Genomic DNA, 144,179 nt, shown 5'->3' on the forward strand with positions numbered 1-144,179 from the left:
AGAGTTCAACAACTTTGGTTTTGTGACTTATTGTCCTGTCTCGAATGTTGATACGTTAGACAGCACTTCATTTCTCGATTATAATCAAATCTTTCAAACTCGATTGTGATTGGCAGTAGGAAATATGGCCTTCCATTATCCTCAAAACTTCCTCAATGTCTAACTTGCAACAGAAATGACGTACGTTGACCTTCCTGTTTTGTTTCTGGGATAGTGCTAATAGGCATGCAATTTAATTTAATCTTACTCACTGCCTTTACAGTAATTTATGGAGAAATCTGTATACAATGTAGAATACCGTTGCGAAGCATGGGTACATTTGCTAGTAATGAATAGGAAAATAGGGCATCAGATAAGCTACTACGCCCAGCATAGTGAAAGGATTATTGTTGTCGAGATAGACACCAAGCCAATACCCACCACAATAGTGCAGGTCTCTATCCCTACTAGTTCAGCGGATGATGAAGGGATCAAAAGAATATATGAAGAGATAGAAGATTTAATACAATATGTAAAAGGTGACGAGAATCTAATAGTGATGGAAGTCTGGAATGCAGTGGTAGGCCAAGGAAGAGAAGGTAACATAGTAGGAGAATTTGGATTGGGACAAAGAAATGAAAGAGGAAGCCGGCTGGTTGAATTCTGCACAGATCATAATTTAGTCCTTGCTAATACTTGATTCAAAAAGCACAAACAATGGCTGTATACATGGATGAGACCTGAAGACAATGGAAGGTATCAAGTAGACTTCATTATGATTAGCAGAGATTCAGAAACCGGGTGTTGGATTGCAAGACTTTCCCAGGAGCAGATGTGGACTCTGACCACAACCTGTTGGTCATGAAATGCCATCTGAAATTGAAGAAACTGAAAAAGGAAGGAATGCAAGGAGATGGGATCTAGACAAGTTGAAAGAAAAGCGTGTGAGGGATTGTTTCAAGGAACATGTAACACAAGGACTAAATGAAAAGGCTGAAGGAAACACAGTAGAGGAAGAATGCACAGTCATGAAGAATGAGATCAGTAAGGCTGCTGAAGAAAAGTTAGGAAGAAAGGAAAGATCAACTAAGAAACAGTGGATAACTCAAGAGATACTAGATCTGATTGACGAACGACGAAAATACAAGAATGCAAAATATGAGGAGGGCAGAAAAGAATATAGGCGAATAAAGAATGAAGTAGATAGAAAGTGCAGGACAACTAAGGAAGAATGGCTGAAAGAAAAGTGCAAGGATGTTGAAGGTTGTATGGTCCTAGGAAAGGTAGATGCTGCATACACAAAAATCAAGGAAACCTTTGGAGAAAGGAAAACTAGCTGTATGAATATTAAAAGCTCAGATGGAAAACCACTTCTAGGGACAGAAGGCAAGTCAGAAAGATGGCAGGAATATATCCAACAATTATATGAAGTTAAAGAAGTAGAGAATAGGGTTCTGGAAGTAGAAGAGGCTGTTGATGCTGATGACATGGGAGACCCAATTTTCACGTCAGAATTTGACAGAGACCTAGGTACAAATAAGGCACCAGAAATTGATGACATACCCTCAGAATTACTGACTGCCTTAGGAGAAACCAGCACAGAGAGGTTATTCCGTTTAGTGGGTAAGATGTATGATACAGGAGAAGTGCCATCTGATTTTTGGCAGAATGATGTTATACCTATTCCCAAGAAAGCCGGTGCTGACAAGTGTGAAAACTACTGCACCATTAGTTTAGTATCTCACACCTGCAGGATTTTAACACATAGCATTTACAGAAGAATGGAAAGACAAGTGAAAACTGAGTTGGGAGAAGATCAATTTGACTTCAGAAGAAATGGTGGAACATGTGAAGCAATCCTGACTTTACATCTGATATTATCTTACACACTGAAGAAGCCTAAGCAGGGCAAAACATGTAGCCTATGCATGAATGATTAGTAGTGATTGGCTAACTGAAAGTTAACTTTTATATAAATAGTCAATACAGTTGAATATATCTCTCTTTTTCTTTTATGAAGCCAGTGATAATTCAAAGAAAGAAATTTTCTTAGTCAGCTCCAGTCTGATATAAAATATTATCTCACTTTGAACCTGTTCACGTTCTGTTCGGGGCTTTTATGAAACCTAAAATTGTGCTATAGGTATTCTGTTTCATCTGACACTAGACAGAAAGTGAAAGTAAAGGAGAGAGTTTGAAGGACTGGTCAGGAAAATGGAGAGTCTGAGCAATCCTACTCACCATCTTTGTAATTATTTCTTGAAACAGTAAGATAAGTGAAGATCCGTACTTATTGCCCTGAATCTTTGAAAGTCCCAAATCCCTTACTATTTGGAAATTAAATTTAATGAATATAAATTGAAAACAAGGAGTAGGTGTTCAAATTCAAATTAGGCCTGTAGCAAAATGAAAATATTGGGAAAGAAAATAAGCTGTGTGTTTGCTATGTATAATATATCAGAGGAGGTGTTTCTCAATAAAACTTAAAGAGTTCATTGTGGAAGTGTTCCTTCTTGTTCCAAACTCTGGCCACAGTGATCTTAATTATGATTACTTAAATAAATGTTAGGCCTGAGGTATTATTCAGACTAATTATTGATACCTATGAGTACTCATCCTGATATATAAAATTCCACATAACCAAATTCAAAATTGTAATGTACCAAAATAAACAAACAATAGGTACAGTATATGAAACATTTATGAACAAATATGAATTCAAAATTTAAAAAATTAAGATAGATTCACAAGTAAGTTACCACATGCTTCTTGATGAAAATTAAGAAACATTCCCTGAAATGTACAGAAAAAAAAAAAAAAAAAAAAAACCCAGCAATATATAACTTGAACTCAGTGTTATTTAATATTGAAATTAGACTCAAAATATTACAGTTAGATACCAACTGTGCAGCTGTGCAGAGGAACAGTTGTTTTTAAGACTTAGTCGGAATTCACCTTTGCACCACAATATGGCAACATTTTTTTACTCTAAGCCAATTAGCAAGGAATTCTCATCACAAAATTTCAAAAAGTGGGTATGATAACATTTGATTAATAAAATGTTATTTATAGAATTAATCTAGGACATTTGAGTTCAGAGATGAGTGGCTAATCTACTGTATTATTATTATTATTATTATTATTATTATTATTATTATTATTATTATTATTATTATTATTATTATTATTATTATTATTATTATCCCGTCAGTAAATGCTTTGAAATAATTATGGTCAAGAGGATAGGTAAACAAATAGGCTACTTCAGATTCATACCTGAATGACAGCGCAGCTTATCGATGTACCAGCTAATACAAGAGTCTCTGCCTGGAACCACATGGACAGCTTTCGGAAACAGCCCTGTAAAATGGTACATTGTGTGATTATTTGTTTTAATTAGTGCTACTTTGGTGCACCATGAGTGAAATGTTGATAATACCAATATAAATGGTCCGTTATTGGACATTATAAATTTTCCAGCTAACTCATTCCTGGTTGCCAGCGTTTCGCCCTCGTGTGCTAGGCTGGGCTCATCAGTTGGTACCTAGCACACCTACCAAGACGCTGGCTAGTGCATACCGTGGAGGCCACTGCGTAAGCTAATTGTAGCCACCGGCAGTGCCAATGCACTATGAGACACTTTGTCCCATTATCAAAAATTGATGCCTGCTTGGCCATCAGATGATATAGATGTTGATTCCCATAGGGAATCTGAAATATTTGTTCCGAATGAGTAAATTTATAATACCAATATAAATGGTCCGTTATTGGACATTATAAATTTTCCAGCTAACTCATTCCTGGTTGCCAGCGTTTCGCCCTCGTGTGCTAGGCTGGGCTCATCAGTTGGTACCTAGCACACCTACCAAGACGCTGGCTAGTGCATACCGTGGAGGCCACTGCGTAAGCTAATTGTAGCCACCGGCAGTGCCAATGCACTATGAGACACTTTGTCCCATTATCAAAAATTGATGCCTGCTTGGCCATCAGATGATATAGATGTTGATTCCCATAGGGAATCTGAAATATTTGTTCCGAATGAGTAAATTTATAATACCAATATAAATGGTCCGTTATTGGACATTATAAATTTTCCAGCTAACTCATTCCTGGTTGCCAGCGTTTCGCCCTCGTGTGCTAGGCTGGGCTCATCAGTTGGTACCTAGCACACCTACCAAGACGCTGGCTAGTGCATACCGTGGAGGCCACTGCGTAAGCTAATTGTAGCCACCGGCAGTGCCAATGCATCTTGGTAGGTGTGCTAGGTACCAACTGATGAGCCCAGCCTAGCACACGAGGGCGAAACGCTGGCAACCAGGAATGAGTTAGCTGGAAAATTTATAATGTCCAATAACGGACCATTTATATTGGTATTATAAATTTACTCATTCGGAACAAATATTTCAGATTCCCTATGGGAATCAACATCTATATCATCTGATGGCCAAGCAGGCATCAATTTTTGATAATGGGACAAAGTGTCTCATAGTGCATTGGCACTGCCGGTGGCTACAATTAGCTTACGCAGTGGCCTCCACGGTATGCACTAGCCAGCGTCTTGGTAGGTGTGCTAGGTACCAACTGATGAGCCCAGCCTAGCACACGAGGGCGAAACGCTGGCAACCAGGAATGAGTTAGCTGGAAAATTTATAATGTCCAATAACGGACCATTTATATTGGTATTATAAATTTACTCATTCGGAACAAATATTTCAGATTCCCTATGGGAATCAACATCTATATCATCTGATGGCCAAGCAGGCATCAATTTTTGATAATGGGACAAAGTGTCTCATAGTGCATTGGCACTGCCGGTGGCTACAATTAGCTTACGCAGTGGCCTCCACGGTATGCACTAGCCAGCGTCTTGGTAGGTGTGCTAGGTACCAACTGATGAGCCCAGCCTAGCACACGAGGGCGAAACGCTGGCAACCAGGAATGAGTTAGCTGGAAAATTTATAATGTCCAATAACGGACCATTTATATTGGTATTATAAATTTACTCATTCGGAACAAATATTTCAGATTCCCTATGGGAATCAACATCTATATCACATGAAATGTTGATGTCAAGAAATTTGATACTTTAAATGTAAAGTGTGCTAAGTGTTTATTAGATGACATTTGCTTTGTTTATACAAAAATAAATCACTGTAGCTTATGACGTCCATGGTTTTTTGTATGGTAATGATTGTAATGATTGTTCAGTGCACTGAAGAGGACTGGAGCGGTGTACACTAACTTTGAGTGTTAATTCCCAGGTTTCTATTTCTTCAGAATTGGTATGGTTTTCCATGGTATCTGCTTAAATATAATGTAGTGTTATGAATAAAACTCTGTCTGTTTCATTACTTCAATTTATTTCAGGATGACCCAATAAATGCACACACACATATATACCAACACAATTCTAATTAACCATAAATGGCCACACTCACTAATTGCTGTCTATTTACAAGTCTCTCTCTCCCCCTTATGACACAGTAGGCGGTCCATCCCATTACTATACCTGCAGACGCTTAATCCTTACTTTTACTTTCTCCAAGTCAAGTCACCTCATACAGCAGCTGCTGTGTGTAGGCAGCTGGATATCTGAACACAGGGCTACAGGCCACTTGACACGCGATGACTGTTCATTGGTTCGATTTCACAGACAGTCCAGTAATTCACACAGTCACATGCAGTGAACAACTAAACAGCTCAACAGTATTCAACAGCAGGATGATACTCACAACAGCGAACATTAATACAGGTCCATTTACCTTCACTCGCGATAGCAGTTTCCCTCGCTCATGCACGCCAAGCCTCAGTCCACAGAAATATACGAACACACAGTACAGTCTTCTGCTCCATCGTCTCCAGCCCACTCACTCATTGGTCCGACACCATAATGACAGCAACACGTTCAGACTTCGGTGGGACACTAGCGACAGCTAACACCTCCGTTGCCCTCAGTCCAGCTACCGAACCCTAAATCACTGAGTCTCCCACTGACTCCACCACAGACCCCAACTGTGACTGACTGTCTGTGGCTACCCTCCCTTTCTATAGCTCGGGTGATTTGAACCAGAATTTTCTTGAGATGACTAGAGGTAGAACATTCCTGTTGAATCTCCAAGAAACTCAAAGGTAAGCCGGCCGACGACAACAATACACGGAAAGGCTGGCTCCACCCCACAAGCTGGCTGGGAGATCCCAGGTCATCTGAGTCACTATAGCCTCTTCCTGGAAGTACCAAAAGGGGATAACACGGGGATGGCATGTAACATTAGGTATATCTAGTTATTTAAATGCATTATGTATAACTGGATTCATGGATGATATCTTTCAACTTTAATTTTTGTTGTTGTTCTGATTTCGTTTGAATGGCCACAATGCATTGAACTGGATGAGAGCCCTCTGCCAGATGTTACCGGCATTCAAAGCCGAGATGGACCAACTGAGAGCACAGATGGACAACAGCATCACCACATCGCCAATGGACTTTTTTTTCAATGTTATAATTAATTTATTACTTGAATATCTGTCCATTTACTTGAATATAATTATGTACTTTTTACAGAGTGTAAGTTAATATTGATACAGAAGTGTATCTATTGGGATGTAAGATATTCTGAGGTGTATATAGTTTTATCAAGCTTGTTTAATCTGTATGGAGTATATCTGTATCTCTGTATTTTAATGTATTATGTCAAAGGCTATTGTGCTTGTTGTTTAATGCCAAATAAATGATTCAATGATTCAATAAGTCAAAGATTCAAGGACTAGTACTGGAAGGAATATTGTTTGAAACAAATTATGAAAAGGATGCTTTTGTTTATCCATTATTATCCTTACTTCTTTCAGTTGTACCCTCTTTCCACATTGATCTATCCAATTATGAGTTTCCTATGTTCCTTTTTATATATGACTACACTGGGTCACACTGTCCAATTTTATGCATCCCTTTGCATTTACCACATTTCTGAAAGACATCGGTCCCTCTCTCTAAACTGGGGTAATATAACGAGATGTGTGTTTACAGGCTAGAAGACACCAGGAATCATGAACGCCACTATTAATTCATTATGGGTACCTCGAATGACCCCGTAAAACAAGTACAGATACGCAGGACACATACTTTAAAAGGAGGTGGATGCACAGACCGGGAGCATGGTACTGTATAGGCTGGGAAGTGCGCGCCGTAGGTCCAGTTCCGCAGTAGCTCACATGGCAAGCGGGTGGGGAGATATGTGATAGTGGACAATGTTTGAGGTAGGAGGTTCTAATCCCACATAAGAATTTTTTTAACAGCCAGTTGCCTGGAATGTGGTAAGGTTGCATACTTGATAGCTTCCAAAGACTGTTTTGTTTACTTGACCCTGTAAAAGACCATATGACCCTCAAAAGGGCCGTTGGAATGGAGCTGAGTTGATAGAGGCTAGGAAACATGTGACAGGTTTTCAGTTATCAACGTCATTTAACGCAGCACCTATATGAACTGATGACCTCCACGGTCAATACAGAGCTGGATCGGCATGCCTCGGTGCTGAGCTGTCTAAGGTGACAAGGACTGGCTGGATCCTGTGCATACACCAGTTGTTTTACATGGCTTCCACAGAAAATATTCCAGCTGCGTAAGATCAGGCGATCTGGCGGGCCAGGGGACAGGTCCTCCCCTTCCTACCCATTTATCAGGATACGTCGCATGGGGATGGTTGCAGACGACCACCGCTGCATGCGGTGGAGCTCCATCATATTGAAACCACATCCTGCAGCAGTCAAGGAGTGGTACATATTCCAGAAATGGTGGTAGTTCATCTTGGAGAAACCGCAGATAGTGTTGGCTGGTCAGATGACCGATGAGGTTATCACCCATGATTCCACACCATACATTCATGCCCCACTGTACCTGAAAAGCTGTCTGTCGCACTCAATGGGGATTATCCACACTCCAGTAATGCATATTATGGCGATTGACGGTTTCATTGTTGTGGAATCGTGCTTCGTCGGTAAATAAGAGAGTTGCTAGTAAAGCAGGATCAGTGTCCACAGGCTGTAGGATCCATGGATAGAACACCACCCCGGCATCAAAATCATGACCGTGGAGCTCCTGGTGTAAGTGCAGATGGTACGGGTGAAACCAGTGGGTATGCAATATCTGTGTAAAAGACGCTCGGCTGACGTTCTTCTCCTGTGCAATGGCCTGTGTGCTAGTATGAGGGTTACACCAGATAGCGTCAAACACGACCTCTACATTGTCAGCAGACGTCATGGGATGATCTCAAACAGGCCGTGTCCTTCCCAGGGATGCAGTATCCTGCAGGTGTCTTTCCACAATCTGAAGTGTGATGCCTGTTGATTGTCATCTATCCAGATATCGTTCTTGGTATAGGCGTTGTGCTGGTACACATTCTGTCTAGCTTCTCCATAGATAAGTAACATATCCACATACTCGTCGCTGGAGTACATCTGGAGACAGTGAATAAACTTTGTCTTGTGAATTGCTTCGAAGGAGGGGAGTTTGGGTAGCTACATACTTACCTGCCATCACATGTTGTTATCGTTCCAATGGAACATACTTTGCCCTACTTGTGGTCTATGAAGCTTGGAACATGTACTACGTAGCTAACTGGCCACAGACCATCATCTCCTCTTCCTCATCCTTGTCCAACCCAGCACCATACCCAATGCAATGATACATACGGCATTTTACAGGGTCAAATAAACAAATAAGTCCTTGGAAGCTATCAAGTATGCAACCTTACCACATCCCAGGTGACTGGCTGTTAAAAAAAATCCTTATGTGGGATTAGAACCTCCTACCTCGAGCACTGTCCACTATCACATATCTTCCCACCCGCTTGCCATGTAAGCTACTGCGGAACTGGACCTATGGCACCCACTTCCCAGCCTATACAGTACCATGCTCCCGGTCTGTGCTTCCACCTCCTATTTTAAAGTATGTGTTCTGCGTATCTGTACTCGTTTTTTGGGGTCATTCGAGGTACCCATAAAGAATTAATAATGGCGCTCATGATTCCTGCTGTCTTCTAGCCCGTAAACACACTACTTGTTATATTACCCCAATTTAGGGAGAGGGACTGATGTCTTTCAGAATTGTAGTAAATGTAAAGGGATGCATAAAACAGGATCGCAAGGGGCTGGTGGACCACCCGGTATAGTTATGCCAGCTTATCTGGGGAGCAAGTAATTTGAAAAAAAGAAATTGGATTAAGTTATCAAAACTGTGTATCCAGAACCCTTAAAAGTGAATAAATATCTTTCCTAAACTCTTACAGACACATCAAAATAATATGTGTAACATTTATAGCACTTAATGAGATCTGCAAAACAGTCCAGGACAGCATATGTTTATCTTCAATAAATAACTCTCAATGGAGACATTCTTGATCCGAATGTTCCTTATTGAATTAATTCTTAAGTTCCTTATTTGTTTGTTTGCTTTTTTGTTTGTTGATTAGCATTCTCAACATGAAATGAAGCTCATCATAGTCACACTGTTATTAAGTTGATTGGGTTGTCAATTGTAAACTTCCTTCAAAAAGTTTCATTGTTACTGGTCTCATTACCATCCTCAAAGTAAAATTCTAGGTATCCTAAAACACTTCTAAGGCAAGGAAAGAAAATTTGAATAATGTAAGGAAAGAAAATTTGAGACAGCTTCATAAATGGAAGGAGAGTGAGAAGTTCAAAATGTGTTCCACTGTTTGTCGAAACTTCTGAATACATTTTGATATAATTTCCAGTGTTCAACAATTCTACAAATGGACAAAAAAGAATTCAATGCATGCAAACCTACACAATTATTAGTTGAAATCTGCTTTGTTCTTGAAAGAGAAATTCACCGTAAGTAATGATATCCATGGATTCTTCTTCATTTATCCTATTCTGAGGTGGGGTCCACTACTTTAGGTCTACTTTGCCATTTGGTACAATCATGGGTTTGGTCAGGGTGTAGGCCTGTAATCCTGAGGTCATTTTGCAGGGTATGAAGCTAGTGTTGCCTTGGTATTCTTATTAATCCTTTACCATTGGCTTGCACTGCAAAAGTCCTCTTTGCCACATCTGATTCCTCTGCTCAAAGTATGTGACCACACCAGTGCAGATGGCTTTCCCTAATTTTCTCTACAACTGGAGCCACTCCATATGCCTACGTATTTCATTATTTGTTATTAAGAAATGTTATGCAAGATGTTCACTACAGTATCCTTGTTTTCATCACAGCGAATAGTTGCTCTTTCTTGGCAACCGGCCAACATTTTGAACTGCAAAGAGCAAGTGACCAGATGACAGAACAGAATGCCATAATATTTTTTTTTAAGCCAGTCTAAAAGTTTCCTGCAACAGAGGATTCCAGTCATTGTCTGCCTTATAAGCCAAGTATACCTACGTAGTTGGTTATTTCTGTCTGAAGGATCCTGTCCTCAGTAAGTGCTGACCTGAGATATTTAAAAGTTTTGGTTTTCTTTAAAGTCGATACTGTTGATGCTGTCTTTTTTAAATTCAGCCACAAACTAAACTTATCGAGGTGGTTTTTCCACATTTGTACTTGTAAATAAATGAAGTTCCTCCTTCCTCTCTGTGGGCATCAATATAGAATCACCATACAGTTAAGTTCAGGGTACTGGAGTCTGGAGATCTTACTAATGGCATCCATAATTATGATGAAAAGTAGAGGTGAGAGTTTCATTCCTTGATGGACTCCAATTGAGATTGGGACTGATTGCACACGGATTTTGGGTTCTTGATAGAAGGGCTTGGTCCATCCTATTATTATTTCTGGGACACCATGCTTTTGTAGGGTGCACCAAATCATCTTGTGAGGCACACGATCATAAGACTTTTCCATTTTCAGAAAGTTAAGGTGTAAATGCTTTGATTTTTTTCACTGTTTTTCCATCAACAAACAAGCAGTATAAATAGCATCCATAGTACTGCAACCTTTCACAAACCCACATTGGTTGTTTTTAATGTAGGCAATTTTCCTTAACCTGGTTTTGATGATACAGTACATTCAAATTAGCCTACTTGTGCCAGGCTATTTAATTTAAATTTTTGCAATCGACCTCCCTTGCGTAAGTAAACATGAATAATATTATTCTACAGTTCCTATTATGTCTGTTGCTTATTAAAAAAATATAAATAATACTTGTTTGGATGCTTTCTTAGAATATTTTAGACTTAGGCGGAATAGGAACATTTTTGGGAGGGATTTCACTTGAGTATTTCTGTCCATCTACCCTCTTCTGTTCAAACTGCAATTCATCAAAATGATATCAGAAGAAAATACTTATGGAACTCATAAATACAAATGTTGTTATATACATATTACTCTTCAGGAATAATTTCATAACATCGAACAAGACAGAATTACAAGCGGTCTGCCATTTATCATGCCTGTAATTTTGAACCGTACCCTCTGAGCTAACCATTGCTTATCACTGGAAAGTGAAACACTCTAATCCCACCAGTTGACTTATTCTGACAATTTGGTATAGCGCAATACCCCCCTTTTCCTTAAAAATGCAAATGTATTTCACATTATCACATTGGGCTCGCCAACGTTATAACGATGTTTAAGACTCAATATGGCCATCACCACAAAGGATTGTGGTAGCGTGTTCAGACCTTACATTAAGAAATATGGGTAAGTGGTTCCACCTATTCAATACTACAAAGTTGTGAAGTTATTAATACGTCACATATTTATTTGATCTCATTATTGGGACCAGTTTCGGCAACTATACTTGCCATCATCAGCTTAAGAAAATTGTTACAAGGCATTCTGAAAACTACACTAACATAATTTTAAAATTTATGTATGTACAACTTGTTCTTAAACTAAGTTTCTGTATTGGGTGTACACCATAAAACTTGTATATTTAAAATACAAAGACTAGAATAATTCTTATGGGATACAATACAACTCATAAATATTACACAATCTTTTGAATATAAAATTAATAAATGAAGTTGTCAAATTGCTTGTATATGTTATAAGGGTTGATTACAGTATTATCATGAAATATATCTTAATTGGACATTAAAGGCATTCAATTGGCCTTATCAAATTATAAACATTTTAAAGTTATATTTAACATACAATAAAACTGGCTAATTAGAATATTAAAAGTCATTATACGTAAGGGAAAATAGGGTTACAGCACCACTTTTTTGATAAAAACAGTTCCTCGTAGAATATTATATTAATGACCTATGTAGAATGTTCCAGTTTGCCTTGATAGTATCTAGAGTATAGTGACTAATATCTTGTGTGGATACAGTAAATTATATTAGTATATGTGTCACATAATATTGACCTATATTTTGATATGCATAAATTTGAGAAATGTAGATTGATGGCTGAGATTTCTTAAAAAAAAACCAATATGTTCAGAAGGATTTTTGATGGATCTAGAAAGATCTCAAACCAAGACAGACCTAAAAGAAAATAAATTGCGTATTAGCGTGACAGAAGCGGAGACAAGGAGAAATTCCTTTTGTAAATAGAAGCTCACCTCGAGCACCAAGTTGACAAAAGTAAAGTTGAAGAGGAACTGCCTTGCATTATGACAGACAACAGACCACAAGCCCTAGCGGAGAGGTGGAGCGTGTTATGTAAAGGAAGGGGTGGTGGCGGTAGCTGGAGGGCATTGGTCGGGAGGGCATGAATTACGTTGCGGGTAGTACGCTAGCATGTTATGTATTATTTTGTATACTGATTGATCTTTTGGTATCTTTAGATTATTAATTACAGAACTAAGTGTATCATTAAAATTGTAGGTTTTTCGGACAAGTTGTTAAGATTGTAGTTAGGGTTATAATATTGATCTAGTAAAATGAAATATTGCTCCGTTAAGTCAAGTAAATGCCTTTGCTGGTGGGACCTAGTGTTTACAGTGCACTAAGTCTTCTGGTATGGGCTAGAGCAATTTTGTTACTTTCATTGATCTGTCTCTGTCTTATCCTTGGCTTTGACAAAATGAAAGTGACTGAGGTATGAGCGATGCTAGTAATGCCATTCCTTACGCAGCCAGTCCCTGCTATGAATGGTGTGAAAATATTGCTCATAGGGTCGGTTGGTGCATGCATTTCAGTGGGCTTGGCAGACTGATATGTAATAGCAACTTCTGGCTCGGTGAGGAAAGCAACGGGAAACTACCTCACTCCTCATTTCCCTAGTACGTCTCTTCAGTGATGCCTAGGCCATCTATGACAGCTCATGGCGGAACTGTTGAGGATCCAACCAGCCTTCGGGCTGATGACTAAAACATACAACACAAAGTCAAGTAAAGGGCCTTTGTTTATTATTTCAATGATTTCTATATCATGATTAACATCGTGAAAGCTATGTTTGTGGTCATTTATATGCTGCCCTATTGTTGAAAATCTCCTGTATTAAAATAGCATTGACATGCTCATTGTATTTGATCTTGAAAGATCTTCCTGTTTGTCAAATATATGTGCTGGCACAGTTGTTACAGTGAAATCTGTATACACCTGATTTATAGAAGAGGTTGGAAACATTAACTAGGCTAGAGTTATGAAATATGTCGAGATTTCTATTATTGGTTCTAAATAAGATATTGATATTTTTTCTTCTCAAATACGTTTGTTATTCTGTAAATGTCAGGATGAAATGTAAAGGTTGAATAAGTTTTTGATCTAATTGTTCCTTTTTGTAAATTGGATTTTGGTTGGTGCTTAAACTTATATATTGTATGTTCTATAAAACTATGGTTGTAGCCATTGTGGTGTGCAGTGCTACATATAGTGTTAAGGGTTGAATGCCTTTAATGTCCAATTAAGATATATTTTATGAAAAACTTTTTACAAAAACTCAATACTGTAATCAACCTTTATGACATCTACAAGCAATTTGACAATGTCATTTATTATTTTTATATTCAAAAGATTGTTAATATTTATGACTTGTATTGTATCTCAAGAATTATTCCCTCCTCTGCGAACCATGTGACCTTGCCGTGGTGGGGAGGCTTGCGTGTCCCAATGATGCAGATAGCCAAGCCGCAGGTGCGACCATATTGGATGGGTATCTGTTGAGAGACCAGACTAACGAATGGTTCATCGAAAGGGGAGTAGCAGCCTTTCGGTAGTTGCAAGGGCGGCAGTCTAGATGATTAACTGATACGGCCTTGTAATAATACTCAACATTGCTTACCTGTGTTGATACTGCTACACGGCTGAAAGCAACGGGAAACTACAGCCGTAACTACCTCCTGAGGACATGCAGCTCAATCTGTATGAATGATGTACTGATGATGGCTTCCTCCCGGGTAAAATATTCCAGAGGTAAACTAGTCCCCCATTCGGATATCTGGGTAGGGACTACACGAGAGGGGGTGATCATCAGGAAGATGGATACTGACATTCTGCGAGTCGGAGCGTGGAATGTTAGAAGTTTGGATTGTTGTGGTAGGTTAGAGAGTCTGAAAAGGGAGATGGATAGGCTAAAGTTAGATGTAGTTGGTATAAGTGAAGTACGTTGGCAGGAAGAACAAGATTTTTGGTCAGGCGACTACCAAATTATCAACACAAAATCAAACAGGGGAAATGCAGGAGTTGGTTTAATAATGAATAAGAAAATAGGGCAGCAGGTGAGCTACTACAACCAGCATAGTGAAAGAATTATTGTCGTCAAGATAGACACCAAACCAATGCCCACCACAATAGTGCAGGTCTATATGCCTACTAGTTCAGCGGATGATGAAGAAATCGAAAGAATATATGAGGAGATAGATGATTTAATACAATATGTAAAAGGTGACGAGAATCTAATTGTGATGGGAGACTGGAATGCAGTCGTAGGCCAAGGAAGAGAAGGTAGTACAGTACAAGAATTTGGATTGGGACAAAGGAACAAAAGAGCAAGTCGCCTGGTTGAATTCTGCAATGATCATAATTTAGTCCTTGCCAATACTTGGTTCAAACACCACAAATGACGGCTGTATACGTGGACGAGACCTGGAGACACTGGAAGGTATCAAATAGACTTCATTATGATTAGGCAGAGATTCAGAAACCAGGTGTTGGATTGCAAAACTTTCCCAGGAGCAGACGTAGACTTGGACCACAACTTGTTGGTCATGAAATGCCATCTGAAGTTGAAGATATTGAAGAAAGGAAAGAATGCAAAAAGATGGGATCTAGACAAGTTGAAAGAAAAGAGTGTGAGGGATTGTTTCAAGGAACATGTTGCACAAGGACTAAATAAAAAGGCTGAAGGAAACACTATAGAGGAAGAGTGGAGAGTAGTGAAAAATGAAGTCAGTAGGGCTGCTGAAGAAATGTTAGGAAGGAAGAAAAGATCAACTAAGAATCAGTGGATAACTCAGGAGATACTAGACCTGATTGATGAACGACGAAAATACAAGAATGCTAGAAATGAAGAGGGCAGAAAAGAATACAGGCAATTAAAGAATCAAGTGGATAGAAAGTGCAAGGTAGCTAAGGAAGAGTAGCTGAAGGAGAAGTGCAAAGATGTTGAAGGCTGTATGATCCTGGGAAAGGTAGATGCTGCATACAGGAAAATCAAGGAAACCTTTGGAGAAAGGAAATCTAGGTGTATGAATATTAAGAGCTCAGATGGAAAGCCACTTCTAGGGAAAGAAGACAAAGCAGAAAGATGGCAGGAGCATATCCTACAGTTGTATCAAGGTAAAGATGTAGATAATTTGGTTCTGGAACATGAAGAGGCTGTTGACGCTGATGAAATGGGAGACCCAGTTTTGAGGACAGAGTTTGACAGAGCTGTGAGTGACCTAAATATGAACAAGGCACCTGGAATTGATGACATTCCCTCTGAATTACTGACTGCCTTAGGAGAAACCAGCATGGCAAGGTTATTTCATTTAGTGTGCACGATGTATGAGACAGGAGAAGTCCCATCCGATTTTCGGCAGAATGTCGTTATACCTATTCCCAAGAAAGCCGGTGCTGACAGGTGTGAAAACTACTGCACCATTAGTTTAGTATCTCATGCCTGCAAAATTTTAACACGTATTATTTACAGAAGAATGGAAAAACAAGTTGAAGCTGAGTTGGGAGAAGATCAATTTTGCTTCAGAAGAAATGTAGGAACACGTGAAGCAATTCTGACTTTACGTCTGATCTTAGAGGATCGAATCAAGAAGGACAAGCCCACATACATGGCATTTGTAGATCTAGAAAAGGCATTCGATAATGTTGATTGGACCAAGCTATTTAAGATTCTGAAGATGATAGGGATCAGATACCGAGAACAAAGAATTATCTACAATCTGTATAAAAATCAGTCTGCAGTGATAAGAATTGAGGGCTTTGAAAAAGAAGCAGCAATCCAGAAAGGAGTGAGGCAAGGCTGCAGTTTGTCCCCTCTCCTTTTCAATGTTTACATAGAACAGGCAGTAAAGGAAATCAAAGAGAAATTTGGAAAGGGAATCACAGTCCAAGGAGAGGAAATCAAAACCTTGAAATTTGCCGATGATATTGTTATTTTATCTGAGACTGCAGAAGATCTTGAGAAGTTGCTGAATGGTATGGATGAAGTCTTGGGTAAGGAGTACAAGATGAAAATAAATAAGTCCAAAACAAAAGTACTGGAGTGCAGTCGAACGAAGGCAGGTGATGTAGGAAATATCAGATTAGGAAATGAAGTCTTAAAGGAAGTAGATGAATATTGTTACTTGGGTAGTAATATAACTAACGATGGCAGAAGTAAGGAGGACATAAAATGCAGACTAGTACAAGCAAGGAAGAGGTTTCTTAAGAAAAGAAATTTGCTCACTTCAAACATGGATATAGGAATTAGAAAGATGTTTTTGAAGACTTTCGTGTGGAGCGTGGCATTGTATGGAAGTGAAACATGGACGATAACTAGCTCAGAAAGAAACAGAATAGAAGCTTTTGAAATGTGGTGTTACAGAAGAATGCTGAAGGTGAGATGGATAGATCGAATCACAAGTGAAGAGATACTGAATCGAATTGGTGAGAAGAGATCGATTTGGCTAAATTTGACAAGAAGAAGAGATAGAATGATAGGACACATCTTAAGACACCCAGGACTTGTTCATTTGGTTTTTGAAGGAAGTGTAGGTGGTAAGAACGGTAGGGGTAGACCAAGGTATGAATATGACAAACAGATTAGAGCAGATGTAGGATGCAATAGTTACGTAGAAATGAAAAGGTTAGCACAGGATAGGTTGGCATGGAGGGCTGCATCAAACCAGTCTATGGACTGATGACTCAAACAACAACAAGAATTATTCTAGTCTTTGTATTTTAAATATACAAATTTTATGGTGTACACCCAATACAAAAACTTAGTTTAAGAACAAGTAGTACATGCATAAATTTTAAAATTATGATGGCAAGTATAGTTGCCGAAACCAGTCCCAATAATGAGATCAAATAAATACGTGACTTATTAATAACTTCACAACTTTGTAGTATTGAATACGAGGAACCACTTACCCATATTTCTTAATGTAAATTTTGATTCAATACAGACCAAAAGTGAAATTTTTAACTTAAATTGTTCAGACCTTCCTAGACAGAATTACCTACTAGCAAAATCTTCTGGTGATGTAATGCAATAGTAACGTCTGGGAACTGTGGCCAACAGTAACAGCGGAGATGGCAGACCCTTGTTGTCAACTGTAATATTATCTCTGGTTTGAGGGTGGTTGTAGATGGAACAGCACATACCTTACTGTGCTCCTCGCTTATGGGGATATCTGTGCATAAACCATTACATCATCTGCATGCACATGCATATAGTCTTAAGGCTCGTAGCAAATTCTCCAGTGTGTTTCCTGCATTGTCATTCCAAACAAACAGCTGTCAGTGTAATGGAGTTTCGATGTAAGTTGAATGCTTTTGATCGATTGATGAAATCAGATCGAAACTGTACCGGGCGGTACACCTCTACGACGCAAGTTCAAATCTTGCGCCAATTGAAACTCCTCTACAGGAGAAGCTCTGAACTTTACAACTGAACTAATTCTACGGTTTATTTGAAGATGTCACTGAGTGTTTTTGATTTGCTTTTGTTTTTTATGGATCAAGAAGTGTGGACATTCTCTAACAGCTGTCTCTACCAAAAACTATGATAACGCACTCTGGTGTAAAGGAATGCACCTTATTGGAGAAATTTTGTATTCATAAGTTTTGTCTTTACTAAAATTTGTTCTGTGGTTTGTGGGTTGGCAACATTAATCCTTTCTATCCGCCTGTTTTGAATTTAGCCAATCATGAATTTCTGTAATTAATTTTCCTCCAATCATTGCTTTCTTCTTTGAATTTCCATGTGTAATTATTTGTCTACCAATAAAATTGAGGGGGGGGGGGGTGTCTACTCAATCCTGAAAGGTCTTGAATTTTCCACGAGGGTATAAAAACTGCAGATTTTCTGGTCTCCTGGCCACTTCAGTAACATCTAGCTTAGTGTGTGGATATGTAGCAAGGGGCAGGAAGCGCCTCTTTCTTCAAGCATCAGCTCTTCAACAAGGTAATGTCCTTTTAACATCTTTATTTCTTGCTAGCTCAGCAGTTTAACTCTCGGGAAGGGTTCGAAACCTTTAATATGTAACCTACGACTTTAAAATGTAAATTCCTCTTCTGTTTATGTGAAAACTACAAATCTCTTTCACTGTAAAGCGGGGATAGAGAGTGCTTTACCCTCTCGAACTCCCCTTCATTTTGAAATTGAGGTGACTACGTTTTTGTAACCGTTTCTTCTCTTCATTAATGTATTAAAGTTTCTCATACGAGTCACCTCCCTAGCTTGGGATTAGCCCCTGTATTATCGGCCTAGCGCTACATAGGTTTTAATAAACTTAAGTGTAGGAGTGCATGTATTCGCCTCCATTCAATTTTGTATTTTGGGCCCTATAATTAACCTGATGTTTTTTTTTCTTCATGTGAAGGCCCTGTAGGTTGGGTATTAAATGCCCCTGCTTCTTTGTGTGCCTTGAGGGCAGTTAGAAGTGAAGTTTGTTGTGGCCTTGGATAGGCTTGTAAAATTGAGAGCAGGTCCACTCTTTCTGGTATTTTGGAAAGTGCCTCTAGGAGGCTTAACAATGTAATTAGGAGCAAGTGCTCCTTGGCATGATGGGGTTTTCTGCCCCTTTGTTCAATTTTGTACCTTGGTAAAGTTGGGCTAATAGCTCAAGGATTGTGACTGTGGGGCTCGAAGCCCAAAACCTTGTAAAAAACCCCTGAACGGGTAAAATTATTTTGTACCTGCCTTTCGTTGTTATTTCACCTAGTGGAAATTGTTAAATGTTGTTATCCGTTATTTGTCGATTTTGAAAAGAAAATATAACCTTTGTTAAAGTTTTAAATTAACTTTAATTTTGTAGTTGAGACCTATTCCAGCCTGCACCTTCTTTCACCTCTGCTGTTCCACAGATACCTCAGAACAGAAACAAAGGAAACAATTATTTTGAATTATCCATGAATGTGTGAATATGCATTAGAACTGAGTGCTCATGTGCTCCTGAGAACCCAGTCTGTAGGATCCCATTATTTAGATTTCCACAATTCCATGGGCAAGTCATCTGGTCTGGTTGTCTTTCCCAGTTTCATCTTTTCCAAGACTCTCGTCAGTTCTGCCTTAATTATTTCTGTAACTGGTGATGGATGCACAATAAGAGGTGGTGAAAATTCTTTGTTACTTATTTTCTGAAAGTACTGTCTCCAGCGTTCCAATGCTCCAGTCTAGAGAAGCTTACCATTCTCATCACTGATGTCATAGAACTTTTTGATGTCAGTTGTACTCCTGTGTTGCTGTTTGGCTAGTTGATAGATGACTCACTCGCCAGGTAGTGTATTAAGTTTTTCATAGATTTCTCTGAGACGAGCTGCTTTGGCTGTTGCGACTGCCTTTTTTGCTACATTTCTAGCATCATGGTATGCCTTTAGATTTTCTTCTATCTTTGACTCAAAGCTTGATAGAGTTTATTTCTTTCATGGACCTTGTTTTTGACTGGTAAGCATCTGAAGTGAAGGTCAAAAGCCCATGAAATGTGGATTATCAATGACTGCTTAGAATGAAGTTGACTGTGTAATAAAAAGCAAGAATAATTGAGTCAAATGAATGAAGAAACAGAGATACTTAACATCATAAAGCACAAGGAAGTTTGAAAACTTTAAGCATATCATATTATGGAGAATTAATGGTGTCCAATATTCCTAATCATCAAAAGAAGACCTTTGGGAAGAGAAGTCTGCAACACCAACAAAGACTGAGAGACAGATACGGTACCAAATATTTTCAACAGTACTGTTCTAAAATGCCACTAATGATCCTGAAATCACCATAATGACAACCAACATACTCAATTTACCTTCTTCGGACGTATGTTGGTATATAATCAACAAGCATATTATGCTTCCTTGGTCGGTTGTCAATATGTATAGGGAATAGAGTTTATGACTTCATACTTCTGCTCGTAGGCCGTGGGAATCCCCAAGCATATGCTTTACGTCAAGCTTGGCATGGTAAGAAATCTTGATAACTGATGTAGCAATTTACTAGTAACTATTGGAGTTTTCAGTTGTGCTGTGAGGTTATTGCGATGGTTAAGTACTCTATAGCACAGAAATATTTTTGGCTAAGTCTTATTTGCACAAGAAGAAGAAATCAGTTCATAGGTGCCTTCAAAAATTCCATAGACAGTTTCCCGGTTCTACTGTACCATCACAACTTTAAGTGCAACAACTCATTAACAGGTGCCACTGTACAGGTTCAGTAACTAATAGGAAAACATAGCAAAGGTTAACATCTCTCATACAGGAGAGGTTAGAAGATATAACTTACAGGCAAGACTGCAAGTCAGTCCACATAAGTTGCTTTGGAGACCAGGAAACTGGTATTTCACATTTGTCAGCATGTAATGCAACAGAATTATTTTTACAATCTTACTGGACTCATTCAGTCCATAACATACAGCCTACAGATATCATTGCAAAAATAAGATTTTTCAGTTGGCTAATTAATAGTGCCTGGTCCCACAACCTAGATGTAGCATGCCTGCCTCTCACCCGGAGGCCCCAGTTCAATTCCTGGCCAGGTCAGGGAATTTTTCCCAGTCCTGAGGGTTGGTTCAGGATCCACTCAGCCTATGTGTATACAATTGAGAAGCTATCTGACGGTAAGATGGCGACCCAGGTCTAGAAAACCAAGAATAACAATGAATAAGATTCGTTGCACTGACCATGCTTTACCTAGTAATCTGCAAGCCTTCAGACTGTGCAGCAGTTGCTTGGTAGGCCAAGGCCCATTAGGGCTGTAGTGCCATGGAGATTTTGTTTAATGAATAGTGTCCATGATGGTATCATGGGTAAAAACTTTCTTTTTATGAGTGATGAAGCATGGTTTCATTTGAGTCCATATGTCAATTCAAAGAACAATAAGATCTGAGATACTGAAAACCCACACATTTAACAGCCAAACTAGAAACATAGGACAAGTAAAAAAAAAAGGGAGAAAATAAATCTATAGGTACAATATAAGTCATAAAAGGTACAAACAATCAGTGACAAATCAAGTCATGTACCTATCTTTCGGTACAGGGTGAGTTTCTTCTCCATATCAAAATGCAGACAGGGGATTGGGGCAGTGATAAGGATGGCAGAAAGCCAAGAAGTGTGGTCAAATATACTATTAATCTTTGTTAATTATGGTTTATCAAAATGGGAGGAGAATGTACTTCGTGTTGCATTGACTTTAGCATGCCAATGGAAGTTACTTGAAGCAACTGCTGTGACGTTGTTTCTTGCCTCACTCAGTGAAGATCCTGTTACACTAGGCACACTCATCAACAGTCTGTTGGATGCTTTATCTTGATGTACCCATACCTGATCTTTTGCTCTCCCATATAGTACTAGAATATCCGTGTTGTAAATGGGTGTTAAAACCTCTTGCTGATAGTATGTAGAGTTCACCTTCACATTATTAGCGACATGGCGAATGGTTAACTTGCCATTGTAGCAGTATCCAGCAATGATCATGAAACCTCTTGGAAAACTTTCTTGGCATTCTTTATACAATGTTTGACTTTTTTTTGTTACTAGGGTGGGAGTAAATCCAGTGGGGTTTGTTTCATTCACTAAAGTACACATATGCTTCATCTAACTTCACCACATTTTTCCATCTGTCCCCTGCCCTCATACAGCTTTCTTGTGTTAGTGCGATGAGGCAACATCTTGTGAACTCGGTGCTTATGCAGCTTTTCTAATTGCAGGTCCTTGTTGATTATGGTGTTCACTGTTGAAACAGACATCCCTAACTTATGTGCAATAGTTCTTTGGGGGGCAGGGTTACCACCTGAGACAAGGGCCTTCACTTTCCTGTTTTTCCCCTCTGGAATTAAGTCCAGTCGGCCTTTGCCCTTTTTATTCAATACAGCACTGATGCAGTTTTTTGATATCAAGAAATCACACTTCTTGCACATTCCTTGGAATGCAGAATAGCTATATTTAGCACTGGGAAGGGCTGTTGTATAGCCCTTCGAGTAAGAGTCAATCCACTTTGGCATCATTGCAGCTAATGTCATGAAACTCTACACAAACGTTATCAGTACTGACATGAAAAATCATTCCTCGTTTTGACATGCTCAAGTTGATAACAGTGCCATCAGCAGAATTCAAACTCGTCACCAGAGATCCTGAATGACCTTCTGTAGTTACTCGAGCACCACCAGATGCAAGTGGATGCACAATGCTGTCTTAGCAGCATATAGAGATAGAAGTGAATCAGGCGATACATCTTGGCTTTGTTATCCTCCCTATCACCTTCTGAATTACCTCTTTGCTTTTTGCCGTAGAGGAGAGACTCGCCCTGTATATGAATTCAGAGAATCACTTGTTCTCCCATGTCTACCAAATACCTGGTTATGTCTGGCACCATTTGCTCCTTTCTGGCAAGCTGCCTCATCCCGTGGTTGTGGGCTCTGCCAAGCCTCCTCCACCTGTAACATAAAAATATTGCTGTTTATGTACAGTTGTAATGCTGAATAATGTTTCAAGTGAGTGTATTCAGCACACCAAGACAGGGGGATAACACAAATTAGTTACATAAGCATACAGATTACAGTCAGGCTCCTCAGCTGAATAGTCAGCATCGTCGGCTTTGGTTCAGAGGGTCTTAGGTTTGATTCCTGGCCAGGTCGGGTATTTTAATTGCATCTAGTTAATTCCTCTGACTTGGGGACCGATTGTTTCTGTTTGTTCTAGTACACCCCCTTCATTCCTTTTTTGTTTTTTACAAATTGCTTTATGTCGCACTGACACAGATAAGTTTTATGGTGATGATGCAATAGGAAAGGGCTAGGAGTGCGAAGGAAGTGGCCATGGTCTTAATTAAGGTACAGCCCCAGCATATGCCTGGTGTTAAAATGGGAAACCACTGAAAACCATATTCAGGGCTGCCAACAGTCAGCTTCAAACCCACTGTCTCCTGAATGCAAGCTCACAGTTGTGCGACTCTAACCGCACAGCCAGCTCACTCAGTTTTCCCCTTCATACTGCCCCCCATCCACTTCATTGGAATCTCCGGTGATCACCAGGGTTAAGCGAGTGTAGTGTCTGCCAACAGAATGACTTTCAATGTAGGGCAACAGATCTGCCTAACAGCGAGGCCAGACGACACCTGTTTTAAATCATGCATGTGTTTTCTAACAGAGATGAAACCTGCAGTTTTCATAATGCAGTGAGGAAGGCAATCTCGAGTGTTTTTTGGAAATCTTTATTGAGGTAATAGTGAAAGGACATGGAGTGCAAAATATGAGTGCAAAGGTGGAGCACTGAGGGAATTAGGGGATCACAAGGCAGGAAGATGAGTACTTAATTCAATTTATGGCAGCTTTTGGGCTATCCACTCTGTAAAATATGTTGTTATCTTGTCTCCAAAGTAGTATGCAGCACAAGCAAGGAAGAGCTTTCTTAAGAAAAGAAATTTGCTCACTTCAAACATTGATATCGGAATTAGAAAGATGTTTTTGAAGACTTTTGTGTGGAACGTGGCATTGTATGGAAGTGAAACATGGACGATAACTAGCTCAGAAAGAAAGAGAATAGAAGCTTTTGAAATGTGGTGTTACAGAAGAATGCTGAAGGTGAGATGGATAGATCAAATCACGAATGAAGAGATACTGAATCGAATTGGTGAGAGGAGATCAATTTGGCTAAATTTGACGAGAAGAAGAGATAGAATGATAGGACACATCTTAAGACACCCAGGACTTGCTCAGTTGGTTTTTGAAGGAAGTTGTTTGTCTTAATACAGACATGTGCAGCACAGAATGCACTCACAACCTCACAAGGGTGTGAGGAAATTGGTGGAGAAAGACAAAGAGAAATTATGTTGAGGAATAACCTTATCAAAGTCCAGCTCCTTGGCTGAGTGGTCAATGTAGTGATCTTTGGTTCAAAGGGTTCAGTTCTCTGCTGGCTCAAAGATTTTAATCTCAAGTAGTTAATTCCCTGTTCCCTGTTCACATGACCATTAAAATGAAACCAGAACTTTTACGTTCAAAAATACGGTGTTACAATGATAACTGTCTCACTGTGTTAACAGCTGGTGTGCTGTTAGTGCCTATTTATTTTGAGACAACAGTAAATACAGAGAGATACCAAGATGATATTTTAACACCATTCTTCCATCAGTTAATGGAAGAAGAAAAATTGTGTGTGTGCTTTCAACAAGATTCAGCCCCTGTTTATACAGCACAAGATTCCCTTCTTACAATTTCGGAAGTGTTTGCAGACAGAGTGATCAGTGCTGGTCTATTTCCCCCTCGTTCTCCAGGTTTAACAGTGTGTGATTTTTACTTGTGGAGTTAACTGAAAAAAAAAAAAAAAATTATCGAACAAATCCTTGCACAGTGGAGGAACTGAAAGAAAACATTACGAATGAAATCAGAAACATTACAGAGGCAGAACTCACTCGCGTCAGCCAGAAAGTGGCTACCAGATAAAATGCATGTATAACGCAGGAAGGACGACACTTCCAGCATATTTTATAAGGTAAAATTTCATATAAGATTGTGTACATGCTTAAAGTCGACATAATTTCGGCTGAGGCAGCTGCCGTAGTGCAGAGTACAGACACTGTGCGTTCAGTCTTAGTTTATATGAAAGACCCTGTAGTCTCAGTGCCAGTAGTATTGGTCTCTTCCAAGATAATGATGTTTGTTTGTGTCTTCTGTAAGCATTCCGAGTCTCATATCTATAAGAATGTGTTGGTGTCACTTTGGTATTGTAAACATATAGCTTAGTCTGGACACTGAGTTCATGGTTGTCAGAAACCTGTTTAAGGAGAGGACCGAATTCTGCACTAATGCATCAGAGATGATGCTACATTTAAGTTTTCTGATATAAGTCAATATGGATCAAATAGAACTGAATATGGTCAAGTTTATTAACATTTGTTGAGAGGTCGTTGTCAAAGTACAGAAAGTTTTCGATATTGTGCGGTGGCCATCAGACCAGGATTGCCACACTTAGAAAATGCATAGATTTGAAACCTTTTGTTGACCATCCTCCAAATACAGTAGTTTTCTGTAGTTTCTCACATTCTAGGCATGTATTGAGACGGTACCTCTCTGAATAGACATGATGCTTCCTTCTCAAATTCTTACTTGTTCCATGCTCATTTATAGCTCATTGAAAGGCAAAGTTAGTAGTTGCCTGACCAGTATGCTAATTCCCAGTCTCCAGGTATACAATATTTTAACTGAATGTGCTATCCCTCAAAAAAAGAAGTGACTGGTCCTTTCTGAACAGTAAGACAAGAAAAATATCTCCCATAGAAAAGAATTGATTTTTAATGGAAAATTTCTACAGTAGTTGGGGTTTTTCTATTTTGAAGGCTTTCAGCATCAATAACCTCAACTTTTAGTGTGATAGAGTTGTTAGTTATTTGTCCCCAGCTGATACCATGACACTCATTTCTGTTGCAGACCGACAAGGAAACCCTTCCAACTGTAACTCTCCGATCTGATTGAGATTTGGTATGACAACTTCAGTAGGAATAGTTAGCCATACGGAAATTAGATGTCCAGTAGTATATTTAGCACCTGATTTTGGATGTCAAGGTTTGCTCATTTAAGCACTGCATAGACAGGAGTGAGAAGCGGGAAGCAGGTAGAGGTGGGGCGGCTGGCTAGTTCATGTGTCATGCTCTCACTCTTTCTCTCTTGCACACACAAAAGGAAATATTAATAAACTGCAAATAATACCATCCTAATTCTATATTTTTGTAAATTGTCACCGAGTGACAAATAAAACAGCTGCATGTATATAATATTAGTCAGCAGTGGAAGAATTAATATATCCCAGAAGTTTTCATCTAACCTCTGACTGTCGATGTTTACCGTAGGTTTCATCAGATCAATTTCACTGCAATAGCTAAAACTGGTACAGTTTTCTGTTCTACTTACTGATTTTCTTACATGATTCCAAGCACATAATTGCTTGGATTTGCAAAACCTGGTCAACGCAGGGGGGAGACACAGGTAAAAGCTGCTATAGTAATATAATTATAATAGCAAAGTTATTTAGGAATATAAGGTGGATAGTACTTACCGTGCCACCAAAAACACGTGACACCACACTTAACGGACTGCCAGCTGTTGTCACCTACAACATTATGAGTACAGTATTTTTACCAATCTTAGAAAATTGCATCACAAGAAAATATTAAACATTAGCACTAACTCACATGATACTCACAAACTAGGGAACAACTTGTCAAGTTGAACTTGCATATAAGAGAAGTCTGTGACAATTCTGCACTCAAATATTCTCAAACTCTATGAGGTGTGCTATTCTTTAAAGAAGTACCAACGTATTTCAAAAAAAGATCCCTAAAATAGACTGTCTTACCATGTACACTACACAAAAAAGAAATTTGATCTTATCTAATTACGTTGTATGAATGCACAGTGGGATCGGGATTGGACTATTATGGCAATAACATGTCCTGTTTACATAATAGAGGGCTCCATTATTATTTGATGTTTGGGAGATTCAGCATCTGTTGAAAAGTACAAAAAAAAAAAAGAGAGAGAGAGAGAGAGAAGGTTGGTCTGTGCGGAGTGTAGTGTATACAAGTCATGTCTGATCGTGTCCCGGCCAACAGCTGGAAACGCAGATGATGATGATGATGGCTGATCATGTGGACCAAGGTATGCAGTGGAGGGAAGCAGTAGTCATCAAATGAAGCCACTCCTGTACTTATACTACTTCAAAAAGTTTAATTGCCGAAGTACGATGCCAGAATGCTAGGGGTTGCTCAGAATATGATTTGTTAGCCTATCTGTGGAAAAGTTTCCAGGTGCCCTGGTGTGGACTACTAAAGGAATATAGCCCCAGGGTAAGATTGTTTTATGTGTCTACAAGCTCTTTCTTCTTCTTTTTTTTTTTTTACAATTGGCTTTACGTTTATGTCCTACTAACCCACATTATAATACCAATATAGTTGATCAATTATTGGATGTTATAAATTTTTCAGCTAACTCATTCCTGGTTCCCATTGTTTCTCCCCATTGTGCTAAGTTGGGCTCATCAGTTGGTAAATAGCACACCTACCAATATGCATGGCTAGTGCATACTATGGAGGCCACTGCATAGGTTACTTCGAGCCACTGGAAGTGCCAATGAACTATGAGAGACTTTGACTCATTTTCCAAAAATTGATGCCTGCCTGGTCATCAAATGATATAGATGTTTATAAATTTACTCCTTCAGGACAAATAATTCAGGTTCCCTATGGGAATCAACATCTATACCAACACAGATTGGCGACGATGGGACGAAAAAGGGCTAGGAGCCCATGGCCTTAATTAAGGTACAGACCCAGCATTTGCCTGGTGTGAAAATGCAAAACCACAGAAAACCATCTTCAGGGCTGCCGACAGTGGTTTTCGAACCCACTATCTCCTAAATGCAAACTCACAGCTGCGCGCATCTAACCGCACGGCCAACTCACTTAGGTACTACGAGCTCGCTGAAACTGCCAAGTTACAGCACGAACACTACAGGAGGTCTTACAACGGGCTTCTGGAGCACAAGTTAGTGACCAGTCAGAAATAGGCTTCAAGAGACCAATTTAAGATCCTGACAATCTTCTTAAGTACCTGCACTGGACAGATGACATTGTGGCAGGAGACTGCAGGTTGTTAGATATCATCTGCACCAGCAGCTAAGACACTGGCATCCTGTGCTGTTCTTGGATGTATCCCGTTTCACGTTATATCATTCAAATGGTCATCTGAGAATCTGGAGAAGACTTGGGGAGTGATATGACCCAACAGCTGTACAGCCTACCATTGCTTGTGTAGGTAGATTTGTTATGGTGTGAAAACTGATCTCTTGATATTTCACAATGGATTCACTGCTTGACAATACATTGAAGAGATTTTTGTGTCACACGTGACTCCACAACTGTGGCAACTTGGAGAAAGAACAATATTCATGTGTGATAATGCTAGGGTGCATGATACCAATATTGGTCAGAAATTCCTGCAAGAACACCATGTGCAATGAATGGAGTAGCCATCCAGATATCATGATTTGAACTTGACTGAACAAGTCGCACCTGGGTGATAAATCCACCATCCCAAATGCTCAAGTGCTTGAAGATGCCCTTTTAGAAGAGTGAGAAGCATTGTGAACCTGTTGTCCATGCGAGGGGTCACAATACTCCTCATTAAGTTGTTTAATTACCATGTAGCCATTTTAGTGTATGACCAGGGACCACTTAAAAAAAAAAAAAATTGATTTGTTCAGGGCGTCGACCCATGTGGATCTTTTGCCCCTACTGGCACCATATTGTATGAACCTGTGTGTAATTGGAATGGCAGTAGTGTGGAATGTTGTGTGTGAGGAAAGGAAGATTAAGGATGTCACGAATACTCAGTCCCCAGGCCAGGGATATTAATCATTACAATTAAAAACCCCTGACCTGGCTGGGAATCGAACCCGGGGCTACCGGGTGACATGCGGACATGTTGCCCCCTACACCGCGGGGCTGGACTAAGGGACCACTTTGTTTATGGTATGTGTAATGACAGTGTACTGGGTGTCCAAAGAGCACTTTTTGTTTCAATTTTTAATTGTTGCAAAGAAGAAGATTTGTTTCCATTGTGTATTTGTTTTCATTTCAAAATGTGTGCTTATCATGGAGGTATGAACATATTAAAAAGTAACCAAATTTCTTTTTTGAGCTGTATATAATCAGTGCTCAGTTGAAAATCAGAATTCTCGTATTTCCCAACAAATCAAATATCCTTGAATGTTAAATACAGTATATACCATTCAAAATAACAAATTTCCTGTTTTTGATATATTTTGTATTATACTTCTTACAGTATTTGGTATATGTTAAATGAAATAGTATAAAAATCCTACAGTAATTGTTGGAAGATAAACAATTGAAGTGATTAGTTTCATATGTGCCTAAGTGCCAAATGTTGGTAGGCCTACACCATTTCAAACACAAATTTGGACATTTATTTAGTATGTTTTGTGGATCATATTGCATTTGTTAGGTGACAGAAAAATCTGAATACCATCCATATGATATTCATTTAAAAAATTGAAAATATTTGCCAGTTATTATGGTATTTAAACAAAAAGTTGTAAAAGGGTCTACATGACAAATTAGAAAGCTCTCCAAAATGAAATTACAACATAGCACCATGACTCATCACCAGTTGACCTTTGACAGAAAATCTGGATCAGATTTCAAAACACGGCGTTTCAACTCAACGTTCTTTTTGATTGTCGGTCGTAACCCAAGTAGCAAACTTGGCAGCAACTCTTTTCATTCCCAGATCTTCCATTAAAATTCACTGAACCAAGCTCTCACTAATCTCTGATAGTTGATGAATTGTCTGTCGACGGTCTGTGAGTACAAGCTCTCGAATTTTTTCAACATTTTCGTCGATTCGCGCAGTTGATGGATGTACAGAACGAGGTTTGTCATCAATCGACATGCTGCCATTTTAAAACCGAGCAAACTACTTGTACACTTCAGTTTTTTCCATAGCGTCATCTTTGTAAACTGTTTTCAACATTAAAACAGTTTCAGCAGCATTTTTACCGAGTAGAAAACAAAATTTCATAGCTGCACATTGTTCACTTAAACTTGCCATCATAAAAAACGAAACAAGAACAAAACAGCACTAGCAAAATCAATCACTGCACATGAACAGAACAAGCCAGATCGACAACACAGGTGACACTGAACTGGCAATGAGTTGCGCTATAGACACCTAGCGGCAGAAATGCGTACTACACAAGCTTCGCCCACAGTAATGTTATTTCTGTTATTTTCGGGTATCCCTTCGTATGTTGAATGAGGTCTCTTCAATTCTTAAAATTTAACATGAGGGGATGAGTAGCCTATAATATTATTGGTTTCACCTCCCACTAACGGCTTTTATGGTTTTCGGAGATACAGTACTGAAGTGTCTGAATTGTGTTGAATACCATAGGGCTGAGGCCTCAGGGGCTCTGAACTTTGGAGCGTGGGTTGGTGACCATGGGGCCCTCAGCTGAGTCCTGGCATTGCTTCCACTTCCTTGTGTCAGGCTCCTTACTTCCATCTACCGTATCCTTTCCGATCGCTCTTGGTCAACTCTTGTTCTTTTCCGACCCCGACACTATTAGGTTTGCGAGGACTAGGGAGTCTTTCATTTTCACGCCCTTCGTGGCCCTTGTCTTCCTTTGGCCGACATCTTCATTTTTCGAAGTGTTGGACCCCTTCCATTTTTTCTCTCTGATTAGTGTTATATACAGGATGGTTGCCTAGTTGTACTTCCTCTTTAAACAATAATCACCACCACCACCACCACCACCATGGGACTGAGCTGAGAGATAACCTGCTAACTTGAGCTCAGAAGGCCACTGCTCTACGTCTGAACTACTCAGCCCAGCTAGGTAGTAATGATTTTGGACATATACATGTAGTTTCATGGCAATGAATGGTAAAGTACTGGTAAAAGGGAAAGATCTTATAATTGTATTGTTGGATTTAGTGAAAGCCAAGATGAAGGATCTGGGATTGATTAGAAACACTGATAGTACCAACTCTTTAATAACAAAGATTCAAATGTTATGCAAAGGATGCAAAGAGGCAAATTGTTCATGTACATCCTATAGGAAGGATACAATGATGATGATGATGATGATGATGATTTTCATGTACTGGAGAAATACCGATACTTTACTATCCCTTTTCTTCATCTTGATTAATTCCTGTGCTCTGTTTGGCAATCATCCCAGAGAGGGGTTGGATGCTCAAATGTTATGTGATTATGCGGTTGTTATTGTTTTTTACGTCCCATTAATATGCAGTTATAGGGGCAGCCAAAACCGTCAGTGGCGCCAAAATGAGGCATTGATAGGCAAGGTGAGGAGTGACATAGTTTGCTATTTCATCCCTCACTGGGCCAGAAAGTGTGACTGTAGCACGACTGACCCTATGAGGTACAGCGTCATTACTCAGCGCCACCCATCCCTCTACCATTTCTATACTATCGCAACCATAAATGAGATTGTGACATTGGTTTTTTTTTTAAATGTTTTGGACCGAAAGAGTGATGAAGAAAGCAACAGAGGACAAGTCCTGTATACAATACTGTATATTAGATAGGTTTCCAATCATTTTGAAATTAAACCGTAATCAGATTGTCAGGGTGATCAGATTTTGAAAATAAAAATCTGAGTACCCATTAGTGACCAAAAATTTGTTGTTATAGAATATTGGCAGCTGTTAAAATAATGACACATTAAGAACTATGCAAACATTTGGCTGCATTCACTTACATTGTTAAGACTGCTTCATTCAACATTTTGTGCCCGACTCCTCCTTCCACCCCACACATGCCACTGCACCAGTGTTTCATACTTTTCATAACAATGCATTTTTGATAACAGTGTTGCCTGAGTTTGTCTACACAAGACACATCACTATCAAAATTGCATTAACTGAATCGAGTGAAACCCAATTCTTTTCACCATTCCAGAAAATGTTCATGCTCCATTCTTGCATTGGTACCAGAAACACACAGCATGAACTCAGCCATAAAAAATTTAAAAATTGGAACATTTAGGTGTTCCGAAAAAGATTTTTTGGATACTAGAAAAAACATCTAAAACCGAGACTGTACTGGTAAAACTGACAATTGTATTATAGCCTATATGATTGATCTAGAAGAAGTAATGAAGTAAGGAAATGATCCAGGTTTCTTCTTAGAACAGAATAGGCTCAATCGCTAACTCACCTCATGGTTGGAAAGGACACAGCATGTTGGTGGCACGTTGCGAGGTTCATTGGAGATTGAACTGTCGTTCCACCACCGTGACCGCTGGTAATCCTCGGGCGCCTGCACACCACAGCAATCGAACTGTGGACATGAAAGTGAGGTTCATATGCGATGGGGCACGAATGCCAGAACAACAAAATATGAAATAACAATCAAACTGGCAAATATTTGGTCAGGTAGAGGAGAAGATTATCACATAAGGGAGATTATTAGAGAGTAGATTTGTAACAGTGTGGAATATAGCTATTTAAAATGCAAAATTGACCGCACTGAACCAGGTAATATTTGTGTTATAAGATGCAAACAGTTAATATTAGCTTCTTAGGTATCGTGAGTTACAAATTATGAAAACTGGCACATGTTCAACTGATACAGGTCGTGATTGAACACTCCAGAAGTGGTTTGTCTTCTTCTTCTGGTCTTTTTCCCAGTTTATTGGTGTCAGATTTTGATTTAGATTTGGCCCAGTTTTACAGCCAGATTCTATACCTGATGTAACCCTATGTGGAGGGAGGTATTCACTGTCATGTGTTTCTGAGTTGGTTGGTAGCGTGGTGTGTTGTATGTCAATCAAAGAATAGTGTACACTATTAAGTGAAATACAAACATCTACTTCCCAAGCTAGAAAAATTAATCAAATGCAGTCAAAATCTCCAACCCAGCTGGGAATTGAACCTGGGGCTCTGTGAACAGAAGGACAATATATTAAATATTCAGGAGAGCACAATGATGTAAATTTGTTGTGCATCCTTGGCCATGAGGAATCGAGGGAAAAATAAAAAGCTGAGAAGGATCAGCATGATGTCTACTAGGACCAGAACAAGGATCTTGCTCTAGGAATGCCTATGTGTTCCAACAGAGCAGTGATCAAGAACTAGTCCAGGAACGAACACCTTAGAAGGTTGAAAGCAACTGCAGGTATCAACCATGGGAATCTATTTCTTAGAACACCATGCAAGAGCATCATGAAACATTACGTAAGTGCAATAGAATTCAGTTAAGATTCATAGTGTCCTCACAGGACACTACTGCATCCTACATTTGCTATAATCTGCTTGTCATATTCATACCTCGGTCCACCCTTACCGTTCCTACTACCTACACTACCCTCAAAAACCAGCTGTACAAGTCCTGGGTGTCTTAAGATGTGTTCTATCATTCTCTCTTCTGGTCAAATTTAGCTAAATCGATCTCCTCTCACCAATTCGATTCAGTAACTCTTCATTCATGATTCTATCTACCCATCTCACCTTCAGCATTGTTCTGTAATACCACATTTAAAAAGCTTCTATTCTCTTTCTTTCTGAGCTAGTTATCGTCTATGTTTCACTTCCATACAGTGCCATACTCCAGACAAAAGTATTCAAACCATCTTTCTAATTCCTAATTCAATGTAGGTCTTCCTTGCTTATGCTAGTCTGTATTTTATGTCCTCCTCGCTTCTACTGTCATTAGTTATTTTGCTACCCAGGTAACAATATTCATCTACTTCCTTTAAGACTTCATTTCCTAATCTAATATTTCCTGCATCACCTGACTTTGTTTGACTGTACTACGTTACTTTAGTTTTGAACTTATTTATATTCATCTTGTATTCCTTCTCCAAGACTTTGTCCATACTATTCAGCAATTTCTCTACATCTTTTGCAGAGTCAGACAAAATAACAATATCATTACCAAATCTCAGGGTTTTGATTTCCTCTCCTTAGACTTTTGATTCTCTTTCCAAAGTCTTCTTTAATTTCCTTTATTGCCTGTTCTTTGTAAACATTGAATAGGAGAGGGGACAAACTACAGCCTTGCCTCATTCTTTTTGGGATTGCTGCTTTTTTTTAATTCAAAGCCCTTGATTCTCATCACTGCAGACTGATTTTTGTAGAGATTGTAGATCATTCTCCTTTCTGGTATCTGATCCCGATCACCTTCAGAATCCCAAATAGCTTTGTCTTGTCTTGGGCTTGTCTTTCATAATTCCGTCCTCTAAGATCAAAAGTAAAGTCAGGATTGCCAGTGGTGTGGTAGATTCCACACTTGTCAGCACCAGCTTTCTCGGAAATAGGTATAACAACATTCTTCCAAAAATCGGATGGGAGTTCTCTTGTATCGTACATCATATGCACTAATTGGACTAACTTTTTCATGCTGGTTTCTCCTAAGGTAGTCAGTAATTCTGAGGATATGTCATAATTTCCCAGTGCCTTGTTCCTACTCAGGTCTCTCAAAGCTCTGTGGAATTCTGACCTCAAAATTGGGTTTTCCATGTCATCAGCATAAATAGCCTCTTCTTGTTCCAGAACCCTATCATCTACTTCTTTACCTTGATACAACTGTTAGATATGTTCCTGCCATCTTTTTGATATGTCTTCTTTCCCTAGAAGTGGTTTTCCATCTGAGCTCTTAATATTCATACAGCCAGTTTCTCCAAGGGTTTCCTTGATTTTCCTTTATGGAGCATCTACCTTTCCTAGGACCATACAACCTTCAACATTCTTGCACTTCTTTTTCAGCCATTCTTCTTGAGCTGTCCTGCACTTTCTGTCTACTTCATTCTTTATTTGCCTATATTCTTTTCTGCTCTCTTCATTTTTTGCATTCTTGTACTTTCTTGTACTTGTCAGGTCTAGTATCTCCTGAGTTTTCCATTGATTCTTAGTTGATCTTTTCTTTGGCAGCCTTACTGATCTCATTCTTTATGACTGTCCATTCTTTCTTTCCTTCAGCCTCTTCATTTAGTCCTTGTGTTACATGTTTCTTGAAACAATCCCTCACACTGTTCTCTTTCAACTTGTCTAGATCCCATTTCCTTGCATTCCTTCCTTTCTTCAATTTCTTCAACTTCAGATGGCATTTCATGATCAACAGGTTGTGGTCAGAGTCCATGTCTGCTTTTGGGAAAGTCTTGCAATCCAACACATGGTTTCTGAATCTCTACCTTGTCTATCCCTTCCAAGCTTCCCATCCCCCACAAGGTGCCTGTTCAGCATGACAGAAACTGGTCTTCCTCACCAGTTGTATTCCTGACCCAAACTCTCACACTACAAGACACTGCCCTTGAGGAGGTAGAGGTAGGATCCCTCGCTGAGTCCGGGGGGGAAAACCAACCTTGGACGGTAAACGGAGTAAGAAAGAAAGAAATAAAGAAAGGAAAAAGGAAGGAAGGAAGAAAGAAAGAAAGAAAGAAAGAAAGAAAAAGGAAAAGAAAGGAACGTTAAAAAAATCAACTTTATCTCATCGTTCTTGTTATTTCTGCCACCATATTGTATTGTTTTATGAGCCCCTCGATACAACTTTAGAATGTGGAGCCACAATGTCAATATCTGAAACAGGTCAGGAGATACTTATGGTGGACATTCTTATTCACTCACCTCGTATACAGCTGTTCAGAATATAACTTCTGCTGTGATACTCACTTTATATTGCGCCAGGTCCATTGCTTCTGTGAAGGCACTGTAATTGGCACCATGCAAGCCATAGCTAGTGGACAACTGGTATAGGAGGCGACCTTGCATCCCAGACAGATACTTCATACGAGACGAAAGAGCCACAACACCAACAGCGAATTCTCCAATCAGTAGTATGACGAGGAGTGCAAAATACTGAAACAAAACAGCAAGAACATGAATCTTTTCTTAAAGTTATATCAGAAATAATCTCTAACGATACTTGGACATACGTCTGAGGAAGAGACTGATGAAGTGGTTATTTGAAAGCACAGCACTGTGTTCAACCGAGACTTGGATGGTGAGGAAGAAGGACGAAATGAGATTGGTGTACTTTGAGAAGTAGTTGTGCAAGGGAATGGGGAAGATAACCTAGGTAGAAAGGGTAAGGAACGAGGTGATGTTGGAGGCAATGGACAATTTGTAATTATCTTTTAAATATGATCAGAATAAGGAAGAGGAACTGGCTTGGACACTGGTTGCAAGAATAATATTTGTTGGTGGACGCACTGGAGGAAAGGTGATCAGGAAATGAAGACGATGGAGATGGTACCTGATAGTGGACATTGTCAGGATAGCAGGACGCTACCAGCAAATGAAGAAGATAGCAGAGGGCAGGACTACATGAAGAGTTATGCTGAAAGACTTTAAAAAATAGGGGAGAACACTATATATATATTGTACCAGGAACGCACGGTACATGCAGTACATTTTTAAGGGCAATGTCATTTTATTGTCACGCGCGCTAAGAACTACAAGCTTGATATGTTTACGTCTGGCAGAACGAGCCAGCATGAGCGCAAACAGCTGTGAATGACATACGTACAGGAGCGAGGTAGACTACCCGCCCAACTCATCACCTCACCACATGGCAAGAACAAGAGTTGTGGAACGTCACATATTCTTGAACTTTCGATACAGAGATTTTGAAAACTTCCTTAATAATGGTCGTATCGTCTTGGGAGATACGTCATTCTGTAGTGAATTACAAGAACATCTCCACTATCAAATTTCAAGAAAAACCACCAAGGAATTTTTGTGTAATTCCACTTCTAAGTAATCACGCTATCTGATGACGTGTAAGCCTTGAGCATATAAAAGTCAAGGCCACTCGGCGGTGGACAGGGATATATCCTTGGGAGTTCTGACTTTTCAGGCTCGCCACATAACGCCGTGATATTGTTCGTCTGAACGAAGTGTTGTTGGAAGTCTACTAAAAATACTGTTCGAGTGAACTTAACATTTCTGTGAGCAAAGTGAACTTAGAAACTCGTGTGTAAACGAGGACGTAGAAATTGCTTTTAAGAACATCTTAGTCTCTTCTTTGGACGACTTCAAGTCAATATCTGTTCAAAATATGAAGAACTTAAACAGGACTGAAAGGCTCGTTCATTAATGAAAACTTGAAGAGGATTGTGAAAGCACAACGTCTGATACGTCTTTAGTCCGGAAGATGGTTAGATCTCCTAAAAGCAGCCCCAAAAATTATGCTGTTATCGTAAACTACAAAAACCAATGCTGGTGCCATAATTTGGCATACAAGACGTTTGAGGTAGTTTGCCATTGCTTTCATCAATGAGCCAGAAAGGTGCTATTGCAGCACAGCCAGCCTTGTGAGAAGCAGTTTGCAAAACATCCAGACACACTAATCATGCTCCGAATGACATTAGTAGATATCAAAAGCAAACCTACCATTTCTTCAGTATTTCATAATTTTGTGTATTTTTTATTTATCATTCCCCCAAATATCACACATTTTAGGGAAAAGTATCGAAAGTCAATATTTCTTTAAAATTAAAAAATAAAATAAAAGTTGCAAAAACACAAAAATAATCTATTTCAGTAAAATACATCAAAATTTAATATTCCTATAACATTAACAAATTGCAAAATAAAATAAAATCTAAGAAAATAATAAAGTCATTATTTTATTGACTATTATATATTACAATTTTTCTAACATCTAAGCAATTAGTTACGAGGTTACTCGTGGAGCAGAAAGAGGTTAAAGAAGGTGCCAGGGTGAATGGGTCTAACTACAATATCAAAATTAATTTAAAACTTGAACGGAAGGTTATATTTCTTCAAAAGACAACAACTCAACAAATAACAAACAATATGTCAGGTACAAAAGCAATCTTGAAACAAGACAAGGAAAATTCAAGATTAGTGAACTTTTACAAATTCTGGGCTTCAAGCCCCTTGTTTTACAATTTTACAAAGGAAGAGGTATTATTAGGTGAGGGGCAGAAATCCCCTAATTCAAGAGCACTTGCTCCCTAAATCACAATATCTAGCCTCCCAGAGGCACCCTTTACCGTTACAAAACTTGAAAAAGAGCTAACAGGCTCTCAGGTTTCCAAGCCTCCTCAAGGCAACATCAACTTACAATCACTGGCCTCTCAAGGCACAACTTACAATTTGAAAATGATTTATACAGGGGTATTTAATACCCAACCTACGGGGCCTTCATGAGAAAAGGAACAGGTCAAATAACTGGCCCAAACACAAAATGAATGGAGGCGTACACTGCGCTCCAAGATAATGAAAACTTAAAAACAGGGCTCTAGACCGATGAAACCGTATGAAGGGAAGGTCGAAGATCGTGTAAATAATGAAATTGTTCTTGAGTACTTTGTGTGAAAGCTGACTCAAGGCATCAGAGGTTTCAAACGAAATATCACGTCCGATAATTGGTTTACGACAATTCTCCTCGTTGATCGAATGCTGAAGGATCATCAGCTGACAATGGTAGGGACTCTGAAGAAAATTAAACCTGAGATTCCACCTCAGTTCTTTGTTCTAAGCCTCCCAGGAACATCCGTGTTTGATTTGGGGGAAGGAATGTTCTTGGTCTCGTTTTGTCCCAAGAAAAACAAAAAGGCAATTTTAGTGTCATCAAAGCACTTCGCACTTCGATGACAGGACTGATTAAGAAACAGGAAAGCCAAAGATGGTCATTACCTATAGCAATACCAAAAGTGGAACGGATGTATTTGCACAGATGTGCTGTACTTGCACAACAGCAAGAAAAACTAAACGATGGCCGATGAGAATGTTCTTTGTAATGTTAGATCATTGTTGTGTCAATTCTTATATATTATTTGTTTTGGAAAATCCTTTATGAAAAAATGATCGACAGCACAACAGGCGTTATTTCATAAATAACCTGGTCATTTCCCTGACGAGAGATCATCATTTAGAGACACTACAATCGACTCACCTTCCCCGGACTCTCAAATGTCCCATTAGAGAGATCATTTATTGTCAAGCAGAAGAAGAGGAAGAAGAAGATTTCAGCAGGGAGGCAAATGATGATCTTCCTCTAAAACAAAAGAGGTACAGTCTCTGCCCACGTTCAAGGGACCGCAGAAGCAAACTGATATGTGATGTATGCAAGAAGACAATGTGCTGTGATCACCGAGCAATGGTATGCAAAATATGTGCAGACACCTAAAATATGAATCAATTAGAAATTATCTCCAATGTGTGTTTTTGTTGGAAAAGAAGAAATATACCCGAAGAATGGAGGAAAGCTAAAATAATATCACTTTTTAAGAAAGGAAATCGAAGTTTTTGCAGTAACTATCGAGGAATAAGTTTATTAAATGTTGGCTATAAAATCAATCAATCAATCAATCAATCAATCAATCAATCAATCAATCAATCAATCAATCAATCAATCAATCAATCAATCAATCAATCAATCAATCAATCAATCAATCAATCAATCAATCAATCAATCAATCAATCAATCAATCAATCAATCAATCAATCAATCAATCAATCAATCAATCAATCAATCAATCAATCAATCAATCAATCAATCAATCAATCAATCAATCAATCAATCAATCAATCAATCAATCAATCAATCAATCAATCAATCAATCAATCAATCAATCAATCAATAAAGGCTAATGCCTTGTCGATGTAACCACTCTTTTCTTTCATTGGCTGTTCGTTTCAATTCCATGTAATTGACACAACCGAACCTCTTCTTGATGTCGTCCAAATACTTCATCCTAGCTCTTTCTCTCCCTTTCTTTCCCAGAACTTTCCCTTCAAGTATGTTAGTGATGAAAGTATTGTGTCTGATGACATGTCCAATAACTTTTAATTTCCTGTTTTCCATTTCGTTTAAAAACCTTCTCTCTTCTTTATCTTCCCTTAAGACTTCCAGGTTGGTTTTTCTCTCCATCCAGCTCGTTCTGGTCATTTTCCGCCATATCCACATTTCAGCAGCTTCAAGTCGATTCCTTTGTAATTTACCGAGAGTTCAACTCTCACTTCCATACTGAAGTTTACTTCATACAAATGATTTTGCAAGGGATTTTCTGACATCTATATTAATGTGTGTGCTGATTGAAATGTTTTTCTTAGTCATAAATTCCTGTTTTGCCAATGCTATTTTTCTCTTTACTTCCAGGAAGCATCTATTATCCTCTGTTATCATACTACCAAGATAACAGAATTGTTTCACCTGATCAATTCTGACGTCATCAATTTTTTATATTGGTTTTAATTTCTTCCATATTTTGCCGCACTACCATTAATTTCGTTTTCCGTTCGTTTACTTTTAATTTCCATAGCTTAAGAGTACCTGTGAGGACTTTCAGCATTCTATTCATTTCTTTTTCTGAGTCTGCAATTAAAACGATGTCATCTGCAAATCTGATACAATGTACCCTTTCACTATTGACTTGTATTCCCTTTGTCTTCTCCTTCATGATCTGAATAGCTTCCTCAATGAACATATTAAATAAATACGGTGATAGCGGACAACCTTGTCTAACTCCTTTCCTAATCCTGGCCGTTTCTTCTGCCTGATTGAAGATTATTTTTGTGATTTGATTCAGATACAGTTGATTAATCATTCTTCTATCCTTCCAGTCCAGCCCTATTTTCCTCATAGTTCTAAATAGTTCCCAGTTCAAATTGTCAAAAGCTTTTTCTAAGTCAATGAAGGTAAGATAAGTCGTTCTATTCATTTTCATCCTTCTCTCCAATAACATGCGTAAGGCCAGAATGGCTTCTCTTGTTCCTCTACCTTCTCTAAATCGAAAATGGTCTTCTCCAACATACTTATCTACTTTTCCTTTTATTCTATTCTTAACTATGTTAATGAGTATCTTGGAGGCATGTGTTAATACTGATAGTGTTCTATAATTGGTGCAGTCAACTGCCCTTCCTATTTTAGGTATGGTAATGGTTCTGCATTGTGTGAAGTCTTCTGGCACGATTCCTCTTTCGTAGCATTCATTTATTACTCTGAATGATTGGTCTTTCATGTTGAAACCTAAATGTTTCAGTAATTCTGCTGGGATGTCATCTACACCGGTTGCTTTTCCTTCTTTCAGACTCTGAAGGGCATGTTCAAATTCATGTTTCATGATTGGAGGACCTTGCATTTCTCTTCCACACTCATTGATGTCTTCAATTAGCTTATTGTCATTCTTGAAGTCCTGATCATCGTACAGTTTTTCTATGTATTCTTTCCATCGAGCTAAAATAATAAACAATAGACTAAAAATCATTGCATACAATCTCTTATTGGAAGAACAATGAGCATTTAGAAAAGGCAGATCCTGTACACATAATATATTTACCCTCGAACTGATACTGGAGAAGAGAATTTAACTTGAATACTTATGTCGCTTTTGTCGACTTTGAAAAGGCTTTCGATAGGGTAGATAGAGAACAGTTATGGAATATAATGGTATAAAATTGATACCCTAAACATCTTATTCAAGTTATCCAAAGTCTGTACAAAAGGACGAGAATTGTGCTAGATCTAGGATACAAACTAACGGAAGAAATATTAATTCATCAAGGTGTACGTCAGGGATGCAGCTTCTCTCCAACACTATTCAATATAAATATAGATGAAGCAATCAGAAATTGGAAACGAATTGTGCACTCTGGAATAAAATGGAACACAGACACATACATAAATACTATGCTCTTTGCAGATGATCAATTTATCCTGCAGGATGATGAAGATAAACTCCAGAAATCAATGCATCAGTTAAACACCACTTGTAAAAGTTATAATCTTCGGCTATCCAGAACGAAAACCAAAGTTTTGGCATGTCAAGGGAAGTATCCTATCAGAGCGAAGATAGTAATTGACAATCAACCAGTAGAACGTCTCAAATTTTAAGTACCTTGGTTATGAAATATCTTTTAATGATGATGGCGAGGTGAAGAAGAAGCTTCATCGATTTCAACGTACGTGTGGGACAATTCGCCGAACACTGAAAGGAAAAGTAAGAGAACATAACTTAAATTCTATAAGACTATGGCTGTACCAACTTTGTTATATGGAAGTGAGACATGGGTGGATAAAACAAGCTATAGGAATAAAATACAATCCTCTGAAATGAGATTCCTAAGATCAGAGAAAGGATACTCCCTAAAAGATAAAATACGAAATGAAGAGATAAGACAACAATTAAATATATTATCAGTGAATGAAAGAATATTCCAAAACAGGATAAATTGGAAAAACCACGTTCTGAGGATGTTAACAACAGAATCCCAAAACTTGCCCTGGAATACCATCCTGCGGTAAGAAGAGATATTGGTCGTCCTATGAAGAGATGGAATGAAATCTGAGGTCTGAACAGGCTATTAGCCTAATCCATGAAGAGGAAGTAAGTGTATAGATGACAACATAGGGAGGACCTAAGCAATAGAAAGAATGGGTTTCAAAATTGATGCACGCATTCAAGAAATCTTGAAAACAATCGATACACAACGCATTTCCAGAGCTGAACAATCTCTTAAATATCTGGTAAAGGAAATAAGATAAAAGAAGCCAAAGGAGAGCAAAGGTCTGAAGCCTTCTGATCAAGCATATTTTAAGAAAACATGTTCAAATTTAAAGTAATTATCCCAAAAATGTACTTTTCCAAAATTTATGTACCCTTTTCACGGAAACTGTACATATTAAAGGAGTAATTGCTTTGCACCATAGTTCCTTTATGTACCGTATAGAAACATGCTATAACAAGAGCAAAGGGTAAACGTTCATGTGTAAGACGAGATAATTAAAAAATTACTAAAACTTTTCATGTGAATTTTTCAGTTTGTTGAAATATTTTTTAAACAATTTATCTGTATCTTATATTTAAAAAACCTCTGTGGCAGTACTTAGGTACAGATAACAGTTAAATATGACAAGTTACATAAAAATTTGTTGAGTAGGTTGTGAGAAAGAAAGAGCTTTTTGAATCAAGGAGGATGAAATATAAGAACGCATGATACTTTTAAAACAGCACTTAAAATTCTGGAAAATATTGAGAACATATATTTCTCTTTCCTCATTCATTGTGCAAAAACCTTATGTTTGTTGAAACTTGTGTGTTCGATGTTCACGTATACTAATGTATGTATGTATGTATGTATGATTATGTAACACCCAATCATTTTGAGCAGCACCTATTGTGTATTCAATTTGGGACAAAGTAAGAGACTTTCTAACACCAGAGTCAATACTAGTAAAATTAATTAACGAGAACAGATCTGTATTATAATGCCAGCTGTATTGGACTTTAATGTTACTGTATACAACTCCTAAAGCTGAATCAAAGCTAAATTAAGAATGGTACACCCGCAAACATGGACAAAATATATCACAATTGCACCCAGTAATTTGTGGAAATTAATGTGGACTGTACAAAAAAAAAAGCACGATTATATGTATCTTATTTAGTCAGTTTTAATGTAATGAAATAAACTTTACAATCGACAGCTGTAATTACAATCTAGAACAAATGATATGAATTTGACAGCAAGCGATAGAATTTCATTTGAATTGCAATAGCCTAGGGCATTCCTTTTTTAATGAAGAGTAGACGTTCAATTTAATTTTGGGTGCGCGGTATATGTTTCACTGCATTCACAATCGAAGTGAACCGTAGTTAACCTATATACGGGATGCGTAAGGCAGAAAGGATAATGTTTTGGGTGAATATAGTCATGATAACAAAAGTTGTTTGTGTTCAAAAAGTAATAGTCAATTACACTTAATTACTGCAGGACCAAAATGTTTATTGAAGAATGCACTGCAGTACAATATGACACACATCACACTGCTTTTTGTCACAGTCACGGTCTTTGAGGACTTTTCTGAATGTTTCAATTATCGCTTGCTTCTCTGACGACAGAAATCCGCTCCTTGGGCACGGAGTCATTGTGTCTGTTCATCGTTGAAGTATCTTTGTCCATTTAGATACTGTTTCAGGTTGGCGAACATATGAATAATGCACAGAGCAAGATCCAGACTGTACGCTGGATGCTTCTATACTTCCTACTAAAAATTTTGCAGCAAATCTTGTAATGTGCACGCCTTATGTGGTGTAGCATGGTTATGAATAGGAGCAATGCATTTGGCTAACTCTCCATGCCTTATATTTCTTACGGTTTTGACCGATATCTCAGCGTTTGGCAGTAAGAAGTGACATTAATGGTTGTGCTTTTTTGCATAGCGTGGGTGTAAACGACTTCCTCACAGTAGTCCTTTCTGGGATATGATGAGCACATGCCTCATTGTCCGCAACGATGCAGTTCAAGAAATCATGAACTTACACAAAATAGCATTGAAGAAGTCCAGAGAAGCCACAAACCTTGTATCTTTTTGTTCGAGAGTCAATGAAGAAATAAACCATTGTGTACACAATTTGCGATAAATCAGATGGTCTTAGAACCATGGAATGAGGTCTGTCTATTGTGACACCCAACTCCTGAGCGACAGGTCGCTGTAATTGTTCGAGATATCTTTTTTATCAACCTGAAGCACGATGTCTTCCGTGATTCATACTGATAGCCTACCTTGTCGATTAACATCAGTATCATCTCAGATTTTCTTGGTCAAAGTGCTGGTACCGTTCAGCCAAGGCCGTAACCAGGAATATTTTCGAAAGGTTTTACAGAAAGAAAAGTTTGAAATAGTTTTAGAGCAGCACGTTTTACAACTTAGAGGGCGAAGTAGAAAGGTAAATTCATAGCGGTCTTATGAGCAGAACTTGCTTTGCAGCGCGACACAAAGATTTCTGTCATTTGTTTAAAAATGGAGGTAACAATACGTTTCTCTGTAACTATTAAACATATTTAGAGGTTTGATTCGATAACATGAAAATATTTCTATATGTCTACTGAAATTGATTTTTATGGTGCAGAATGTATTACGAACATTAAAAAAAGAAAAAAATCCGTATATCTCAACAAAATAAAAATTTCCATTTATGTTTCCAGTAAATTTGTTTACTGTATTCTTTCTTTCTTTCTTTCTTTCTTAATCCGTTTACTCTCCAGAGTTGGTTCTTCCCTCGGACTCAGCGAGGGATCCCGCCTCTTCCCCCTAAAGGGCAGTGTCCTGGAGTGTGAGACTCTGTGTCGGGGGATACAACTGGAAGGACCAGTATCAGACGGCCTCACCTGCTATACTGAATAGGTGCCTTGGTTGCGGATGAGAAGATTGGTAGGGATAGAAAAGGAAGAGGCTGTGGCCTTAAGTTAGGTACCATCCCGGCATTTGCCTGGAGGAGAAGTGGGAAACCACGGAAAACCACTTCGAGGATGGCTGAGAAGGGAATAGATCCTCCCTGTACTCAGTTGACCTTCCGAGGCTGAGTGGACCCCGTTCTAGCCCTCATACCACTTTTCAGATTTCGTGGCAGTGCCGGGAATAGAACCAGGGCCTCCAGGGGTGACAGCTAATCACACTAACCACTACACCATAGAGGCGGACTTTGTTTACTTTTTTCTATTTGCTTTACGTCGCACCGACACAGACAGGTCTTATGGCGACGATGGGATAGGAAAAGCCTAGGAATGGGAAGGAAGCGGTCGTAGTCTTAATTAAGGTACAGACCCAGCATTTTCCTGGTGTGAAAATGGGAAACCACGGAAAACCATCTTCAGACTTGTTTACTACATTCATAGGGAAACATTTAAAGATGGCTCATATTTTATAGGTTAAAATCAATTGTTTATTTTGCAAATGTTTGTTTTTATAATATTTCTAATTTATTTTGCTATTTCAAAACCCGTATTTGCTGTTTACATTTGTCAAGTTCACTTTTATTTTGGAGGGGGTTTGAACCCCTCCCCTCTAACCTTCCCCCTGGGTACGGCCTCGCATTCAGCTACCGCTGAACACTACTTCTGCATTTAGCTGCTCTAAATTCATGATGAATCCCAGGTAAATGAGACGTTTTTACATACACATTTTACTATTCCCCATACTTCAAGCTAGAGTACGATTCCAGTCGACTCATACTTCGGTATATCTCGGACTACTGTTACAACGGAATGGTTGCTGTAGAAAGACATGAATATGAACTCTGTTCTGAACATTGGTTACGTTTATTGCACAATGCTGCTAGGTTTGAGCAGCACGTGTAATTAACTTTTCGAATTCTCCATGTAGTAATGTTCTTAGCGACATCAGAGGTAAAGCTGTGTAAAGGTGCTACACTGATAATTAATATAAGTGCCACATTTACAACAAACGTTCAAGGCAAATCATCATTTCGTGTGGCTATTTCTAGCCAGGTGCAGCTCTTGTAAGGCAGACCCTCCGATAAAGGTGGGCGGCATCTGCCATGTGTAGGTAACTGCGCGTTATTGTGGTTGAGGAGTGTTATATGTGAGTTGCAGGGATGCTGTGGAGAGCACAAACACCCAGTCCCCGAGCCAAGGGAATTAACCATTTTAAGGTAAAATCTCCGACCCAGCTGAGAATCGAACAACACTGCACTGACCATTCAGCCAAGGAGCCCGACACCTTCAAGGTGTGAACTGCCAACGTCAATACATCGACACCGTTTGTGATGGCGGTCAGCGATATTATTTTCTGTGATACAACGTAAAAAGTCGTAATAGAGTACAGTTTTCAGTATGGTTTGGTAAGTCACCGTAAGCTGCACAAATCATAGCAGACACACAAAGAAACGAAACATAGTTTCATTCATTTTCTAAAGACACTGACCTAAATGAACGGTGGGTCCATCCATCTAAAAGACGCAATTCGTTTTCAACATACGAGGGCTGTAAATAAATTAGTAGGCAGCGTAGTCCAGACACTCGCAGGAGTACGCGAATAGGATATGGGAGCGGCTAGATGGCACTGTTGTCGATGTGTATTGTGCATTTGGCTGGCATCCAGCTGAAAGTGTTGTTGCTGTGTGGCGTTGTTGTGAAGTGTGTCGATTTCACCGCTCTAAAACATGTTTTCAAAAGGTGATCAGAATTCGTGAATTAAAATCGAGGTTGCCCGTGGCAAAAATGCATCAGAATGTTATCGAGGGTTCTCTATTTTCCTTGTCTTTTCTATGATTTAAAAAAGTTCGACAATTATCGGTCACTTTCCTTTGTAAATTATTCTAATCCCTAATTCCTCTTCTCATAAATTAATATGTAACTCCAGTTTGTCCTCTTGAATTCCAACTTAATCTTAATCTTTATTTTCCCACTTTGAAAAACTCCATTCAAACTTATTCGTCTACTGATGTCATTCCACACCATCTCTTCACTGACAGTTCGGAACATACCGCTTAGTCGAACAGGCAATGAGTTGGGATATAGTGCCGTATCAGAAATATTTATTTGATTACTGTTTGCGAAAAAGACCTATACGAAATAAATGAAGAATTCTATAGTGGTCCTAGTGTACAAAGAGAAGAGTTATAACCATAAAGCGGAGAATGATAGGACAGTCTGCTTGACATGTGTTCCTTGTAAGGTCTAGGAGTGTATTCTTGTGATTAAATTTGACGAGTTTGTGAAATTACTAACTGGTTTTATAGAGGGCAGTTCTGGGTTCGGAAAGGTTATTCCCGTGAGGCTCAAGTTGAAGAATTCCAGGAGATATAGCGGATATACGAGGGCTGTATTTAAAGTGATGGCAATAAGAAGCCTCCGTGGCTTAGGCGGCAGTGCGTTGGCCTCTCATCGCTGGGTTCCGTGGTTCAAATCCCGGTCACTCCATGTGAAATTTGTGCTGGACGAAGCGGAGGCGGGACAGGTTTTTCTCCGGGTACTCCAGTTTTCCCTGTCATCTTTCATTCCAGCAACACTCTCCAATATCATTTCATTTCACCTGTCATTAATCAATGCCCCAGGGGAGTGCGACAGGCCTGGACAATGACTGGAAGACAGGTTGTAGGGTTTTTCAATATTGATAGAATGCAATATTTAATGAGTATATTTAACGAGTATAATTGCATTAAATTCCTTCAATGTAGTCACCTTTTGCCAAATGTCGGGAAGCCGCTGGGGACCGTTCTCTGTTGATGACAGGGACGGAGCGCCCTACTGCGTGGAGTATACAGGTAGATGCCTCTACGGATAATTCCTGGACAGTAGGGTCGATGGTCTACGGAAATGAGGCCTCTCTCGATGTCAATCTAATCTTGACGAATGGAGGGGTGACCTGTGCGGTGCAAATCCGCAGTTTCATTCCAACCTGGACGAAACGCCTTGATCCATCTTGCAACCCTCCTATACGGTAACGCATTCTCGCCACAGGCTTCACGTAATCCTCGATAACACTCTGATGTATTTTTGCCATGGGCAGCCGTGAAGAGGGTTTTTCCGTGGTTTCCCATTTTCACACCAGGCAAATCCCGGGGATTTGCCTTAATTGTCCGACTCGTTGGCTGAACGGTCAGCGTACTGGCCTTCGGTTCAGAGGGTCCCGGGTTCGATTCCCGGCCGGGTCGGGGATTTTAACCTTAATTGGTTAATTCCAATGGCACGGGGGCTGGGTGTATGTGTGGTCTTCATCATCATTTCATCCTCATCACAACGCGCAGGTCGCCTGCGGAAGTCAACTCGAAAGACCTGCACCTGGCGAGCCGAACATGTCTTCGGACACTCCCGGCACTAAAAGCCATACGCCATTTCATTTCATTTCATTTCATTACCTTAATTAAGGCCATGGTCGCGTCCTTCCCATTCCTAGCCCTTTCCTCTGCCGTCGTCGCTGTAAGACCTTTCTGTGACGATGTGACGTAAAGCAGCTTGTAAAATGACAAAATTGTAAAACATTATCTGATCCTGTAACAATTAAGCAGTCCCGCAGGGTAGTATTGTAACGTTCCAGACGTTACAGTGTAATTATGTTAATTTTATTATGTGTAATTAATTCAGGAATTTAACGTCATGATATTTATTTGGTATGTAATTGTATTATAATTCATGTTTAATCATTTGCTCACTATCATTTCATTACTTTGTAACTACGACTTATAAACGAGGGCTGAATATCCTAATATTCACTTAGATTCTTGCGACAGTTGGTTAAAATTAACTTGCAGTAGATTTCAGTTATCTTGCCACATCACCGAGGAGGAAGGAAGGACAAATTTAGACATCAAGTTCTGAGAAAAGCGAGCACGTGTTCACGCGTCCTAACGTAAGCTACCGTATTTCGACCAGAATTATTCGAACTGATCAACGCCTATATTTTCAAAGGAGCGTCATGTTGCCATGGATACTGAGTGAAAGGACGAATAGAAGAACAGTTGATATCATGGATATGGCCCGTCAACTCTAATTTCTGGAGTGGGGAGAGAAGTGTCATCTGATTGGACCACGTGGTAGCGGCCTGTAATTAGCGCGAGAGAAGGTTATAAAAGGACGTGTTGGAGCTCCTGGAGGCTCTCTCTACAACGTCTTATTCGTTTCTGCGAGTCTCTCTACATTATTCTACGAGTTATTCTACGACTTGTACATTATTTTCTACTTGATTCTGCGTCTCAATACTTAGAAATTCTGAATGAGGTGTGTATAGCCACTCTCATGAGGAAGTACGTACAGCACGGTTACAAGACCGGTTTGAACCAGTCTAAGTCAATAGATAGTTTTAATCTAGATAGAAATGAAACTTCAGAGAACATTATCAGTAAAGTTGGAAGGATTCTTAATTGAGTATCCTCTCCATATAACCCAAGGTGGTTCTTATAACTGTGACATAGGGCTTATCTCCAATCTATGGGATAAAGCATAATAGGGAGTGTTAGTTTTGAAGTCATCTTCCAATTAGTGGTGGGTGCAATTGGCAAGGCAGGAATGGTACTGAGCTGCAGATGAAGAGATATCAAAGACGGACGGTGATGTTCCCGCTACAAGGAGGGAAGCTTTCCAAGGACCAGCAGAACAAGACGACATGGTGAGCAAGCGAGTTAAAGATATTGCAAGTTTTCGCGAAGTAGAGTCATTCAATTTTTTGTTAAATTCATTTTCTATGTTAAATTCAGTTCTCGTTAAACCGTCGTCATTCATCAAATATAATAAATAGTATTTTTCTAGTTTACTTTAATCAATTTGCCTTAATTAGCCTTTTGATTTCTAATTCTCCTGCTTAATGATTAGTGTACTATCACCTCACCCCTGTGATAAGAGTCTGTCCAAGCTTGATTATAAATTTTATCTTTAAGTCCTCAACTTAAAGATTGGCGCCCTTTGCTTGCTTGGTTGCATTTCTCATTTGATGATTGTTCTCCGAGAGGGGAAGTCACATAAAATGCCGCTCCAACGTGTGGCGAGAAAATCATTAAGTACGGAGCAGTTAATGACAGTAACGATATCAGAATTCGTATTATGGGCAAAATTTGGATATCCACGTTGCATTAGGAGTGTTTGATTGTGGGAAGGGTCATGGCTGATCAGACGAAAGAGGAGAGGATGTTGCGCAGTGGACGGGCGATAAAAGGCAATAACGTATTGAGTTCAGAGGAAGAGTTGTGTAGTCTAGTAGAGGAAATTGAAGATAGAAGTGTAAGTAGTATGGAGAGTGAAGGCAAGCAGAAAGAAGTCAGTATGGAGTCAGATGATAGTAGGATGGGGGGCGAAGCGGAAGTAAACACTAACAATGAAAGTAATAATAATGATCAGTTAATGGGAATGATGCAGTTAATGTTAAGTAAGATAGAGGACACTAAATCTGAGCTTAAGAGTGAATTGGAACAAATTAAAACAGATGTAGAACAAAATAACACTAAAATTGAGAGTATTAAATATGAACTTAAAGAACAGTTAGAGCAAACTAAAGCTGAATTAAGTAGGGAGATGAGGGAAAATAAGGAGGAAGCGAATCGGAGAATGGACGAACACAGTAGGCAGTTACGCGATCTGGTGTTAAAAAATGAACATTTTAATAAGCGATTAGAGGACCAGGAAAGTGAATATGTACGGCAAGGGAAAAAGGTAGAAGAAAAGTTTGCGGAACAGAGAAGTGAATTCCTGGAATTAATGGGGAAGGAAAACAACTCTACTAGGGAGGAAGTAATGAGGCAGGTCACTAGTATTGATAAGAGAGTTGACACTCAAAGAGGGGAAATACGGGTATTTAAAGACCACGTCCAACAAGAGATTGACACGGTAAAGCTTAGAATAGAAGATGAGACCCGGGCAAGTGAAGAAAGGTTTGCGATAGCTGAAGAGAATAAGATTGAAATTAGGACATTAAAAGAGAAGCAGGTTCATTTGGAGAGCGAAATTGATAGGAGAGACAAAGAGGTAGAATGCCGGATGGAGAGAGCAGAAAATCAGTTAAAACAGGTGGCAAAGGATAAACAGGTTTTCACGGGAAGGCAATGTCTAGGAAATAGCTACATTAGGGAAATTGAACTACCTAAATTTAATGGGAAACAAACGAACCCGCTAGATTTCCTTAAGATGATAGAGAAACGGTTTGAAAAGCGTCTAGAGGAAGGGTCTATGGACTGGGAAGACGTTATGGAAAATATTGACCATGCTTTTGTAGGAGAAACTCGGTCTTGGTTCATGGTATATAGGCAGACGATGACGAACCTGAAAGAATTCAGAAATAAATTTAGAGAGAAATTCTGGAATGAAGCGATACAAGCTAGGGAGAGAGAAAGGGTGGTATTTGGGAGGTACAAACAGCATGAAGGAGTTACTATGACCGAGTACTTCCTGGCACATGTCATGATTTGTCAGAACTTAGATGGTATAACCGAAGGGTCTGATGTAGTAAGACTACTTTTGAGACATTTTCCGGACAGGGTGAGAGAAGCGGCCTGTATGCAAAAAGTTGGAACTATACAGGAGATGGAGAATCTACTAGGCAGTTTTGATGCGTTAGGTAACCTTAGAAGTAGAACGGAGAATATTCAGAACTTTAGTCATCACAACGGAATGAGACATAACGGTAGTACACAGAATCACGAAGCTCGCAATCAGTTCAGACCTCAGCAGAACAGCAGAAGCGGAGCAGCTGAATATAGGACAGGAAATTCCCAACGGAGGCCAGAGCAATGTACTAATGAGTCCAACGTCAATACACAAAGGGAACCTTTAAACTAACGAGAGGCTGTAATGTTAGGTCAGAATTCCAGCCTAGTAAGAAGGTAGCGAAGTGTCTTGCCATGAAAGTGTTACCATATGACCTCGATGTTAGAGACGATTTGTTGTATGAACCCGAGCAGAATAATGGAGATTCAAGTAATAAAGTAGTCAATCCCGTGGTTAAATTGAAAGTTTGGGGGGCGTGGGTTAAAGTTTTGATTGATTCTGGTAGCCAAATATCATGTATTAGTTCTCAGTGGTATGAGTCATTAGTGAAACAGGGTATTCAGTTGGAGGAAATGCCTGTTAAGTCTACTTTCATCATTACGGCTGTTGGAAAGAGGTCTAAGCAAATTTGTAAACAAGTAGCTGTCCCGATCTGTATTAATAATTTTATTAGCGTTCAGATATGTTTGGTAATTCCGCATTTAATATTTGATCTTATCTTGGGATCTGACTGGTTAACGTTAAAATTGGCTCAGTTAAATTACAATGATCTAGTGCTAAATTTGAGGTGGAATAATGAGGATATTAAGGTCAAGTTTGAGGAGGAAATTCAGAGGAAAACGGAAGTTAGTACAGTGTGGAGAATGAAAGAGGTTTCTAAAGTAAATGAAGAGGCTAGTGAGGGCCTGAAGTTGTGTCAGTTGTGGATTCATGAGGATAAAATATGTGGCTTGAAAGAAGCCGTAAGTAGAAATGAGTTGAATGAAGTCCAGAAGGACAAGTTATTTGAAGTGTTATGTGAACACGTGGAGATTTTCTCCGAGAAACCTGGTGTTACCCATCTGTATGAACATTCTTTTTCTGTGCTGGATAAGACTCCATTCAGCGGACCGCGATATCCGATACCACACAAATATGCAAAAGCCGTAGAGGATCAAATTCAAGCTATGTTAGCAGACGATGTGATTGAATTATCAAACAGTCAATATGTTAATCCCTTAATTGTTGTGCCTAAGTCTGATGGATCAATACGTTTGTGTATTGATGGCAGGGAGATGAACCGACGTATTGGTGCTGATCAGTTGAGATCACAAACCATTGAAGAGTTGATACAGAATTTTCAGGGTAAGAGTTGGTTTTCTACGTTAGATCTTAGGAGTAGTTTTTGGCAGATACCTTTGAGATCAGAAGACAGGCCTCTTACTGCTTTCAGCTATAAGCATAGTTTGTACCAATTTAGGCGTGTTCCTTTTGGGACCCGTACGAGTTCGGCAGCTCTTATTCGCGCACTTAGTATTGCCTTGGGAGATGATACTGGAGATTATGCTACTATTTATATCGATGATTTGGTTATAGGATCTAGTACCTTTGAAGAGCACTTGGACCACTTGGAGAGGGTTTTTTCTAAATTAGAGTATGCTGGTTTTACTCTGAAACTTGACAAATGTGTTTTCAGTAGACGAGAGGTGACTTTTTTGGGGCACCGTGTATCGGCAATGGGAGTGACGCCTGAGAGCACAAGAATTGAAAAAATATTGAATACTACGACACCTAGAAATATTAAGGAGCTCAGATCGTATATTGGTGTATGTAATTTTTTCAGACGATTTGTAGTGAGATTTGGTAACTTACTAGAGCCATTTAGAGAACTATTGAAAGCTGGCAGTAAGTGGGAATGGACACAAGATCATGATAGAGCTTTCCTAAAATTAAAAGAAGGATTCAGGCAGGCGGTTGTTTTGAGATACCCCATGCCCGATAGGAAGTATGTGTTGCTGACGGACGCATCTCACTGTGGTATCGCTGGTGCACTATGTCAAGTAGATGATGATGGTAATTTAGGGATTGTGTCTTTAGCTTCCAGAGGTTTAAGTGCTGCTGAAAAGCGTTATACTATAACGGAACTTGAATTCCTAGCTATCGTATACTCCCTCAGTAAATTTAGGATGTATGTTTTAGGTACCGAATTTGAAGTTAGGACGGATCATCATGCTCTTTCTTTTGTATCCAAGTGTAAATTATCATCTAACAGAGTTAGTAGATGGATACTCGCCCTACAAGAGTATGAGTTTAAGGTAACTCACGTTAAGGGAAAGAATAATGTCCTTGCTGATTTATTGTCACGTGATCCGAAGTTGTGCGAAGAAGGTAGCCTTCTAGAGCCACGTGAGGGCATTATTATATGTACATGTTTGTCTAAGGAAAATGAAACTGCTCTAAATAGACTACGTAACCTATTGGTTGAACAGTCGGTAGACGAAGAATGTCGGGAACCTTTGTCTGTACTTCAGGGAGGAGAGCAGCTCACCGTGTCGCATGGTAGGCACATGTACAAACTGGTTAACGGGTTTCTAGCCAGGAAATGTGGCGAGGATCTCTGGGGGATTTGTGTACCCAAAGCGCTACGTGTGGAATTGATTTGGTTTATCCACAAGGAATTAGGACATTTTGGAGCTAATAAAGTTCTGTATGAGATCCGACAGAATTTTATATGGGACAAGATGGGAAGAGATATAAGAAAAATTCTTTCCACTTGCGATCTGTGTCAGCGTAGCAAAGTTCCTAACCGCTATTTAGAAGGACCTCGTCAAGCAGTAATCTCAGAAAGACCTGGTGACTTGGTGTGTACTGATTTATTTGGACCTGTGGTAAAGGGACAGTTCGGCTTCCAATATATTTTAGTCATTATTGATGCCTTCTCGAAATTGGTCAGATTATACGGTATGAGAAAAGCCACTGGAAAATCTTGTAGTCGTATAATCAAAGAGAAGTATATCCCTGAATTAGGTACTCCTCTGAGAATATTATCAGACAGTGGACCGCAATTTATTTCGAGAAAATGGAAGTCCATAATTAGAGAGCTAGGTATTACACAGGTTCATTCATCTATTAGATACCCTCAGGGTAATATGTGTGAGCGCGTTATGAAAGAGTTATCTCGCATGTTTAGATGCTTAGTGTTCGACAAGCATACAGCCTGGGTGGCTCATTTATCCCGCATAGAGACATGGATCAATGCAGTTCAACATGAAAGCACGAGATTGACGCCGTCACAAGTTCATTTTGGTTGTAAGCCTCAGAATGAACTAGTGAGAGTATTAGGTTTGCCTGAGGAACCCCCTCGTAATGCTGAATTTTTCGTCCGACTGGCACGGGAGAACCTGATTAAATCTGGAGATAAACGTAAAAGGCAACAGAAACGTAAGGTACTGGATAACTTTGAGGTAGGTGATATGGTTTTGGTGAGAGTTCCCATGTTGTCAAATAGTGAGGATAAGGTGACAAAGAAATTTTTTCTTTCATATCAAGGCCCGTATAAAGTACATAGAAAACTAGGACCCTGTGCTTACAAGTTAGCGGATGGCGAGAGCGTAATGAATGGTTCATACAACATTAGTAGTTTAAGGAGATACCTGTCGTGTGAGGTGGCTGAACCGGATTGTGAGATATAGGTCAGTAACTCGGGGAAGTTGCTACTTGTTATGTCAGACTACGAGCGGTATGTGTTTACGTCTCAATTGTGGTGGTATTTCCTAGTTGTGTTTGTAAACAAGGGAGATGTTTTGTGTGTAGCGGTAGATTTACGCTCGTTCATTAACGATAGATCATCTGTTTTCCGTATGTGAGGCCATGAAATTTTATATATTTGTTTTCTGAGATGTTACAGAAGGCTAATTAAAGCTGACGACGGCAAATAATTAATTTTCCCGTATGTGCATTTCTAACTTGCAATAGTTTTACCGTGAGCTTAAATCACGTGTGTATTTGTGTGAAGTGTATTACATCATGCTTCAAGATAAGGCTGAAACATTCGAAAGAGTGATAAAAGTGTAAATTGTTTGTATCATATGTTTTCCATTTTTTAATGTAAAATATTGGAAGAGAACGTGTTACTGCTATCTAGCAAAGAATGTCGGAGAGATGGGGAGTCAAAGGACAGATAGACACTCGGCAGAGTTTGTAATCTGAATTGTATATATTATGTTATATTCTCTAGAATAATCTTGTTTTTTTTTTACAAAAGTGAAAAGTTGCTCATGATGGGCAGAACTTAGCATCTAAACCTCAAGATGAACTGAAATAACAGACAGTCGCAATGGGAAGCAGTCTAAGAGAGATATGGAAAGAGTGAGATATAATTAAGTGTATGAAAATACTGTCGCTCGTTATGGGCAGGTAATAGAGGTATTTCAAGTCAATGTGGGAGTAAGTGTGTGAGTTCTCAACTCATGTAATATTTGTTAAGAACTCATGGGGGCGTATGTAACGTTCCAGACGTTACAGTGTAATTATGTTAATTTTATTATGTGTAATTAATTCAGGAATTTAACGTCATGATATTTATTTGGTATGTAATTGTATTATAATTCATGTTTAATCATTTGCTCACTATCATTTCATTACTTTGTAACTACGACTTATAAACGAGGGCTGAATATCCTAATATTCACTTAGATTCTTGCGACAGTTGGTTAAAATTAACTTGCAGTAGATTTCAGTTATCTTGCCACATCACCGAGGAGGAAGGAAGGACAAATTTAGACATCAAGTTCTGAGAAAAGCGAGCACGTGTTCACGCGTCCTAACGTAAGCTACCGTATTTCGACCAGAATTATTCGAACTGATCAACGCCTATATTTTCAAAGGAGCGTCATGTTGCCATGGATACTGAGTGAAAGGACGAATAGAAGAACAGTTGATATCATGGATATGGCCCGTCAACTCTAATTTCTGGAGTGGGGAGAGAAGTGTCATCTGATTGGACCACGTGGTAGCGGCCTGTAATTAGCGCGAGAGAAGGTTATAAAAGGACGTGTTGGAGCTCCTGGAGGCTCTCTCTACAACGTCTTATTCGTTTCTGCGAGTCTCTCTACATTATTCTACGAGTTATTCTACGACTTGTACATTATTTTCTACTTGATTCTGCGTCTCAATACTTAGAAATTCTGAATGAGGTGTGTATAGCCACTCTCATGAGGAAGTACGTACAGCACGGTTACAAGACCGGTTTGAACCAGTCTAAGTCAATAGATAGTTTTAATCTAGATAGAAATGAAACTTCAGAGAACATTATCAGTAAAGTTGGAAGGATTCTTAATTGAGTATCCTCTCCATATAACCCAAGGTGGTTCTTATAACTGTGACATAGGGCTTATCTCCAATCTATGGGATAAAGCATAATAGGGAGTGTTAGTTTTGAAGTCATCTTCCAATTAGTGGTGGGTGCAATTGGCAAGGCAGGAATGGTACTGAGCTGCAGATGAAGAGATATCAAAGACGGACGGTGATGTTCCCGCTACAAGGAGGGAAGCTTTCCAAGGACCAGCAGAACAAGACGACATGGTGAGCAAGCGAGTTAAAGATATTGCAAGTTTTCGCGAAGTAGAGTCATTCAATTTTTTGTTAAATTCATTTTCTATGTTAAATTCAGTTCTCGTTAAACCGTCGTCATTCATCAAATATAATAAATAGTATTTTTCTAGTTTACTTTAATCAATTTGCCTTAATTAGCCTTTTGATTTCTAATTCTCCTGCTTAATGATTAGTGTACTATCACCTCACCCCTGTGATAAGAGTCTGTCCAAGCTTGATTATAAATTTTATCTTTAAGTCCTCAACTTAAAGATTGGCGCCCTTTGCTTGCTTGGTTGCATTTCTCATTTGATGATTGTTCTCCGAGAGGGGAAGTCACAGTATCATTGAAACTTTGTTTTCTTGTGTATATAAGGGACATGAGTAAAGTACAGGAACCGGAACCACGTTTAATCACATATGACGCTATACTGTATAGAAAAATGATTAAGTTACAGGGTTGAAAAAGCGGTAGGAAAAGAAAAAAGAAGAATATAAGCGTCTGAGAAATATTATTATTATTATTATTATTATTATTAACGTTATAAAAAAGTGATCAGTTCAGAAATAACGTTCCTAGAAGGAAGCCATAATTTAATTTCATTGATTGCTAATGTTAAAAACATTCAAGCTCTTTAGGCTTCTTCTTCTTTTTCTGTTCACCCTCCAGGGTCGGATTTTCCCTCGGACTCAGCGAGGGATCCCACCTCCACCGCCTCAAAGGCAGTGTCCTGGAGCTTCAGACTCTGGGTCAGATACAACTGAGGAGGATGACCAGTACCTCGCCCAGGTGGCCTCACCTGCTATGCTGAACAGGGGCCTTGTGGAGAGATGGGAAGATTGGAAGGGATAGACGAAGAAGAGGGAAGGAAGCGGCCGTGGCCTTAAGTGAGGTACCATCCCGGCATTCGCCTGGAGGAGAAGTGGGAAACCATGGATGGCTGAGGTGGGAATCGAACCCACTTCTACTCAGTGGACCTCCCGAGGATGAGTGGACCCCGTTCCAGCCCTCGTACCACTTTTCAAATTCGTGGCAGAGCCGGGAATCGAACCCGGACCTCAGGGGGCGGCAGCTGATCACACTAACCACTACAACTCAGAGGCGGATAATTTTAAAGTTATAAATCAAAAGTGATCAGTATTAATTATTTTGTTTCTTTTGCCATGTTAAAGAGAACGAGGTTTACTTTATTATCGTTTTTATACGGTTTCTTGGCCGAATTGTCAGCACCTAGGCTGAACGGTCAACGTCGAGGCCTTTGGTTCAGGGGTCCCCAGGTTAGATTATTGACTGGGTTGGGGGATTTAAATCACGTCTGGTTACTTTCCCTAGCTCGGGGATTGGCTGTTTGTGCTTGTCCTAGCACACTCTTCATATTAACACAACACACTAACAACCCGGACAGAACCGTGCTGTAGTAAAAACACTGCCTGACAAAAACGTTAAGCACCCAGAAGGAGTGGTTGAAAGTGAATGAAACTACATATGCTGAAAGACCATGTGCCTTTATTGAACTGATTACAATACGGGATGAAAAAGACAAGGCCGTTGGCAGTTACAGGTGGAATGTTGGCGCCAGATCAGTAGGGTATCGTACCCCCACTGGCCGCAATGTATGTCCTTATACGGTTCGGAATGGTGTCAAACAGCTTTTGGATCCTCTACTGAGGCAAGTTCGTCCACAATTGTAGCAGCTGTTTCTCCAAATTCCGCAGGTTGGTACCGGGGCGGTGTCTCCTTCCAATATCATCCCACACGTGTTCAATGATGGAGAGATCCGGGGATCTTGCTGGCCACGGGAGAACCTCAACATGCTCTAGGCAGTCCATGGACACGCGGTGCTGTGTGTGAACGTGCATTATCTTGTTGGGTGCTGTGCTGTGCCATAAGGGGTAGGACGCGCGGACGCATAATGTCTGTGACGTGTCGCTGTGCCGTCAAAATCTGCCAAAGCACTATTGGAGGTAACCTGTGGTTCCCCACACCATGATGTCAGGGGTTACGCCCGTGTATCTTTCCACAATATGGACAGGATCTACTCAAACCTGCACGACGTGATTGAGTGCCCTCATGTACCCACTGAGTCCAACATCGGGCCACTGTAACATCTGAATGGCCCACAAGCCTGGCAATTGCACAATATGACCAATCAGCCTCATGCAGTCCCACAGTGCGGCCTCTGTCAAATGCTGTCAGTTGGCTGTCTAACGCGTCTGCGAGGCATCGCGGGTACTTCGTACTGTACGTAGTCCTCTCTGTACGACTTGCTCAACTGTCTGACTCTCAGCAGTTGACTGGTAACAACTTATCAACAACAAGATGGTGCCATCACGAATGCGCTCTGGTGGGCGTTCTACACGTTACAGACCCTTGCAAATCTAATAATTTACTCACACATCAATGGTATGCATGTATACCGAAATGTTGGACCACTCCTTCTGGGTGCTTAACTTTTTTTGTCAGGCAGTGTATATCCCTCCACACTGAATTCATGTAGGGAAGGGTATCTGGCCGTAAAACTAGGAAGATTGCACCTGAAAACCTGTCACAGTATTCCTTGTTAAGAGAAATGTAAAATATTTACTTATAAATGTACAGTCGCTCAAAAAGAAATGAGAGCATGGCATTGTATAAGTTTCTCGTAGGTACACTTTTCTCTGAAACAACTGAACCTAACCTACCTAGATATAACGTTCGTTGTCTGTATTAACAAGGTTTGTATCTGCATGGGAAACAAATCATAAAAATTTTGATAATAATTAACATGAGAGTATGTTAAAATAACGAATACCGGGCGAGTTGGCCGTGCGTTTAGAGGCGCGCGGCTGTGAGCTTGCATCCGGGAGATAGTAGGTTCGAATCCCACTATCGGCAGCCCTGAAAATGGTTTTCCGTGGTTTCCCATTTTCACACCAGGCAAATGCTGGGGCTGTACCTTAATTAAGGCCACGGTCGCTTCCTTCCAACTCCTAGGCCTTCCCTATCCCATCGTCGCCATAAGACCTATCTGTGTCGGTGCGACGTAAAGCTCCTAGCAAAAAAAAAAATAACGAATACGTAAAACACAGTACAATTACATGCGCCCATTCCTTTCTTTGATCGACTGTACGTTGTTACTGATGCATGATCAATTTAAGTTTAGTTGTACCGTATCTTTATACATAAAATAAAATAAAAATAGTTGAAAAACACTGGCGTACAGTACACTGGCTCAGGACAAAGTACAGCCGTTTGCCACGAGTACCATGCTTGCCGCAACTTTCTCGTAGCGGCCCCGCGACGTTGACAGGCCTGATACTCGGCAATCCTATCCCTCATTAATTACAGGCACCCGTACAGACACTAAAGCTACGCAGGTTGGTACTCACCGTAATAAGTAAACACCGACTCTCTTGCAGGGCGCCACAGCAGCCTAATATCCCTGCTATGAGTATCACACTACCCAGGACGAGCAACACGTAGGCTATGTAGAAGACGAGTTCTTTGGAGCTGTCTGGTGGCGTCAGGAGCGCAATGAGGTGTGCTTTAGTGAGATCGATGAAAATCCAAGTCCCGAGGGCCAGCAGAAGTATGCCGGATATCTGAAACAAATGAACAAAGAAGTTACTACACTAATATGGGTAACTACTGCTTAACCTGAAGTCGCTTGCCATGTCGGTCATCCACCTTCAAGAGATAAAAAAATCTCAATTATTTTAAACATTAAGATGTCACAGCAACCTAGAAATTTCGTGGGATACCTTTGCTCAGTTTATCTATATATATTGTACCCTGGGGGCATGATGTGGAGGTTAAACTGGTTCGTAGACTCTGCCTCGGCTCTGAAATAAAATATGCTCACCGCACACGTGAAACTTACCGCAGGGAGTGAAGCGCCAATATTCCTCGTTTGATACACAGGGTAAATAGACAACGGGCGAAACTACTTTAAAATGACGGAAACCAGACTGGGTTTAACTAATTAATTTATTAACAAAATCAAAGTGAAATTGAATAAGTTGAAATGAGCAAGATTATAACGATTAAACAGAATAACAAATAACTGGAATTAAAACAAAACAAACACCAATCTAAGCTCATTTTAAGTGAAATGAGGATTCCAAAAAATAGCTCGTTTCCAAACGAAGACAAAATTCCAATACCTAACTAATGATGTTAATTATACACTTAAATACCAGTAAATCTCTCGTAAGGAAAATAGTTCGTGACTTTAATTGGGTATACTATTTGTGAAACACACAAACAATACTGCCTCAAGCACTCCTTTCTAACACTCATCAACCTGGTAAAAATTTATTATTCCTCACACAATCAAGTGACATAAATCGATCACCCAGCATTCCACACTGAATGCTGCTTAAAAGATCGACATTTATTCTCCGTGAACACACACGCTTTAATTATACGTGGTTCTAGTTATTTATGACTGATTGATGTAATAGCATGGCTCAACTGCCTTACAGTGCTTACTGTCTCCATCAGACATCAGTTTTACCAACATGACTAATAACCGGGAATGCTTATCTTATAAATGATATGGTGCTGTGACGACACATAATTTTACTGAAGGAACAATCACCTTCCTTGGCTGAATTCTAATCACCTGGACAGACCAAAATTTTACAAAATATAAACTTGACGGTGTTGACCATATCTAACCCTCTTCTGTTAGATACTAATTATTATTGCCTCACCATTTAACACTTTCTAGTAACCTTGGTCAAACCAAGTATACATATAATTTTATCTACACCACAGAGTCCTAGGTTGGTTCGTTCAGGAATTTTACAAAGATTGTGTTATCTTCTTTATTATAGTGAAAATGTGGAAATGTTGATTTCATTATAAGCTCCAAAGTGCTGTCCTTAAGCCTACTATCACTAGTAAAATTATGAATTAAATCTCCATTTCACTTATATACAACTACACATGTAACGCTGTCAAAATTTTAGCGTTCTCAATTAAATTAACCGAAACCAAAAACAACTTTGAAAAGAGAACACCCTAAACTAGAATAACCCTGCTATTTACAACAACTGATGTTTACGTACCTTTTCTGATTTGCATAAATCGCGTAGTAAAATTGCACAAAACAGTGCTCCATAATAATTGCTAGTATTGGTGGACTGGCATGCCAGTGACTTATTCAGTACCTTTCCAACTATCTCGCCAGTGGTCATGTCCCAAATTATATTTCATGACAGTGTAGTTAATTATTGGATAATCAGAATGTCTTCTATTCTCATCAATAAATGTTCACAAGTCACACATCATATAACACAATTGAGCTTATCGCACGGTTGAATACGGCACTAATTTCCTTTTTACATAACAGCATTAGATCTCGCTCATTACTATTTATTCACTCCTTCTCATGACCGCAATTAGACATAAACCAATTGCAAATTAACATATTAGTTATTATTCATCTAAGGATTGCCAAATTAGCCAACGGATTATAACATCAGCCTAACTGTACTGCTATTTGCATGCGGCAAGTTTAACAAGGTCGCTGAGCACTTAACCTCACTACATAGATGTTTATTCCTTAATACTGTGTGCCTATCACACATCTATCAATCCCGTCATAGATTTGTAACGCATTACTTCTTGAACTACGTATTCACTATCATCAGATATACTTTAACCCTGTTTTTCACGATTAATCTCCTTTCAAGTGATACATTGACCTGACTTTCTCAGCCCTCTTGACGGGAAATCCTATCTCAATTATTTATGGGATACTAAACTTATCTATTGTGCTCATATTTTCTAATGTTTTCCTGGACCATTCAACTTTTCATCAACTGTCCTATCATCCAAACAGTCTGAAAATTAGCAACCGAAAATTCAACTGTTTAAAAGACTCAACTTTCACACAGTAAACGAATTGCCTCTTTATGACAATTCTGTCTATTTATCTCTATCTTACATTAATTATTAAATCATATCTAGCGCAATGAATTTAGTACATTAATAAAATTAATAAATTATTTAATAGTTCTTTCCCACTATTATTATAACTCCATATTATTCATCAATTTTATTTTTATTCACTTAAACTCACACGTAAAATATCAATCGGGTCTTCTCTCTTCTTATACTTCTTAATTCTACTTACTCCTGTAATAAATGTTTAGCCTAATACTCTGTCTCTATAAGAGTGGCTACTATAATTTATTCTAGTAGACTGTTTCTTCCGTTGAACCGCTGCCCAGCATTTAGAGAAAGTATTTCCTTTCTACAGTTCTGTGTCGTTCCTCTCAAATGTTGGTAAACAAAATGGTGTCCGGACATTTGCGGTCATCACAAAATCACGGACATTTGCGGTCACTGAGATAAACTTGTGCCCACTCACAGAAATTCCCCAGTTGTCGCCGGACATTTGCGGTCACTGGGATAAACTTGTGCCCACTCACATAAATTCCCCAGTTGTCACAGGACATTTGGGGTCACTGCAGCAGGGAGTGGCCTTCATCAGCTTAATCTCATCCCCGCTAACCTGCCCATCTTCTCCCGCTCCTTGCAGATAAATACTTTACCGAGCTCGATAGCTGCAGTCGCTTAAATGCGGCCAGTATCCAGTATTCTGGTGATAGTAGGTTCGAACCCCACTGTCGGCAGCCCTGAAAATGGTTTTCCGTGGTTTCCCATTTTCACACCAGGCAAATGCTGGGGCTGTACCTTAATTAAGGCCACGGCCGCTTCCTTCCCACTCCTAGCCCTTTCCTGTCCCATCGTCGCCATAAGATCTATCTGTGTCGGTGCGACGTAAAGCAACTAGCAAAAAAAAAAAAAAAAAAAAAAAAAAAAAAAAAAAAAAAAAAAAAAAACTTTTCTCTCGCGGGCGTTATTTAGAGACTCATACCTTCAGACACAAACACCATTCCATACCGATATTTCCTGGTGCAAGTACTGTATCTACTATTGTGTGCTGTAATGGAGTTGACAGTTACTAATAAGGCAAATGGTTATACGTGCCGAAAGTATAGAGAAAGTCAACATGAAATCGTCATCTGGGTGTGTCTATTAATAAATAATAATGTTATTTGCTTTACGTCCCTCTAACTGCTTTTCCGGTCTTCGGAGACGCCGAGGTGCCGGAATTTAGTACCACAGGAGTTCTTTTACGTGCCAGTAAATCTGCCGACACGAGGCTGACGTATTTGAGCACCTTCAAATACCACCGGACTGAGCCAGGATCGAACCTGCCAAGTTGGGGTCAGAAGGCCATCGCCTCAACCGTCTGAGCCACTCAGCCCAGCAAGGGTGTGTCTAAAGGAGAAGAAAAAGTCATGTCATGTTTTAGGTAACATACAATTCTGTAGATGATAAACATATTCTATTCTATTTCCTAACCAGCTTCTCTTGGTCAAGTCTTGTTCTCTTCCGACCCCCACGGTACGATATTTGCCAAGCCCAGGCAGTCTTACATTTTCACGTCCTTCGTGGCCTTCCCCTTCTTTTTCCCTAAAAGAGAGTCGGACTTACTCGACTTTTTTTCTGGTTAGTTTTATGGGAGGATGGTGGCAGGTTCTACTTTCTCACAAAAACAGTAATCACCACCATCACGAAAAGGTCCCGTGGCTACCACGAAGTCACGCAGATATACAATATCGTATATTTGATATTTAAACTCTAATACACCACAAAGTGAATTTTTATATACAAACATCAGAGGCTAATTCAAAAAAATAAGTTTCCTATTTATTCATCGGGGAATAATTAAAGGTAGGCCTAGGTAAAAGACACTGTTTTATTCCGCACCAGTCCTTCATTTTTAGAAAAACAAAAGTTAATTCATCGTTAATTTAATTAAATTATTAATTTATTTATATATTTATTTCTGGTACTCTAACGCCACGCTAACATATTTTTCGGAGAAAATGGGATGGGAAAGAATTAGAAATGCCGGACTCAGTGGCTCACACGGTTGAGGCGCTGGCCTTCTGGCCCCAACTTGGCAGGTTCGATCCTGCCAACCCACGCTCCCGAGTTGTGAGCCGCCGGGGTCCCATTTAGTCGCCTCTTTTTACAGGCAGGGGATACCGTGGATGTATTCTACGTCTGCGTCCCCCACCCACAAGGGGTCACAACCTCCAAACTCGAGTACATACAATAATTTGGTTGACAGTAAATTATATGTTTTAAAATGCTGATTCCCATCACACTTTATTCAGGCTTTGGACTGGCATAATGATTGTATTAACATCATTTTGGCGTGTTTAAAATCAGCTGAAACTAAGCTTCGTCAATTATTTTTGTCGGCTTTAGGTGAACGTCGTTATAATTTTGTTCCTTTGTACATAACTATTTACATTAGGAATACCTGAAGCAGCAAGAAGATTACGCTAGTTTTTCTATGTAAGAAATTGCCTTTAAGCAGGACCTGATATTGCTGGTTTCTTCATATTTCTTAAGGGTTCTTTCAATCCTGTCATCTTTCTTCACATATTTCGTCTTCCTCCTCTTACTTTGAGCTCCAGTTTCAGGTACATGCAGTTCGTCGCTTCTGCTTCCTTCTTTAAACAAACCAATTCGTCGATTCGAGGATGTGGATTTCCAACTAAAGAGTTGATCTTGTGATGCCATCCCTCTACAGCATTTGTTGTACGATGTCGCTTTTTGTAACAGCTCCACATAGTGATTGGTATCTCGCTGTTTTCAAGCCATACGTCTACAAAATAGTCGAAGAAGCGAGTAAGTTTTTCTGTAGAAGGAGCCTGAGGATGTATCACCAGCCATCCCTCACTGACGTCATCTGGCTTTAAAAATGCCAGAGCAGCGCACATTCGGATGTGGAGACGTATATCTTCGTTCTCCTTGTAGTCGCTCGTCAGGCCAAATTCCTGTACTTTTTTTCCACAGACATTGCTTCATGTGAAAGAAACAGCCATTTAACTCTGCTGACGGAAATACTTCTCGTAGGGCTGATATCGTAGCTGCTTCGAAGTCAATAGTGATTTTCTGAGGATTCCATTGGGGAACCGCTTCCAAGATAAGGAGAAAGAAACGAATATAAGTTTCTTTCTTTTTGTTAGGCAGGAACGCAAAGACGACTGGATAAATGTTGCTTTCATCACTCCGGCCTCCAAGGTCTGCGTGAATGGTGTATATCTGAGCGAACTGTTTACTGCAACTCTTGAACGTGCCATCCATAAAAAAATGCGCACAATGCCTCAGACTTTCTCTACCTTTTTCGGCACTAAAAATTATAATTCTCCCATACCGTCGTCAGCTAAGAGAAACGGACTGCCATTATTCATCCTGAACGCCTCTTCATTAAGAATTATCTGAGCACTTGTTTTTGGCTCTGCTTGAAGTCCGCGTGCATGATTTCCTTGCCGACGCATTGTTCTTTTTAAAGTTTCTTGAGCTGGCATATCAGTGACAAAGTCGTAGCCCCTGTTACGCAGATCACGCAACTCCTGCACGTAAATCTGTGATACTGGAGTCTCCTCTTCTCTTGCTCTCTTCTTTGCCTCTTGAACCTGCTTTTTCACTGTGAAGGCCGCTTTTTCAGGTGGTCCACACTGATGAACGGCGGTATGAAGTATTTCTTCGCCTCTTGTCCTCAGGCGTCCTTTACACTTGTTCTTCTCCTTCAGACACACCCAGGTGATGATACCAGGTTGACTCTCCCTATACTTTCTGTACATATAACATTTGTAAAGTGCACAACGATTTCCTTAGTAACCATCAACTCCATTACAGCACACAATAGTAGATACAGTACTCACACCAGGACGTTTCCGTATAGAATGGTGTTTGTGTATAAGGTGTGAGTCTCTAAATAACGCCCGCGAGAGAAAAATATTTATCTGCAAGGAGCGAGAGGAGCTGGGCAGGTTAGCGGGGATACCCCGAGATTAAGCTGATGAGGCCCACCCCCTGCTGCAGTGACCGCAAATGTCCTGTGACAACTGGGGAATTTCTGTGAGTGGGCACAAGTTTATCTCAGTGACCGCAAATGTCCGGCGACCAACAAAATCCCTACTAGGTCTTACTGGACTTGAAGAGCTATTGGAATATGGTCTTGACATTCAGCTAAATACTGCCTAACTGCCTGCTTAGTCATTCAACCCCACCTTGTTGCAGGTGACCAAGTCCTTTCTTGCCGTACAATCTCATTCCAGCATACTACGGAAATGCACGATCTTCAGTCTTCTCTAACTTTACGTACTTTTATAAATTCCCCTTTATTAGTTCAGATTCATATCTCCATACACTATCATTGTCTATAGAATAAATAGTACGCCATTATCCTAAATCATTTATGTATGGCACTGAAAATATTTACAAATGTTTATGAGTTCCACTTACTCCACGGTTAATGTCTCAGTATCGTACTCGGCACTTATCGCTACGCGGTAGACCGTTCAACCATCTTCATTCTCCTTGCAATGATACAAAGAAATTGTGCGCGACTGCACTAAGGCTCGATTGACTGACACAGGTGATATTGGTCAACTGAGATCCCCTGTGTTCTTTGCTGTATCTTTTGTAGTCACCTTAGAGTCTCCCTACTTTCCCGCTGGAACTCTTTGCTGCGCATGAAATGCGTGATCTGCGAGAGTTCTACTTTCTAAGACACTGGTCTAATCACATAACTTCCATAGCTCCTTTATGCATACAATTAATGCATTGTTACTGAGCAAGTCCACCTTGATTTCTGATCGTACACATTTAAAATATTTCAATGGCTTGGATGTGATTACGTTTCCTGACTGTGATATACTCCCGGGTGTACTTTGTCGATGACCGTTGGTGGAGTTGACATCGACATGTGATATGATGCACTTGTTCCTAATTAATTACTTTGACTATATCTTGTCACAAATTTTACCTCAAAAATTATTATAATTTAATTGAAGTGATGAGCACTGCAATTCACGTCTAACTGTTATCAGTCTCACGGGATAAACTAGCTATGTTTTCCTCCTACATTTTCGCTCTAAAATTCTACGATTCTTATTGATTGGCTCGATTTTCGAACATATTTTTTTATGAAGCTATTATTTTGAGGGGTATCAGGTATTCTTCATCCTTCTTTACAGATTTCCTTTCCTTCTCTGACAGCTGGAATATTTCCTTGATCTGTTTCGCAGCTTTAATTTAAAATGTAACCGTTAGGGCTTTCTTTCCTCATCGTAATGTAGGGTTGTCTCCGGACTTTGATAATTATTTCTCTTATGGGAAATTGGTTGAATGTAAGGGAGAAAGATTGGTTACCCTCGTAATTCTCTCATTCAAATTAAGTTGGGTGACTATGTTTTTGTAACTCTAAAATTGAACTTACGTTTTACAGTTTTAAATGTTTCTCCCACTTAGTCATTCCGTAGTATGGGATTAGCCTCTGCTTCTTCGGGCCGTCAGCCCATTTAGGGTTCGTATCTTTTCATTTTGGAGTCCTTAATGCCTACCTCCTTTCTAATTAGTTATCGGCCTATTGTAAATATTTCCTTTCATAAATTAGTTTTGCTGTGGTGAAGAAGTACAGGCCCTTGACCTCTGTATATTTCTTGAAAGGTAGCTTTAGTAAGTAAGCTAGATCCGTGTTCTTCAATCTAATAGGTGAATTTGTTATCACTAACGTAAATTGAAAGACTGTATCCCATTATGGGACTGATCTTGTTTTGTGAAATGGGTTGTGACCGTGTTCAGAAGTGTAATAATGGAGACATGGTCTCTTTCTCAAATATTAAGGGTGGCGTCTATTTTGAATTGAGAATGAATCAACTCGACTTTATCATGGTCATCTTCATGTAAATCTTTTGATAATTGTACCTGTTAGGAGCCAATAGGCTCATGTCTACCGGTGTCAGAGCTTTTTATTTTTTATTTTGTTCTCTAGAGCTGACGAGCTCTAGTATTGTCTCAAAGATGTAAGGGTTTATCGAGCAATCTGGCTCTTCTAAGAATTGTAAACTTGCTGTGATGATAACAGTGTATTAGAGAAGAAATAAATAAAATTTCTGGAATTTTGCTACTTTAACTTATACTTTGAATATTGCTTGTCTGCCAATTCAACCCAGGCGCTCTCTATTCCTCTGTGAGCCACGGAAACGCTATACTAATAATAATAATAATAATAATAATAATAATAATAATAATAATAATAATAATAATAATAATAATTTTGTCAACTAAGTTCTACGTCATTTTAGGTTTCCTCCGTGTTCTTTAATTTTTTTCCAGTACTCCCACATGCTTGTTCAGCGTTCTTATTTTCTCTCCTGAGTCCACGCCTCTCTTGTCATTAGTTTCTTCTTACGAGGGTTCCACTTTGAGTATCTTCGTGTGGAATTCTCCTTTTTTATAGGTTCCTCTTTCCCCGGTGAACCAGGAGCTCTTGGTTTCCTGATCTAGAAAATAGGTAGGATCCAGTTGGTTAATCTCCCTGTGCACAGTCGGGTCAGGTGACCATAAAATGCAATCCTCCTCATTTCAAATACGTCTGAGATGTTTTCCACGTGCGTGTGTAATTAATGACTTTGTGCTCTCTTGAACTCTTCGGTTCCATTCACAGCATCAAAGACTTTCCACAGGATTTTGCGTTGTTTGATTTCTAATTTCATTATCCGACCTTTACTGCCCAGCATTTAGCCGCATATAGGCTAAGGCCTGTCGTCGGATCACCATGCAGAATGGTTTAATCTTGGCATTGAGCGATATAGATCTTTCAGTAATTTTTGACGTTTAATGGAGCGTCCGTGTACATTTTGACGATTTCTGCTAATGTCCAAATTTTAATTTTTGTTTATTGTTGCTTGCTTGTTGTTTGGGAAGTAAGATCTTTTGATTTTATTTCATCTCGTATCGTAAAAAGTTACTGTATATACTTTTATATCGATTATTGAATTACATCTGTTATGCTAGTAAAATCGACAATATCGATTTACTTTGCTTACACTCGATGTATCGATCTTTTTAACTGGCTTAGGGAAATATGAACCAAGCTAGAAGAAATGGAGCAAGTACATTGTAATAGTGAAAAACAGTTTAGTGAATTGCTTAAAAATGTACAGTTCTTCCTCGCAGTGCCCTCCAATAACGCTTGTGTTGAGAGGTTGCTCTCCTTAATACAGGCACAGTGGACAAAGGGGATATCCTGTAAAACGGATTGCAATGATAGAATTTCATTTTAGACATGTGAATTGCTAAAGCTATTTTAAATATTTGTGTCAACAAAAGGAACTGTTAAAACGATTCAAAGTGTAGGTAGGCCTATGTGTGACGTGTGCAATATTTTTTATATTTTTGTTATAAAATTGAACTATTAAAGTTTAATTCGGGATTCGGCAGTCCTAAGAAGGTATTGATCAATCCCATTGAGGGCGTTTTCATTTTGGGGTTTCAGACTATGGTAAACCTAGGTTAGTTGGTACAGCATGCAGGGGACTCAAGTCCGAAAATGTCGAAAAATATGACAGTGACAATTTGGCCGTTTCTCTACATTCTTCCCACGGTAAGTGAAGCTTAGACTCCAGCAGTGATAATGATTTTGCAATTAAACGTTGTGCATAAGGGGTACATTCTATTTAAAACGTGGCGAAGGTGAATCACGTAGAGTTTATTGCGGTTTATTGAAATTTAAAGTAGTTTTACCGTATTCAAAACATTCACCTACCCTAATGTATTTAAATTTATTTTTAATTCTATTAATGCATGTAGTTTTAACTATTTTAAGTATCTTAGCATTTTATTTAGTATGTGGTTAAGTGTAAGAGCCCTAACTTCACCACTGAAAGAGGCACTAATAAATAAATAAATAAATAAATAAATAAATAAATAAATAAATAAATAAATAAATAAATAAATAAATAAATAAATAAATAAATAAATAAATAAATAAATAAATAAATAAATAAATGACCAACATCAAAGATGCCCCTACAACAATGGGAGTCAGTGATACAAAACACATCAAGAGAGCTAAAAATGTGAAGTACCTCGGAGAGTGGATATCGGAGGACCTAAGTGAAACGATGGCTCTTGAACAAAGGAAAATCAAATTAGACAAGGCCTACCATGCCTGCAGAAAACTGTATGTCTCAAAGCATTTATCAAAGAATGTAAAACTGAGACACTATAATGCAGTAGTGACCATCAGTCCTCTACGCAGCAGAATGCCTATCCCTAATTAAAAAGACCCCACTGAGAGCCCTGGAAGTGCAAGAACGGAAATTCCTGAGAAGAATAATAGGGCCAAGGATCCTACCAGATAGAAGCCGATGGTACAAACCCAACAATGAGCTCTACCAGCATCAAGAAAACCTCATAGATGCCATCAGGAGAAAACGTCTGACTTTCTATGGACACCTATACAGAATGGATCCTAATAGATTATCCCATAAGATCTTCAAGGTTGCTAACAAAGATAAAGCTACTGGATTCCCTTGGATCAAACAAGTGGACAAAGATCTTGCAGAGCTTAATATTAATCAAGCCGCCATTACTGACAGGAATGCATACCGTTTAATGGTCAAAACTAAACCTTTCCTAACATCCCTTACATCAGCTAGCCACAAAGGAGCCGGGAATTGGTCAGAGGAGCGCAGGAAAGAATTCAGCAATAAAATGAAGGAATACTGGGCCAACAGGAAGGCTCAAGAGGCCATTAAGAACACAATCCAGTACGCTAAAAGGGGCAGACGACGACAAAAACACAGCTAGAACACAAGCACCGTGGTCCACAGATGGCCTAAACGCAAAGAAAAATAAATAAATAAATAAATAAATAAATAAATAAATAAATAAATAAATAAATAAATAAATAATACAACTGTTTATGGTGATATGCAAGTGACTGAGGTATGAGCGATGCTAATGGTGCCATTCCTTGTGTAGCCAGTCCCTGTGAAAATGTCACTTATAGGGTATGTTTATGTGAGCATTTCAGTGGACTTGGCAGACCGATATGTAATAGCAACTTCTGGCTCGGTGAGGAAACAACGGGTAACTATCTAACTCCTCATCTTCGTGGAATGCCTCTATGCCAGTTGATGCCGGAGCTGTTGAGGATGAAACCAGCCTCGAGGGCTGACTATCCAACATATAATATGACAGACGCGAATACACTGAAGCATGTGCCAAACGGTTGGCAAATAAAAAATATCTTAGAGGGATAATTTGAGCAAAATATTAACTCTTTCGTGATTTATTTATTTATTTACTAGCAGAAGTACCCGTTCTTCGTACGGGTTATCAGAAACTGGCTTTAGTTATTCATACTATCGGTGTGACTGACTTCATTAGATATTTATATCACTGGTGTATTTATTTAAGTACGTGGAAATTATTTGTCATGTTTGGAATTATAGTGTATCTTCTTCTTTTCTTCATGGGGGCCTCTAAATATTAGTTCCTAATGAGCGTCGACCTCTAAGATCTTTTGCTACCATGTTTTTCCTTCATTCCCACCTAGATATACCTGCTCTCTTCACAAAGCTTAGTGTGAGTATACTTCCGCCAGATAGTGCCACAAATATAAATATTATTGAATGTATTTGTTTGATCCGACATTTCGTAACTATTACAATTGATCAAGGAAATACGCGATGCATAAAAGAAACTACTATAATTATCGAGAATTATAACTCTCTGGGCTTGTCACTCATGTCGCACATCATATAATGAATCTGAGTATAAATGTTGAGAAATGTTTTCAAGTCATGGGCAATTGACAATTGTGTACAGTAGCCTATAGGCCTATAGGTTGTTTCATGGTTACAATGATCGTAAAAGTGGACCAAAATATCGGCACTAATAACATCAGTGATCCTACTACTCTATGATTTGATAGAAAATAGTTTAAACTATAGGTAACAGACTCCGCAAAATGCTGAAACCTAAGCCAGTACGTAAAAACGAAGGCCCGTCGGCAACCGCTGGTCGCTGTACTACGGAGTTCCCGGGGCTATTATTTTTATACTTCACTCCCTTTCCATCCCCGCCCAAAGGAGTGCTATGAGCGTCTTACACAACAGTTTATTTTTTCCTGATATTAAGTCATATATGTATCAATTTTGGTTGGCAGCTATGCCCAAACGTAATGCATAATCTAGCTGCTGTAGAATCCTGGAGCTGAAGTTGCCATGGTTACGGCCGTTCGTTTCTTTATCCGATTCTTAGAGCAAGGGTAGTGTGGTTCCAATATCTTCATAACGGTTGGTTTTATGGCCTTAAAACATGGTTTTCGGGCCCGAATGGTTTACCGAGTTTTGTTCTTTGCGTCAAGGGGCTTAAAATGAGCTTTGTCTCGTCCTTGTACGACAAATTCTATTTCGCCTATATTAGTCTATTATTTTAATATTTTTATATCTCCCCCCGTCGCCCCCCCTCGAATTGTTTTGAAAATAAAATACAGCTCATGTTACTCACTGGCAATATAGCTTTCTATAGGTGAAGTAATTTTTAAAATCGGATCAGTAGTTTTTGAGTCTATCCGTTACAAACAAATATACACATTTTCCTCTTTATAATATTAGTATAGAAGTATAGATTATATCCCTACACATACGGTTGTCGTCAGGAAGGGCATACAGCCGTAAAACAGGGTCAAATCCACATGTGCGACACAGTTCGCACCCGTAACCCCACAGGTGTGTGTAAAGCGATAGAAGAAGAAGATACTAATTTTAAAAATTCATCCGCTTTTTTTATTCTTTTCATCCCCTTAAGTGGATTTTCAAAAAAGAGTGTTCATTTTTAAAGGAGATTCCAAGTACCAATTTTAAAGTCTGTAACATCTTCATTTTTTGAGAGATATATATATATCCTCATATAAATAATTCAACTCCTTTCTCACTTCTTTTCACACACCCTTCCCCTTAAGTGGATTTTCTGAAAACGAATATTTATGTTCTTTTATTTTTAAAGGGGATTCCAAATATCAATTTTCATGTCTGTAACATGTTAGGTTTTTGTGATTGTAGATAATTTCGCTGCTCTAGAATCCTGGAGCTGACGTTGCCATGGTTACGGCAGTTCATTACTTTATCCGATTCCTAGAGCAGGGGTAGTGTGGTGCCAATATCTCCGTAACGGTTGGTTTTAGGGCCTTAAAACACGGTTTCCGGGACCGTAGGACTTACCGAGTTTTGGCGTCAAGAGGATTAAATTGAGCTTCGTCTCGTCCTTATACGACGAATTCTATATTTTGCCTATATTAGCCTATTACTTTTATATCTCCCCCCCCCCGTACCCCCACCTCGAATTGTTTCGAAAATAAAATACAGCCCATGTTACTCACTGGCAATGTAGCTTTCTATACGTGAAGTAATTTTTAAAATCGGTTCAGTAGTTTTTGAGTCTATTCGTTACAAACAAACAAATTTTTCCTCTTTATAATATTAGTGTAGAAGTATAGATATAGATTTATTTATTTATTTTTCAATTTGTTTTAAGTCATAACTACACAGATAGATCTTATGGCGACGATGGGGCAGGAAAGACCTGGGAGTGATAAGGAAGTGGTCATGCCCTTAATTAACGTCTGGTGTGAAAATGGAGAACCACGGAAAACAATTTTCAGAGCTGCCGACAGTGGGGTCCGAATCCACTATCTCCCGGTTGCAAGCTCACAGCTGCACGCCCCTAACCGCACGGCCAACTCGCCCGGTATTCGTGAAATTGCACACACGACTAGGCTTATTAAAAGTGCTCCGCTTATCTCAGATGTATTTAAAACATTTTTGTCAAATCGCTATAATAAACTACTTTCCCTGCAATTTTCATTACAATGTGCCATAAAATGTAGCCACAGCACCGTTTCAACTCTGTGGAAAAACCTTGTGTGAGTGGTGCTACATAGACCAGGAGGAAATTCCCTGCAATTATGACATATTTTTGAAAGCTTTGCTAATAAAATGAACATTCTTTTTCCCCACTCGAAAAGCGAAATTTATCATTTCACTTTGTAAATAGACGAAGACTATTTCATTCTCCAGAACTGTGTTAAAATAATAAACATTCATTTACACCATTTTCTTTTATCAGATGAATAGTGTTTGTAAACATACGGCTACTGTACTTATATTTAGAAAAAAGTGTGTTTGGCATTGATTTCTGTATTTTTCCTTTACTTTTTTCCTTTACTTATTCTACATACCCGACTAGAGTCATCCGTTGTATGCATCATAGGTTCACACAATTAAAATTAACGCTTTGTTATATATATCTTGAATGCAATAAATTAGTCGTAGCATTCCCGAAATGGTTTCATTCGATTCGGCATCTGGAAATACAAGGGAACACTCTGTAATCTGTTTCTTCTAAAAGACATTACGCTAGTGTCGAGAATTTTTCCGCAACACGGGTGTGTGCCATTTTTATTTTGCTCATCAGCGATGCGAAGTCTTCTTTCTTGGAGATTGCAATGCTTACACGTAATCAGTGCGAAGGTCAACATCAACCCGACCTGAACTACATACGCACGGGGCTGGAGGAAAGAGTTAGTACCTAGTTAACAATTTTACTCTTCAAGAAGGAATACGGAGCCCTAATTTTCACTCTGTTCCGCAATTGAAATGACAGAAAACATTTGACGATTCATTAAAAACAGACCACCTAATTTTTCAAGAAACTCTTCCAGCTAAACTAATTTTCGTTCAAATCTGGACTTATTTCTGTTCAAATAAGCAAGTATCTTACTACAACTGGACTGAAGAACGATGGACATTTTAAATACTGAGTTTTTATTATAACTGTAGAATGTCTTTTATGTTATTAGTTTCGTTATATAGTACTGTTTTATATATCTATCTTTTCTTTGTACTCCCAAGGTGAAGATGACCTCAAGTAAGGCCGAAACATGTCTTTAATGTTTTAGACAGACCATTTAATAAATTGTAACAACTTTCTATTGAACAGGTGGACAACATACTTGTAAATTCGTTTTAAGAATTTTTATATAGATTGCTATGATACTTTATTTCTTCACAGAGGTAATGTAGACCTTATTCCTGAATTGTTTTGACAACTTAACCAAGTCAGAAGCATTATTGCAGAACCATCGCCGTTCGTTAAATTATGGGACATAAATGTGTTGCATGTTATGGAGTACCAGATGTAGGAAGTTATATTACAGCAAGAGACAGAGAAATTCTAGCTTAACGGCATGAAGTTATGGGGACATAAATACAGAGCGGGTCACGGCGACGTAGATCTCATACGTACACCCAAAGCATGTCGTATTTCTAGAGCTCTGTGAAAAGTAATTGAAACAGATGCGAATGTCGAGCAGTGTGACCAGCAGATCCGCTCGCTGAAGTTCTTTACGTATTGTGGGAGTAGTCATCTCTAGCTGATGTGTTCGGGTATCTAGAAAAAGAATGTATCGCATACTAAATGATGAATTTTGTTATAGTAACGTATGTGGGAATTTATTTATTTGGAAACTGTCACCCGTTGAAGGGAGCCCATCGGACTCTGTATTCTCTCAAAAAGAACTGTATATTTTTACAATGTACAAATTTTCTTTTATGTATGTGATGGATTTAAATTTGGCACAATTTCTTTAGCAGCACTGTGACAAACTCGTCTCGTAAAGATTGTGGTAATCCAAATTTCTACCGAAACGATTCAAATAATTTCGGATGAACACCGCGAGACCTGATTAGAATTTCTATTACTTCTAGATGTTTCAGGTGATATTTTTCCTAGAAATATATTGGCTCATATATGTTATTTTCATTTACTTCTTCTGGCCGATTTCTTACTGTTTCAAATCTAATTATTGGGTGTATAACGAATCCATTTTGGTGACCTTTGAATAGTCTAGTCTAGTCGAGCTGTTTGTTGCAATACAGGATACTTCCTCCTCAACTTTCCATGATTTGTCTTACAATATTGCTGCTATTAGTTTACTTACTTGATGGTGTGGAGAATTTACTTCGTATTGTTATATTTGTATTATTATGGAGTAGCGATTTTTGAAATGGTTCGTTTGAAGGAACATCTATTGGGCTCAGAAAGGTTTGGAATTAAAGCAGCATCTCTTCAGAATATTTGTGACTATACAAGTTCACTTAAAGAATAATACATTAAAGTTTTCATTCCCTTGCAGCATCACGCATCCGAAGTGTCCAATTCAGCACCGCTCTCTAAATTGGCCCATTCGCCGATTCGGAGAACTTTTGTCCACGCTTCGTTGATTTTAACACTTTTTGGTATACGCGGCTCTATCTGGAATGGAAGCTCACAGCTACGTGTCGCAAACTGCTTGGTCAACTTGCTCGGTAGTATTAAGAGAGGATGGGTGCCCAGATGTTCTGCCTCTTACAACAATAATCACTATTTCCACCCCCACCCCGCTCAGGAGTTTTGCCACCAAGTGCGGTAATCAAACGTGTCCCCTGTTCCCTTTACACTTTTTTTTTTGCTATTGGCTTTACGTCGCACCGACACAGTAGGTTTATGGCGACGATGAGACAGGAATGGGCTAAGAGTGGGAAGGAAGCGGCCGTGGCCTTAATTAAGGTACAGCCCCAGCATTTGCCTGGTGTGAAAATGGGAAACCACGGAAAACCATCTTCAGGGCTGCCGACAGTGGGGTTCGAACCCACTATCTCCCGAATACTGGATACTGGCCGCACTTAAGCGACTGCAGCTATCGAGCTCGGTTACACTTTTTTTTACATGACCTATTTTTATCCGCATTGTCAATCCTCCACGACTACCACATGACTGAATGAAGGGACAAGCAACAGCAAGCGATTACTCATGATGAAAGTGTGAGAAGTGTTGTAAAATTCATGTGACACGTCTATCTTCAGATATATGCATTGATACAGAACTTCAATCTTCTTCCACCTGATCTTTTTTTCCAATTTATTGGGATCAGCACTTGATGGAGATTTTGACTAGTTTCACGGCTGGGTACCTTGCTGACGCCAACCCTCTGTGGAGGGACGCATTCACTATTGAGCGTTTTCTGCGTCTTAACGTAGTGAATTCTTCTTCTTTTTTCACCGTTTTTCCCGCATCTGTGGGATCGCGAGTGTGAAGTGTGTCCCATATGTCGATTCGGTCCTCTTTTACTGCCGGATGCCCTTACTGACGCCAACCCAATGTAGAAGCATGTAATCATAATTGCGCGAAAACTGTAAATTTATTTTTACCGATGCCCCGATTGTCCACTCACCTCCCATACATGGTGGTTGATAGTGAATATGAAGAGGAAAATGTTGTGACAAACACAAACACCCAGTCCCCAAACCAGAAGAATTAATCAACCGAAATTAAAATCCGTGATCCGGCCGGGAATCGAACCCGGGATTCTCTGAACCGAAGAACACTACGCTGCCATTCAGAAACCCACGGCGATCTGTATAGGTACAGAAATTCCCTTATTTTAAATCACAGAGTGCGTTGCATGTTATACAGGGTGTCTGAAAATAAGTTACGGAAATTTAATTAGAGGACAGTGTGCTCTGAAACAAAAATCGATCTGTGGCGATTTTTACTTCATCCTAGTGAAAGCTCACCGGAAAATCGACAAAGAAATGTAAGTTCAATCATGAGCAACTTCTGTGTCAGCCTATGCAGCGTGTACCCGGCCAAGCTGCCTTGCTTGATAACGTTGGGCGGTGCGCTACCGTAGTATCCTGACGTGTCACTCGCTCAATGTAATGTATTCTTTTCTTCTACCGTTTTTCCCACATCTGTGGGACCGCGGGTGTGGAGTGTGTGGCATATGTGGATTTGGTACTCTTTAACCGCTGGATGCCCTTCTTAACGCCAACCCTATATGGAGGGATGTAATCACAATTGCGCGAAAATTTTAAATTTATTTTTCCCGATGCCCCGATTGACCGATTGACCACTCACCTCCCCTACATGTGTTGAGTCACTCAATGCACACTACTGTACTTTGGCAGCGAATTACTGAGCATCATCTGATCATCATGCCCGAATAATGTAGCTTCTTTATTCTGATTGCCATGCGCTAAGGTATCCTGAACCGACTGGCGCACAAAACTGGAACACTAGTAGTAAAATTCCTGCCGATTTCAGGTGAGCATAGTACATTGGTTTTATGAAGCATGTCGGTAAACACAGACATTTCGTGCACGTTAAAGTGCGCCACAATACAAAATAATTACTGAAATGACATACCTATGCAACATAACTTATGAAATAAAAGTAAACATTGCAAGCACGTCCTGTGGTAATGACAGGTATTAAAGGCTGTTTAGAACAGAGTATCCTAGGATACAGGCTAATAAAACGAAGTCCAAAGTAGATCCGTACGTTATTATTATTAATCAGAAATGTACACCACTATTAATGCCAAACATCTTTACGTTATTTAGATTTCCTTCCTAGCTCGACTTTAGAGTGCTTAGGACATTGAAGAGATATGTTTATTGTTAATTGAAATCTGTTAATTGTTTATGTATTGTACATACTGTGAACATTATTATTATTATTATTTCATTTTTGTAGTGTGTCTCACGCGGCTCAGGGCACAAACGCGAAAACGTTTATCTTTCCCGATGCCCCGCTTGTCCACTCCCCTGCCCTACATGTGTTGGGTCTTGCAATGCACACTACTGTATTGTTTGCCATTTGCACAGCACATATAAACAGCTGACACCGTGCGTTCGTTGGTAACGCGCTCATTACTGTACTCCGCTCGTTAGAAGAGATTCTGGTCATGCATTTTCATTAAGAGTTTTATTTAAACTTTATTGCGCACAAGTTGTTTATATCAGGATATATTATTATTTAATACAGAGGTCTATGATTGCTTTCACACGGTTTTTACACGTCAGTACGTGATATCGGTCACAATGTTTTCGACAGAGTTCACATATGCACATCGAGTCCGAGTCGTGGTATCTCTTCGTCCTGCAGATTATGTGATGGTAGCGGTGGACTGCCATAGAATTTACAAAGTGTCTCAGCTCCTGGTTTGTGCCGGTCCATGCTCTGTTCATCATGGCCTCTGAAGAGTAGAACTCTGGCCATATCCCCTTCTTTTTCTTCTCCCTCTCTAACCGCAGTTTCTTCCAGTTGTCTGTGCAGGGCACGTTGAATTTCCATCTATTAGAAATGTTTCTCTCGCGAGTTCGTACGCTAGTCTTGACTTGGTGTCCTTTGAAATTCCGAGGGCTGCTTTCAAGAATCTGGCTTTCACTTTTTCTGTTCGTAGTAGGTCTCCATAACTTAACTTTTCCCATGTTATCTCTATTCCGTATGTTAGAATAGGAACGATTTTGGCTTCAAAGAGGACCATAGCTGTATCCAGGGAAGTTTGCTTAATGACTTGATGTCGTAGATGGCTTTGGTTGCCGCTGCTGCTCGTTGTGTTGTGTGGATTCTGTATGAATGTGCTGTTGTCTGGACCGTTACGCCCAGATATTTGAAGCTGTTCGTAGTTTGTAGAGGTTCTTGTTTGAGCTATATTTTGTCCTTTGCGGATAGGCGTCCTCCTTTCATGAAGACCAAGTGTACAGTCTTTTCTGCGTTTATCTGCAGTCCGTCGTATTCACCCCATACTCCTAAAGCATTTATTCCTTTCTGTAGTTCGTTAGTACCGTGTGATCCCACCACCCAACCTAAGTTCTTATTGCTTGGACCGCGTCATGTGTGGCTACGTTAAACAGAAGGGGACTGAGGGTGTCTCCTTGTAACACTCCGTTGGTCTGTATAATTTCTTGTCTGATACTATGAGTCTGATATTGGGAGTTTTGAATGCTAATACTAATATACTTTTCACCACTAACGTTCTATTGCGAATTCAGTGCACTATGTCGCAGGACATAAGAGATATGAACTACCCCTGGTGGTTAACTAAAGGGTTTAGGAAAAAATGGATGACAGATCCTCTTTTACATTATTGGGTTTATTATGCCCATGAATTTTCCGTAACTAATTTTCAGACGCCTGTATAAGGAATTTAATTTTAGTCCTACATAAAAGACAACCGTTCATGAATTAAGTGAACAGGACGTGCTACAATGGAAAACATGGGAAGTTCGTTTGAATGCTGTGGACAATGAAACAAACCAGATTCTAATAACAGATGAAGTAGATTTCCACCTAACTGGCAATTTCATTTCTCAGAACTGTCCTTACTATGCACCACAGAATCTAAGGAGGATTCACCAGATATATTCTGAGGAAGTTGTTTGATATAGTCTATCGCAGCTTGGTGTGATTGGTCAGTTTTTTCTCAGAATGAAACAGACAAATCAGTGACAGTAACGTCAATCCGCTACGTCGATATGCTCCATTTGTTCTTTAAATCGGAACTGGAACGACGTGGTATGGAAACCCAGACTGTCTGCTTCCGGTAAGAAGGGGCTATATCTTGTATAGCAAATTTCCATAGCTAAACAGGGTCACTCATATAAACCCAGACCGAACGCACGGTGTTTGTACTCTGCTCTACGGCAGCTGCAGTATGGGAGGCGCGCGCATAGCTCTTGCCCTTGCAAGCAGCCGGCACGTGTTCGACCTTGCAAGCATGAGTCGCCAGCCTTAATCTCAGTTGTTAACATGATGAGACAGTTATCATTGCAACTCCGTATTGTGGTATGTAAAAGTCCTGGTTTCATCTTAATAGTCGTGTGAACAGCCATAACTCTCGCTATTGGTGTGCAGAAAATCCTGATGGTGATAGGGAGATTGATGTTTGGTGTGTTGTCAGTGCAAGACGAATAATTGGACCTATTTTTTTCGAGACGACAGTAAATGCAGAGAGGTATTAAGATAACATTTTGACACCGTTCTTCCATCAGTTAAGGGAAGAAGAAAAATCGCTGGGTCTTTCCAACAAGATTCAGCCCCTGCTCATACAGCAGTAGATTCCCTTCTTATAACCTCGGAAGTGTTTGCAGACAGAGTGATCAATGCTGGTCTATTTCCCCCTTCGTTCTCCAGATCCAACAGTGTGTGATTTTTACTTGTGGGGTAAACTGAAAGGAATATCAAACAAATTCTCACACAGTGGAGGAACTGAAAGAAAACATTACGAATGAAATCAGAAACTTTACAGTGGCAGAACCAGAATGTGGTTACCAGATACAGTTTCTGTATAACCCAAGAAAGACGACACTTCCAGCATATTTTATAAGGTAAAATTTCATATAAGATTGTAAACCCGGTTAGAGCAGAGCGGCCACACGCGTCATAATTTGGCTGAGGAAGCTGCCATAGTGCAGCGTACATACACCGTGAGTTAGGTCTGAGTTTATATGACAGACCCTGTACTCAGAGAAATGCTCCAAGATCGCATCATTTTCAGACGGGCAGATATTGAATAGCCCGCATGATCACCCGATCTCGGTATATGAGACTTTTTCTATAGAGTTCCTTAAGTCAAGGGTATATGAAAATACACCACTGACTATAGGAGACTTGATGAGGAACATAAGAGGTGCAGTGGAAGGAATTTTACCCACCTCTTAACTCCGGGTGGTGAAGAACTTCGCGAAAAGTTTTCGAGAATATATCGACACCAATGGGCAATATCTTAGAAAACAATTTTTAAAACTTAATTCGTGTACTGAAAATTATTTCCGATACTGTTCAATTAAATCAATCTCTTGTATTTAACAATTAGGAAATGTGCATTTTATCTTGAATCGAAACGGGTCAGGTATTTCTGCCAGAATATAGACAAATCCTTTTCTCTTAGATGGAGTCGTTGGCTTCTCTGCTTCTTGTTTTGCTCTGTGGAAATGAAATGGCATATGGCTTTTAGTGCCAGGAGTATCCGAGGACAAGTTCGGCTCGCCAGATACAGGTCTTTTGATTTGACACCTGTAGGAGAGCTGCGCGTCGTGATGAGGATGAAATGATGATGAAGACGACGCAAACACCCAGCGTCCATGCCAGCAGAATGAACCAATTATGGTTACAATTCCCGACCATGCCGAGAATGGAACCCATGACCCCTATGGCCAAAGGCTAGCACGCTAACCATTTAGCCATCGAGCCGGACGTTTTGCTCTGTTGGTTGAGAGGGAAGGATTATACATGCTTGATGTCACATGTGATAGTTCATTATTGAAATATGGCTGTGTAATGTTTATTTATCGACAGGGTTTAGGTTCTCACGATATGGTGGCCGTAAAAAATACGATTACTTGCTGGTTATTGTATTTAACTTATTTCTACAGTGGAATATTTATCAAAATAATAACAGTCTCCTTCCATAACTCCATTTAACAACAAATGCTAGGGATGTACAAACAACTCCGGACTCAGTTGGGATCCCGTGGTAAGCGTATCACGTCCCCTCGTCGCGTCGTGAGAGTGACTAACGGTGGGTTAATGGTTTCATGAGAGAAAACACCTCATACTCAAAAATGAACTGTAGTGAGTTTATGCGAGACTCCGAGGATAAAATACTGTTTTATACAGGGAACAAAAATACCCAGCTGTGCGTCCTCTTGACACATGTAGGTTTCGCCCGCTGTTTTATCGTTATTCCAGATCATTTACTGTAAGTACTCCTCGCAAGTTCTACGAAGCACGCAATCAGACAGAGAGCCGATTTAACTCAAACTAGCAGTTGGCAGATTTACATAACACCACGATGTAGATAAAACTTCATCACCTACCGCAGATTAGGACTATCTCTGTGTTGATTTAGTCATTTGTAACAAGTCACTGTGCTCAAGTACTTCTGACTTTCAAGTTTTTGAGCAAATACCAGGGAAGTGTTCAACTCCGGGTCCATGTGGCGATTATCTATAACTAGGGAGACATGTTAAGTCATCAGCCTGGAGGCTGGGTAGATTCTCATATAGCATTAACAAAATTAAGTTAAAGAGAAACCGCAAAAAACCATAGAGGTGATAAAAGGAGGCGTCCTAAAGAAGATGATGAGGCATTTTGCCATTGTTTTCCTCACTGGGGTGAATGAACGGAGCCCCAGGTGCTCTGAACTTCGGAGCGTGGGTTGGCGATCACGGGGCCTTATCTGAGTTTTGCACTTACTTGTGCCCGGCTCCTCGCTTTCATCTATCCTATCCGACCTCCCTTGGTCAATTCTCGTTGTTTTCCGACCTTGAGGGTATTAGAGCATTCGAGGCCTAGGGAGTCTTTCTTTTTCATTCCCTTCGTGGCCCTTGTCTTACTTTGGCCAATACTTTCATTTTTCGAAGTGTCAGATACCTTCCATTTTTCCTCTCCTATTAGTGATAGCCTATATAGGGGATGGTTGCCTAGTTGTACTTACTTTTAAAACAATTATCACCACCAGCACCACCACCACCACCACCTCACTGAGGCAGAAAGTCCTATTGCAGCATTACTGACGATATAACTACTTTCACATCATCAGATGCTGGCCGTAGGGAGTCTTTCCTTTCCACGCCCTTCGAGGCCCTTTGTCTTCCGTTGGCCGATACCTTCTATTTGTGCTTAGTAAGAAACTAGGATACGTCTGAACGTAGTTTTAATATTATTGTAGTGTAGTATAGTAATATATTATAAATTAGAGTGCCTATTCTATAATTTTGAGTAGTTTTGCGAATTTCGAACTTTAATGGTAATTTTGTTTTCTGTTTTTGCTTGGTAATAACCTGTTATAATTACAATACGTCTGAACGAGGTTTAAAATTATTGTAGTGTATTGTAATATCTGTACTTAGTCTGAATGTAGTTTAAAATTATTGTAGTGTATTATAGCATATTATTAGAAAGTAGTGTGTTTATTCTATTACTGTGAAATATTTGTATAGTACAGTACCGTTTCTGTGGTATCTGTAGTAACTCTCTTACTAAAAATTCTGTTGTTGTAATTAGGGTAGACTTAACTGCAGTTAAGAATTGTGTAATTCTCGTGTATTATTCTCTGTTTCCAGTAATTAACAGAAATTTTCATCCTGTTAGCGTGTTGTAGGAATAAAAATAGTACAATTAAGTAGCATTTAGTGTAGTAGTAGCCTATATTAAATAATTTACTGTCGTGTGATCTTTGTAAACTAACCTAGACAATATTTCTTTCCCTTTCATTTTTATTTTGCACAGAATAAGTTACCGTATCTTATTTTTCCTTTTCTTTTCATTATTTGGTAAAAAATGACTAAGCAGTGCGAGTGTAGGAACTGTGGGTGTGGCCAGGCATTAAGGAGTATGAGGGAGGAATTGGAGAGCTTGAGGGAGATAATTAGGATTCTCTCAGAGGACAGGAAGGAAAGTAGGCTTCCAAACAATGTACAGGGTACAGTAGGTGTAATAGAGGGATTGGAAGGAAAGGGGGGAATTCTGGAAGACAGGTGGTATAATGTTTTAAGAGGAAGGAGATTGCAGGCTAAGGCCTCCATTCAGGATCAAAATTTAGGACAGGTGTCGGTGAGAAATCGGTACGAGTCACTGCAGGTAGAACAACCGAGGGAAGATGAGGAACAGGGAATTGTTGCCGAGAAGTTTGGAAGTAGGAGAAAGGGAAGAGGTAGGAAAGGGAAATGTGGAGTAGTGGATAGGAAAAGACAGGTGGAACAGGGTCATGGGATGGAGAAAAGGGAGGAGGAAGTAGCTTCTGCAGCTGTCAGGAAAGATAGGACTGACCAGGAGGTGAGGGGATCAAATGAGGTGGGTAGGGTTGAGGCTCTGGTCATGGGGGATTCTATCATTAGACGTGTCGGGAAAGTGTGTGGAGGAAAGGGTACCAGAGTAGAGTGTTATCCAGGAAGGCAGATGTTGAGGAAAGTAGAAGAGAAGGAGAAGGGAAAGGATAAGTTGGTAGTGTATCACGTTGGTACTCAAAACCTAAGACAGGCAGGTATAAGTACCAACATAGTTGAGGATGTGTGAGATCTGGTAAATGCAGCACGGGTGGGGTTTTAGGAAGCAGAGATTGTTATCAGTGGAATACTGTGTAGGAGGGATACTGACTGAAAGGTGATTGGGAATTTAAATGAGACTATGGAGTGGGTATGTGGGAAACTGGGAGTGAAATTTCTAGATCCTAATGGGTGGGTAGGAGATAGGGATCTGCGCTCAGATGGCCTTCACTTAAACCGCAGTGGTACGTATAAGTTAGGAAATTTGTTTAGAAGGGTTATAGCGCGCGGATGTGAGCTTGCATCCGGGAGATCGTGGGTTCGAATCCCACTGTCGGCAGCCCTGAAAATGGTTTTCCGTGGTTTCCCATTTTCACACCAGGCAAATGCTGGGCTGTACCTTAATTAAGGCCACGGCCGCTTCCTTCCAACTCCTAGACCTTTCCTATCCCATCGTCGCCATTAGACCTATCTGTGTCGGTGCGACGTAAAGCACGTAGCAAAAAAAAAAAAAGAAAAAAAATAAGGATTATAGGGAGGTACATTCAGGAAAACAGGGTGGCCTAGGGAGCGGTGTTAAGGGAACAGGGAACTGGAAATCAAGTAGCGATAACATAAAACTGTTAGTGCTCAACTGTAGAAGTATTGTAAAGAAAGGAATAGAATTAAGTAATTTGATATATATATATATAGTTACCAGATATTATAATAGGAGTTGAATCATGGCTGAGAAATTAAATAATGGATGCAGACATTTTCTCACTGAACTGGAGGGTGTATCGTAGAGATAAGATAGGAATGGTAGGAGGAGGAGTATTCATTCTCGCGAAAGAAGAATTTGTAAGCTACGAGAAAGTTAAAGATGACAAGCACGAAATTCTAGGTGTAAGGCTCATTTCTAAAGATAATAGGCAACTTGATGTCTTTGGAGTGTACAGACCAGGAAAGGGTAGCGCAGATGCTGATCCAGAATTATTTGATAAGATAATGAGCTACGTGGGAAACGATAAGGAAAAGAACGTGATCGTCAATTTACCAAATATCAATTGGGAAGGTAATGAGAACGACAGGAAGCATGACCAACAAATGGCAAATAAGTTAATATGGGAAGGGCACCTGATTCAGAGAGTGATGGAACCAACTAGAGGGAAGAATATTCTGGATGTGGTGCTAGTAAAACCAGATGAGCTCTATAGAGAAACTGAAGTAATAGATGGTATTAGTGATCACGAAGCTGTTTTTTGTGGAAATTAAAAATAAATGTGAAAGAAAGGAAGAGATTAAAATTAGGACTGTTAGGCAGTACTATATGGTTGATAAAACAGGCATGAGGGAGTTTTTAATAAGTAACTATGATCGGTGGAAAACGGTAAATAAAAATGTAAACAGACTCTGGGTTGGGTTTAAAGCAATTGTTGAGGAATGTGAAAATAGGTTTGTACCTTTAAAGGTGGTAAGGAATGGCAAAGATCCACTATATTATAACAGAGAAGTAAAGAGACTAAGAAGGAGGTGCAGGATGGGAAGAAATACAGTTAGAAATGGCTGTGGAAGTAAGGAGAAACTGAAGGGACTTACTAGGAAATTGAGTCTAGCAACGAAGTCAGATAAGGATAACATGATGACAAGCATAATTGGTGGCCACACTAATTTTAGTGAAAAATGGAAGAGTATATATAGGTACTTTAAGGCAGAAACAGGTTCCAAGAAGGACATTCCAGGAATCATTAATGAACAAGGGGAGTGTGTATGCGAAGATCTTCAAAAGGCAGAAGTATTCAGTCAGCAGTATGTAAAGATTGTTGGTTACAAGGATAATGTCCAGATAGAGGAGGTGACTAATACTAAAGAAGTATTAAAATTTACCTATGACAGCAATGACATTTATAGTAAGATACAAAAGTTGAAAACGAGAAAAGCAGCTGGAATTGATAAGGTTTCGGGGGATATACTAAAGACAATGGGTTGGGATATAGTACCATATCTGAAGTACTTGTCTTATTATTGTTTGCATGAAGGAACTTTAACAAATGAATGGAGAGTTGCTATAGTAGCCCCTGTATATAAAGGAAAGGGTGACAGACATAAAGCTGAAAATTACAGGCCAGTCAGTTTGACATGCATTGTATGTAAGCTTTGGGAAAGCATTATTTCTGATTAGGATATATAAGACATGTTTGCAAAATTAATAACTGGTTTGATAGAAGGCAGTTTGATTTAGGAAAGGTTATTCCACTGAAGCCCAACTTGTAGGATTCCAGCAAGGTATAGCAGATATCCTGGATTCAGGAGGTCAATTGGACTGCATCGCGATTGACCTGTCTAAGGCATTTGATAGGGTAGATCATGGGAGACTACTGGCAAAAATGAGTGCAATTGGACTTGACAAAAGAGTGAATGAATGGCTCTGTTTCTAGAAAATAGAACTCAGAAAATTAGAGTTTATCTGTCCCTGTAAAAATTAAGAGGGGATTTCCTCAAGGCAGTATTTTTGGACCTTCATGTTTTCTTATATATATATCAATGATATGTGTAAAGAAGTGGAGTCAGAGATAAGGCTTTTCGCAGATGACGTTAATTTGTACAGAGTAATAAATAAGTTACAAGATTGTGAGCAACTGCAAAATGACCTTGATAATGTTGTGAGATGGAGAGTAGGCAATGGTATGATGATAAACGGGGATAAAAGTCAGGTTGTGAGTTTCACAAATAGGAAAGGTCCTCTCAGTTTTAATTACTGCGTTGATGGGGTGAAAGTTCCCTTTGGGGATCATTGTAAATACCTAGGTATTAATATAAGGAAAGATCTTCATTGGGGTAATCACATAAATATGACTGTAAATAAAGGGTACAGATCTCTGCACATGGTTATGAGAGTATTTAGGGGTTGTAGTAAGGATGTAAAGGAGAGAGCGTATTTGTCTCTGGTGAGACCCCAACTAGAGCATGGTTCCAGTGTGTGGGACCCTTACCAGGGTTACTTGATTCAGGAACTGGAAAAAATCCAAAGGAAAGCACCTCGATTTGTTCTGGGTGATTTCCGACAAAAGAGTAGCGTTACAAAAATGTTGCAAAGTTTGGGCTGGGAAGACTTGGGAGAAAGGAGACGAGCTGCTCGACTAAGTGGTATGTTCCGAGCTGTCAGTGGAGAAATGGCGTGGGAGGACACCAGTAGACGAATAAGTTTGGATGGTGTCTTCAAAAGTAGGAAAGATCACAATATGAAGATAAACTTGTAATTCAAGAGGACAAATTGGGGCAAATATTCGTTTATAGGAAGGGGAGTTAGGGATTGGAATAACTTACCAAGGGAGATGTTCAATAAATTTCCAATTTCTTTGCAATCATTTAAGAAAAGGCTAGGAGAACAATAGATAGGGAATCTGCAACCTGGGCGACTGCCCTAAATGCAGATCAGTAGTGATTGATTGACTTCCAATGTGAAGTGGGGAAACGCCTGTAACCACTGTATAATTGGAAGCCGAAAGTTTCGGCATAGCGCACACACTGAATAAACGGAATGTCGTTACTCAGCACTAGATCTCGGATATTTAGGTGTTTTTTTCCAGTTATTTATCAGTATGACCAACCCTATAACGTTCATATACCCCGTTCACGTTGCTTTCAACCACCGAGTATAGATTCCTACGTCAATTTAGGCATTTTTAGGCACTATAGGACCAACATTTTTAACCGTATAAATACATGAAACGTGTAAATAGAACTTCATTTTAAGTTCTCTCTTCAGGAAGAAAATAGGTTTTCGCTTAAAATCTACTCGGCACCACCCGTACTTTAGGAGCTACAATACTACCGCAGAAATGCACCAGACTTCAGTGGAAGCTACTCTCTGCTATAACCTGTGACAAAACACAGATGCTTAAACTGCGTCCATCAAGAAATAGCAACTGGTAGCTGGAGAGACCCGTGAATTTAAATCCTACTACAGGTCATTCTTAAAATTATTTTCCCTGTTTATTGTGTTCAAGTGCAGGGACGTTCTGGTATAAGATGTTTCTCAGAATCAGAGCCGTTTCCTTCCATAACGTCATTTAATTACAAAAGCACGGTCAATACCGATAATACAAGACAGGCTATCTCACACCTGTTAAATTCATGGAAGCTGTGGAAATACGTACAAATCGTAACAATTTAAACAGGGACACTGGCTATTAATTAATACGTGGTTGTCGGCCATTAAGAATTTACGTAGGTAGTTCCCTCCCCTTTATTTCGTTTCGATGTTTTCCAGGTTCGTACGTTCGTCACCACCAGATGGTTCATTCCAAGCTATGTGCTCTGTGTTAAGTGTTGTACTTTCATAACGTGTGTATACCGGTTATGCCATCCCCCTTACACCGTCTCACACCATTCTCATTCTCTGATGTCCGGCTCCATGGCTAAATGGTTAACGTGCTGGCTATTGGCCACAAGGGTCCCGGGTTCGATTCCCGGCAGGGTAGGGAATTTTAACCATGGTTAATTTCCCTGGCACGGGGACTGGGTGTATGCGTTGTCTTCTTCATCATTTCATCCTCATCACGACGCGCAGATCGCCTACGGGAGTCAAACAGAAAGACCTGCACCTGGCGAGCCGAACCCGTCCTTGGATCTCCCGGCACTAAAAGCCATACGACATTTCATTTCATCATTCTCTGATCTTCTCCACATACTTTCTTTCCATTCTTCAGCTCTGTTCAATTCTATCCGGGTGTCTTTCGTTGCATTTTTTATGTTTCTATTTTCCTCTTCCACATTCGCCCCTGTTTCGTCTGATGTCCTCTCTGTTACTTCTGACGTACACACGGTGTGATGGTCATCTTAATTGGAGCTTGATGTCGTCGGCTCCCTCTTGGAGCGCAGTGTCATCATACAGCGAGCTCCAACGGTACAGCATTCTTAAATTCAAACCCTCTTTATTGTAGAAGTCTTCCTCGTGAACAGTCGAGATTTCCTTCTGAAGACGCGGAACAAAATTCTCTGCGAAACGCAAAGAGTTTCACCTTGTTTTCTTCACAAGCTCATATGAATTCTACAAGTACGGGCCGTGAAAGCATCAATGTTAACTTCATGGAGAATGTTAATCATGGTGACCAAGCACCAAAAATTAAAAAAATAACTACAAAAGACCTGCTTGATATGTGGTTTTACGTCGCATTGACATAGGCAGTCTTACAGCGATAATGGAATAGTACTGGGAAAGAAGCAACCGTTGCCTTAGTTAAGGTAGAGACCAAGTATTTGCCTGGTGTGAAAATGGGAAGGCAGGGAAAACCACCTTCAGGATTGCCGACAGTGGGTTTCGAACCCACCATTTCCCGCATGCAAGTTCACAACTACACGTTTCGAACCACGCAACAACTCGCTCGATAACTGCTTGCTAGATCATCTGCACAGGCTGCTATTAGAAAAAACATATACAAGGAAGTTCAATCCTAAAATGTAGTTCTCAGCATGTTAGTGCTAATGTTTTACATAGTTTAGCATGCAACCAAGTCAATGAATAAGTCATGCAGCTTATTAGAATTCAGTCTAACAACATAATTTAATAAAAATTTGTAATGATACCATGAATATACTCTGAATGATCTAATAATGCAATGAATGTTAAGACGTTCCTTACAAGACCAAAAAGAAACTAACTTGTTATTTGCTTTACGTCGCGCCGACACAGATAGGTCTTATGGAGACGATGAGGCAGGAAGGGGCTAGGAGTGGGAAGGAATGGGCTGTGGCCTTAATTAAGGTACAGCCCCAGCATTTGCCTGGTGTGAAAATGGGAAGCCATGGAAAAGAAACTAGCTTGTTTTTTTAATATTTAGCGGTACGAAGGTAAGAGCAGATTGAATTTAGATTACTCGTTTTTAAGCAGGATATTTATTGTAAATTTTTGTTGAGGTGTGTTTATTCTACTATAATAATACACGTATTGCAAATTTGACTGGATAATAACTTAGTGTGCTGATTTTAAATATTTTCAGCAATTTTCTCTACTACGTTTGGTATTTATCACGAAGTTAATATATAAATATGGGAAAAGAATATATTAGGACATCAAAAAGTGGAAGCATGCACTTGAAAAGAAAAGAATATTTCCATGTCAATGTTTTCTGCTTTTTGTTAGTAGAAAACCATTTCTAACAACTAATTTTTATAAAATCCTATTGATCATTTTTTCCTTCTTTTCAATTTATCCCTCGTGGAAGAATTCCGTGGCTACCACATCACACAAAGGTCTAGTTACAACTGGGTTAAAAAGGAAAAACCGTATTTGTGAATACAAAGCAATTTGCAGCATACAAGTCACAATTCCTTATTAGTTGGGAGAGCAGAAAAAGAAGACTTGCCATTAGTCATTTTCCTCCTTTTGGTACTTTTTCAATTTCCTGTGGTCGGCACTTTTTGGTGGGATTAGCCCAGTTTTACGGCTGGATGCCTTTCCTGGAACCGGATGTATAGCGGAGTATTCACTATTGCATCTCTCTGTGGTGGTTTATAGTATGATGCGTTGTACGTAAATGAAGATGTTTATTAAGAGTAACAGACAACTATCCTCGAGCAAGAGGAATTAACCAGACAAAGTTAAAATCCCTGACTTGGTCGTGAATCGAACCCTGGGCCCTCTGAACTGAAGGCCAATACACTGACCGCTCAGCCAAGCAGCCGATTTGCTCAACCGCAAGGCGATTTTAGTCGAGTCTGGTTAAGTCGTCTAGCTCGGGGATTAGGTGTTTGTGTTCGTCTCAATACATATATACACACACAACATATCACACTACCAACCACCACAGAAACATGTAATAGTGATAACATAGGGTTGACGCCAGGAAGAGCATCGGACTGTAAAACAAGCCAAGTATACATGTGCGACATAGTTCGCACCTGCGGCCACACTAGGATGTGGAAAGAAGCAGCAGAAGACGGCAAAAAGAATAGGGCCTGCGATGAACCACTCTGTGAAAGAGGTTTTTTTTTTTTTTTTTTTTTGCAAGTTGCTTTACGTCGCACCGACACAGATAGATCTTATGGCGACGATGGGATAGGAAGGGGCTAGGAGTGGGAAGGAAGCGGCCGTGGCCTTAATTAAGATACAGCCCCAGCATTTGCCTGGTGTAAAAATGGGAAACCACGGAAAACCATCTTCAGGGCTGCCGACAGTGGGGTTCGAACCTACTATCTCCCGAATGCTGGATACTGACCGCACTTAAGCGACTGCAGCTATCGAGCTCGGTATGTGAAAGAGTTTGGCTAAAATGGAGTACAGATTTTAAAATCAGAATAACTCTTTCAGTCTGATAATGTATCCGGGTTGGCTAGACGTTCGCTTTCTGGGCTTAAGTTCACCATGAGGATCTTTCTCTGTAAGTTGACTAGCGTGAGTTCCACGCGAGAGATCCGTGCCAGTAGATTGCCAGGAGCGTTAAAGACCTCCCTACTTTGGGGTAAATTTACGATATTTTCTCTCAGAAGAAGAATAATGACTTACAGTAAGTGCACTTAAATTTTGTGAAGTGATTAATGGTTGCAGCAATGTAATTTAAGAGGATTAGGTGGATGGTTGAATGGGCGGGATGGGCCATTCATTGGATGGAAGTGTAGACTTGGCTTTGAATAATTTCGGGACCACTTTTCTAGCACTAATCTATATATATAAAATAGCTTGTCCTGACTGACTGACTGACTGACTGACTGATTCATCATCGCCGAGCCAAAACTACTGGACATAAAGAAATGAAATTTTGGGCATAGATTCATATTAAGATGTAGGTGCTCGCTAAGAAAGGATTTTTGGATATTCCTTCGCTAAGGGGGTGAAAAGGGGGTTGGAATTTTAAAATGAGTGTATCTATATCTCAAAACTTTGAAAGTTTACAGATGTAAAAATTGGTATTTAGAATCTCCTTTAAAAATAAGGAAATACGTATTTTTTTGTTTTCAGAAAATCCCAATAGGAGGGGTGAAAACGGTAAAAATGGGGGTTGGATGCCTTTAATCAGAATACCGGTACTTATATCTCAGAAACTGAAGATATTACAGACCTGAAAATTGGTACTTTTGATCTCTTTTAAAAATAAAGAGACATGTATTTTTTTGTTTTTGAAAAATCCAATTAATGGGAGGGTGAAAAGGGGGGTGAATTTTTAAAAACAGTGCATCTATATCTCAAAACTTTTAAAGTTTACAGATGTAAAAATAGGTATTTAGAATCTTCATTAAAAATAAAGAAACACGTATTTTTTTGTTTTCGGAAAATCCCAATAGGAGGGGTGAAAAGGGGTGAAAATGGATTGAATGCATTTAATGAGGATACTTATATCTCAGAAACTGAAGATATTACAGACCTGAAAATTGATACCTTTGATCTCTTTTAAAAATAAAGAAACACGCATTTTTTTGTTTTTGGAAAATCCAAATAATGGGGGTGAAAAGGGGGGTGAATTTTTAAAATGAGTGTATCTATATCTCAAAACTTTTAAAGTTTATAGATGCAAAATATGGTATTTAGAGTCTCCTTTAAAAATAAAGAAACACTTTTTTTTCGGAAAATCTCGATAGGAAGGGTGGAAAAGGGTGAAAAAGAGGTTGAATGCCTTTAACGAGGCTACTTATATTTCAGAACCTGAAGATATTACAGACCTGAAAATTGGTATTGGGGATCCACTTTAAAAATAAGGAAACACGTATATTTTCGTTTTTGACAAAATCCGGATAATGGGGGGTGAAAAGGGGGGTGAATTTTTAAAATGATTGTGTCTATATCTTAAAACTTTAAAAGTTTACAGATGTAAAAATTGGTATTTAGAATCTCCTTTAAAAGTAAAGGAATAAGTATTTTTTCGTTTTCTGTAAATCCCAATAGGAGGGGTGTAAAAGGGTGAATAGTGGGTTGAAGGCCTTTAATGAGGATACATATATCTCAGAAACTGAATATATTACAGAACTAAAAATTTGTATATGGGATCTCCTTTAAAAATAAAGAAACGCGTATTCTTGGAAAATCCGATGAAAAGGGGGGGGGGAAGAATTCTAAAATTAATTGACTTAATTGTATGAGAATACATACATCTAATAAAAACTAAAGTTGTTACGGACGTGAAAATTGGTATTTTGATCTCCTTTAAAAACAAAGAAATACGCGTTTTGTGGGGGAAACCATCTTGGGGGGGCGGGAGTGGAAAGGAGTTGAATTCCTTTCATGAGGACACATAAATCAAAAACTGAAGAAGTTAGAGTCGTGATAATTGGTATTTAGAAGATCCTTTACTATTAAAGAAACAAGTATTTTTTGCCGGAAAATTCACTTAAGGGGGGGGGGAGGAGAAGTGTGAAAGGAAGTAAAAAAAAAGCGAATTATTTTTATGGGGATACTTATATCCCAAAACTCAAGGTAATAGACGTGAACATTGGGGTTTGGAATCTCCTTTAAACATAAAGAAACACTCCTTCTTTTAATTTTTTTTTGGGGGGGGGGGTAAATAAACTTAACGGCGGTGGGGTGTAAAAGGAGGTGAGACCAATTGATTTTGCTGTTCATAATGTACTTATAAGGAGCCTCCGTTGCTCAGGCGGCAGCGCGCTGGCCTCTCACAGCTGGGTTCCGTGGATCCCGGTCACTCCATGTGACATTCGTGCTGGACAAAACGGAGGCGGGACAGGTTTTTCTCCGGATACTTCGCTTTTCCCTGTCATCATTCATTCCAGCAACACTGTCCAATATTTCATTTCATTTGTCATTCATCGATCATTGTCCCAAAGGAGTGCTTCGGCAGCCGGCACAATTCCTACTGTCGCCGCTAGATGGGGCTTTATTCATTCCATTCCTGACCCTGTCGAATGACTGGAAACAGGCTGTATATTTTCGATGTACTTATTCTGATCATAAACCGATCTTTTTAATCTTTCCTGGGTTCGTTTTCAACAGCCAACTTTTCCTTCGGAGAACGTTCTTATATTACAGTAGATTCTCCTGGCATATGAATAAAAATTTAAACACATTTGAAATAAACGATAGGAATGAGATTGACCGTCCAATTGTTCACTTCTATAATAAGGTCAATAATGCACGGAAGTATGTCATTCGTATCGCCAGAAATCCCGCACACTTGCCTACGCGCGACATTGGTGCTGGTCACATTCTCAACAATAACAATGGCAGCAGATGTAATTTACCGCCAAGTAGCGGTCTTGCATCTTGCTGTGGGGTCCAGAACATCTATAATAATAATAATAATAATAATAATAATAATAATAATAATAATAATAATAATAATAATAATAATAATAATAATAATAATAATAATAATAATAATGTTCTGGACCGTCGTCAAATGTGCGGATCGCGGTGGAAACGGGTCCTGGACAGGTAATGACTAAGAATGCAGTCTGGCCGTGGGTTCAGTACCGCCAAGGCACCCAAGACAACACCACGCCGGATCTCCTGAAGGATTTGTTCCATATTAAAAATGCTTATAAGGAAGATGGCAAAGATTTAGGGACCCAACTGACAGGGTGGAATACCTGGACCTAGCCTGGGAAGTACGAAATCGATTGCTGGAAAAAAAGATTGAAAAATGGGAGGAAACTTGCCATAATCTATTAGAAAACGAGTCAGATCGCGAATTTTGGTGGATTCTCGCAGAAAACGATTCATATCGCGAATTTCGGTTGATTATATATCTAAAACAACATTCAATTATAAATTTCAGTATAATACCGTAGCGAAGCACGGGTATCTTGCTAGTGGGAGTATAATTCTCGCTGCGTGAAAGTGCGCTGAGGCTGGATATCATAAAGCATGCATGGACATTTACTGGTTCATGAACAGTTAAGTGGCTCTTGACCTTCACGCAAAGTAACAGAGATGGCACTGCAAGAGAACGCTCTTCATTTGTCCGTCACTATTTCATGTCACAAACCACGCAAAGTGCGAATTAATATCAGTGCAAAATGATAGGTATTTTAAACATCTGCATCACCGTAAAGTTGGTTTAAATGTATTCAAACATTTTTTAAAATTATTAAGCATATGAAATTAATATTAATTGCTGCTAAAATGTTGGCTATATTTTTTTCTACTTGTTTGTGAGAGCAAGTATTTTCAAAACTGAAATTTGCCAAGTCAGTATACATATCCTAATTGACTGATGAACATATCATGACGCAGTTGCAAACAGCTTTAACTGAAATACAATATAGAGTTTATGCGAAACGCTGGGGTTGGAAAGTTTTATATAGCAAACAAAAACAGATGTAGATTTTGCCCGCTGTTTTAACGTTATTTTACAGGTAAGGTTGGGAATGATGTTATACTGTATAGCGTAGTCAATGAGTAGCAGGATTGTGAGTGACTGCAAGGGGACATAAACAGTGTTGTTAGATGGACAGCGGACGTTGGTATAATGGTAAATAGAATGAAAAAGTTAAATTGTTTCACCAAGAGGAAAGTTCCTCTAAATTTTAATTACCGTACTGTATTGATGCGGTGGTAGTACCTCATAGGAAATACCGTAAGTAACTAGGTGTTAACATAAGGAATGATCTTCATTGGATAATATTAACGAGGTTGTTGAGGAAAAAACCCAAAAATTTCAAAATTCTTTGAAAACGTTTAAGAAAAATCTAGGTAAACAACTGATAGGGAATATGCCATCTGTAGCGTCAGCCCTAAATGCACAACATTGAATTGATTGATGGATTGATTGATTGATTGGTTGATTGATTGATTGATTGATTGATTGAGCAAAAAGCAGTGAGTATGAAGTGTGCGGCGCTCTTGCCAGCGAAGCCACCCGAATAATAATAATAATAATAATAATAATAATAATAATAATAATAATAATAATAATAATAATAATAATAATAATAATAATAATAATAATAATAATTGTACCGGCATGTACACCTCAACTCCGCTCATTCAAAAGAAGCGCCTTAAAGAACTCTATCTAACAAAACGTGAATCTACTACGGCATGAAGTTGGGACATTGACCTGAAGATGTCACCATTGAAGTATGGAGTAATTGTGTTATTGTGAAGTTGCCTAAACTGACTGGATTTATTTGCCTTGTGTTTGTTTACTTCAAGAAGTTTGAACTTTTCTCCATAGGTCTCTACAAAACTGAGGTCACGCACTCTGGTGCAAATTGGAATAATTTATTATTGAAAGAAATGTTGTGTTTATAGGTTTTCTCAATTAAACTTACATTTATTTTTTTATATATTTCATGGTTTGTGTACCGGGCGGTACACCTCCACGCCGCTAATTTAAAAATTGCGCCTGTTGAAACTCCTCTGCTGGAGGAAGTCTGAACTTTATATACGCTATTAATTCGCTACCTTCTCAAAAGATGTCACCACGTGGAAAATTTTGAGTTTTTGAACTGTGTCATTTTTGATGTGTTTTTGTTTTGCTTGAAGTAAGAAGTGTGAACTTTCTCTTCTAGAGGACACTACTGAAGATCAACAATAGTGCACCCTAGTGCGAAGTCAAAGAACTATTTTGTTGGAGAAATTTTTATTTCAAATGTTTGTCTTTGCTAATTTTTTTCAGTTATTGTTTAAGTTGGCTGTATACCCCTCTTTTTCCCCTTGTTTTAGATTTATCCAATCCCGAATTTCTTTGAGTTATTTCCGACCAATCCGATGTATCTTCCCCCAACTTGGATATGTTTCTGTACCCTAGCCAATAAAAGTTTATGGGAGGGTGTTTTCATTCCCCTGACACCTAGAACCTTCCGCGAGAGGATATAAACTGCTGATTTTAGGGTCTCCGGGCCACTTCTGTTCCATCTTTCAGTGTATTAAGTACATAGCAGGAGGCGGGAAGCGCCTCTTTCTCGGCAGCGGTCAACAACAAGGTAATGGCCGATTAATAACTTCTTTCTTTGCTTGCTCAGCAGTTTAACTCTCGGGGCGGGTTCTAAGCGTTCCACCATGTAACCTTTTCCTAAATGTAACTACTCTTTTCATATATTCTCTTTTAAAGCTACATACTGGGATAGAGAGTGCTAACCCTCTCGAGCTCCCACTCATATTGTTTTGAGGTGAACTTATTTTTCTCAACCTATTCTCGTTAACGTTAAACAAATTGTTCTCTTCTTAAGTCACCTCTTTAGTATGGGATTAGCCCTTGTATTAACGGCCTAGTGCCAAGTAGGTCTTAATCAAAGTGTATTAGGAGTGCAAGTTCGCCTCCGCTCAAATTGTTATTTTAGAGGTCATTTAATTAACCTCCATTGCATTTAATAGACCTCAGTAGATTGGGTATTTTACCCCTGTGTTTATGTCCGTTGAGGACAACTTGAAGGTGGAGTTTGGTGTGGCCTGGGAGAGGCTTAAATTTGAGAGCGAATGGCTCTTTTGAAAATTGAGTGTTGTATGCCTCGTGGAGGCTTTTCAGTGTAATTTGGAGCTAGGACTCCTAGGCATGAATGGGGTTTTCTGCCCCTCTGTTGAAACTTGTGTTTGGAGGTAAAACTGAGCTGATTGCCCAGGCATTGTGTTTTCAGGGCTCGAAGCCCAAATCCTGTAAATATTGTAACTACCCTTTGACTTGCTACTTTGTACCTGCCATGCTTGTTATTTCTTTGTTTTTGAAAAGAAAATATAACCTGGTTAAATTTTAAATTAATTTTACTTTAGTAGCTTGAGACCCGTTCACCACCCCGCACCTTCTTTCACGCATAACTACCACAAAAACACGGTAACAAGTGGTAGCAGAGCGTGGTTGAATGGGTCTCAATTTAGCCCCTTTTGACGGCTAAACATTGTTTTGTTCCGAACTCTAACTATTTTTTCAGTTGCTGGAATTTTTTGAGTTTTTCAAAATTGTTCTGTCACCGTGCCCGGCCCTCGCGATGTTCTCCATCTTAACTATTTGCGCAAGGAGGAGTTGATCTATGAATTGACTATTAGAAATGTACAATCTGGAGGCACGGTTGCAGTAGACACAAACAAGCTTAGAGAGTCCCTAGATTTGCCCATTTCCATCCCCAATTTGGGGGAGAAAGAAATTGACGACTCTCTTTCCACGATCACGGAGAATATTACTGGGCTAGCTTCTGTAGTTAGTTTTTTTTGATGAAAATGATCCTTCTCCTAATCAAATTAAGCGTGTGCAAGCTAGGCTGTTTCATTTTTCCAATAGAGTTAACGATCTGTTGTCTCTAAAGTTGAATGACGTTCAGAAGAAGGAAGCTAGTACGCTGCTTGAAAATATGTCTGAATTATCTAGCAAGGTCACTCAATTGTTAACAGGGGAGGTTCCTCCCAAAAGCGATCTACCCACCACAGTGAATGTAGGTAGCGAGGAAGAGCCTCATAAGGGAGAAGTTAATAGGAAAACCATCGCCGCTCAAACTATCTCTGCCCCATTGGACAACGAATCTGAAAGCCGTGCATCGTTGAGTAACATCCGTTCTGAATTAACTTCCTTGCCATTGAAACCTTTACCTACTATGTCACCCGGGTTTAGCAGCTTGCCTCACCCATTGGCAATGTTGCTCAGAGGTATCTCTAAGTTTTCGGTTAATACCACCAGTGAAGTAATTTCATTTTTAAGATTTCTGGTTGAATTTCAGGATCATGCCCTTGTGTTTTCTCTTTCTCCATGTCAAATTTTGCAAATTATCTATCCTTATGCAATTGGTATTCTTTCTGACAAAATAGTAAGAGCCATAGCCGAACAGTCATCTATTGAAGATTTTCATGCACACTTGCTTGCAAATTTTATTCCCGCCCGCGCGAGGTCTTCTCTGATTCAGAAGTACTATTATCGTGTACAGCGATTGGATGAGAACTTGACTGATTTCATACAAGACATTAAGTTTTATACTAGGGTGTTTGCTCTTCACTTCCCTGAGGATCAAATTGTACAAGCTATTGTGGAAGGTATTTCACCATCTTATAGGTCATACTTGTGTTTCGCGGCGTGCCCGCAAACTTTCTCTGAACTTGAAGCGTTGGCCGTCTCAGCGGAAGGAGTTAGGTACGCCGATTCTTTGCGTGTGGCAAAAGAACCCCCTCCTTCGTTTAGTAATACTCGGCCTCCACCTCGCCGACCAGTCACACCCCGTAAATGTTATGCTTGCGGGTCGCCTGACCATCTTCGCAATAAATGTCCATTGGTCAAAACTAGTAGGGCAAATAATGGAGCTGGTTCAGCACAAGGCTGTTTTAAATGTGGGGCTTTCTCACATATCGCCAAGAATTGCCCAAACTCGAATAGCACCCCCTCCTGCTCAACTTCTGGTGCAAATTCTACCTATGCCAATAATAAAAAGTGACTAGTGGCTTCGGCTGAGTCGACTAATCCATCTTCCCGAGACTCAGCCCCTGGTAAACAGGTTGTAAATTCAGGGAACGAGCAATTTTCAAATTTATCTTTTGAAGGTCCCAAAGAGTGTCTTAGGATTGCGGCGGATTCCCCCGCACCGGTTCCTTTTCTTAAGATTGAGTTAAATAACGAGCCTATTACAGCTCTCTTAGATTCAGGCAGTGTTTGTTCGATTATTTCGGCTGAATGGTATTCTAAATTGAAATCTGTTTGTAAACTACCTGACTATGTCTCATCTCCTGTTCAATATGTTTCGGCTAATTCATCCCCATTAGAAATTCTAGGTTCCTTATTGGTCAAAATTCGTATTTTTAAATTCACTTGGAAAGTTAATTTGTTTGTGGCCAAGCTCTTGTCTTGCCCCATTATATTGGGAGCGGACTTTATTTTTCACACTGGTCTTGTGCTCGATCTTCAGAGTAGGTCTTGCACTTTCAAATTTGCCTCTAATTGTAGCATCCCTTTATTAAAGTGTAATTCTGCATCATGTTCTTCTATTTCGCCTACCCAGGATGAGATGTTGTTAGACCTTAGACATCTACCTGAGGAGCAGGCTGATAGTATTCGTAAGCTGTGTCAGTCGTTTCCCGAGGTGTTTTCTGATACTCTTGGTGTTACTGACCTGATAGAATACAAAATTGAGGTCACGGATTCGATTCCTCTCCGTTTTCCACCGTATAGGCTATCTCCACCTAAAATGAAGGCTCTGAAAGAAATTATCGATCAGATGTTGAAGGATGGCATTATTAGGCCCTCTAAGTCAGCGCATTCCTCGCCTATTTTTCTAGTCCCGAAACCACAAGGGGGCTTCAGGCCTGTCATTGATTACAGGGCTCTCAATCGGAAGGTGGTGTTACAATCTGTGCCCCTTCCCGACCTTCATTCTTGTTTTTCATGGTTTCGTAAGGCCAAGTTCTTTACTATCTTGGACTTGAATCAGGCCTATAATCAAATTCCCCTTGCCGAAGAGTCTAAACACCTTACAGCGTTTGCCACGGACTGGAATTTATATGAATACAACCGCGTGCCTTTCGGGCTCCCCACGGGAGCAGCTGTACTCACTAGGCTGCTAGATAGGGTCTTCTCCGACATCAAATTTGAGTACTTATATCACTACTTGGATGATGTCGTCGTATTTTCAGAGACTTTTGAAGAGCATCTAGATCATCTGCGAGAAGTTCTCGATCGCCTTCGTAAAGCTGGGTTAACTGTTAAGTTGTCCAAGGTTGCCTTTGCTAAGCCCTCTATGTCTTTCCTAGGGCATATTGTGTCACCTGATGGTGTAGCCGTCGATCATTCTAGAACACAGGCCATCCGTGATTTTAAACCTCCCAAGGACATCAAAGGCATCGCCAGGTTTATTGGTATGGTGAATTTCTTCAGGAAGTTTATTCCTAACTTCGCTAATAGAGCGGCGCCCTTAAACCTTCTTCGTAGGAAAGGCATCAAATTCGAGTGGGGACCTTCTCAACAAGCCGCTTTTGAAGACCTTAAATTAGCTCTTTGTAATGCCCCTGTACTTGCTATGCCTGATTTCTCGAAGAAATTCATCGTCCAAACCGACGCGTCGTCGTCAGCAGTAGCGGCAGTCCTTCTTCAAGAGACTGAACTAGGGAGGCGGCCCATCGCCTATGCATCTAGGACCTTGTCGGCTCAAGAAGCCAAGTATTCCATATATGAGCTCGAAGGTTTGGCAGTCTTATTCGCCTTAGAGAAGTTCCGTCTCTATCTGGAACATGTTAAATTCGACCTGGAGACAGATAATCAAGCCTTAAGCTGGGTCTTAGGTAGGCCGCGTCGTACTGGTCGTATAGCCCGTTGGGCCATCCGTATTTCTGCCTTCCAGTTTGATGTTAGACATATCAGAGGTACCGAAAATATTGTCGCTGATGGACTCAGCCGTATGTTTTCAAACGACGTCGAGACCCAAGAACCGGTCGACAGTTCATCACCTCCCGAGTCCATACTATCTGATGTTAATGCCATCTTAACGGATGCCCCCATGCTCTTTAGGGATATCGAGAAATACCAACATGAAGATCCGACGCTGGCTCCGATAATGGAAACCCTTTCTTCTGGGGAACATGTCGTCCCTTATGTTCTGAGGAATGGTGTTTTATGTTGCCCTTCGAGGCATGACAAGATGATGAAGGTTGTCGTTCCAGCTGTCCTTGTGCCTATGATCTTCAAATACTATCATGAGACCCCATTGGGGGGGGCATCTGGGAATATTTAAAACTCGTGAAAAGATTCGTGAAATGTTCATCTGGAAAGGTATGGACGGTGAAATCCGTGATGTAAAAGCTTGTAAATCTTGTTTGCTCAGTAAACCCACCATGTCCACCAAGGTAGGCCTTTTGTATTCGCATCAAGCATCGCGCCCCATGGAACGCCTGTATATTGATTATGTAGGACCCTTCCCCCAGTCGAAGGGAAATGCCAACAAATTCATCTTTGTATGTGTAGATGGTTTTACCAGATTTTCCTGGTTATTTCCGACTAAGCTGGCTACCGCTCAGTCCACCATTACTTGCCTAAATTCTATTTTTGCTTCTTTTGGTCCGTGCCAATATATTGTATCTGATAATGCTAAGGCTTTTACATCTAATTTATTTCGTAAATTCTGTTTTGACTTATCCATCTCTCATGTAACTACTTCTGCTTATTACCCTCAACCATCTCTGGCTGAACGGGTTAATCGTAATCTCAGGTCCGCACTTATTGCCTATCATCATGATGATCATTCCAGATGGGACACGTCCCTGCATTGGTTAGCTTTTGCTTTGAATTCGGCGGTTCATGAATCACATAAATTTACTCCAGCTTCTTTGATGTTCAAGTTTGTTCCCAACTTGCCGCTCTCTAACCTCTGGTCTCTGAGTGACATTCTACCCGAGACAATAGATCCGGATAATATTAAAGATCTTTGGAAGAAGGCTAAAGCCAATCTTAAGGTATCTCATGAAAAGGTTAGGGAAAGGTATGATCGTGGACGGAGACCCACCACTTTGAATGTAGGTGACCAGGTGATGGTCAAGAACTTTGTTCCCGCGGGCAAGCTTGCCCCCAGATTTCATGGGCCTTGTATCATTCTCGATTTTCTTACGCCAGTTACGTTGTTAGTAAGCAATCCAGCCACCGAGAGGATATTTAGGGTTCACCTGTCACAGGTGAAACCGGTGTAATTTCCGTGTTAACTTGCTTCATATTATTTTGAAAGGAATATGAAGGTTATATTTTTTTTTGAGTTTCACTTTTAAGGCTTTCTGCCCCTTCTATAATATTTTGTTTTATATGTAAGCATATGTGTGAAACCTCCCCCGATTTGTTAAACTGCCATCCTGTCCTTGCCTCGGCCATTACCACGCTCCCGTCTCCTGCTCCAATACACACTGTGGCTGAATTATATTAAATGCCATGGACATCTGCACACCGCTGACCCCTCAACCTCTTCACGAAGCCTGTGCCCTCAAAAAGATGATGGTCCAACACAATTCTGCCGCCTAGCTTTAATGTTTCAGTGCCCCCGCAGCCGCGAGGAGCCGTGCAGCAACTGGGGCAGAGGACGGGCCCCCTCTTCTCCAGCGAGGACGTCAGGTGCACGGCGAGCCGGAGCTCTCCTCCCGGCCAAGGCTGATGCGCGGCGCACGACCTGCTACTTGCCCGCAGCCTGTATATGTTCACCGCGGGCGCGGCGTGTTTCAACACCTCTGCTCCCCTCATAGTGCGGGCGAGCGGTATGTCAGGGTACTTGAGGGGTCCGAGCGGCCTCCTTTGGACGCAAGCTGCAACGGCCGGTCTGGCCATCCAACTTCATCAACATCAACTACATGAACAGTTCCTATAAGCAATGACTACACTTGGGAATTCAACAGCAATATTTGGTGGACATTGCAAAATTTTTCATCACTTTTAAGTATTAAAAGTTTATCTTCAGAATTCTACTTCTACAAATATAAAGACTTTACTTCACCTGCAACAACAAAATTTTGAAACTGAATCAAACCAAATTAAGAAATCTTATAAATGCTTCTGCAATCAATCTTCATCACCACAGCATAACTTGGACCTTGTTTAAAACAGATTTCATGTGTCACCCCTGGAGGTACTTTTGGGGGGGGAGGTCTGTACCGGGCGGTACACCTCCACGCCGCTAATTTAAAAATTGCGCCTGTTGAAACTCCTCTGCTGGAGGAAGTCTGAACTTTATATACGCTATTAATTCGCTACCTTCTCAAAAGATGTCACCACGTGGAAAATTTTGAGTTTTTGAACTGTGTCATTTTTGATGTGTTTTTGTTTTGCTTGAAGTAAGAAGTGTGAACTTTCTCTTCTAGAGGACACTACTGAAGATCAACAATAGTGCACCCTAGTGCGAAGTCAAAGAACTATTTTGTTGGAGAAATTTTTATTTCAAATGTTTGTCTTTGCTAATTTTTTTTCAGTTATTGTTTAAGTTGGCTGTATACCCCTCTTTTTCCCCTTGTTTTAGATTTATCCAATCCCGAATTTCTTTGAGTTATTTCCGACCAATCCGATGTATCTTCCCCCAACTTGGATATGTTTCTGTACCCTAGCCAATAAAAGTTTATGGGAGGGTGTTTTCATTCCCCTGACACCTAGAACCTTCCGCGAGAGGATATAAACTGCTGATTTTAGGGTCTCCGGGCCACTTCTGTTCCATCTTTCAGTGTATTAAGTACATAGCAGGAGGCGGGAAGCGCCTCTTTCTCGGCAGCGGTCAACAACAAGGTAATGGCCGATTAATAACTTCTTTCTTTGCTTGCTCAGCAGTTTAACTCTCGGGGCGGGTTCTAAGCGTTCCACCATGTAACCTTTTCCTAAATGTAACTACTCTTTTCATATATTCTCTTTTAAAGCTACATACTGGGATAGAGAGTGCTAACCCTCTCGAGCTCCCACTCATATTGTTTTGAGGTGAACTTATTTTTCTCAACCTATTCTCGTTAACGTTAAACAAATTGTTCTCTTCTTAAGTCACCTCTTTAGTATGGGATTAGCCCTTGTATTAACGGCCTAGTGCCAAGTAGGTCTTAATCAAAGTGTATTAGGAGTGCAAGTTCGCCTCCGCTCAAATTGTTATTTTAGAGGTCATTTAATTAACCTCCATTGCATTTAATAGACCTCAGTAGATTGGGTATTTTACCCCTGTGTTTATGTCCGTTGAGGACAACTTGAAGGTGGAGTTTGGTGTGGCCTGGGAGAGGCTTAAATTTGAGAGCGAATGGCTCTTTTGAAAATTGAGTGTTGTATGCCTCGTGGAGGCTTTTCAGTGTAATTTGGAGCTAGGGCTCCTAGGCATGAATGGGGTTTTCTGCCCCTCTGTTGAAACTTGTGTTTAGAGGTAAAACTGAGCTGATTGCCCAGGCATTGTGTTTTCAGGGCTCGAAGCCCAAATCCTGTAAATATTGTAACTACCCTTTGACTTGCTACTTTGTACCTGCCATGCTTGTTATTTCTTTGTTTTTGAAAAGAAAATATAACCTGGTTAAATTTTAAATTAATTTTACTTTAGTAGCTTGAGACCCATTCACCACCCCGCACCTTCTTTCACGCATAACTACCACAAAAACACGGTAACAGTTTGCAACATTTCTTTCTCATTCCGCCAGTTTTGAATCTGGCCAATGAAAATTTTTCTGTACATCATTTTCAGCTTATCACAGGCTTCTTGTTCGGTTTTGGGTGTAAATTTTGGTTCTGCCAATAAAAATGAGAGGTTGTGTCCGGATTAGTCCAGAAACCTCTCGAACCTTCCCTTCGGGTATATAAACTGCAGCTTTCTGGCTACCTTGGCTTGTGATCTCAGAATTTCTGACAGTGTGTGTCAAGATAGGAGGCGGGACTCCTCATTTTTCGCTAAGCAGTCCAGCAGCCAAGGTAATAACCACCAATCTTATTTTTCTGTAGCTGCCTCCGCAGACTTATACGAGGGGAAGGTTCAGATTTCTACCTATGTAACTATTTTTTCTAAAATGTAAACCTTTCGGCTAATGTAAAATTTCATATATTCTTAATACTGTAAATCGGGGACAGAGAGTGCGTTATCCTCTCGAGTTCCCCTTCAACTTGGTTTGAGGTGACTACGATTTCGTAACTGTTTTTCTTTCCAGTAATGCATTAAATTAACCTTCTTTCAAGTCACCTCAGTAGCTTGGGATTAGCCCCTGTATCATCGGGCCGAGAGCCCAATTAGGATTTTATCTTTCATTAACTAGGAGCGCAAGTGTACGCCTCCATTCATGTTGTGTTCGGGCCATTACTTTAACCTGTTCCTTTTCCACGAAGGCCCAGTAGGTGGGGTACTAGATACCCCTGTGTACGAACTGTTGTTAATTGTAAATTGTGCCTAGAGGGGCCAGAGATTGCAAGGTTTTGTGTAAAGTAGCCTTAAGCGGGCTGTAAGATATTGGTTAAAGTGGGGGAGCATGTAAGCTCTTTTCTGTGATTTCTACATTCTACTGTAATGTTGAGGAGTGCCTCTGGAAGGCTGTTAATTTGTTGGAGCAAAGTGCTCTTAAAGTGGGATATTCCTGTCCTTGTCAAAAGATTGTGATTTCGCAAATTTTGTAAACTGGATCTTTTGGCTCAAAACTGGTAAATTCGGGGTTTGAAGCCCAAAACTGTTAAATCTTCTAATCTTAGGTTTTCCTATTCTTGTTTCAAGATTGTTATTGTACCTGATCTTTCTTATCTTCACCCAGTGAAGAAGCTTGTTAAGTTTGAAATTTGAAAAGAAATGTAACCTTTATTTTAAAGTTTTAATTTAATTTTTGGTATTGTAGTTAGATCCATTCAGGCCCACACTTTCTTTCACCTCTTTCTGCTCCACGGAAACCCCGGAATAATAATAATAATAATAATAATAATAATAATAATAATAATAATAATAATAATAATAATAATAATAATAATAATAATAATAATAATAATAATGGCGTGTGGCCTCCGGAGAGGCCTGGCGAATGCTTTATGATTTGACGTCCGTAGGCGACCTGCGCATCGTGCTGGGAATGAAATGATAATGAAGACGGCACATACACCCAGTCCCCGTGCCAGGGGAATTAACCAGATATGGTTAAAATTATGGACCCTGCCGGGAATCGAACTCGGGACCCCTATGACCAAAGGGTACCATGCTAACCATTTAGCCATGGAATAATAATAATAATAATAATAATAATAATAATAATAATAATAATATTGGTTATTTATTTTTGCGGTTTTCGGAGACAACGAGCTGCCGGAATTTTGTCCCGCAAGAGTTCTTTTACGTGCCAGTAAATCTACCGACACGAAGTTGATGTATTTGAGCACCTTCAAATACCACCCGATTGAGCCAGGATCCAACCTGCCTATGGCCAGCGCCTCAATCGTCTGAGCAACTCAGTCCGGCGAAGCCACCCGAGCCGATGGTATGACATTGTCAGCGTAACATTTCTTCGTTGTGTTTTTAGTGTAAACGGGAGATTGAATGTATATCTTGTATCAATTTCATCTACCTAAATGTTGTCATTTTTTTTAAATATCGGTGTGAAAGGCGGACAAAATATGCTTTTAAAAGTATCTGTATTTGCTATAAATCAACTGTATACAGTAAATTATTATCCTCCGACTATATTATCACTGTCGTGCTATAAATATCTTATTTAAATATTCACTATTTATATTTTAATTACAATATTTAATATGCACCTTGGGATCGGGGTTTGATTCCTGTAAGGTTACAAGTTGGAATTGAAACTGCCAAGGTGTTGAAAAATGCAGTGTGTGGGGGTAGACAGAGGTGACTAGATCATGAGTATTAAGATTGATGTTGAAGAATATTTGGTTACAATAACATATGTATATGCACCACAACTGGGTTTTGAAGAACAGCGAAGGATGTCGGTTGGATTACAGTGTATCAGGTGGTGAGGGAAAGTGAGAGAATCATCGTAATGAGTGACCTAAACGGAATACAGGGAGGTGGTGGACTAAGAATGAAAGAGTGCATGGTGGGTGAGAATTTGTTGAAAGGAATACCGAGGATGGAAGAATAGTAGACCATACAGTGGCCTTCGATCTGGCTATAGCTATTTTCAGAGCTGAGAACAGTATCTGGTAACATATATATGTAATGATAGAACAAGTAAACTGACTATTTTTATGTGTAGAAGAAAATATCGGAAGAAAGCGCAAAATTGGAAAGTACCACTGGAGGTACACGGAGTCAGCTCAAGGGGTACGCAAATTTATCGTAGCTTCTAACTGTTTTCAATGAGCAGTTCAAAAGTGCGTTGAGTCTACTCATTTTCAATACAATCTTGTTTTGATTTAGTTTTTTGTCTATCACTTCAGAGAGTCCTCTCTCCCAAGTGTTCATTCTAAAATACCTGTCACTTTGTACCTCCCATTCACATAATATATAACTGGACTATCGTTAAGCCAGGGTCTCTCAAAAGCCCAAACTCTCACGCGTGCAAATCGAGGCGCAAGAACTCCGTGCACTGGGCATCGGTCCCGCTCGGCTCGGCTCGGCTCGGACGAACGCTTCGTCTCTGGGCTACTCGGCTAAGCTCGGCGAAGCTCGGCTCTACTCGGCTCAATTCAGCTCGGATTTGGAGCGTTACGGAGCAAGTGGGTTAGAGGGAGACAGGGGGAGCGAGCGAGACAGGCGTGAGGAAAGAGAGAGTAAGCGCTATTGCTCCAAATCGAGGAATGGGGGGTCTGCACTCTGGTCAAGCAAGCGAAGTCGTCTTTTGCACCGTGCACAGTGCATGCACCCTAAGATGCTCTGCGTTAAGCAATGAAAAAGGCAGGAATAGTTCTTTTTTTTTTTTTGCTAGGGGCTTTACGTCGCACCGACACAGATAGGTCTTATGGCGACGATAAGGAATAGTTCTTCGGCCATCGTTGAACGCTTAGTTTTGGGCTTCTTCCGTGTTTACTCCGAAGAAGTTACGAGGTTTCCCGCGCCCAGCAACGATATTTAAACATTATTATTATTATTATTATTGGGGAACCGGGTGGAGTAGCGGCTTAGCTGCTCATCTGTCATCCCGGGGACTGTGGCTTCATTCCTAGTATTTCTGGGGTGGGATCCCGTGATGTCAGGAAGGGCGTGAGACCTTACATCCTCGGCCACAAATCTTTCATGCCACAGTGCGTGCAGGCACTCTGAGAAAACAGGATGATAAGCTGCGGATGATGATGATGATGATTATATTTTTTTGCTACTTGCTTTACGTCGCACCGACACAGATAGGTCTTATGGCGACGATGAGACAGGAAAGGCCTAGGAATGGGAAGGAAGCGGCCGTGGCCTTAATTAAGGTACAGCCCCAGCATTTGCCTGGTGTGAAAATGGGGAACCACGGAAAACAATCTTTAGGGCTGCCGACAGTGGGGTTCGACCCACTATCTCCCCGATGCGAGCTCACAGCTGCTCACTCCTAACCGCACGGCCAACTCGCCCGGTAATTATTATTATTATTATTATTATTATTATTATTATTATTATTATGTCCGACTCGTTGGCTGAATGGTCAGCGTACTGGCCTTCGTTTCAGAGGGTCCAGGGTTTGATTCCCGGCCGGGTCGGGGATTTTAACCTTCATTGGTTAATTCCAATGGCTCGGGGGCTGGGTGTTTGTGCTATTCCCAACAGCCCTCCAACTCACACACCACACGTAACACTATCCTCCACCACAATAACACGCAGTTATCTAGAAATGGCAGATGCCGCCCACCCTCATCGGAGGGTCTGCCTTACAACGGCTGCACTCGGATAGAAATAGCTACACGAATTTATTGTAATATTATTATTATGCTTAGTAATATTTGGCAATTAGTAGCAATCGTTTGTTATTTCTGGTATAATCGCAATATACTCGTACTTCGGGCGAACGAAGGCAAAAAGAATGGATTTTGGGGGTACACCAACCAAAACGTTTGAATACCACCGCACAAAGGAATTACACTACCTTGCTATTTCTTGATGGACGCTATATTTTTTACATCTGTCTTTTGGTGCAGGCCCTGATTAAATTCATCTTCCACCGTTGTCCGTCTCATTTATGGTGCTGACTGTGTGGAAGATGCAGAGGTGTGAGTGGTTGTGAGTAATGACGAAGAGTGCGTCTCAATGTTGTTAAAGGTGGTACACATAAGATCAGTCATGCTGCAATAGCACATTCCTGCCTAGTGAGGAAAGTAATGAAAACTACCTCACTCATTTTCATGTCTTGCTCGTCTCATTATTGAACCACCATCGGCTCTTCCGTTTCCCTATAACCGCATAAACTTTGGTGGTGACATGAGGATCCAACCAGTCTCCGGGCCGAATACTATAATGTAATACGCTGGAATTCTCACTATACAGGTAATGATAATACTGTAGTCCCAGAAAAACACAGGCTGGACTGATCTGTTGAATTCTCTTCGCGACCGAGCGAGTCGGCCGTGCGGTTAGGGTCGCGCAGCTGTGATATTCAATTCGGAAAATAGTGGGTTTGAATCCCACCGTCACCAACCCGGAAGACGGTTTTCCGTGGTTTCCTATTTTCACACCAGGCAATGCTGGGGCTGTGCCTTAAGGCCACGGCTGCATCCTTCCCACTCCTAGCCCTCTCCTATACCATTGTCACCATAAGACCTATCTGTGTCGGTGCGACGTAAAACAAATTGTAAACAAAAAACAAAAAAATCTCCTCGCTGGTTGGACTGAATTTTCTTTGTAAACAGGCTCCATCGTATATGCAGGAGACTGGAATTTTTCTTTTAAATTTTCAAACTCATTTATTAACATATATCCAATTACAATGTATCTAGAATTGTTAGAAAAAGTATCGGTGCTTTATCTACCAGGGAAATGAACATTCATCACACTAATTTGATGCATCGCCCGAAGGGAATTACATACGTAGCTAGTTAGCGAGCAATGCAGTTTATCAATGATCATACAACACAATTTACACTACCACCAGAACAGCACATAGGCAACATGCTGCGGAACAATATGCCATGCGTCACTTCACGAACTGCCAAGAACCAATTTCTCATCAACCATCCTTAAAATAACCTTTCGTGGATGTCCATTTCAAGGCCAGAGAAATTATAAAACGATGCTATTCTCAACTCTAAGACCAATTCTTCCAGATCCTAACAAATTTTTTTCCTTTCTTTCTTTCTTTCTTTCTTTCTTACGAATTTTGGAGTGTGGGTTGTGACCACGGTGCCCTTAGTTGAGCGCTGGCATTGCTTCCACTTACTTGTGCCAGGCTCCTCACTTTCATCCATCCTATCCGACCTCCCTTGGTCAACTCTTGTTCTTTTTCGACCCCCACGGTAATAGAGCACCCGAGGCCTAGGGATTCTTTCATTTTCACGCCCTTCGTGACTCTTGTCTTCCTTTGGCCGATACCTTCATTTTTCGAAGTGCCAGTTCTCTTCCAATTTTTCTCTCTCATTAGTGTTATATAGAGGATGGTTGCCTACTTGTACTTTCTTTTAAAACAATAATCACCACCACCACTCTTTCTTTCTTTCTGGTCGTATGTTAATATGTCGTGCCAAGTGGCCGGATATACAGTTACTCCCATAAATATTCGGTCACTCTGATTCTTGATACACTTTTATTGGATAATTATTCTTACACTATAAAGATGATGTATAATACAACGAAGCATGCAGGAAAATATAATACAACGTTATAGACACATTGTGATGTAAGTCAAACTCTTCTGGCAGTCATTAGTACGCCATCTGTCGTACATTTATATATAATCAATAATTCCAGTGCCGCCTCAAAAATATTCGACCACTGTACAAAAAAGCAACATAAACTCGCATAATTCACAACCCTGTTACACATTCAGTACTTTGTAGGTCCACATTCATGTTTTATGACCTCTTCTAGTCGATTCGGCATACTGGCGATAACTTTCTTGATATAATCAGGGCTTAATGCCGCCCATTCTTGTAGCAGTCTCCTCTTCAAGTCTGTGAGGGAACTTGTCGGCCGGAATTGCAGAGCTCCCTTCATTTGACTGCACACATTCTCGATGGGGTTCAGGTCGGGTGATTGTGGTGGAGTCTCCAACACCTTCGGGCAGTTGTACAGCAGCCACTCCCTGACAAGTTACGACTTGTGCTTGGGGTTGTTATCTTGGTAGAATTTGAAAGTTTGCTGTATACCAAGTTGTTCCGCAGATTATCGCAAATTGTTTTTGAGGATAGCCAAATAGCTCTCTTTTGTCAAAATATGTTCAGTGAAACTCAGTGCGCCAATCCTGTTCGATGCAACACATCCCCACACCATTGCACTTCCTTCACCATATTTTACCGTTGCTCGTAAATTGCTTGTTTTCAGTACCTCATGACGTTTCCGCCACACCAATTGTTTTCCATCGGATCCAAACACGTTGAACTTCGACTCATCAACAAATAACACATCCTCCCACCAAGCACTGGGTTTGGTTACGTAGGTTTTGCGAACTCTAACCGCTTCTTTTCATATACCGCGCTAATGAATGGTTTCCTCCTAGCTCTTCTCCCAAGTAACTCATTCCTTCTCAGTGCTCTTCGCACGATTGCAGTACTCACTTTCTTTCTACACTCCTCTAAGACAGCTGCTACCACTTTCTGAACACTAATTTTTGGATTTCGTTTCCCATTCCGAAGCACAAACCGCTCCTGTCGTTCTGTCAGCCTTCTTGGTCTGCCTGTGTGAGGAACCGAATCAATTCTGTCTTCATTTTTGAATCGTCTGATTATATCTCAACCTACTGTATTATTCTGCTATGTTAAGCATCTGCGATATCTTTCTATGCGATTTACCTTGAGCATGGTTGAATATCACGAGCTGGCGTTCTTCAAACGTGGTATTATGTTGTCTTTTGCACCCTATTTGAAACCTGTCCGCAACACTACAGCGAATGACTTCGGCACGGTGTGTCTTGCGGCACCGCATTTCTCAACTGAAAGTTCTGCAACGCTATCTGCCCTGTCTCTGTCAATGAACACAACGGCAATCCCGGCCTTTCCGGGTGACCGAATATTTTTGAGGCGTGTCATTTCATCCATGTGAACAATATCCTTTCTTTTACAGCATAATGTAAATCAATGCTCCCTGATTCCTCTTCGGCATAAGCAACCACATGTAGTTCCATTACTTAGACACACTTGGTTTCACTTCCTGCTCATGGTTGCGTTATTGTCATCACTTTTTCGCGTATTTTATCAGTGGCCGAATATTTATGGGAGTGACTGTAGCAAAACGCGAAATTAACGCTTAAAAGTACGATACAGTGACAGAGAGCGTACGAAACAGCGAACTGGAGAAGTAACTTACTCTAAGGAAGAGTCGGGCTGTAAAATAGCACCGCTCCTTGAGCTAACGGCATGAGCGCGGGAAGAGCCGAGAACAGCTGACTTATAATAGTTTGAACATAGGGACTAGATGATAGTTTGAACATAGGGACTAGATGGCGACATGCGCAGCCAAAGCGCAAGCAAAGCCACAGCAATGCAGCCCTGTCTTCGCCGCTGTCTCGTGTAGGGATTAAATTATATTATTATTATTATTATTATTATTATTAATCGGCTGCTAAGACTGCACTGATATGTGGTCGGAATTAAGGTACGGCAAACGCGTGACAAGGCCGTGTTCACTTCTCATCCACATCGCTCATCCTCCACTCACGTACAGTGGGACACTAAAGTCTACACTTACCCCCGTATTGTAGCATGTTGTGTACAACGTTGGATGCACAGGGGTGTACGTGCAACTCTGTGTCTGCGTCCATGTCCACAACAACATAAACCAAGGTCGCCAGACCAGTATCGTGCACTACAAGCGTGATAGATGCAAACCATGTGTGTTTACTGCCGTACAGAAGTCAACATACACTTAGAGTCCGTCGTCAATTGTAGGAGAGACGTTGCAGTGAACACAGTGAAAGTGGTGCGGTTTGCTGATACAGTCTACAGAATTCGATCGCGTAATATAGAACCAAAAAGAACTGAAATACCAGTGGAGGTGAGGAAAAATATGAGCTCAGTAAAAAGGGCTTTTCACTGCGAAATATTGGGGGAATTGTTAGAAGTAGCCATGCAATTGTCCAAACCGTAATAAGAAACTACAATGATCGAGGATGTATAGAAAACAAAGCTAGATGTATACGATTACCAAAATTAACTAACAGGGAGCGCCGACATATCATTAGAAAAGTGAATGACGATCCCAAAATTACAGCTATAGAGTAGCAACTACTAGTGGCAATATTGTTCATCCCATCACAATACGCAGACTTCTGCACAATCATGAGTTTGACAGTAGAACATCAAAGAAGAAACCGTCCATAAAGCAATGTAAATGAACAGAAGCGCCTATAATTTGCAACTCTGCATCGAAGTAAAAATTCCATATTTTGGAATACCGTGATTTACACGAATGGGAGTAAGTTCGACATCTTCCAGTGTGCTGGAAAGCAAAAGGTGGGGCGAAAAAGGAATTAAAGTTTAAAGAAGTAACATCTTGTCTCATCCGTGAAGCATGGTGGTGGAAATATTATTGTGTGGGTTGCATGTCTGGAGCTTGGGTTGGGAATTTAGTATTTATTGAGGGTATTATGGATAAATTGAAGTATCTCACCACCTTAAAGGATAATTTGAAACGATCTGCGAAGAAACTGGGACTAGGAACAGACTGTGTGTTTCAGTAAGACAATAAACCCAAGCATACGGCCATTGTCATAAAAGAATGGTTACTTTACAATGTACCAAAACCGTTGCATTCGCCTCCCCAGTCACCAGACATCAACCCAATTGAACATCTTTGGGGAGAACTAAAGCGAAGGATAAAAAAAATACAACAGCAAAAGCAAACATGATCTGAAAGCGGCCTTAGTGAAAGAGTGGAGTAACTTTACATCTGTGGACAAAAAAAAAGTTGGTGGAATTTAAGCCTCGACGTTCGGAAGCTGTTATCGAAGCAAATGGCGGCAATACAAAATATTAAATCGTCCATGAAGGTGAACAACATCACAGTGTATGTTGATTTTTGTACATAACCGGTGTTTCATTAGTATGATCAAGATGTCAATATACGGAACTATTATTAATTATGCAGTAGGTACCGGTATATATGTTGTTTTTCAGTTTTTGACAGGTCTGTTTATGACACAGAAAGTGAATATATAATATTTTCTTGATTGCTTTTGTCTTGACGTATTATTTTTACGGTGTATGTAGACTTTAGTGTCTGACTGTAGGGCTTCAGGAGGCCACTTGTTCACTCACTCGCGGTCACCTGGCGAGCAATCATCGATTGTAGCGCAACAGGCGCATGGCTCTTTCTCCCGGCTGAGGGTAAATGACGTCATACATGCACTGGCCCGGTCAGAGGCGGGAATGCACTTTGAACTGAGACTCGTGTTTAGCGACGGGTGTTTACACGGTCTCTGTAGAGGACACGTATTTTCCATCAATTGCATTTTGTGACAGTTAGGACAGGGAGTGAAAGTGTTTATACATCATTCATATTAAAGTGATTATTAAATTTGAAACGTTCCTAAGAAGTGAGATAATGTTTATTAATGTAGCTGTACTAATTTACGAACTGTATACGTAAGTACTTTGGATATGGTGGTCGTATTATATATCTGTAGCTACTCGTTGACTCCGTGTAAATGTTAGGTAGAACAAAGCATATACGTTAATATTGAAGAACATAACCTTTGATAATAATCTTTGAATCCAGTGGTGAAAAATAAATGCCATTTTAATAAAATCAAAATCAAACTAAAGCAAACTATGGAGTTTACCAGTTAAGTACTTTCATGAGGTGATTACTATTCATTGGTTTGGAAAAAACCCGATGTATTTGTCAGTGTCTTTCTCGAGCACCTTTTCAAATTTGGTACTATTCGGGATAGTAATACTCCTGCCTGTTACCACGATTAATTTACTGGATAGAATCTTTGCCCGTGCACCTTATTTCGTGTACTTTCTGAACTCATTTTACTTTTCGGATCATCACTCGTAAAGCAGTACAAGCGGCCCCCATCTGACACCGCGCAATCACTTGCAATCGCTTCAGTCACTCGCCATGCATTCCACATACGAATACGTTGACATGTTTCTTATTTTGGATGAAGAATAATATAATTCGTTTTGAGCACTACGTCTGTATCAGGAAAGATATCCGGACAGCCGACATCCGACTGCTAAGACTCTGCAGAGTTGAAATAAGTTTACGAACAACAGGGGTACTTCAGACGATACCACCTGTTCAAGAGAAGAACGTAACATCTGATGAGAATCAGGAGGCTGTTCTGAACACAACTCACAATGACAGACATACAAGTACATGGGCAACTGCACAACAGGTGGACATCAGCCAATCTTCCGTACTACAAATACTTCACGCGCATAAATATCACCCCTTAAACCAAGAGCTCCAGGGGCGAGATTATGAAGCTTGAATAAATTTATGTCAGTGTCTATTAAGAAATACGGAAAAAATCATGCAACATTCCTGTTCTCACACGAATCGAAATTCCAGAGTAATGGTATCATCAATCGCTATTACATGTACTATTGGAGTGCTGAAAATTCCCACTGGGTGCGACAGGCAGCCTCTCAAGTGTAATGGGGTGTGAATGTGTGGTGTGGAATCTTGGGTGATCGCTTTATTGGCCCGTTTTCCTTTAAGGACCATTTAACAGGCGCATGCTACCTGCACTTTCTCCGCAATGAACCTCACTTCTGCTGGAGGATGTGCCACTTGGAGAACGTTTAACGACGTGGTTTCTACACAATGGACTTTAGCTGTCTGTAACCCTCTGAGTGAGAAACATCCAGGAAAATGTGTAGGAAAAGGAGGATTTCTCTCTTGGCCCGCCAGATCACTGGATTATAAGTCATTAGACGTGCTCCTGTGCGGGCATTTGAAGTAAACAGTTCATACCCAGGAACAAGGAAACTCGGAGCGCCTTCGACAACTCATCGCCGAAGTCATAGATCAAGAACACCGGCTATGCTTCAGCGCACTAGTCTATCCATTCAGCGGTGCATCCAGATGTACATAAACCAAGCTGGTTATCACGTCGAGCACTTACTACCGTAACTAACCCATTGTTAGTGCAGTTTGTTCTCCGCACTACCTACAGTATACCTGTTTTCGTCCTACCCTGAGATCATATTAACCCTTTCTAGGGCCATATACGTTATCATTCACTGAGAACGTGCATAAAAGAGGATATTTTACGTACAGTAAGAGACAGTAAAATAAAAAAAAGAGTATTCCTGCCCCAGACTCGAACCTTACACATGTAAGACTACTGCACCGTAGTGTTCGGCTTTCTCTTACCATATACGCTGTACTGCATCAAGCACAGTGAATGTAGATTGCAGCTCATGTGATAAGTTTTAAAATGGTCGCAATATCCATTTCTTGTTTCACAGATCATAATTATTTAATAATATTATGGCATAGCATGGTTATGTTTCGTGGGATATTTCGTGGTGTGGGTTACTGTAGTCACGTCCTAGTTCGTGACACATGGGCAATGCCTGAGTGGAGGGGCCTAGTAAGTGGTATTGAGAGTCGGGATATCGGTTACTTTGAAAATAGGAGTGGGCATCACGAACATAACCCTCAATGTCGTCAGGTGGTTGGTTAGGACTATAAATCCATCGGTGGACCCTTACCCGTTATAGGAGCTATTCTCTCTGGGACTTTGTGTAAGTAGGGTAGAATCCTGTTTCACAGAATTTCTCGAGCTCAGAATATTTTAAGCAAGCCTTGGACCTATGAGAGTAACGGAGTCCTACTTCCATTTGACAGGCGAGAGACTGTTCGGAAACAACTTGGCGAACCAAACGGAATTCGATGGGGAGCTATCAATATTAAAGGTGTGAATGGATGAAAGAAAGAAAGAAAGAAAGAAAGTAGAATTGGCTGAAACAGCGAATAGAATGAGTCTGGATGTGTTAGGAGTTAATGATATTCGTGCAAAGGGAGATAACGAGGAAGAGGTTTCTTTTATGCTATTGGCTGTACGTCGCACCGACACAGATATGACTTACGGCGACGATGGGACAGGAAAGGGCTAGGACTGGGAAGGAATTGGTCGTGGCCTTAATTAAGGTACAGCCTCAGCATTCGCCTGGTGTGAAAATGGGAAACCACGGAAAACAATCTTCAGGGCTGCCGACAGTGGGGTTCGAACACACTATCTCCAGAATACTGGCCGCACTTAAGCGACTGCAGCTATCGAGCTCGGTGCGAGGAAGAGGTAGGAGATTTTAGTGTACTTTTTTTAAAAGGGGAAGCACAGAGTGTGGGCTAGGACTGTTAATCAGGAGTACCACTGCACGTAGCATAGTTTCAGCTAGGCACGGAAATGATTAAATGATGCGGGCAGACTTAACAGTTGGAAGAAATAGGACAAGAATTTGCATCAGTCTATTCACTATGAGAGGGTGAAGATATGAATAAAGTTGACAAGTTTCATGAAGCACTGAATGACATGATAGTCAGGGTCAACAGCAAGGATAAGATAGTGCTAATGGGCGATATTAATGCGAGAGTTTGAAATAGAACTTAAGGATAAAACAAGGTGATGGTGAATGTGGGAGAAGATATGAAAATAGAAATGGGAAGCTTTTACAGAACTTCCGTGCTAGCATAAGGCTATTCACCGCTACATATGGGAGGTTGGAGTATCATATTCATTATAGGCTATAACACAACTTGAGTTCCGTTAATAGGATAGGAATGTGCTAATATTGCAGGTATTTTTCGATGATACAGTCCACTATGTGATCTACAGCGAACTAACAATCTCTATGCCTAAGATAAAGAAAATGAAATGTCTGCAGACGAATAAGTGTAGAAAACATCCAGAAGAATGATATTGATGTTTGGTGAAAAGTTTCAAAGAACATATAGTAAGCAATTTCAGGATGTAAGAAAGGGATAAGTGGCGTACAGGAACGCTGTAGTAGAAACATCAAGGGAATGCCTACGAAGAAATGTGTGTAAAGACAGGAAAAGGTGGACATCACGGTGGAAATGGACTGTATTGCTATTGACCCATCCAAGGCAATTGATAGGGTAGATCATGGGGGAATACTGATAAAAATGAGGGCTATTGGACTAGGCAAAAGTATGGTTGAATGGGTGGCAATATTTTGCAGAAAATAGAGCTCAGTGAATTTGAGTACGTGAAGCGATATCTGATACTGTAGTGTTATTGGACTTTCAGGTTTTCATATAAATAAATGAATAAATAGTAAAGAAATGCAATCGGAGGTAAGACTGCTTGCAGATGATGTTCAACTGAACAGAGTTGTACATTACAAGATTGTTAGCGACGACAAAGAGACGTCTGTAATATTGTGAGATGGACAGCAGACAGTGGTATGATGGTAAATGGGATGAAACATCAGGTTGTAAATTTTACCTAAAGGAGAAGATTTCTCAGTCTGATGGGTTGATAGTACGACATGGGGATCTCTGTAAGTACGTAGGTGTTAATATAAGGAATGATCTTCATTAGGGTAAACACATTAACGAGGTTGTAAAGAAAATATATAGATCTTTGCACAAGGTTATGAGGGTAAACGCAAAAGGAAGGCGTATCAGAAACGGCTCCAAGCAAGGACGTGAGCGGACAGGGAATTGTACGTAGGTAAATGAAACAGAATAAAATAAAATAAACTAAGTGTAATATAATATAATATAATATAATATAATATAATATAATATAATATAATATAATATAATATAATATAATATCATATAATATAATATAATATAATATATTATTATTATTATTATTATTATTATTATTATTATTATTATTATTATTATTATTATTGAATCGAAGAAAAGTCGTGGGGAGATTTCAGTAATAAACTGGAAAGGCTTGGTCAAGCGGCAGGGAAACCTCTCTGAACAGGGGCAAAATGAATAGTGTTTTGGGTAAAGCAGGTGTACTCATAGTAGATCACAGGGAATCCCTGGACAGGTGGCAGGAGTATTTTTCTAAATCTTCTCAACGCACAATAGAATAGTTTTTTGAACCGAGGTTGTGTGGAGGAGGACAATGAAATTAAGTTAGACCTGAAGTGCTGAAAAATAATGGGAAGACAGGGATGATATGGCTTCACAGAATAACAAGATTGATGATGGAATGTATAAGATAAGCTCACCGGACAAAAAAATCAGTCACCCCTGGAGACATTATTACAAACGTAATTTAACACCGTGTAACTCCCCCTCTGGACTTGATAACCACCTAGGTTCGGTTACGAAGTGAGTCCACAAGGTTGTGCAGGTACGTTGCATCCAGGTTAAGCCACTCGCTGAGGACTTGATCGCACAATTCCACCAAATTTCGGGGATGCTCATATCGACGTTTTACTCGCTGTTCCAGCATGTGTCGCATATTTTCAATGGGGCTTCAAGTCAGGGGAGTTTGCAGGCCAATCGAGATGAAATAGGGTGTTTTTTTTCATAAAACCAATCACATATGCGTCCAGCCTGATGAAATTTGCTGTTGTCAGCTTGAAAAATTATAACTCATCACGCAAATGTTGACTGAAAGGCAACACCTGATCATCCAGAATGTTTAAATAAACATGCTGGTTCATGTTAGTCACCTCAGTGAGCGGGTCCAATCCAGGATACAAAAAATACCCCAAAACATCACAAACCCACCTCCGGCAAGAGATAACAAACAGGAGACGTTCAGCCCTAATATGGAAACATTTGCATCAGATGGATATAGGTCGCAACCTGACCAAGCAGGCACCCAGTATACCACTTGATGATCTAAATTCTCATTTTATTAAAGCAGCATACACTAATAATGATATTACTACTAATAATGACTATGATAATGACGATACTACTACTACTACTACTAATCAAATAATAATAAAAATAATAATAATTGTACTGGGGGTACACATTCTCCGTCCCGTTGAACTGCGCGACTTCTAGAAGGCCATCTGTGCTATGAATCTTGAACTAATGCAATACGAGATACTTGGACCTTCAATCATTAGATGTCTCTACCATCGGCCTATGAACCCCCTCTGGCGGGATTAAGGAAAATACATTCTTGAGGGAGTTTCAATTTTCAAAGTTTGTTAACCTTAGTTTTGTAGATTGTTTTTTATGTGTTAAAATTGTCAACACTCCTATGGCTTCCTTCTTCCTTAGTTATTAACCAATCAGGAATTCTGTGTATATTTCTCTAGCCAATTAAAATTGGGGGTGTGTACAGGCATCCTGCCTATCTGAAAAGAGTCCTGGAAACTTCCTCTCGGAAATGCTATAAAAGCTGGACGTTTTATGGCCGTATTGTCATCTTCACCGCTGCGGTCTAGTGAGTGCGGCGTGTTATTCCGAGGCAGGGGCTGCCTGTCGTCGCTCGGAAGGCCTAACTACTCAAGGTAATGGCAGAAATTTCTTAACATGTGATAGCGCTAGGCAGATAACTTGAGAGGAAGGTTTCAAACTTCCTTTATTAATGTAAAATTCTAAGGTCATAGTTTAAATGTAAATTTTCGGCAAGTCTGAGGACTCCGTTCAAATCCCTACTGGGAAACATGTAAATTAAGGAAACAAAGAGTCTTCACCCTCTGTTGATTCCCATTCAACTTGGTATGGGGTGACTAAAATTTTCTAAACCTCCAAATTCATCACCCTCCTTCGGCATTTTATATTTCTCTCACCCCACTGTGGTATAGGCTTAGCCTCTGCAACTTCGGGCCATAAGCCCATTGGGGGTTTTAAGAATTTATCTAAAGGAAGTGCAGTGTTTCGCCTCCTAGCTTTTGTTTATGGCATATCGTGTTAAAACTTTTTAAATTTACATTAAGGCCATTTAGTGAGGGCACTCATTGCTCCCTTTTAAATTCTAATTATTGATAGACGAATGCGTAAAAGACTGCTGAGCAGAAGTGACAGTAAACACAGTTATTTGAGTTTGTAAGGCATAATATTGTAAGAAGCTTGTGCCTCTTAGAGGCTGGACTACAATAACTTTTCGGGGATAAGTCTTTTAGAATGAAAATGAGCGGAGCAAACATGCTCTTGCAACAGTGTACTGGTTCAGAGTGATTATGCTCATCCTTTGTATATTATCATGTTGAAAATTCTCTCTAATTTTGCACCTGATTTTTGACTTTAAGTCATTGCGGTTGTGGGAGCTGACGAGTTCATCATTGTATTGTTGTTGCTCATTCAGATTATCTATCAAAATTTAAAATGAAAAAGGAAGGAAAGTAATAAAATTTCAAAATTTAACTTTAACTTTAACTTATGCTCCTTCTCCGTCCGTTCACTCCGGCACCTTCTTACCTCGCTCTGATCCACAATATTTCCGTAACAATGATAATCATCATCCAGATATGACCTATCCGCTGTTGATGATGTTAACGCCATAAATACTAAGTCCCGAATAAATCAAGTAAAATTCACATTCAAAAATGTTAGTACGAACGATGTGAAGTGTGTAATTTACTCCCTCAAGTCAGATGCTCCAGGTAATGATGACATACAATTATCTTTCATAAAATTGTTTTTCGTGCAATCTTACCTATTCTGACGCATATATTTAATTGCCTCGTACAGGGAGTATTCCCAACTGTGTGGAAGTATTGTATCATCATTCCCATTCCTAAGAAGAATTCTCCAAGTTTACCATCAGATTACCGCCCTATGTGCATTCTCCCACCCCTTTCCAAAGTACTAGAACGCTTGGTACGCGAACACGTTCTTGCTTATTTGACTAACTACTCACTGCTTGACCCCTACCAATCTGGTTTCAAGAGAGGACACAGCACAGCGACTGCCTTACTGAAAGTAACTGATAATATCCAACACGCAATGGACACTCGATAAGTGAATTTACTGGTTCTACTCGATTTTTCTAGTTCTTTTGATGCTGTTGTTCCTCAAATGCTACTTTCAAAATTGGACAAAGTTTAAAATCCTCAACCAACGTAATCTTATAAGCACTTCGTCTTTCATGAGTGTGGATGGGATGCACGAATGAGAGTGAATATGGTTGTTTATTGTAACTTGTTCCAGTTTATAATTTAGTTATACTTTACTTACTTTAGTTAGTTTAGTTAGTGATACTTTACTTTAGTGATAATTTAGTTAGTTTAGTTTATACGTGATGATGATGATGATGATGATGATGCTTGTTGTTTAAAGGGGCCTAACATCGAGGTCATCGGCCCCTAATGGTGCGAAATGAAATAACAAAATATTCAAATTCATCCACTGACCAAAATAAAATAAAAATGTCATGAAGAATGAATGGATGGACATGAACACTACAAGAAAAACAAAAACAAACAAACAAGAAAACAAACAAAAGCAGTGGATCAGACTCAAAAAGAAGGTAGTTAATTAGAGTATTACCGACCAAGGGGCCATTTATAAAGCACAATGATGCTTGATGTCTGAAGGGGTGCTAAATTCACGTCTAAGGCCCCACAGAATGGTACATGTTGCGAGTAAAGTAGAACCATGGTATTTGTCATTTTGGGGTACTGATCAAAAGTAGCGAAGACTCACGGTGGTCCACACAAGATGGTACTAGTCACAAGGATTGCACTTCGTACAGGGAACGCAGACCTATGGTGTTTCTCACACAATGGCGCCACTCATAGCCAACGCAAACCGGTAAGGTTCCTCACCTAGGTGTACTAGTCACGGGCGCAGGTATTCCCGTGGTGTTCCTCACAGAGTGGGTACCAATCACAGGCGACGCTGACCCACGGTGCCGCTCATATAGCGGTACAACTCACAGGCTACTCACGGGTACTGGAATCCACCAGGCCAGGCTTTTTACTGCAACTAATCACAAACCTATTTCGTACCAATTTAGTGATACTACTCGTAAGTACATGCAACCCATGGTGTTCCCCGCATGATGGTACGAATCAAGAGTAGTTTCATGGTTCTAATTCAATCATCCCTTGGTCGCCCCTTGTAGTCGCCTCTTACGACAGGCAGGGGATACCGCGGGTGTATTCTACATATGCGTCCCCCACCCGCAGGGGGTACTGTGTTTGGTCCGCGAGAGGTATTTTATTTCTCTCAAGTCCGCCGGCAAGCCGGTTAGGACCCCGCTATCCGCCACCTGGGACGCGCCACGTGGGAGTATCACCTCTCCCCCTGCTACGCCTGCGTAGCAGGTTCGTGGTAGTTTATACGTTAGGTTGTAAAGATTCAATATGTTTAAATTAGGTCGTTTTAGTTTTCATACAGTTACCATATATTAATATAAAAATTGTTGAAATTCTTACATTGTAAAATTGTAAAAATTATATTGTAAATTAATACTCATTTATATACATGAAGTGGTTAAGTGTAATAAAGGGCCGGGAACCCTAACTTCGTCACAGCAAAGTCGCTTTAATAATAATAATAATAATAATAATAATAATAATAATAATAATAATAATAATAATAATAATAATAATAATAATAATAATAATAATAATAATAATATAACCTGACCTTGCACACATCCAGGATGAAATGCTTCGTTTGGCCTTAGTTCACTCGGCGACGAGCGTCATTGGAATGCAGGCAAAAACGTGATTCGTCAGACCACATTACGTTCTACCAGTCAGCTACTGTCCTCGTTCGATGATTTCTAGCCCATTGAAGATGCGCAGATTTATGTGCCTGTGTGAGCAATGGCCTCTTGCAAGGTGACCGACTCCAAATGTTGATTGCATGCAGTTCTCGTCGCAATGTTCTCTCGATAACAGCTTAGACTGGACCTTCACTCACGGGCTGTAGCAATATCTGCCGGGTTTGGATGCGTTTTTGATTCACAAACTGTGAAACGCGTCTTCGGTCCCTCTCAATCAGGATCTTTTTCCGACCACAGTTCTGACGTCGTGTTTTGTGGCCACGTGTAATACACCACTGCTTGTATACACGTTGAACAGTCCGCTGCGAAACACCATCAAATCCAGCAACTTCACGCACCGTATGCCCACGGGCACGACCAAATATGATTACCCCCTTCTGGCCACTCTGTCACATCTTTACATCTACCCATGTTGATGTACACTGTCCGATTGAAACACTAATTTGTCACTGAGATCGCTACTGCCTTATGCTTACTACGTAGATGCAGTACGCGTGCGGTTGAATACGAGACTCATTCGCTGCACCACCCGTACAGGCTTAACGATCCAACTGTGCGTGCGCACTAGGTTGACTGTTTATTTGTCCGGTGAGCTTACATTCTGATTGTACGCAAGTAGTAATTGCACCTATATATAAGCAAGGGAACAGGAAGGATTGCAACAACTATAGAGGTATTTTATTGATCAATATACCAGGCGAGATGTTCGCTGGCATTTTGGAAAGGAGGGTGCGATCAGTGGTTGAAAGTGAGTTGGATGAAAACCAGTATGGTTTCAGACCACACAGGGGCTGTCAGGATCAGATTTTCAGTATGCGCGAAGTAACTGAAAATGCGCTTCGGTTACAATTGGGCTACAGTGAGTATTGAAGTTAGAATGAGTTCTTAGTTCAGGTTTCAGGGTACTTACAAGGGTTAGACAATACTGTATTTCTTTCAACTTTATTGTTCATAGTTTATATGGATCATCTACTAAAATGTATAAAGTGTCAGGGAGGGATTCAGTTAGTTGAAAATCTAGTAAGCAGTTTAGTCTGTGCTAACGACTTAATCTTAATGGCAGACTGTAGTGAAAGCCTGCATCTTGGATCTTGCAAATAAGTGCAGTAAGTATGACTAAAGTGATACCATTACGGAAGAAACCCAAGAAAAATGAATAATAATTGTACCGGCTGGTACACCTCTACGCCGCATATTTGAATTTTCCGCCTTAAAGTACTCCTCCACAGGAGAAACTGTGAACTTAAAACTGGATCTACTTAAACTTTTGCTCTGAAGATGTCACTGTGTTAATTTCGTGTTTTTGTTTACTATTTATCAAGAAGTTTGGACATTGTCTCATAGATGTATCTACTAAAAAACTATGATCATGCACCCTTGTGCGAAGTGAAGGAACTTTTATTAAAGATATTTTGTACTCATAAGTTTTCTTATTACTAAATTTCGTTCTTTCATTTGTGGGTTGGCAATATTAATCTTTTCTTTCCGCCAGGTTTGAAGTTAGCCAATCAAATATTTCTGTAATTAATTTTTGACCAATCGTGTCTTTCTTCTTCTTCGATGTTGTGTGTAACTGTGTACTGCAACCAATAAACACCTGTGGCTGTGTCTTAATTATTCAAGAAAGGTCTCGAATCTTCCCCTAGGGTATAAAAACTGCTGATTTTCTTGTCTCTCGGCCACATCATCAACAGTTAACTTAGTGTCTGGACGTGTAGTAGGAGGCGGGAAGCGCCTCTTTATTCAGGCAGCAGTCTTCAGTAAGGTAATGGCCGCTTAACATCTTTATTTCTTGCTAGCTCAGCAGTTTAACCCGCGGGGAAGGTCCGAAACCTTTACCATGTAACCTATCTCTTAAACATGTAGAATTCTGTAAAAACTTCATATATCTTTAACTGTAAATCGGGGATAGAGAGTGCTTTACCCTCTCGAGCTCCCCTTCATTTTGGATTTGAGGTGACTACGTTTTCGTAACCATTTTTCTACTCTTCCTTAATGTGTTAAATTTATTCTGTATATGAGTCAACTCCATAGCTTGGGAATAGCCTAGTGCCTTTCAGGTTTTAAAATGTGTATTTAGGAGTGCAAGTACTCGCCTCCATTCATTTTGTATTTTGGGCCATTAACTTAACTTATTATTTTTCTACTAAGGTCCAGTAGGTTGGGTACAAGATACCCCTGTTTCTTTGTAAGTGTGCCTTGAAAGCAGTTAATGGTAAAGTCCGTTGTGGCCTTTGATAGGCTCAGAACATTGAGAGCGGGTCAGCTCTTTTATTTGTGGTAAACGTGCCTCAGAGAGGCTTGATATTCAAAGATTCGAGCACGTGCTCCATGTTATTAGGGGTTTTCTGCCCTTTGATAAATATGTGGTTGTGAGCTGAGTGCTCAGAAATTGTGAAAAGTGGGGCTTGAAGCCCAGATTGTTAATTTGTCCCTAAATCTTGGCTTTACTGGTCTTGTACCTGATTGTCCGTTATTTGTTGACTTGTTGTTACTTGTTAAATTTTTCAAATTCTATGTGAAAGTTGTTAAGTTTTGCTATTTTCGAAAATATAACCTTTAATGAAATTTTAATTCATATCTCGGCTTTGTGGATAGACCCATTCCAGCCCGCACCTTCTTTCACCTCTGCTGTTCCACGGGTACCCCCGTAATAATAATAATAATAATAATAATAATAATAATAATAATAATAATAATAATAATAACAACTTCGTCTGGCTATTTGTAGCCTGAACCAGCCCTTGTAAGGCAGACCCTCCGATGAGGGTGGGCGGGATGTGCCATGTATAGGATACTGTGTGTTATTGCAGTGGAGAGTATTGTTGTATGTGATACATGAGTTGCAAGGATGTTCGGGACAGTTCAAACACCCAGCCCCCGGGCGATTGAAATTAACCATTTTAACGTCAAATCTCCGACCCGGCCGGGAATCGAGCCCGGAGTCTTAAGAAACAAAGGCCACTACGCTGAAGATTCAGCGAAGGAGCTGGACAGTTGTAATAATACATTATAGATTGTTATGTCTTTCAACGTTCAGTGTGTAGGCTTCTGTGAATTAATTGCTCTAGCTCGGTGTTTGTGTTTGCTTTAACACAAATCTTCATCAACATACAACACATCACATTACTGTCCGACTCGCTGGTTGAACGGTCAGCGTACTGGCCTTTGGTTCAGAGGGTCCCGGGTTCGATTCCCGGCCGGGTCGGGGATTTTAACCTTAATTGGTTAATTCCAATGGCACTGGGGCTGGGTGTATGTGTTGTCTTCATCATCATTTCATCCTCATCACGACGCGCAGCTCGCCTACGGGAGTCAAGTAGAAAGACCTGCACCTGGCGAGCCGAACCCGTCCTGGGATATCCCGGCACTTAAAGCCATACGACATTTCATTTTCATCACATTACTAATCATTACAGAGAAATACACAGAATTGTATACATCTCTTCACATAGGGTTGGCATTAGGAAAGGCATCCAGCCGGAAAATTGGGGTATTATTATTACACCTATTATTATTATTATTATTATTATTATTATTATTATTATTATTATTATTAATGATGGAGCTTGCTGTTTAAAGGGTCCTAACATCTAGGTCATCGGCCCAAATTATTATTATTATTATTATTATTATTATTATTATTATTATTATTATTATTACTGTATTAGGGGCTGCCAGGCGGAGGCGGTAAAGGCGTGCTCGGTTCACATGGAAAGACCTGAGTGTCGATTCCCCGTCAGGAAGTCGAAAAATTTAAGAAACGGGATTTCCACTTCCGGAAATGGCCCTGAGGTTCATTCAGCCTACACCAAAAATGAGTACCAGGTTGATTCCTGGGGGCGAAGGTGACCGAGCATAGAGCTAACCACTCTACCCAATTAAGTGCCGAGGTTACGGATAGTGGAGGCCTTTAACTTACACCCCTCCAAGGGCCTTCACGACCTGTACGGAGATGACTTTTCTTTGCTTTGCTATTATCTACGAAAAGTGTTTACTAAAACAGCTTTGGCAAATCCGTCCGTCCGTTCTACTGAACCGATTTGCTTGGTTTCTGTTTTATTCCCTCCGGAATTACCTGCCGGTGAATCATGAGTCATTGATAGGTCTCTAAATTCAGCCACCTTTGAGTAATCATAAAATCAGATCATTAAATGATCACTCCGATAATTGCAGGCGAATGCTTACCCTAACCCGCAATACATTCTGTACTTAGTAGGTTGCTAAGCGACTAACACTTATTATGATATTTTTGATTTTCGTCTTTAGTAATTTCATTACGTGCAGCCATGTTTGATTACTACCTGTCAAGCGGGAGAGTATGCACTTCTTATGATACTCTTTGATTCTCGGACCTTCCTCAGCTTCTGAAAATACTCAACAGATGGCAGAACGTTCCTATTAACTAACATGCTGCTAAGACGAAACAGTCGACGTACGTACAGACGGGAAGGTATCAAGTCGACTAGCCTTCTGTACAAAGGGAAGGGACAAACTCTTGAAAAAGTGGGTAATTTACTTACCCGAACCATTCAACCACGGTTAATTGTATGCTGTACTATTTCGGGCAAGATCGTTAGAAAATGTTAAGATCCATTTCCGGTATATGGTCGAATGGTCGAATGAAGTGTTATGAACTACATTACCGGTATTAAATGTTCATAAAATATTGAAAAGGAGAGGCGAAACAAAATGACTGTGACAGACATATCAAGACGAGATTTCTAACCTAATGCTGCGAAGCAGCAGGGGTCCAACTAGTTATGATTATTATTATTATTATTATTATTATTATTATTATTATTATTATTATGGTATTTATTTATTTATTTATTTATTTATTTCATCATCATCTGTTTACCCTTCAGGTTCGGTTTTTCCCTCGGACTTAGCGAGGGATCCCACCTCTACCGCCTCAAGGGCAGTGTCCTGGAGCTTCAGACTCTTGGTCGGGGATACAACTGGGGAGTATGACCAGTACCTCGCCCAGGCGGCCTCACCTGCTATGCTGAACAGGGGCCTTGTGGAGGGATGGGAAGATTGGAAGGGATAGGCAAGGAAGAGGGAAGGAAGCGGCCGTGGCCTTAAGTTAGGTACCATCCCGGCATTCGCCTGGAGGAGAAGTGGGAAACCACGGAAAACCACTTCCAGGATGGCTGAGGTGGGAATCGAACCCACCTCTACTCAGTTGACCTCCCGAGGCTGAGTGGACCCCGTTCCAGCCCTCGTACCACTTTTCAAATTTCGTGGCAGAGCCGGGAATCGAACCCGGGCCTCCGGGGGTGGCAGCTAATCACGCTAACCACTACACCACAGAGGCGGCATTTATTTATTTACTTATTTATTTATTTACTGCTGGGTTTTGAGACTATACAGATATAGAACACTAGCCTCACGGGGATGAGGAGCACTTTGGGATCATATACCGGTCCAGAGACTATCATTAGCCAAACCTCGTCATCTGTGTGGGCTAGAGGGCTCCACAGCATTTAGAAAGCCCCAAGTAGCACCACAGGGACGCGGCCCATGTTGCATCCGAGAATGCAATCGATAGCCTTAACAAAGAGGCGAGCCCTGCCAGTGGGCCTCAGAGCGCACAGCTGCCCGGTCTAACAGCAAGTTTCATTCTAATTACTACGCACTGTAGCTCAGTTTTCTCTGTACTGAACACTTTGTTCGTTTTACAGTACCAGTGTCATTCTGTTGTGATTGTGTTCCTTTAATGACTTATCTCAACTCTCCACCTTCATAGCTGAGCATGCACAAAAATGCTATGTTTCTAGGGCTGAAAAGCCAGGGTAGCGTAGTTTAATCTTCGGCTCGTGAATTTACGGTGTTTATCGGCGACGATGGGGTAGGAAAATTCTAGGACTGTGAAGGAAGCGGCGGCGGCGGTGGTGGTATTGCTTATTGTTTTAAGAGGAAGTACAACTGGGCGAACATCCGTTAACACTAATCAGAGGGAAAACTGAACGGAAAACTCCGAAAAATGACGGTATCGAAAAAAGAAAGACAAGGCCATGGGGAGCGTGAAAATGAAAAATCTTCCTAGGACTCGCAAACTTAATACCGTTGGGGTCGGAAAAGAGTAAGTGTTGACCAAGGGAGGTCGGATAGGAGAGGTAAAGGCGAGGAGTCTCTACACAAATAAGTGTATCGCGACTGACCTGTCTAAAGCATTTGATAGGGTAGATCATGCGAGACTACTGGCAAAAATGTGTGCAATTGGACTAGACAAACGAGTGACTGAATGGGTTGCTATATTTCTAGAAAATAGATGTCAGAGAATTAGAGTAGGCGAAGCTTTATCTGAACCTGTAATAATTTAGAGGGGAATTCCTCAAGGCAGTATTACCGGACCTTTATGTTTTCTTATAGGCCTATATATAAATGATATGAGTAAACAAGTGGAATCAGAGATAAGGCTTTTTGCGGATGATGTTATTCTGTATAGAGTAATAAATAAGTTACAAGATTGTGAGCAACTGCAACGTGACCTCGATAATGTTGTGAGATGGACTGCAGGCAATGGTATGATGATAACCGGGGTTAAAAGTCAGGTTGTGAGTTTCACAAATGGAAAAAGTCCTCTCAGTTTTAATTACTGCGTTAATGGGGTGAAAGTTCCTTTTGGGGATCATTGTAAGTATCTAGGTGATAATATAAGGAAATATCTTCATTGGGGTAATCACATAAATGGGATTGTAAATAAAGGGTACAGATCTCTGCACATGGTTATGAGGGTGTTTAGAGGTTGTAGTAAGGATGTAAAGGAGAGGGCATACAAATCTCTAGTAAGACCCCATCTAGAGTATGGTTCCAGTGTATGGGACCCTCATCAGGAATACTTGATTCAAGAACTCTGAAAAATCCAAAGAAAAACAGCTCTATTTGTTCTGGGCGATTTCCGACAAAAGAGTAGCGTTCCAAAAATGTTACAAAGTTTGGGCTGGGAAGAACTAAGGGAAAGGAGACGAGCTGCTCGACTAAGTGGTATGTTCCGAGTTGTCAGCGGAGAGATGGCATGGAATGACATTAGTAGACGAATAAGTTTGAGTGGCGTCTTTAAAAGTAGGAAAGATCACAATATGAAGATAAAGTTGGAATTCAAGAGGACAAATTTGGGAAAATATTCGTTTATAGGAAGGTGAGTTAGGGATTGGAATAACTTACCAAGGGCGATGTTCAATAAATTTCCTTGAAATCATTTAAGAAGAGGCTAGGAAAACAACAGATAGGGAATCTGCCACCTGGGCGACTGCCCTAAATGCAGATCAGTAGTGATTGATTGAGTGGAAGCAATGCAAAACTCAGCTAAGGGAACTATGGTCAAAAATCTTCTCTCCAAAGTTCAGAACTTCTGGTTTCCTTTTTTTAGAAGGTTGTTACGGTACCGTGGATGTTATTCTGCCTCCCCCACCCACAGCAGATTGGGAAGGAAGCATCCTTGGTCTTAGTTAATGAGAAAATGGGAAACCATTGAATGATCTTTTCAAGTCTGCAGATGGTACGGTTCGAACCTGCCATCATCCGAGTACAAGTTTAAAGCTACGCGTGCCGTACCACGCAGCCTACTCACTTGATGGAGGTACAGTAGTTTAACTGAATATGCTTTTTTAGGAATTCTCCGCCCTTTCATTAGACAACTCCAAGTTCCGGTACTTTTTCCAATCTCTTAGCACTGCTAGTTACAGTACGCGGCAAAACATAATACAAATATGCTCTGAATATCAAACAGTACTGAATGTAGCCACAAATCTGCCACTGCAACGACACAATAGATACAGCAAGATCGAGCTACAGCCCACACCGCGAGAAAGTCACTTGCCCTTCTGCAACAACATTTTGGAGATCGGTAAATTTTCCCTACCCTTTTCACTCCCCGGATCTCACGCCCAAAAATACATGCATATGGGGCTTGCTCAAGCAAATCGGTGTTCTGGTCAGGCGACCTATCTAGGAAAGTTCCCGAATTACGAGATAAATTACATTCTGATAGAAAATTCTTAAATAATGACCAAATCGCTATACAAACTGGCGAGTGCATACAGTATAATATAACACCAACTTATTATCAGCTATTGATGATGATAATAATAATAATAATAATAATAATAATAATAATAATAATAATAATAATAATAATAATAATAATAATAATAATAATTGTACCGGGTGGTACACCTCCACGCCGCTAATTCAAACCTTGCGCCAGTTAAAACTCCTCAACTGGAGGAAGCCTGAACTTTTTCTTCCATATTAATTCAACGATTTCTCAGAAGATGTCATTACTATAAATTTTCAAGTGTTCTGAACTATGTCAGTTTCGATTCGTTTTTGTTTTATCTGTAGCAAGAAGTGTGGACATTCTCTTCTAGATGGCACTACTGAAGGACTACAATTATGCACCCTAGTGAGAAGTGAAAGAACTGTGTTTTTGGAGAAATTTTGGGATCATAAGTTTGTTCTTTGTTAAATTTCTTTCAGTCATTGTTTAAGTTGGCAATATTAACCCTTTCTTTCCGCCAGTTTTGAATTTGACCAATAAGGAATTTCTGTAATTAATTTTCCACCAATAAGGTGTTTCTTCTTCGTCTAGTGTAGTAGTTTTTGCCATTATCCAATAAAATGCTTGTGGGCGGGTGTTATCATTCCTGAAACGCCTCGAAATTTCCACGAGGGTATATAAACTGCTGATTTTCGGGTCTCCGGGCCACTTCAGTAACATCTATCATTGTGTAAAGTATGTAGCAGGGGGCGGGAAGCGCCTCTTTCTTCGGGCAGCAGTTCAGCCATCAGGTAATGGCCTTTTAATAACTTCTTTTCTTGCTAGCTCAGCAGTTTAACTCTCGGGGCAGGTCCGAAGCATTTTACCATGTAACTTTCCTCTAAAATATAAAGACACTTGGTATATATTCTATCTTTTTAAACTACAAATTGGGATAGAGAGTGCTTAACCCTCTCGAGCTCCCACTCATATTGCTTTGAGGTGAACTTATTTTCACAACCGTTCCTTCCCTTCTTATGTAACGTAAATCGTTTTCTCATATAAGTCACCTCTTTAGGATGGGATTAGCCCTTGCAGTAACGGCCTAGTGCCAAGTAGGTTTTAAATGAAGTGTATTAGGAGTGCAAGAACGCCTCCTCTCAAGTTGGTATTTTAGAGGCCATGTAATTGACCTGTTTCCTTACTTAATAGGCCTCAGTAGGTTGGGTATTTTTACCCCTGTTTTCATGTACTTGGAGGACAGCTTGAAAGTAGAATTTGGTGTGGCCTTTGATAGGCTTGAACTTAAGAGCGGGTTGCTCTTTCTTAAAATTTGTTTCTGCGTGCCTCGAGGAGGCTTTACTGTGTAATTGGGAGCAAGAGCTCCTGGGCATGATTGGGGTCTTCTGCCCCTTTGTTGAATCTTGTATATCGTAAAGTTGGGCTTATAGCTCAAGAAGTGTGTGTCTGGCTCTCGGAGCCCAAATCCTGTAATCACTGTAATTGTACATTTTTGAATTGTTACTAGGCTACTAAGTACCTGTTATATTTGTTTTTTCTTGATCTTAAAAAGAAAATATAACCTTGTTAAATTAACTTTAATTTCGTATTTTGAGACCTGTTCACCCCAGCACCTTCTTTCACCTCTGCACATCCACAATACTCCGTAACAATAATAATAATAATAATAATAATAATAATAATAATAATAATAATAATAATAATAATAGCGTTACATCCTGAATTATAAAAATAAATCATTAATAATATATTCTCACAGAACATTCTTAAATATTCGCCAATTTGGGCTTAAATTACATTTGTTTGACAAACAAAACAATTTCCGTGGAAAATTATCTACAAGCGACATCAGCACTCATAGTGAAATTAATTCGCTACAAATAATACCTACTCTGCAACCGTCAGCCCACCAGAATGTAAAAAAAAAAAAAAAAAAAAAAAAAAAAAAAGCGATGGCAGAAGAAGAACAAGGAAAAGAAGAAGTAGAATAAGAAAGAAACTGGTATCGTTCATAGCCTGGAAGTGCCTTACTAATCCTTGCAGCACATGCGAGAATGATAATTAGGGCGTCAAACGCATCGCTCATTCACGGTAACTTCATTTAAAGGACGAAATTCATGGTGTTCATTGTCGCGGTTTAATTTATTGGACATACCAACATGTATGGGAGTCAACAATGGCGGGCTTGATTGCGGCGTCATTCACTGGATTTATTATACTGTTACCAGGCTGAGTAGCCTAAGTTGATGCGTTCTATCCCGGCTCAGTCCGCTGGTGTATAAACATGCTCAAAAACGTCAGCCTCGTTTCGGTAGATTTGCTAGCACGTTAAGGAACTCCTGCGGGCAACATTCAGTCTCCGAAAACCGTGAAAGTAGTTAGTGGGACGTAAAGGAAATAACTTTATTACCATTTAATGGTCTTATGTTAGAATTTGTTTTTCATGGCGTTAATCGGTTTAGATTTCAATAATAATAATGCTATTGGTTCTACGTCCCCCTAACTACTTTTTACGATTTTCAGAGACTCCGAGGTGCCGGAATTTTGTCCCACGGGAGTTCTTTTAGGTACTGGTAAATCTACCAACAAGGTGCTGACATAAATGAACATCTTCAAATATCACCGGACTGAGCCAGAATCGAACCTGCCGACTTGGGCTCAGAAAGCCCACGCTTTAACCGTCTGAGCCACTCAGCCGGGGCGGTTTATATTTAGTTTAATCTTTCATGGTTTTAGCTATGTTAAAGTCATAATCGAACTTGACTCGTTGTGTTTATTACGCTCGTCGCCCTCGTTAACGATTTCATTATAGAACATTCTTAAAATCCCACAGGGAAAATGAACATTAACATGTATCGTATTATACATGTTATCTGTACGCGCTTCGCCATGTTCGCGGCCCCGCAATGAGCGATAGGAGAGCTTGGTGTCGCGAGGCTTCACGCGAACCGACTCCTGTATTCGGAGTCGATGGACTCGACACTCTCGATTCCAAGCTTCTGTTGCGCCCGTCCCAATCATATACCAATAGTCTAAGCGTATTTATATTGCATATGAACTACTTGTCTGTATGCACCACACGTAACAGCACAACCCGCAACTGAATTCCTAGTCGGTCACATTTCTATAGCACGTTCGAATGAAATTCCTGCCTGAGATTTCCATCGTGTTCTGTCCTGAATGATGGTGATCGTAGTTCTTTTACTATGAGTCGTCCACCTCTGTAGCGTCACGGTTATCGGAATTAGCTGCTGTCTTCGGAGGCGCGGGTTCGATTCTCTGTAATGCCAGAGATTTAAGAATGGCAGGAACGCTGGTGTTTGGTCAAAATGGTACATGCAGCTCACCTCCATTGCGAGCGTGCATAATAAGAACTGCACCTACTCGGGATGAGGACACCAATTTACGTTTTACTATGAGTCAAGCTTATACAGGGCGCACTCGGGCGTCGCAGCGCGACTCCCCACATGCCAACAATAAAAAAAATGTCTTTCACAAAAGTTGGTCCTGCGAGTATATCAGGCAGAAAAAGGACGTTGAAGAGTGGCAATTTGACAACACTGTAACCACATGTAGGGGAACTACCTCTGTCATTATATATTATTCGTGCTGTACAGTTAGTGCAGTGGATAGAGTTTTGAGTTAGCATGCAGGAGGTCGAGTGGTCGATCCTGGGTTGAAGCGTATAATTTTTAGGTAAATGTAGTCCAGGTGGTATGTTATCTAGCATCTTAATCGTCAACAGCGATTGCAGCGGGTCCTCTAGACACCATTTGTACTTACATACTACGATCCTAGAAATGGACGAACAATCGTTTTCATTGGTCAGCTTTGGAAGACGCCCTTTCCATGTCGTGGGCGTGAATTCATTCGCAACACTTCATATACTAGATGCGAAACCTGTTTTCTTTGTACCCTCCTCCAATGGTCTCATAGATTAGATCATCATCATCATCATCTGTTTACCCTCCAGGTTCGGTTTTTCCCTCGGACTTAGCGAGGGATCCCACCTCTACCGCCTCAAGGGCAGTGTCCTGGAGCTTCAGACTCTTGGTCGGGGGATACAACTGGGGAGTATGACCAGTACCTCGCCCAGGCGGCCTCACCTGCTATGCTGAACAGGGGCCTTGTGGAGGGATGGGAAGATTGGAAGGGATAGGCAAGGAAGAGGGAAGGAAGCGGCCGTGGCCTTAAGTTAGGTACCATCCCGGCATTCGCCTGGAGGAGAAGTGGGAAACCACGGAAAACCACTTCCAGGATGGCTGAGGTGGGAATCGAACCCACCTCTACTCAGTTGACCTCCCGAGGCTGAGTGGACCCCGTTCCAGCCCTCGTACCACGTTTCAAATTTCGTGGCAGAGCCGGGAATCGAACCCGGGCCTCCGGGGGTGGCAGCTAATCACGCTAACCACTACACCACAGAGGCGGACTCATAGATTAGATACCAAATATTATTCTTGCCTCGTTCAGGTCTATTACATTTCGTTAGGGCCTTACGTTACCAGTAGGCCTAGCAAAGTATTTGTTGTGTTCAGCGTTACAAAATGTTGTAAATGTAGGATACATGTAACCTAAGGTACGGTGTCTTACTGTATTACAATATGTAATGTCCGATGGAAATTAGCAAATAAAAAATGCGCCTCAACGCAGGATCGAACCCTCGACCTCCTACATGCTAACCAAAAACCCTATCCACTGCACCAACTGTACAGCACGGATAATATTTTCTGACAGACATACTTACCGTACATGTGGTTACAGTGTTGCCAAATTGCCACTCTTCAACGTCCTTTTTCTGTCTGATATACTCGCAGGACCAACTTTTGTGAGAGACATTTTTTTTATTGTTGGTATGTGACGAGTCGCACTGCGACGCCCGAGTGCGCGAATTTCGCTTCAGCCTGTATACAGCTACATGGACATGGTATATTAATTGTCGTAAACCAACTTTGTTCGTCTGCAAATATTATTATTATTATTATTAATAATAATTATTATCATCATCATCATCATCTGTTTACCCTCCAGGTTCGGTTTTTTCCTCGGACTTAGCGAGGGATCCCACCTCTACCGCCTCAAGGGCAGTGTCCTGGAGCTTCAGACTCTTGGTCGGGGGATACAACTGGGGAGTATGACCAGTACCTCGCCCAGGCGGCCTCACCTGCTATGCTGAACAGGGGCCTTGTGGAGGGATGGCAAGATTGGAAAGGATAGGCAAGGAAGAGGGAAGGAAGCGGCCGTGGCCTTAAGTTAGGTACCATCCCGGCATTCGCCTGGAGGAGAAGTGGGAAACCACGGAAAACCACTTCCAGGATGGCTGAGGTGGGAATCGAACCCACCTCTACTCAGTTGACCTCCCGAGGCTGAGTGGACCCCGTTCCAGCCCTCGTACTACTTTTCAAATTTCGTGGCAGAGCCGGGAATCGAACCCGGGCCTCCGGGGGTGGCAGCTAATCACGCTAACCACTACACCACAGAGGCGGACAATAATTATTATTATTAATAATAATTATTAATATTATATATTATATATTAATAATAATAATAATATTTGTAATAATCATACAAGTCAATCTATTGGAAGATATAGACAACAAAACAGGTTTAAGAATTTCTGTAGAAAAAAAAACAAATGCATGACAATATAAAAAAATGCTCCTGAATTTCTAATAACAGAAATTGGTCGAATAAGGAAAGTAAAGAAATTCCGATATTTGGGAGAAACAATTCAAGAAAATGGTTTGGAAAAGTTCGCTGAAGAAGAAAGGATGCATGAGATGGAAAGAACATACGGTATAACTAGGAATATCTACAACAAAAAGTATCTATCTAAAAGCTCAAAATACAACACTACAACACAGTAGTCAAACCGTAATGCCTATACACGAGTGAATGTCTAGTACTGAATTACAAATTGAATTAGAAGTACTGGAAAGAAAAATTATGCGGAAAATACTCGGTCCACTAAGAATTACAGAACTCTGGAAATCAAGAAGTAATGATATACCGGAAAATAGAAAACGTTACAGAAACAACGCGGAAGAAGCGATTTATATTTTTTGGACATATATACAGAATGGATGACGAAAGATTAACAAGCAGATCTTCGAATATCTTTGCAGCAAGAAGTTAACAACAACCTGGATTCACGAAGCCAAGAAATATTTGGAAAGAAACAATATAAGAGAAGAAGCAACAATGGAGAGAGAAATTTTTAGAAAGAAAGTGTTAAAAATAGAAGGATTACAAGGTAGAGAGGGAAAGAAAACAGGCTCAAAATGGTGCGAAGAGAGGAAAAGGAAGCACAGTAAGCAGATGAAGTATTGGAAGAAGAAGAAGGAACAACAAAGGATGAAGCATTGAGAATGTCACATGGTCCCTAGAAGACCCTAATGCAGAAAGAATAGTAATAATCATAGTAATACGAGTAGATTTTATTTATTTATTTAATAAAGCTAATGTAGTGAGCTCGCACTTGCGTTCAACGGTATTCGGAAAGAAAGAAGCGAGTTGTCGGGCGAAACTATAATTTCATCGGTCTGTTTTCAGACCGTTTTTTGCTGTACGCAAGTGAAAGCTGGGTGAACTAATACCTTACGCATAAATTATCAGTAGCAGATGTGAAAGTAGCGAGAACGATTACTGGTACAAAGAGGAGGGGAAAATGGCAGGGAAGTACGCAGAATGAGGAGATAAAGGCTAAGTTAGTGATGCATGCAGCTGTACGCATTGACTGGCTTCGATGGACGAGGATAAGGGGAATAATAGATTCGGCCATGGAGTGTAGGAAAAGTAGAGGGTGACCAAGCCGATGATAGTTAGACTTAATGATAGAGGTAAGGAACTAAACTAGACCACGGCATTAGTTGCAAATAGAGGATTGTGGATGCGCCTAGTTAATTCATAAAAGCCTAAAGATTGAACGTTGAGAGGCATAACAGTCTATAATGAAAATGTATACATGGTGTAAGTTTCGTATATCTAGAAACTATCTGCTGGAATAGGCAGAAGAGTAAAACACTCTAAAAATCTCTAAAAATGATATAATTTGAGGTCTATGATGATCAATTTTATAATCGATAGCCAACATATAAAAACGATCAACTATGGTAAAATCATGAAATAATCACGTTGCAAATGAGTAAAATGGACCTGGTACAACTGATTGTACGACTGGTTGTTTCATGAAGGAAGTAGTATTTCTTGCATCTATCACTTGGCGCTGATCAGAGAATAACGTCGCTTCCACTGAAGTCCTAGTCTCAATTATGGCTGTGACAGTATGGAATCTGCTGAGGTAGAGGATGTTCTGAAGAAAGACATTCGGGGAACAACTAGTGCGTCTGAGTATTACGAGGTACGTCTGAGGTACTCAATGGGCCAAGAATGTTCCAAGAGCACTTCTGACCCAGCTAGGTAATCAATGGCGAAGCACCTCACTTCTTATCTTGAACAGTACGCCTTCATTTGGCACCACCATTGTTTTTTGCGGTTTTTCTATAACCTCAATTTCCAGTTTTACCTTTTGCGAATGCAACCACCCTCTAGGTTGTTAACCCAACAGGTAACAATGAGGTACGCGGGGTTTTTGAGCCTTACCTCAAGACCGGTGACTGTTTCCTTTTTCTTCAGAAAATACGTTTAAAAATTAAGGTAGCCATATTTTGACAGAAGATGACGCGACTCGCTTTTTACCAAGTCACTTAGGGTTCGAATCCCGACCAATGTACAGCTTTTCTTGAAATGGAAACTCAGGTTCTTGGGCTTCTGATCCCGAGATATTGATCACAATATCAACAGTCACGCAAGCCTACAAGCTTGCTTATTAAGTTCATTTTCGCGTTAGACTGTGTACTTTATGCACAGGTTGCAGACTTATCGAATGCTTTACAGTATTTTTTACGATGCTTTTTTTAAAGGGGCCTAACACCTAGGTCATCGGCCCAGTATTCTTCATAAAGGCGACTGATCTACCATTACTCGATCCGAGGTAATCAGTCTCCCCAGGCAACTAAAACGAACTACAAGCCTTACTGGCTTGCTTGTTTGAAAAAAGAGAATATTCAGAAGGAAACTGCAAAATGAAACCAAAGCCTCCTGAAGTTAAAATGCATATAAATTTCGTCTTTATTTTGGGCAATATGAAAACATCTCTGCGCGTAACAGTAACACCTATCCGTGGATGGTTCTGGTAACAAAATGAAATAAATGAGCTTTAATGTAACACAGAAGGAGGTTAATATTTTTTCGGTCATTTAAATGTGAAACAAGTGATGTAAGTGCAGATGAAAAGGTTTGTTGCGTTCTTCAGAGGTCATAGTGAAGATACACCTGCTGCCACATCGGGAAGAAGAGGCTGATGATTTTGCGGTTGCTAAAACCTGTTCTCTTGAGCGACCGCTGCTCAGCTCGAAGGCCTGCAGATTACGAGGGATCGTGTGGTCAGCACGACGCATCCTCAAGGTCGTTATTCTGGGTTTTCGAGACCGGGGCTGCCATCTCACCGTCAGATAGCTCCTCAATTCTAATCACGTAGGCTGAGTGGACCTCGAACCAGCCCTTAGGCCGAGAGAGAAATCCCTGACCTGGCCGGGAATCGAACCCGGAGCCTCCGGGCGAGAGGCAGGCACGCTACCCCTACACCACGGGGCCGGCCCTGTATATAATAAAATAAATTAGGGTTCGTTTCTGTGAACTACTTTATTTTAAAATTTGCTTTACTTCGCACCGATACAGATAGGTCTTATGGCGACGATGGAATAGGAAAGGCCAAGGAGTGGGAAAGAAGCGGCTGTGGCCTTAGTTAAGGTACAGTTCCAGCATTTGCCTGGTGTGAAAATGGGAAACCACAGAAAACCATCTTCAGGGCTGCCGACAGTGGGGTTCGAACCCACTACCTCCCGAATGCAAGCTCACACCTGCGCGCCCCTAACCGCACGGTCAACTCGCCGGTGAACTACTTTTTAAGGCAGGCATTAACAACAAATAGAGTACACTGTCTCTACATATGCTCCAGACGAGCTTGATGTGGTGTTTCAACGGCGCACTAGCCCCAGGCATCTCGAATAGGTGTCGCAATCCTACTGATGAGTTCGACACCATACTAGGGCAAACACTGGTAATGTCACGATTGAAAAAGCTACTCGATACTCGATAAAATACACAATGAATTAAGCTGAAAGTTTTGATCGTTTTCAAGAAACGTGTATTTGAGTGCCTTACTACTTGACTGCATATAATATGTTGTGACCATTGACAAAGTAGCATTTGTGAAATCCTCAGCAAAAAATGTAAAGAATGGGCCAACTTCATCCCGTATTAACGTTGAAAACTTTGACGTATGTCACGGGAATAGCCTGATTGAAGGGCCTGGTAGCTGGGGGACACTGTTACTCGTTTGTCACCGGGGCAGCCGTGGAGTAAATGTCAAATATTTTCCGTGATTTTTTTGAAATAAGTAGCTATGCTCGTGTTGAACAGATTCTACGTAAAACGTAAGGTCGTGGCAGTGGTGATGGTATTTTAAGTAATTATTGTTTTAAGAGTAACTAGCAACCTGATATGGAACGTTTTCAACGGCCTTTTTCTTTTCGAAGATCCCTGAACAAGTCATGACGATGATGATGATGATGATCTAATTCATCGGCCCCTAATGGTACGAAATGTGACGCAATGCAATGACAATTTAAAAGTAAAAAATTCATCCACTGACCAGAATTCAAAACATAATGATGAAGAATGAATGGATGAATATGAATTTAAAACAATCAGTGAATCCGACCCGCAATGTCTCACCTTCCCAGAAAAAAATATTACTGACCAAGGGACTGCTTCCAATGCACAGTCCTGAATTGACGGTGCTTGTTATCTAAATGGGTTCAAAATCCAGGTTAACGGACCCTCATAATGGTACTTATCGCTAGTAAAGTGGAACCATGTTATTTCTCAAGTTGCGGTACTAATCGAAATTAGCGTAAACTTACGGTGTTCCAAACATTATGGTACTACTCACAAGT

The 144,179-nt window shown here is 40.1% G+C and overlaps 1 protein-coding gene across 1 annotated transcript; it reads right to left on the reverse strand.

Moving 5' to 3' along the window:
- Positions 1-8,229: 8,229 nt before the first annotated feature.
- Positions 8,230-78,533, reverse strand: LOC136857501 (tetraspanin-18B-like). The gene is made up of 7 exons (XM_068225082.1): positions 78,523-78,533; positions 60,746-60,983; positions 35,729-35,914; positions 32,277-32,399; positions 26,572-26,625; positions 22,875-22,955; positions 8,230-8,430 (listed from the first exon to the last, which is right to left on the reverse strand). Exons 1-7 carry the CDS (start codon positions 78,531-78,533, stop codon positions 8,230-8,232), a joined length of 894 nt encoding a protein of 297 aa, XP_068081183.1.
- Between the last annotated feature and the right edge of the window lie 65,646 nt (positions 78,534-144,179).

This window comes from Anabrus simplex, chromosome 1 (genome assembly GCF_040414725.1).
Source record: "Anabrus simplex isolate iqAnaSimp1 chromosome 1, ASM4041472v1, whole genome shotgun sequence".
Classification (NCBI taxonomy): Eukaryota; Metazoa; Arthropoda; class Insecta; order Orthoptera; family Tettigoniidae; genus Anabrus; species Anabrus simplex.

Bases quoted from the DNA above. Each gene is read 5' to 3' on its own strand.
- LOC136857501 (XM_068225082.1), bottom strand. The intron at 26,626-32,276 runs GTGAGTTAGCGA...ATAATGTTGTAG, and splicing joins GTGTCCTTTCCAACCATGAG to GTGACAACAGCTGGCAGTCC. The intron at 8,431-22,874 runs GTATTTGGTAGA...CACTGTCTCCAG, and splicing joins ATGGTGCCAGACATAACCAG to ATGTACTCCAGCGACGAGTA.